A 110,408-nucleotide genomic window follows, 5' to 3' on the forward strand; every position below is an offset into this window, starting at 1 on the left:
GACATGGAAAATCCTGAATGTGGAAAATGAGAATGGCTTGCTCACTGATTGTGAGGTGCAATGGAAATCCAGTTGCTTCCAAGTATCCTGCCATGTAAAAACAATTTTAAAAGAGTATTTTTGGATTGTATATACCTTTACAGCTTTAAAAGCACTTTCATGACCAGGCGCAGTGGCTCGAGCCTGTAATCCCAGCACTTTGGGATGCCAAGGCGGGAGGATCACCTGAGGTCAGGAGTTCGGGACCAGCCTGGCAAACATGGTGAAATCCCGTCTCTACTAAAACTACGAAAATTAGCTGGGCGTGGTGGCGGGTGCCTGTAACCCCAGCTACTCAGGAGGCTGAGGCAGGAGAATCACTTGAACCTGGGAGGCAGTGGTTGCAGTGAGCCGAGATGGCGCCATTGCACTCCAGCCTGGGCGACAGTGTGAAACTCCATCTCACAAAAAGAGCATTTTCACGGCCGGGCGCGGTGGCTCAAGCCTGTAATCCCAGCACTTTGGGAGGCCGAGACGGGCGGATCACGAGGTCAGGAGATGGAGACCATCCTGGCTAACACGGTGAAACCCCGTCTCTACTAAAAAATACAAAAAACTAGCCGGGCGAGGTGGCGGGCGCCTGTAGTCCCAGCTACTCGGGAGGCTGAGACAGGAGAATGGCGTAAACCCGGGAGGCGGAGCTTGCAGTGAGCCGAGATCGCGCCACTGCACTCCAGCCTGGGTGACAGAGCCAGACTCCGTCTCAAAAAAAAAAAAAAAAAAAGAGCATTTTCACATAAAACCTCTATTTGCCTTTAGGTGTTACACAAATTGTAATTATTAAATAATTACATGTTGTTATATTATTTGACTGTATAATCACGGGTGAAAACTAGGCAGAAAAAGAGCTGTTTTGCAGCGCAGGAAAGGCACCTCAGCATACACGGGCAGTGGAATAGAAAAGGTGGGTTTGGGAGGACTGCATCAGTGTAGAGAGAACAGTGTGTTTCGCTGTCTTTATGCTTCATGTCTAAGAGAATCCATCCAGAAAGAGTGAGGCAGGGTTAAGAGCAAAACTCCTAAAATGTACCTGGATCTCTCATTTAACAGATCTCAGTTTGATGATGCCATGTCCCTGTAGCAAACTCCTTTAAAAATGGTTGTTTCCTCACCAAGACTGTATGTCATGTTTAGAGTCTTGAAAAAGGTTGTGGAGCTTTTACACGGCGGTGCTTGAATTAATTCTCTGTGGCGTTCTTTGTCTAACTTGTTCCTTTCTGCTATTGTCAGAATCAAATTTTGCACTTAATCTCCCCTTGTTTTCAGATGACAATATCTCTGTTGGGTTTCAGAAAGCTGGGATTACAAAATGTTCTTACGGTTTTAAGTCCTCTGTGTGATTGCAAAACTCAGGAAAGGATTGGATGAGATTTTAGAGGGTGGAGGTAATAGTCAGTGGACTACATAGAAGATTCTTTTCCAATAATCTGCCCTTGGACCCAAATGTCCATCACTTGAGAGAATGTCAAGATTTTTTTTTTTTTTTTTCAAGACAAATTCTCACTCAGTTGCCCAGGCTGGAGTGCAGTGGTGCCATCACAGCTCACTGGAGACTTGACCTCCCAGCCTCAAGCATTCCTCCCATCTCAACCTCCCAAGCAGCTGGGACTACAGACGCATGCCACCATGCCCACCTAATTTTTTTTATTTGTAGTGGAGATGAAATCTCACTCAGTTGCCCAGGTTGGTCTCAAACTCCTGAGCTCAAGCAATCCTCCCACTTCGGCCTCCCAAAGTGCTGGGATTACAGATGTGAGTCACCACGTCTGGCCTCCAAGATTTTTAAAATAAAAATGAAAAGGGTTTGTATGGGTTACAAGAATTTATGCCTGGAACTGGGCGCAGCAGCCCATGCCTGTAATCCCAGCACTTTGGGAGGCCAAGGCGGGTGGATCACTTGAGTTAGGAGTTCGAGACCAGCCTGGCCAACATGGTGAAATCCTGGCTCTACTAAAAATACGAAAATTAGCTGGGTGTGGTGGCACATGCCTATAGTCCCAGCTACTTGGGAGGCTGAGTCAGGAGAATCACTTGAACCCAGGAGGCAGAGGTTGCAGTGAGTGGAGGTTGTGCCATTGCACTCCAGACTGGGTGACACAGCAAGACTTAGTCTCAAAAACAAAACAAAAAAACAAAACAGCAACAACAACAACAACAAAAAACGCGGTGTCAGGCACCTGTAGTCCCAGATACTTGGGAGGCTGAGGCAGGAGAATGGCATGAACCCGGGAGGCAGAGCCTGCAGTGAGCGGAGACTGTGCCACTGCACTCCAGCCTGGGCGACAGAATGAGACTCCGTCTCAGAAAAAAAAAAAAAGCCTGGATCAAAACTGAACTATACACTTAAGACTGTACATCTCACTGTGTATAAATAATAATTCAATAAAAGGAAAAATCAAACCATCAGGACAGATAGAGCAAAAATAATTAATACTGACAAGTACAACGGTTGACTGGACCAATTTTTTTTTTTTTTTTTTTTTTTAGACAGAGTCTCCCTCTGTTGCCAGGCTTGAGTGCAGTGGCTCAATCTTGGCTCACTGCAACCTCCGCCTCCTGGGTTGAAGCAATTCTCCTGCCTCAGCCTCCCAAGTAACTGGGACTATGGGCGCGTGCCACCATGCCCAACTAATTTTTGTATTTTTAGTAGAGACAGGGTTTCACCATGTTGGCCAGGATGGTCTCGATCTCTTGACCTCATTATTTGCCCATCTTGGCCTCCCAAAGTGCTGGGATTACAGGCGTGAGCCACCGCACCCAGCCTAATTTTTTTTTTTTTTAATCTGTGGTAGAGATGAGGTCTCGCTCAGTTGCCCAGGCTGTTCTCAAACTCCTGAGCTTAAAAGATCCTCCTACCTCGGCCTCCCAAAGATTACAGGCTTGAGCCACTGCACCTGGCCTCCAAGATTTTTAACATAAAAATGAAAAGGGGTATGGGTTGCAAGAATATATGCATGGGTCAAAACTGACTATACACTTAAGACTGTACATCTCACTGCATATAAATAATAACTCAATAAAAAGAAAAATCAAACCATCAGGACAGATAGAGCAAAAATAATTAATACTGACAAGCACAACGGTCAACTGGACCATCTTAGGGGCATGAATTATGATTTTGGTGACTGAACTCACTTGGTTACTGAGGCAAAGGAGGGATAAGCATTGATGAAGGAAATCCTATTCCTTACAGATGACTGATTGGTCAGAAGTTGCCATCTTTTAAAAACAATACCCTTGGGACCGAGCACGGAGGCTCACACCTGTAATCCCAGCACTTTGGGAGGCTGAGGCAGGCAGATCACCTGAGGTCGGGAGTTCGGGGCCAGCCTGACCAACATGGAGAAACCCCGTCTCTACTAAAAATACAAAATTAGCTGGGCTTGGTGACGCATGCCTGTAATCCCAGCTACTCGGGAGGCTGAGGCAGGAGAATCACTTGAACCCGGGAGGCAGAGGTTGCAGTGAGCCGAGATCGCGCCATTGGATTCCAGCAGCACACTTGGCCAGGCACAGTGGCTCATGCCTGTAATCCCAGCACTTTGGGAGGCCAAGGTGGGTGGATCACTTGAGGTCAAGAGTTTGAGACCAGCCTGGCCAACATAGTGAAACCCCATGTCTACTAAAAATACAAAAATTTGCCATACATGGTGGCGGGAGCCTGTAATCCCAGCTACTCGGGAGGTTGAGGCACAAGAATCGCTTGAACCCAGGAGGTGGAGATTGCAGTGAGCCAATATCCCATTGCTGCACTCCAGCCTGGGCAATAAAGCGGGACTCTGTCATAAATAAATAAATAGCATGCCTGATCTCCAAATGTTAGAACCTATAGTCTTCATCATTCCTCATTCAGAATATTCCCCCTTTTCTTTGCCTAATCCAGAGCAGTTCCCAACCTCTCTGAGATCCTCACTGGATGCAGGAAGTAGTCACCCCCTATGCTTTGCACCTTTAATACTGGTGCCATGCACCCCGGTACTCTAACAGGGTAGATACATTCGATAAGTTGACCACACACCACAAGCCACCCACGACATCTATGCAGTTTCCATGAGACGAAAGCAACGCATGTTCAGATGACCCCACCACATTTCAGCCACTGCGGCCTCCTTTATGGTCTGTCTCCCAACATCCCACTAAACTGGACGTTCCATGAAAGCAGAGACAAGCTCTGCTTTAGGTACATCCTGGACTTAGCACAGTGACCAAAACATAATAGCATAATAGGTGCTCACATCATATTATTTAGTGAATGAATAACAAATTTTTGAAAAGATAACCATTATTGCTTTTTTCTTTTTTCTTTTTTTTTTTTTTTTTTTGAGACAGAGTCTTGCTCTGTCACCCAGGCTAGAGTGCGGTGGTGCAATCTCGGCTCACTGCAACCTCTGCCTCCCAGGTTCAAGCAGTTCTCCTGCCTCAGCCTCCCAAGTAGCTGGAATTACAGGCGTGCACCACCACACCTGGCTAATTTTTATATTTTTAGTAGAGATGGGGTTTTGCCATGTTGACCAGGCTGCTCTCGAACCACCTAGGCCTCCCAAAGTGCTGGGATTACAGGTGTGAGCCACTGCACCTGGCCCATTATTGCTTTTATGGAAATGAGTCCTCTATGCCTGGACTCAGTGGATGGAGGAGGGTGGCCATAAAAGAAGATGCAGCAGGGGCTGTTGTTCTCCTTCAGACAGCTCATTTCTGTTGCGTGCAAATACAACCTGGATCCTGAGTGACCGCAAGCATAAAGGTGTATGTGACCTTTAAGGACCAGGCATGTTTTCGCCACAGGCAGGAGGGTTCTGTTTTTTTTTTTTTTTTTTTTTTTTTTTTGGTTGAGACAGAGTCTCGCTTTGTCGCCCAGACTGGAGTGCAGTGGCCGGATCTCAGCTCACTGCAAGCTCCGCCTCCTGGGTTCACGCCATTCTCTTGCCTCAGCCTCCCAAGCAGCTGGGACTACAGACGCCCGCCACCTCGCCCGGCTAGGTTTTTTGTATTTTTTAGTAGAGACGGGGTTTCACCGTGTTAGCCAGGATGGTCTCGATCTCCTGACCTTGTGATCCGCCCGTCTCGGCCTCCCAAAGTGCTGGGATTACAGGCTTGAGCCACCGCGCCCGGCCCGGGTTCTGTGTTTTAATTGCCTGGAGGTTCCATCCAAAAGCAGTCAGCCAACAGTGCAGTCTGTGAGCAGGGCGGTTACATCTGTGGCACTTGGAGTGGTGCCTGGCTGTGCACCAAGAAGGCCTACTGGTACCGCACGGTGAAAGCAAAATGGGTTCAGCAAAGGAAACTCCCATTGCTGCATGGACAGGTAGAACTCCTCATGAAATTAAATAAAATAAGATCCTCTCAACAGACTTAAGTATTAGCAGAGGGATGGGAGCATGGGGAATTCAAAGATTCAACTCTTTACCCAGTAGTATGGAAGTATTTCAATATTTTAACAATTGAAAAGCAATACCAGAGCACATCAGCTGCTTTCCAGTCCTCAATGTTAGAACTCTGCCCATACTCCTTTCCTTTGGAAGCTGCCACTTCCAGATTTTTAAACAAGATGTATAGGCAATGCCTCTACTAGGACATCTCAGCATTGTGATTCTGGCTGACAGGGCCTTGCCGGGAGGCTCCTCACCTTACGGAGTTCTGAGGTAATTTTCCCTTTGTAAGTGACATCACCGACCTGAAGGTGGACTCCAGGTAACTGCCCTATCTGGGGAACAATCATTTCGCAGATACGTGACTCGCTGTTGGAGAAATTCAGAGACCTTATCAAGCAGATCTCTACTCTCCCAGCTCTGACACAGCCAGCCCTGTCCCTGTGCTGTGTGTAACCCAGCAACAAAGATGTACACAGGGACCAGGCTAAAGGAGGGAGTCACCATTCTGAAGCTAAAAATCTCCAAAGATACTCAGCCTTTAACGGAGGAGGGCTTTTAGAAAAAAATCCAGCAAATTCTCTGCCCTTTCAACTTCACTTTCTGTTCTCTTTTTATCTGCTTTCAGCATTTCCAATTAATCTTGGAATGAGAGCCGAGGGCAAGAAGCCAGCAGTGCCTGAGGGAGGCTAAAGAGCCAACTGATCCAGGGAAACAAATGCCAGCGAGGGACCCCACAGCAAAGAGACAGACACTGTGAGCAACTCTCCTGTTACCATGAGGCTTGCGAGGCGTGTGCGCGGGTCTCCGCATTGGCACCATCTGCCAATTCCTCAGGAGGACAGAACAAACCAGTGAGGCATGAAGATTAGATTATGTAACGCTCGAGGATTGCTGTTTTCAAAGAGGAAACAAATGGAACGAATTGATTTGCTTGTCAAAGTCATGTCACTAAAGGAGATCTATTCCCTCCTCTTCTAAAAGGACCTCATTAACGAGTGGAATGATTTCACAGATTCAGAAAATGTGAGACCACAATCCACTCCATTCATAAGAGCAAGTCCACTTTCCAAAGTCGCCCTCACACATTCTATTCTGGTCCCCCGGCCTGAAAAAATGTCTATCCAGCGACTACCTAAAGGGTACCGACCTGGTGAGGGACATAATTGTCAGTTGCTAGCCATAAGATTTAGAGCCGGAGGCCAGGCGTCATGGCTTACGCCCGTAATCCTAGCACTTTGGGAGGCCGAGGTGGGTGGATCATGTGAGGTCAGAAGTTCAAGATCAGCCTGGCCAACATGGTGAAACCCCATCTCTACTAAAAATACAAAAATTACCTGGGCGTGGTGGCACACACCTGTAATCCCAGCTACTCAGGAGGCTGAGGAATGAGAACCACTTGAGCCCAAGAGGCAGAGGTTGCAGTGAGCCAAGATCATGCCATTGCACTCCAGCCTGGGCAACAGAGTGAGACTCCGTCTCAAAATAAATAAAAATAAAAAATCAGAACCTGTGTGCTTTGCCTGAACTTTCTTGCTTCTGGGGAAGCAGTGTCTCGTTTTGAGACCAGTGGGATTGTATTTACTATTCAGAGCTCTAAACAAGTGCTCTTGATAGAGGAGGGATGTGTTCTTAAAAATATATGAATCAGAAAAAAATATATATGTGTACATATATATATATATATATATATATATATGCATCAGGAAGGAAAATGCATTGAATTTCTCAGAGTGCTTTGCCATTGCTGGGCTTCTCTCAAATACCCAGCACAATACTTTTTCTAGTATCCTCAGGAGATCTAAGGAATGAACAAATGAGAACCCTGAACCTGCTGCCATAGTTCCATCCCTTAAGGTTTCACAGCCTCCCTAAGATACCAGGATTTAAATATCAAGTCTTTATCCAGCACGCACATGAAGTCTCCTCTACCAGATAGTTTCCATTTGCCCTCTGGATCTGCTCTTCCACCCTTCTCCATGCTGCCCTTGGCCCTGGCAGGCTGACCTACATGGACTGCAGCAGCTCTCCTGCCCTCTAGCTTCCAGCGGGCACAGCCAATGGGAGCGGCAGCAGGAGATGGCAGGGCAGGAGGAGAGCATGGGTGAAGTGTTGCTTTCCCCACTTCCCTCCTGCCAGATGGCCTTAGGTTGGTTGTGCCTTTTGATAAAAGGTCACCCCTCTTTCTCAAGGCAGCCTGCTCCACACAACTCTCTCTTTCTGGGTTCTGTCATTTCTTCCTCCCCTCAACCTTCAGATCTAAGAGTGGTAAAGGCCCTGTGGGTACTGCACTATCCCTTATAGCTTCCCCACGCCCTGCTTAAACCTTGTAAATAGTCCATTTATTAAATCTTCTTCTAATGATCCAATTTGAATGTGCCATCTGTTTCTTATACAGACCCTGCCTGACATACCTTTTACACGTGACAGTCTGTTCTAGGCCCTACACCACATTAAAAAGAAAAAGTAGGGCCAGGTGCAGTAGCTTATGCCTGTAATCCCAACACTTTGGGAGACCGAGGCGGACGGATCACAAGGTCAGGAGCTCGAGACCAGCCTGGCCAACATAGTGAAACCCCATCTCTGCTAAAAATACAAAAATTAGCTGGGCATGGTGGCGGGCGCTTGTAATCCCAGTTACACGGGAGGCTGAAGCAAGAGAATTGTTTGAACCTGGGAGGCGGAGGTTGCAGTGAGCCAAGATTGCACCATTGTACTCCAGCCTGGGCAACAGGGCGAGTCTCTGTCTCAAAAAAAAAAAAAAAAAAAAAGTAGCAAACTTTACAATATGCTACCACTTCATGTAGTTATTCTCAATGTTCACCTTTTCCCAAGGCTATAATAACAACTTAAAGATAAAACTTAATTCCTCTTTACAACATAATTGTGCAGTAGAGTTTGTATGAGCTAAATATAATTCAGAGAACAAGCATTTTCATGCCATCAAAATTCATGTTAACAACTATAAAGAGAAAACCCTAGAATTGAGGCCCCTGACTTTCAATGTAGCAGAAAATATATTCCAGTATTTAAATCTATCTAACAAATATTTGAAAGTCTACTATGCGTCCAGCAAGGTGGTGATCTTACAGTGGGGAAGAACATAGACGTGGCCCCTGCCTTTGTGAAACTTGGTCTTGTTTTCTAAAATAAATATGCTTCTAGGCCAGGCTCAGTGGCTCACACCTGTAATCCTAGCACTTTGTGGGGCTGAGGTGGGAGGATTGCTCGGGCCCAGGAGTTTGAGATCAGTCCAGGCAACATAATGAGACCTCATCTCTACTAAAAATAAAAAATCAGCCAGGCATGGTAGCACATGCCTATGGTCCCAGCTACTAGGGAGGCTGAGGTGGGAGGATTGCTTGAGCCTGGGAGATCCAAGCTGCGTGAGCTATGATCATGCCACTACACTCCAGCCTGGATGAAAGAGCAAGACTCTGTCTCAAAACGATTTTTTTAAGTAAACAAATAAATGTGCTTCTAAAAAGTTTAATGTAAATTGCAATTCCATAAATCCAATAATATATTGTATGGTCATGGGGAGCATACAATTTGAATAATAATTTGTAAAATAATTACCCTTGAATCTTTTGAACCAATCAAATTTTTCATCCATCCAGGTACTTCAAATGAAATTTCTCTTTAGTCTGTAGGGAGGATTGATCTCCTTCGATGCTCCTGGAATGGTGGAAATTGTGGAATGGAATTTAGAGGAGAGAGAGGGAATTACCATTTATAGACCACATATAGAATGCTAGGCAATTTGCATCTTTTAGCATATTTAACCCTGAGAAGAAACACATAGTCCATCATTCTCTTATTTCCTATTTCTGAAAATAAAGTTTTAAAAATTAGTGTGGCAGGTGTGGAATTCAAAATCCATTTTTCCGAATGAGGAGGCAAAGCAAAATGATTCAGTGGAGGACTCTAAAGATTACATTATCCCCCAGCTTCAGTGGCTTCCTGCTGCTCTTAGGATCAAGTCCAAAATTCTTCCCAGGGCCACTGTTCCCACGCCCATCGGTTCTCGAGACCATCCAGGCTCATTCCCCCTTGAAAGCTTTTACCCTCCTCAATGTCACTGGTCCATCTGCAACCTCTTCCACTCCCAGCTCCCCCAGATTAACTCGGATGCATCCCTTCAGTTTCTACTCAGTTTCCACTTCCCAGGGAAAGTCTGTCTCCCCAGTTGGGCCCATGTCACGGTATCTTTAGTGCTGAACACCAGAGAAGGGCTCATTTGTTACCTGGGTGAACGGATGAGGAAGGGCTGCCCAGAAGGGCTGCCCTGCCTCAGGCCAGCCATTTCCCTCGTTGGTTTCCTTTGGTCCCAGGGGCCTGCCAAAGCCTCCCTCAAACATGGAATGGGTGGCCGGGAGCAGTGGCTCACTCCTGTCATCCCAACACTTGGGCGGCCAAAGTGGGCAGGTCACTTGAGGCCAGGAGCTCCAGACCAGCTTGGGCAACAAAGTGAGATCCCCTTCTCTACAAATAATTTTTAAAAATAGCTTGGGTGGGCTGGGCATGGGGGCTCATGCCTGTAATCCCAGCACTTCAGGAGGCTGAGGCAGGCGGATTACCTGAGCTCAGGAGTTCCCGAGACCAGCATGGGCAACGCGGTGAAACTCCGTCTATATCAAAATACAAAAAATTAGCCAGGCGTGGCGGCAGCTGCCTGTAATCCCAGCTACTAGGGAGGCTGAGGCAGGAGAATTGCTTGAACCCAGAAGGTGGAAGTTGCAGTGAGCCAGGATCAGGTCACTGCACTCCAGCCTGGGAGACAAGATGAGACTACGTCTCAAAAAAAGAAAAAGCTTGGGTGATTGTGCAAGCCTGTGGTCTCAGCTACTCAGGCGGCTGAAGCAAGACGATCGCTTGACCTGGGAGGCGGAGGTTGCAGTAAGCTGTGATTGCGCCACTGCACTCCAGCCTGGGCAACAGAGCTAGGCCCTGTCTCAAAGCAGAAAACAGACAAAGGTCAAAAGAATCCTCATTTGAGGTTCTAGAAGGTCTTTGCCTTCTCTCTCAGCCCCTCAAGTGCACACTTGGATGTTCCAGGACCCCGAGCTCCGGCTGAGGTGAGAACAAAGCTGTCCCAAGGGTCCCCACTGACAGTTCCTGAGGCCTCGCCCTTGAGGACTTGGGTGGCACCAGGCCACATGACTCGTGGCAGCTGCACATGCGCAGGGCAATTATTCAGCAGGCTCTCTCCAGCCCTACTCCGAAGTTGGAGGGCAGGCAACAGTGCAGCAGTGGGGCTGGGGGTTCCAGAGATCACCTGAAAGGTCAGCGTGGGGTTGGAGTGTATTGAGCACCACCCGGTGGCAGGCATTGAACTGCATTCTCCCACTGTATACTCCCAAAGGCTCTATGTAAGAGGGACACACGCAATGGTGTGTCCATTTTACAGATAGAAAAACTGAGGCCCCATTGTCTTTTTTGTTTGTTTGAGACAGTTTCACTCTTATCGCCCAGGCTGGAGTGCAATGGCGCAATCTCGGCTCACTGCAACCTCCGCCTCCCAGTTTCAGGCTGTTCTCCTGCCTCAGCCTCCCAAGTAGCTGGAACTGCAGGCACGTGCCACCACGCCCAGCTAATTTTTGTGTATTTTTAGTAGAGATGGTGTTTCACCATGTTGGCCAGGCTGGTCTCGAACTCCTGACCTCAGGTGATCCACCTGCCTTGGCCTCCCAGTGTTGGGATTACAGGAATGAGCCGCCGTGCCCGGCCCCTGTTGTCTTTAGAACTTGTCCAAATGCACAAGTGCAGTACTGGGATTTGAACTCAAGTTGCTCTGGCTTCCAAAGGCCCAAGCTCTCTTAAGTCCTCCCGTATTCACAAGTAAAGTTTGTTTTCTCGAAGTGTAGTCACCACTGGGAGGGAGTTCCTTCTTTTCTTTCCTAGTAACCCCAAGCCAGCTGCCTGCATGGATTTATGTCCTGGCTGTGTGACCTTGGACCAAGTCATATCACCACTGAGCCTGAGTTTCATTATCTATAAAATGACAACGTAGGCCCGGCACGGTGGCTAATGCCTGTAATCCCAGCACTTTGGGAGACCGAGGCGAGAAGATCATGAGGTCAGGAGATCGAGATCTTCCTGGCTAACATGGTGAAACCCCATCTCTACTAAAAAATACAAACATTTAGCCAGGCATGGTGGCACGGGCCTGTAGTCCTAGCTACTCAGGAGGCTGAGGCAGGAGAATCTCTTGAACCAGGGAGGCGGAGGTTGCAGTGAGCCAAGATCATGCCACTGTACTCCAGCCTGGGCGACAGAGTGAGACTCCGTCTCACAAAAAAAAAAAAAAAATTGATGACATAGTCAGGCACTGTGGCACACGCCTGTAGTCCCAGCTGCTTGGAAGGCTGAGGTGGGAGATCCCTTGACTCCAGGAATTCAAGGCTGCAGTGAGCTATGATCACACCACAGTGCTTCAGCCTGGGCAACAGAGTGAGGCCCCACCTCTTAAAAAAAAAATGATGACAATATTGCCTGTCTCTTATGACTTATGAAAACTAACTCTTCCAACAAAAATCCAGGGATCCCTACCAGACGCTAGGTACTATGCTAGCCCCAGGGAGTGTAACATAAAAAGAAGAGAAGATAAGAGCTCATCTGGCGGCCGGGCGTGGTGGCTCAAGCCTGTAATCCCAGTACTTTGGGAGGCCGAGGCGGGTGGATCACGAAGTCAGGAGATCGAGACCATCCTGGCTAACATGGTGAAACCCCGTCTCTACTAAAAATACAAAAAGCTAGCCGGGCGTGGTGGCGGGCGCCTGTAGTCCCAGCTACTCGGAGGCTGAGGCAGGAGAATGGCGTAAACCCGGGAGGCGGAGCTTGCAGTGAGCCGAGATCGCGCCACTGCACTCCAGCCTGGGTGACACAGCGAGACTCCGTCTCAAAAAAAAAAAAAAAAAAAAAAAAAAAAAAGAGCTAATCTGGCAATTAAGCCAGATAGCGTGTGAACATGCTAATAAACTCCAAAACCCTGTCAGGGATTGTTCTAGAAACCTGGGCAAGGTTGGACCCATTTCTCATTAAGAACAGATGAGATCTAAAAATGGGCTTGGCATCCCCATTGAAGCCTGCAGTTCTCCTGCAGGCTTCCCTTGTTGGAAGGTGGGCAGTTCTGCTGTGGGTTTGTCACAGCTGGCTCCTGAGGAAGTGGAACTAGCCTGTTACAGGTGTGGGGAATCACAGCCAGCAGGCTCTTCCCTTATGTCTCCAGAGCAGTGGGCGTTTCCCCTGATACATTAGAGAAGGGTCTGCGGTGCTCTTGGAGATTTCTACTCTTTGGTCCACTGCAAACAAAAAGAAACAGACAGAATTCGGGCCTATGCTGACATTCTGCTGGAATGTCCCATCTCGCCTAGGTTCTCAAACACATATAGAAGGTCGTTCACACAAATGCATCTAGTCAAAGCCCCTTACTCAGATATAAGAGTGCTGGCATGTGCCTGGCTCAAAGTCTAGCGTAGGAGAAAAATAGCAAGCCAGGCCTTGGCCAGTTCTCCTTTTAGCAGATTTTGTGAGAAGAAACAAAACAAAATAAAATAAAACAAAACAAAACAAACAAATAAACAAAAACCCTTGAGTGCCAGGATGAAGGGACAGAGCCCTAGGATGTCTAAACTGGAAGGCCAGTGAGTTCAACAGACTGAGGCCCAGAGAGGTGAGATTCACTACCCAGGGCCACACAGCAAGGCCCTGAGAATCCCAGTGAATTCATGGAGCCAACACATATTTTTCTGAGTGCCAGCTATGCGCCAGGCACTATTCTAGCCCCTACAGAGACAGCAGAGTCAAAACAGACAAAAACTCCTATCCTCTTGGAGCTGGCGTTCTGGTAGAAGGAGCCAGACAATAAAAAGATGAATTAGTGAGATACGTAGTATGCTGGATGGTGATAAATGCGATGGAGAAAAATGAAGCTGGGAAAGGGAATAAATAAGGAGTGTATATTGCATGGGTGTAATTTTAAGTAGGATGGTCAGGGAAGGCCTCCCTGAGAAGTTGGCATTTGAGCAAAGACCTGAAGGAGGTGAGGGACAAAAACTGCCAGTGTCTGGGGGAAGAGTGTCCCAGGAGAAGAAAGCAGACCAGAACCACAAGGCAGGAATGGACCTAGTGCGTTCCCAGGGGCAGCAAGGAGGCCGCAGGAGTGAAGCGGGTGAGCAGGAAGATAGGACGAAGAAAGGGGCAGGGGCTGCACGCAGTGGCTCATGCCTGTTATCCCAGGCACTTTAGGAGGCTGAGGTGGGCGGATCACCTGGGTCTGGAGTTCGAGACCAGCCTGGCCAACATAGTGAAACTCTGTCTCTACTAAAAATACAAAAATTAGCCGGTGTGGTGGTGTGCGCCTGTAAGGCCAACTTCTCGGGATGCTGAAGCAGGAAAATTGCTCGAACCTGGGAAGTGAGGATTACAGTGAGCCGAGATCATGCCACTGCACTCCAGCCTGGGTGATAGAGTGAGACTCTGTCTCACACACACAAAAAAGGAGCAACAGGAACCAGGTCACATAGCAGCCTCATAGGTCACTGTAAGAGCTTTGACTTTTACTCCAAATGAGATGGGGAGATGGGGAAGCATTGAAGAGCTTGGGGCAGAGACATGACATGATCTGACTAAATGAAAAAGACTGAAGCTACTTCTATGCATTCATTCATTCATTCATTCATTCATTCATTCCTCTTAGGTGCCAGACACTCTGCTGATGACAAGCTAGACATCCCCAGAATGACCCACAGGGCCCTTGATTTGCATTTTGTGCTGACTGGAGAGTCCACAGCAAAGAGAAAGGAGGGTCAGCCACGGCCTTCTCCTTGGCCACCAGACACCCTCCATCCCAACATCCTGCTCCTTACTCCCCTCGCCCTACAGTCCAGGAAGAAGGGCCCCAGGTAGCTGCAGGGCTCTGTGCTCAGGAGGATGCTAGAACCTGCAAGTTATAAATAGCATCTCCTGCCGCAGGGAATCAAGCTGCTCTGTCCGAATGAGTCAGAGGCACAGAGCCACAGCCCCCCGAACTGCAGCATCCCTCCCCCATCCCACCTTGGGCTCCCTCTTTGTCCTCTTCACCAAGGTCAGGCCTCCGCTTCTCTTCTCACCATGACCCTTTCTGACCTCTTTATTCCCCGCTTATGCCAGGCTCTATCTCCTGGAGCACCAGACAGTCCCACTACTTCCTTCGTTCTGAGACACAGGATTGGATTTTATATATGTATTTCAAGATGGAGTCTCGCTCTGTCGCCCCAGCTGGAGTGCAGTGCCGTGATCTCAGCTCACTGCAGCCTCTATCTCCTGAGTTCAAGCGATTCTCCTGCCTCAGTCTCCCAAGTAGCTGGGACTACAGGTGCGTGCCACCACGCCTGGCTAACTTTTTTGTAGTTTTGGTAGAGACAGGGTTTCGCCATGTTGGCCAGGCTGGTCTCGAACTCCTGACTCAAGTGATCCGTCCACCTCGGCCTCCCAAAGTGCTGGGATTATAGGCATGAGCCACTGCACCCAGCCAGGATTGGATAATATTTGAAAGCCCAGGATCCGCAGTTGGGCTTGCCTGGATTTCAGGCCTAGTTCTGTTGCTTCTTGGCTGTGTGACCTTGGGTCAGCCACTTCACCCCTGAGAGCTCAATATTCCCCATTCATAAAATGGGGATAACAATAATAATAATAGTACCTACTTCATGGAATTAGAATGAGGATTCAATGAGATAACTCACACAAAATGCATAACCTAGAGCTTGGCGTACAGTTGCTGCTCAATTAATGGAGTGATGGTCCCTGTGCTCAATTAGATTATAATCCAAAAAGAGGTGATAATAAGTAAGAGAAGAACAGTTTTAATCTGTTCTGCTGAGCATCTACCACGTCATGTGCTTGGAAGTTCTTTGAGTTCCCAATTTTTTTTTTTTTTTTTTTTTGAGACTAAGTCTCACTCCATCACCCTGGCTGGAATGCAATGGCGCAATCATAATTCATGGCAGCCTCAAATCCCTGGGCTCAAGCAATCCTCCTGCCTCAGCCTCCCAAGTAGGTGGGACTACAGGCATGCACCACCATGCATGGCTAATTTTTAAAAGTTTTTTGTAGAGACAGGGTCTCACTGTGATACCCAGACTGGGTCTCAAAACCCCTGGCCTTGTGCAATCCTCCCAAGGGATCACAGGTGTGAGCCACCATGCCTGGCCTAATTCAGGATTTATAATCTTCATAGCCAAGCAAGCTTCACCAGCCCCGTCTTACACAGGAAGACAATGAGACACCGAGGGAGTCCCATGACTTGTTCACGGTTATGCCTTGGACATCCCTGGTGAGGCAGGACCTGGTGTCAGCAGGAAGACATAATCACATCACTAGGTGCCCCGGAGACCCGTGCAGCCACTTAGCCCAACCCACTCCTGACTCACCACTGTGTGTGGAGGTAAAAGAGTAAAGATTCAAGGAGTGGCAAGGCAGGGCAGGTAGAGTTGTACAATACGTGCTTCCTCCGGCCATCCCTTCCAGTTCCTAAGGTGAGAAACCCTCTGCCACCTCCCCAAAACCTAGACTAGCTCTCCCTTGGGTGGTACTGGGTAAAACTCTCACTATGGAATAGCCCCCACAAAGGAGATATGTCTGTGGAACCTTTTTTTTTTTTTTTTTTGAGACAGAGTCTCACTCTGTCGCCCAGGCTGGAGTGCAGTGGCACCATCTCGGCTCACTGCAAGCTCCGCCTCCCGGGTTCACGCCATTCTCCTGCCTCAGCCTCCCGAGTAGCTGGGACTACAGATGCCCACCACCACGCCCGGCTAACTTTTTGTATTTTTAGTAGAGACGGGGTTTCACCGTGTTAGCCAGGATGGTCTCAATCTGCTGACCTCATGATCCACCCGCCTCGGCCTCCCAAAGTGCTGGGATTACAGGCGTGAGCCACCGCGCCCAGCCTGTGGAACCATTTTTATATGATACACACATTGCTTAAGGATGAGGGTGATGGTAACATTTGGCTTCACTGACCCACTATCAGGGTTGTGCCTGATCATCCCCCAAAATTCCAAGGTTCCATAGTGATCCCCTTTAATCCTCTCTTCCATCCTGCTGGAAGCCTTACAAAATAGTAAAAAAAAAAAAAAAAAAAAAAAAAGTGGGGCATGCATTTGGAGATCAGACGAATTTGGGCTTCCTCCTGAATTCTGTCATTTCCTAGCTGTGTGACCTCGGGCAAGTCCATTCACCTCTCTGAGCTTCATTTACCTATCCATTCATCTAGCAAATACATACTAAGTAGTGTCTACCATGTGCCAGGCACCGGTGTAGGTCCTGGCCTTACCGAAGTGAAGGAGAGAGACAAAAGTCTCTGGATTTGTTTGTTTTTTGAGACAGCATCTTGCTCTGTCACCCAGGCTAGAGTACAGTGGTGTGACCACAGCTCACTGTAGCCTCGACCTCTTGGCTCATAGCTCACTGCAGCCTCGACCTCCTGGCTCAAGCGATCCTCCTCCCTCAGCCTCCTAATGAGCTGGGACTACAGGCATCAGCTGCCACATCCAGCCAAAGTTTCTGCTTTTATAGGGCTTTCATTTTGCTGGGGGAAGCAGGGAGACATAATAAAGCAAGCAAATAGTTTTGGAAGTGATATCTTAATGAAGAAAATGAAACAAGGGAATGTAATCCTGACTGGTGTGGGTGTGGGCTCTCTTTTCCATAAGGTGGTCAGGAAGGAAGTGACATTCATTCTGAGACCTGAATGATGACAAAGAGCTGGCTGTGAGACCTAGGGGGTACAAAGACCTTGAGGAAGGGATGAATTTGGTGTGTGGAGCCTCAGTAGTGGGAGTAGAGTGAGCTAGGGAGAAAGAGGGAGGAGATGAGGTCAGAGAGGTAGGCAGGTGCTAGATCACAGAGCTCCAAGTGACGAGAATCCTGACCGCATTTGATGAGATGATGCAGTAATCAGGCATAAAACTTGGCATACAGTAAGTGCTCAATATGCAGGAACTATTCTATAATGCGCAGTAACTATTATGATGACAAGCCTTCCCTGTCCTCCTCCTCTTCCTCCCAGGGACACTCATGCCCCTCCCCATTCTCCTCCACCCCTCTCTGCACCACCTTCTCTCCCTGGTCCAAGGAAAAGAATCCCTGCAGAAAGAAGGAAGCATCCCCCACTCTCCCTCCTCTCCCTCCCCTTCCTCCTGCAAACCCTCCCACCGCAGCCCAGTGATTTTCCTGCCTCTCCCAAGGCGATTTTATTAAACATCTCGAAAAAATATTCTCTCACTCCCTCTCTCTTTATTTATAAAAATCAACTTAACACCCTGCTCCTTTGTTCTATTTGGAAACTGGAACAGCCTGGTTTATATTTAGCTGAAATCCTGCTCCTTTCCCCACAGATTCCGGCACAGCCCGATGAACTAGAGGGGCTAAGGAAGGAGGAGGGGGAGAGGGGGCTGAAGGAGGAAAGAAGGATTCGAAGGACAGGGCAGAAGGCACTGTCCCCCAGAGTCTGAAGGACCTGGCAGGGGAGGCAGTGAAAAGTCTTTCCCAAGACATCAAGGTGTCCCAAGTCCGGGCTTTGCTACATTGACCATCATTTTGTCACTCTCTAGTCCCATCCAAATGTCCCTAGCAAAAGAGAAACAGGGGATTGAGAATGCAGAGTAGGAAGACCCAACCCCTAATTTGGAGCCAGGCTTGGAAGGGCAGTATAAGGTAGTCATTAGGGCTGTGGGTCTGGGTTCAAATCTAAGCTGTCCTCTGCCCCTCACTGGCTGGATGTCCCTGGGAGGTTAACATGCTCATTGTACTGTGTGGCACAGGAAGGTGCTTGATAAACGGTGGCTGTTGTTAGTAATCATTGTGGGCTGAAGGACACTGCTCAACTCCTCTAGCTCTGAGGTTCTACTCAAAGCTGCTTCCTCCATGAAGCCTTCTCAGATTAAACTCATCTATTCAGCTAACAGCACTGCGCTAGACACTGGAGCTATGGAGATGAATGAGCAGGACCTCACAGGACCCTGTGTGATCTGAGATGGACATACATAATCGCCACAGAGAGTACTAAGTTCCAGAAGTGACTTAGGTTCAGTCTGAGCAAAACCAGTTCTCTGTTCTTCCACACTGTATGTGCAGAACTGAACACAGCACCTGGCACACAGGCAGACAGCACAGAATAGTGGTTAAAAATATGTCGAGGGCTGAGCAAGGGGGCTAACGCCTGTAATCCCAATACTTTGAGAGGCTGAGGCAAGAGGATCATTTGAGCCCAGGAGTTCAAGACCAACCTAAGCAACACAGTGAGACACCATCTCTACAAAAAATTTAAAACAAATTAGCTGGGCATGGTGGCATTTGCTTGTAGTCCCAGCTACTCAGGAGGCTGAGGCAGGAGAATCGCTTGAGCCCAGGCATGGTGGCTCATGCCTATAATCCCAGCACTTTGGGAGGCTGAGGGCAGGGTGGGAGGATTGCTTGAGCCCAGGAATTTGAGACCAGCCTGAGCAACATGGCAAGACCCTATCTCTTCAAAAAATACAAAAAAAATTACCAAGCATGGTGGTGTGTTCCTGTAGTCCCAGGTACTTGTGAGGCTGAGGCAGGAGGATTGCTTGAGCCCAGTAGATTGAGGCTGCAGTGAGCTGAGATCATACTACTGCCCTCCAGCCTGGATGACAAAGTGAGACCCTGCCTCAAAAATTAAAAACATAAAATAATAAAATAAAATAAAAGAGATCACATGAGAATTCACCCACTATCATGAGAACAGCATGGGGGGAACCATCCCCATGAACCAATCACCTCCCGCCAGGACCCTCCCTCTACATGTGGGGATTATACTTCGAGATGAGATTTGGGTGGGGACACAGCCAAACCATATCACCTGTTATACCCCTACAGTGATGCAATAGTATTCAGCCATGAAAATGAACTCAGTAGTCCAGGCACAGTGGCTCACGCCTGTGATCCCAGCACGTTGGGAGGCCAAGGCAGGCAGATCACCTGAGGTCAGGAGTTCGAGACCAGCCTGGCCAACACGGTAAAACCCTGTCTTTACTAAAAATACAAAAATTAGCCAGGCATAGTGGTACACACCTGTAATCCCAGTTACTCAGGAGGCTGAGGCAGGAGAATCTCTTGAACCCAGGAGGTGGAGGTTGCAGTGAGCTGAGATCACACCACTTCACTCCAGCCTGGGAGACAGAGTAAGACTTCAACTCAAAAAAAAAAAAAAAAGAAAAGAAAAGAAAGAAAGAAAATGAACTAAGTGTTGACACATGCTACAACACAGATGAACCTCAAAAACATGATGCTAAGTGAAAGAAGCCAGACACGAAAGGTCACATATGAAATTATTCTATTTATATGAGGAGTCCAGATAGGCAAATCCATAGAGATAGAATGCAGATTAGAGGCTGCCAGAGGCTGGGAGGAGAGGGAAATGGGAAGTGACTATTTAATGTGTGTGGGGTTTCCTTTGGGGTGATAAAGATGTTTTCGAACTAGGTAGAGGTGGTGGTTGCTGAATCGTTCACTTTTATTTTATTTATATATTTATTTAGAGACAGAGTCTCACTCTATTGCCCAGACTGGAGTGTGGTGGCGCAGTCCCAGCTCACTGCAACCTCTGCCTCCCAGGTTCAAGCGATCTTCCTGCCTCAGCCTCCCGAGTAGCTGGGACTACAGGTGTGCACCACCACTCTTGGCTAATTTTTGTATTTTTAGTGGAGACGGGGTTTCACCATGTTGGCCAGGCTGGTCTTGAACTCCTGACCTCAAGTGATCCACCTGCCTCAGCCTCCCAAAGATCTGGGATTAGATTACAGGCATGAGCCACCACATCTGGCTGTTCACTTTTAAATAGTTGTATGTTATGTGAATCTTATCTCAGGTTTCTTTTTTTAAAAAAAGAATACATCTGGGTTAACTGGGTAAACATAAGCACAGAAAAAAAGAAGACTATATATCTGGGTTCACTTCATGGTCATGTCAATTAATGAGAAAAAAACTCTTGATAAAACTAACACCTACTCACCAGGCCCAGTGGCTCACACCGGTAAACCTAGCACTTTGGGAGGCCGAGGCAGGTGGATCACAAGGTCAGAAGTTTGAGACCAGCCTGGTCAATATAGTGAAATCCCGTCTCTACTGAAAATACAAAAAATGGGTGGCATGCGTCTGTAAATCTCAGCTACTCAGGAGGCTGAGGCAGGAGAATCGCTTGAACCCGAGAGGCAGAGGTTGCAGTGAGCTGAGATCACACCATTGCATCCCAGCCTGGGCGACAGAACAAGAGTCCATCTCAAAAAAAAATAATTAAAATTAGCACCTATTCGTGGGTTAAAAACAAAAAAAACTTCTGACAATATAGAGTTTAGAAGAGAAGAAAACTTCCTCAACTTGTTAAAGGTTGCTTCAAAATATTAATAGTTTGTTTGCATTTTCATATACAATTTAGAATCTATTTGATAATTTCTACAAAAAAAAACAAGCTTTTTTTTTTTTTTTTTAATTTTAGAGATGGGGGTCTCACTATGCTGCCCAGGCTGGTCTTGAACCCCTGGGCTCAAGCGATCCTCCCACCTCAGCCTCCCAAAGTGCTGGGATTACAGGCATGAGCCACTGCACCTGGTTGTATCCCTAAGTACTTTACATTTTTTGATGCTATCATAAACGTTTCTATACATTTAATTTCCCAATTGTTCATTGCTGGTGTAGAGAAATACATTTTTATATATCGACCTTGTATCCTTTCACCTTGCTAAATAAAATTATTGGTTCTAATAGTTTTGCTGTATTGTAAATTCCTTAGGATTTTCTACATGCATAATCATGTCATTTGCAAATAAAGACAATTTCACTTTGCCTTTTCCCACTCTTTTTCTTGCCTTATTGTCCTGGCTAGGACCTCCAGTACAACGTTATTAATATATGGAAGTAGTGACAGCAGATATTCTTGCCTTGTTCCCAAACTTAGGGAGAAAAGTGTTTAAGTGTTTAGACTTTCAGCATTAAATATGTTAGCTATAGGTATTATAAAGTAGCCAAAACAATTTTGAAAAACAGAACAAAGTTGGAGCAACTTGATTTCAAGAAGAATTGTAAATCTGCATTAATCAAGACAGTGTGGGAAGTAGTATAATGATGCTGTGTATCATGAAACAGAATAGAGAGCTCAAAAATAGATCCACATACATACAATCAATTAATTTTTGACAAAGGTGCCAGGGTGATTCAATGAGGAAAGGAAGCTGGGACTGAAACATATCTGTATGGAAGGAACAAATGAATCATGACCCCTACCTCACATCATAAACAAAATTTAACTTAAAATGAATCAGAGACCTAATGGAAAAATGAAACCTACAAAACTTCTAGAAGGCCAGGCTCAGTGGCTCATGCCTGTAATTCCAATGCTTTGGAAGGCTGAGGCAGGAGGATCACTTGAGCCCAGGAGTTCAAGACCAGCCTGAGTAACATAGTGAAACCTTGCGTCTACCAAGAAAAAAAAGAAAGAAAAAACTAAAAAAGAATTTAATTAGTCAGGTGTGGTGGTATGCATCTATAGTCCCAGTTACTTAGGAGAGTAAAGCGGGAAGATTGCTTGAGCCCAGGAGTTCAAGACTGCAGTGAGTTACGGTTGCACCACTGCACTCCAGCCTAGGTGACAAAGCGAGACTCTGTCTCTAAAACAAACAAACTTCTAGAAGAAAGCAAGAAAAAACCTTGGTGGCCTAGGGGTAAGCAGAGATTTCTTAGGACACAAAAAAAGCACAAATAATAAAAACAATTGCCAGACAGCACTTTATTAAAATCCTAATTTCTTCTTCCAAAGACATCATTTTAAAAATGAAACTGCAAGCCACAGATCGAAAGAAAATATGTATTATATAAATATGACAAAAGACTGAATATATAAATATTTGGTATCCAGAATATATAAATAATTCTTACAACTAAGTAAGAAGACAAATAACCCAGTGTATTAGTCAGGGTTCTCTAGAGGGAGAGGACTAACAGGATAGATGTATATATGAAGGGAAGTTTATTAAGGAGTATTGACTCACACAGTCACAAAGTGAAGTCCCACAATAAGCCATCTGTAAGCCAAGGAGCAAGGAAGCCAGTCCGAGTCCCAAATCTTCAAAAGTAGGGAGGCCCACAGTGCAGCCTTCAGTCTGTGGCCGAAGGTCTAAGAGCCCCTGGCAAATCGCTGATGTAAGTCCAAGAATCCAAAAGCTGAAGAACTTGGAGTCTGTTGTTCGAGGGCAGGAAGCATCCAGCATAGAAGAAAGATGAAGGCTGGAAGACTTAGCAAGTGGGTTCCTTCCACCTTCTTCTGCCTGCTTTATTCTAGCCACACTGGCAGCTAATTAGATGGTGCCCACCCAGATTGAGGGTGGGTCTGCCTTTCCCAGTCCACTGACTCAAATGTTAAACTCCTTTGGCAACAAACTCTCAGACACACCCAGAAACAAAACTTTGCATACTTCAATCCAATCAAGTTGACGCTCGATATTAACCATCACAAGTCCACTCCTTGTCAACTTGAACCCATACACATCTCCTGAAATCATACATAATCTTCAAATAAAGACAATAATAAGGTCATAATTACACCCAACATAATATGGCTATCCTTTGTACAACTGGAAGCACACTAATCCTTAACCTAAATGCTGTTACGTAAAATTAACACTTAAATGCTGATATGAAGTCAGTAAATCTTATGTCACATGATAAAGGAAAAAGAGAGGAAATAAAATGAAGATATTTTCTTAGTACAAGTGTATACAGGCACAAACATATTCTTAACAAAATAAGGAGGAAATATTCAATGCAATTACAGTCCCTGTTTCTGCCACCAGTCATGTGGTCGTGGTTGTATTATGACTACCTTCTTCTACCCAAACTGTACTCCCTGTGCCTTCAGCAAGCAACTCAGTGGGTTGTGGTTTTTTTACCTGGTGGAGTGACCCAAACCTTCATTCCTGTAGGGTCTGGGCCATTTGCAGTCCTGCCCGGATTGGGTTGTCGTAGTTTCCCATTGACCTTAATCACAGGGCACGGGAATACGAAGAGATGCCCTATGGAATCTCCTGTATTTCACGCATACTGTTCCTTACCCCCATTGTGGAGTAGTAGACTGATTTCATCTTGATAGTCTGGGTCAGTCGCCCCAGCCAATACTGTAACTTTCTTCTTAGCCTGTTGACTTAGAGGCAGGAGGAGCCCAAAGTGTCCAGGTGACAATCTTAACTTCCACTTGAATGGAATCATTGTGTCTCCTGGTGGCAGCGTTCCTCCCTCTGGAACTAAGACCTCTAGGCCAGCAGAACATAATGTTGTGGGAACAGGAACCAAAAATTTTCCTAGTGGGTCACTAGGGGTGTCGGTGAGTGGTGCCACTTCCACTTCCACCCCTGGACCCGTTAGTCCTGGCTATGGGGGAAACAGTACCGTATATTGGACGCTGACTCAGAGCATACATGGTCTTCTGGAGAACTCTGCCCCAGCCCTGCAGAGTATTGTCACCTAGTTGGCACTGTAATTGTGACTTCAAAAGGCCGTTCCACTGTTCCATCAATCCAGCTGCTTCGGGATAATGAGGAACATGGTAAGACCAGTGAATTCCATGAGCACGAGCCCACTACCACACTTCTTTAGCTGTAACGTGAGTGCCTTGGTCAGAGGCAATGCTGTGTGGAACACCATGACGGTGGATAAGGCACTCTGTGAGTCCATGGATGGCAGTCTTGGCAGAAGCATTGCATGCAGGATAAGCAAAACCATATCCAGAGTGTCTCTTCCGGTGAGGACAAACCACTGCCCTTTCCATGATAGAAAAGGTTCAATATAGTCAACCTGCCACCAGGTAGCTGTCTGATCACCCTGAGGAATGGTGCCATATCGAAGGCTCAGTGTTGGTCTCTGCTGCTGGCACATTGGGCACTCAGCTGTAGCTGTAGCCATGTCAGCCTTGTTGAGTGGAAGTTCATGTTGCTGAGCCCATGCATAACCTCCATTCCTGCCACCATGGCCACTTTGTTCATGGGCCCATTAGGTGATGACAGGGGTGGCTGGGGAAAGAGGCTGAGTGGTGTCCACAAAATGAGTCATCCTATCTACTTGATTATTAAAGTCCTACTCTGCCGGGCGCGGTGACTCAAGCCTGTAATCCCAGCACTTTGGGAGGCCGAGACGGGCGGATCACTAGGTCAGGAGATCGAGACCATCCTGGCTAACATGGTGAAACCCCGTCTCTACTAAAAATACAAAAAACTAGCCGGGCGTGGTGGCGGGCGCCTGTAGTCCCAGCTACTCGGAGGCTGAGGCAGGAGAATGGCGTGAACCTGGGAGGCGGAGCTTACAGTGAGCCGAGATCGCGCCACTGCACTCCAGCCTGGGTGACACAGCGCGAGACTCCGTCTCAAAAAAAAAAAAAAAAAAACAAAAAACAAAAAACTAGCCGGGTGCAGTGGCGGGCGCCTGTAGTCCCAACTACTCGGGAGGCTGAGGCAGGAGAATGGCGTGAACCCAGGAGGCGGAGCTTGCAGTGAGCTGAGATCTGGCCACTGCACTCCAGCCTGGGCGGCAGAGCGAGACTCCGTCTCAAAAAAAATAAATAAATAAAAAAATAAAGTCCTACTCTGCTGAGGTCACCCTTTGGTGAGCATTCACCTGGAATACAAATATCTTCACAGTTTTTGACCACTCAAGACAGGTACATCCACATACCTCTTTCCCAAATTTCTTTATCACCAATTTTTGAATCATGCTTCTTCCAAGTCCCTGACCATCCAGCCAAACCATTGGCTACAGCCCATGAATCAGTATATAATCACACATCTGGCCATTTTTCCATCCAGGCAAAGTGCACAACCAGGTACACCACTTGACATTCTGCCCACTGGGAAGATTTCCCTTCACCGCTGTCCTTCAGGGACGTCCTAGAAAGGGGCTGTAGTGCTGCAGCTGTCCACTTTCAGGTGGTGCTCGCATATCATGCAGAACCATCTGTGAACCAGGCCCTAGTCTTCTCTTCCTCTGTCAACAGATCATACGGAACTCCCCATGAGGCCATCAGTGCAGGCTGGGAGAGAGAAGGCAGGGTGGCAGGATTGAAGGCCATGAGCATTTGAGCCACTTCTTCATATAAGTTACTTGTACCTTTAGGACCTGCTCAAGCCCCATCATGTACACACCACTTCCCTTTGATGATGGAATGCTGCTGGGCATGCCCAACTTTATGGCTAGATGGGTCAGAGAGCACCCAGTTCTTGACAGGCAGTTCAGGTCACATGGTGACTTGATGACCTATCGTCAAACGTTCAGTTTCTACCAAAGCCCAGTAACAGGTCAAGAGCTGTCTCTCAAAAGGAGAGTAGTTATCTGTAGAATATGTCAGGACCTTGCTCCAAAATCCTAGAGGCCTCCACTGTGATTCAGCTATGGGAGCCTGCCAAAGGCTCCAAACAGTATCCCTGTCTGTCACTGACACCTTAAGTGCCACGGGACCTGCTGGGTCATATGGCCCAAGTGGCAGAGCAGCTTGCACTGAAGCCTGGACCTGTTGCAGAACCTTCTCCTGTTCTGAACCCCACTCAAAACTGGCAGCCTTTCGGGTCACTCAATAAATGCTCCAGAGTAACACACCCAAATGAGGAATGCGTTGCCTCCAAAATCCAAATAGCCACTAGGTGTTGTGCCTGTTTCTTAGTTGTACGAGGGGCCAAATGCAGCAACTTATCCTTCACCTTAGAGGGGATATCTCAACAGGCCCCATACCACTGGACCCCTAGAAATTTTACTGAGGTAGAAGATCCCTGAATTTTAGTCGGATTTATTTCCCATCCCTTGGCATGCAAATGTCTCATCAATAAGTTGAGTGTGTTTGTTATTTCTCGCTCACTGGATCCAATCAGCATGACGTCATCAGTGTAATGGACCAGTATGATATCTTGTGGAAGGGAAAAACGATCAAGATCTCTGCGAACAAGATAATGACACAAAGCCAGAGAGTCGATATACCCCTGAGGTAGGACAGTGGAGGTATATTGCTGGCCTTGCCAGCTGAAGGCAAATTGCTTCTCATGGGCCTTATGGACAGGAACGGAGACAAATGCACTTGCCAAATCAATGGCTGCATACCAGGTACCAGGAGATGTGTTAATGTGTTAATTTGCAATGGAACCACATCTAGTACAGGTACAGTTGCAATTGGAGTCACCACTTAGTTAAACTTACAGTAATCCACTGTCATTCTCCAAGATCCATCTGTCTTCTGCACAGGCCAAATAGGAGAGTTGAATGGGGACGTGGTGGGAATCACCGCCCCTGCATCTTTCAAGTCCTTGGTGGTGGCACTAATCGCTGCAATCCTCCAGAGATGCAATGTTGTATTTGATTTACCATTTTTCTAGGTAGAGGCAGCTCTAATGGCTTCCATTTGGCCTTTCCCACTGTAATAGTCCTCATCCTACCAGTCAGGGAGCCAATGTGGGGATTCTGCCAGCCGCTAAGTATGTCTATGCCAATCATGCATTCTGGCTTTGGGGAAATGACCATGGGATGAGTCCGGGGACCCACTGGACCCATTGTAAGTTGGACCTGAGCTAAAACTCCATGAATTACCTGACCTCCATCAGCCCCTACTTTAACTGGAAGACCACAATGTTTCGAGTCCCCTGGAATCAATGTCAGCTCAGAGCCAGTGTCCTGTAGTCCCCAAAAAGTCTGATCATTCCCCTTTCCCCAGTGCACAGTTACCCTGGGGAGGTCTGCCTGGGGAAGGATGGAAGAAAGATTAACGGTATAAATTGTCGGTAAGGTAGTGGGGTTCTTCCTCAAAGGGACTTGGCCTCCCCTTTATTCAAGGGGTTCTGGGTCTGTAAACTGGTTCAAGTCTGGAAATTGATTGAGGGGAGGCTGTGATTCTCTGTTTTTATAATTCAAATTAGTCTTTTGTCCACTTGACCTGGAAGTTTTCTGCTTACACAAATTAAGTAAGAATGCAGTAGGCTTCCTATCAATTTCACTTCTAGGAATACTGTGATTAATTAGCCAATGCCAGAGCTCTACGTAAGTCAGACTATTCTGATTGCTGCTTTGCCTCTGCTGTCCATTATGGTAACTATGCCCACCTTGCCTCTGACAGTTGAGTGCCGCCACTTGGCCCCTGACACCTCGGGATCCAATTAATCCTATTGCATTTAAATTTTCTAATTGAGTGACTGTTGTTCCCACTGTAAGATCTGGCATACAGAGAAGAGCAATCACAGAGCTCCTCAAGTAGGCAGGTGCTCCCCTCTGGAATCTATTTCACAAAGTATTGGTGGAGAGTATGTCTTCTGGACCCTCCCAGCTGGCATGAGTAGGTCTAAAGTGACTAATCCACTTTAGCATCCCAAACTCCCTAAGCCTTTGGATCCCTTCCTCTATATTAAACCAAGGGAGATCAGGCATTTCCAGCTCTCTCACAGTGGGTCATCTTTTGATCCACATTTCAGCTAACCAAGCAAATAAACAAAACATTTTTTTAACTCCCCATACTGCAACATTAAATGCAGGATCCCTGCTTAGAGGGCCCATATCAATAAATTCAGCCTGATCCAACTTTATGTTCCTTCCACCATTATCCCACTCCCTTAATACCCATTCCCATGCCTGTTCTCCAGATTTTTGCTTATATAAGTTAGAAAACTCAAGCAGTTCTTTTGGAGTGTAGCACAACTCCTTGAGGGTCACACTCTGAACCTCACCTCTAGGGGCCTGCCAGGACTTGAGTCTAGTTACAGGTCTAGAAGCAAACAGGGGTGTTGGGGGTGGGTCCTGAGGAGAATCAGCATTGTCTTGCCTGGCAACTGCCTCAGGGGAGGCCATCACTGTTGCCTCAGGCAGTGCATGGTTAATCTCGTCAGACAAAGGTGGAAAGGCTGATGGCAGCATGGGTGGGGAGGGGATGTTGTCACCACTAAGGGTGGGGAGGCTGTTTCCTCTGGCAAAAAAGGCTCATCAGAGTTTACACGCTCAGTGCCCCTGTATTCATCAGGTTCCTCCCAAATGTCCCCATTCCAAGTTGCAGAGTCCCATTCCTTTCCAATCAATGCCCTAACTTTAACAGTAGACACCTGAGGCCGGGCACGGTGGCTCAAGCCTGTAATCCCAGCACTTTGGGAGGCCAAGATGGGTGGATCACGAGGTCAGGAGATCGAGACCATCCTGGCTAACATGGTGAAACCCCGTCTCTACTAAAAATACAAAAAACTAGCCGGGCGAAGTGGCAGGCGCCTGTAGTCCCAGCTACTCAGGAGGCTGAGGCAGGAGAATGGCGTGAACCCGGGAGGCGGAGCTTGCAGTGAGCTGAGATCCGGCCACTGTGCTCCAGCCTGGGCGACAGAGCGAGACTCCGTCTCAAAAAAAAAAAAAAAAAAAACAGTAGACACCTGGTGAAACTGAACGTGTGCCTTTCCTTGCAGGTCAGCCACTCTCATGATAAAAGCGTGTGTCTGATTTTCCACAATTTCAGCCTGTTGTCTACGGGAGATAGGACTTTCACTCAGGGCAATCTTTTTTTTTTTTTTTTTGAGACAGAGTCTCGCTCTGTCGCCCAGGCTGGAGTGCAGTGGCCGGATCTCGGCTCACTGCAAGCTCCGCCTCAACTCAGGACAATCTTAAAAGACTTGAGGCTCAGTATGTGCTTCTGGAGCCAGGAGTTAGAATCCCTGAGCTTATCCTTTCCTTTCGTCACTTTGTCCAGCAAACTTAGGAGCAATCAACCAACTTCATTATATTCCTTGGTTCTCCACATATGGCCAAAGGTATTATGTATAGCGTCACTAAACTCCTTCCCTCTCATTAGTGGTGGATCAGGAGTATCAAAAGCATTTATTTTGCATAACTTTCTTTCTTTTTTTTTTTTGAAATGGAGTTTTGCTCTGTCACCAGGCTAGAGTGCAATGGTGTGATCTATGCTCACTGCAACCCCTGCCTCCTGGGTTCAAGCGATTCTCCTGCGAGTAACTGGGACTACAGGCAAGTGCCACCACACCCAGCTAGTTTCTGTATGTTTAGTAGAGACGGGGTTTCACCATGTTGGCCAGGATGGTCTCAAATCTCTCAACCTTGTGATCCGCCCGCCTTGGCCTCCCGAAGTACTGGGATTACAGGCGTGAGCCACCACACCTGGCCCTATTTTGCATAACTTTCTGAACAGTTCACATCAAGGACTATCAGTCTTCTCCATACTATTAGAAGTAGAGTCCTCAGCATTTTGGGGTCTAATCAGATTAAGCAGCCAACTCCAGAAACCCCAAAACCAACTAAAAAAAATCCATCCTTAAAATTCTGTTCCTCAGCTGGGCGCAGTGGCTCACGCATGTAATCCCAGCACATTCGGAGGCTGAGGCATGTGGATAACCTGGGGTCAGGAGTTCGAGATCAGCCTGACCAACTCCCATCTCTACTAAAAATACCAAAAAAAAAAAAAAAAAAAAAAAAGCTAGGCAGGAGCCTGGAATTCCAGCTACTCGGGAGGCTGAGGCAGGAGAATCACTTGAACCCGGGAGGCGGAGGTTGCAGTGAGCCAGGATTGTGCCACCAAAGGCCCAAGAGCTCCTGGCAAAACACTGGTGTAAGTCCAAGAGTCCAAAACCTGAAGAACTTAGAGTCTGATGTTTGAGGGCAGGAAGCATCCAGCATGGGAGAAAGATGAAGGCCGGAAGACTCGGGGAGTCTGCTCATTCCACTTTCTTCTGCCTGCTTTATCCTAGCTGCACTGACATCTGATTAGATGGTGCCCACCCAGACTGAGGGTGGGTCTGCCTCTCCTAATCCACTGCCTCTCCCAATCCACTGACTCAAATGTTAATCTCCTTCAGCAACACCCTCACAGACACACCCAGGAACAATAATTTGCATCCTTCAATCCAATGAAGTCGACACTCAATATTAACCATCACGCCCAGTAAAAAAAAAAAAAGGCTAAATAATTGAACAAATACTTTACAGAAGAAGACATACAAATGGCAAATAAGCATGATGAAAAGATGCTCAATATCTTCAGTTGGCAGGGGAGTACAAATTAAAACCATAATAAGTCACCACTACACACAGACTAGAATGGCTAAAATTAACAAGACTGATGATACAAAGTGTTGGTGAGGACATGGAGCAACTGGAGCTCTCATAAGCTGCTGGTGGGAGTGTAAAATGGCACAATTACATTGGAAAAGTTTGGCAGTTTCTTATAAAGTTAAATATACACTCCCCATATGATCTAGTAATTCTCCTAGCTATTTGCCTGAGACAAATGAAAATATCTGTCCACACAAAAGGCATACATGAACTTCATAGCAGCTTTACTCAGAAGCGCCCCAAACTGGAGACAACCCAAATGTCGCTCAACAAGAGACCTGAATAAATGACTTGTGTTATATTTATATGGTGGAATAGTACTGAGCAATAAAAAATAAGTAATTATCAGGCCAGGCACAGTGGCTCACACCTGTAATCCCAGCACTTTGGGAGGCCAAGGCAGGAGAATTGCTTGAGGCCAGGAGTTTGAGGCCAGCCTGGGCAACATAGTGAGACCCCCATCTCTACAGAAAAAAAAAAAAAAAAAAGAAAAAGGAAACTAGCTGGGCATGGTGGTACGCACATGTAGTCCCAGCTACTCAGGAGGCTAAGGCAAGAGGATCGTTTGAAACCAGGCTGGTCTTAAACTCGTGACCTCAGGTTATCTGCATGCATCAGCCTCCCAAAATGCTGAGATTACAGGTGTGAGCCACCGTGCTGGCAGTATCTGTTCTTATCAGTTGAATGTAGTGACAGATAGCAGATGGGTGATTATCTAGAACAGGGCCAGGAGGATGGACTACAAAGATGCCTGTAATCCCAGCACTTTGGGATGCCGAGGTGGGTGGATCACCTGAGGTCAGGAGTTCGAAACCAGCCTGGCCAACATGGTGAAAACCCCGTCTCTACTAAAAATACAAAAACTAGCTAGAGGTGGTGGCGTGTGCTTTATCCTAGCTGCACTGGCATCTGACTAGATGGTGCCCACCCAGATTGAGGGTGGGTCTGCCTCTCGCAGTCCACTGACTCAAAGTCAGCTGCTTGGGAGGATGAGGCTGGAGAATCGTTTGAATCTGGGAGGTGGAGGTTGCAGAGAGCTGAGATCACATCACTGCACTCCAGCCTGGGCAACAGAATGAGACTCCATTTCAAAAAAAAAAAACTTCACGGCCAGGCACGGTGGCTCACGCCTGTAATCCCAGCAGTTTGGGAAGCTGAGGCGGGCAGATCACAAGATGGAAATCAAGACCATCCTGACCAACATGGTGAAAGCCTGTCTGTACTAAAAATACAAGAATTAGCTGGGCGTGGTGGCGCATGCCTGTAATCCCAGCTACTGGGGAGGTTGAGGCAGGAGAATTGCTTGAACCAGGAAGGTGGAGGTCACAGTGAGCCGAGATCACGCCACTGCACCCCAGCCTGGCGACAGAGCAAGACTCAATCAGGGAAGGGAAGGGAAGGCGAGGGGAGGGGAGGAAAGGGGAGGGAAGGGAAGGGACTTCACCTGGGTTCAATTCTTGGCTCTGCCACTTCCTAGTTTACAGTCTTGGGCAACCTATTTCACTTTTCTGTGACTCTATTTTATCATCTGAAAAGTGAGAATAATACTTCCTTTCATGGTAAAGTAATAATAATAATCATTCTTTTATAGGATCTTTGTTTTTGTTTTTTTTAGATAGCCCCATAGGGTTCTTGAGACTTAAATGGAATTTTTTTTTTTTTTTTTAAGATGGAGTCTCTGTCACCCAGGCTGGAGTGCAGTGGTGCGATCTCGGTTCACTGCAACCTCCACCTCCCAGGTTCAAGTGATTCCTGCCTCAGCCTCCCAAGTAGCTGGGATTACAGGCGCCCGCCACCATGCCCAGCTAATTTTTATATTTTTAGTAGAGATTGGGTCTCATCATGTTAGCCAGACTGGTCTCAAACTCCTGACCTCAAGTGATCCACCCATCTCAGCCTCCCAAAGTGCTGGGACGACAGGCGTGAGCCACCGCGCCTGGCCTGATCACTCTTTCATGGGGAAACCAACCACCATGTCATGAGGACACTCAAGCAGCCCTAATGGAAAGGTCTGAATGGCAAGGAACTAAATCCTGCCAGAGGCCAGCACCAGCCTGCCAGCCATGTGGGTGAGCCGAGTACATCCTTCAACCCCAGGCAAGCCTTTGGGTGACTGGCTGACATTTTTTTTAACCTAAGTATTTTATTTAATTTTTTTTATTTCTGTGGGTACATAGTAGGCATATATATATTTGGGGTACCGTGAGATGTCTGGATGCAGGCATGTAATGTGAAATAATCACATCATGGAAAATGGGGTACCTATCCCTTCAAACATTTATCCTTTGTGTTGCAACAATCCAGTTACACTCTCTGAGTTATTTTAAAATGTACAATTAAATTATTAGGCCAGGTGTGGTGGCTCATGCCTGTAATCCCAGCACTTTGGGAGGCCGAGGCGGGTGGATCATCTGAGGTCAGGAGTTTGAGACCAGCCTAGCCAACATGGTGAAATCCCATCTCTACTGCAAATACAAAAAAATTAGCTGGGCATGGTGGCGCATGCCTGTAGTCCCAGCTATTCAGAAGGCTGAGGCAGGAGAATCGCTTGAACCCGGGAGATGGAGGTTGCAGGTGAGATCGCACCACTGCATTTCAGCCTGGGTGACAGCAAGACTCCAAATCAAAAAAAAAATTAAATTAAATAAAAAATAGAAAAGCTAAAATGCAACAACAATTTAAATATATACATTATTCAGATAGATAGATAGATAGATAGATAGATAGATAGATAGATAGATAGACATAATTGACCATAGTCACACCCTGTTGTGCCATCAAATACTAGGTCTTATTCATTCATTCATTCACTTTTTTTTTTTTTTTTTTTGAGACAGGGTCTCACTCTGTCACCCAGGCTGGAGTGCAGTGGCACGATCTCAGCTCACTGTAACCTTGATCTCCAGGCTCAAGCCATCCTCCCACCTCAACCTCCCAAGTAGCTGGGACTACAGACATGTGCCACCATACCTGGCTAATTTTTGTGTGTGGCTGAGGGGAAGAGACGGGATTTTGCCATGTTGCCCAGGCTGTCATTCTTTCTTTCTAGCTTTTTTTTTTTGTACCCATGACTACAACTTCATGAGCCAGAACCGCTCAGTTAAGCTGCTTCCAATTCCTGGCCCACAGAAACCAATTAGGGTAATAAATATTATTGTTTAAAGCCATTAAGTTTTGGGGTAATTTGTTACATAGGAGTCAATAAACTAATATAAACACTACCAGTATAGTAGCTAATATTTATTAAGCATGTATTCTATCACTTACTATTCCTACCCCTGTAACTACTAGCAGGGAAGTGGTCCGATATCCTCCATTTGCCCATCCGGAGCACTTCCCCAGCCTGCTCTGTGCCCAAGGAGACTCAGCTGTTCAGACTCAACAGCCTTCCATATCCTCTGGCTTTGAATCTGGTTTGGCCAAGGAGGAGCCTCCGGGAGGAGACTAAAGGGAGAAGGTGCAGTGACTCAGGATATTTATGCATCTGCTTCCTCCTGAAGGGCACCTCAGGCTGGCTGTGTCCCTTAACAGAAGGTAACAACTTCTTTTTTTTTTTTTTTCTTTTTCTCTCTTTTTTTTTTTTTTTTCAGACAGAGTCTTGCTCTGTCACTCAGGCTGGAGTGCAGCGGTGCAACCTTGGCTCATTGCAACTTCCACCTCCTAGGTTCAAGCGATTCTCCTGTCTCAGCCTTCTGAATAGCTGGGACTACAGGCGCGTGCCACCACGCCCGGCTAATTTTGTATTTTCAGTAGAGACAGGGTTTCACCATGTTGGTCAGGCTGGTCTCGAAGTCCTGATGTCGAGTGATCCGCCTACCTTGGCCTCCCAGAGTGCTGAGATTACAGGCATGAGCCACCTCATCAGGCCAACAGCTTCTCTTAAAGTGACCCTCTCCACATAACTTTCTGGCTAGTGGGAACTGCTCCCGCCATGCCTAAGGAGGTAAGAATATTTATTGGTTATAATGGGAGGGCTATCCCCTGCGATTTCTGTACACTCTGTCCACATCTAAATGATCCCTTTAGTCAGCCTTCCTTAAGTCACTCAATTTCAGCATGCCATCTGTTTCCCTCTGGGACTGATGGCCACCCCAATTTAGGAACCCCTATCTAGCCAGTCGGAGTGGCTCATGCCTGTAACCCCAGCACTTTGGGAGGCTGAAGCAGGAGGATCCCTTGAGCCCAGGGGTTTGAGGCCAGCCTGGGCAATATAGAGAGATCCCATCTCTACAAAACATAAACAAAATTAGTTGGGTGTGGTGGCAACTGCCTGTAGTCCCATTTACTCTGGAGGCTGAAGTAAGAGGATCAATGGAGCCCAGGAGGTAGAGGCTGCAGTGAGCTAACAGGAAAAAAAAAAAAAAAAAAAAGGAGAACCCCTACTTTAGAGAAGAAAATGGAAATTCAAAGAGGAGCAAATGGGAAACCAACAGGGGCCACCTGGGGGTGTGCTCAGCAGCCAATAGACACTACTGGATGCTTGATAAATATCTGAATTAATGAGTGAACGAATGACTTGGTGGCACTGGGAAGGACCCACCTGCCCTTACCATAGGTGCTGGAACAGCAGGTAAGTATCTGAACTACTTCAGCCAGACAATGGTGACCAGTTCCCTCGCCCAGTCCAGAGTCTAAGCTTCAGGAAGTTTTGCACTGGAAGGATTCACACACAGCCCGGGACACCCAGGAAGCAGCCCCCAAGCTCAGTGAGAGACTCAAGAGTTATTTTTGAAAAGCAAGCAAGGCCTGCAGGCGGCCCTGGCAGAGGCAGAGCGCAGAGCTGGAAAGAAGAGCCAGGAGCAGAGAGAGAACAGACAGCTACCACAGAACCCACGCCCCATGCCTGTGACGTGGGCCCCACGCATGGTGACATAACATGGTGGCAGAGGCGGGGAGGCGTCCTGTGACCCCTTGGGAATTTTAATTGTGGTAAAATATACATCACATAAAATGCATCCTTAGGAGTTTTTACCGCTCCTGCCCCAGGCCAAATGACATTGAGGACTGGGTTCCCACAGGAACAGGGAGTGGGAACACCAGCCAAACACATTTGCATCCAAATGGTGTGTGAGCTTTTGCTCAAGTCTGGGAAAATCCTGGAATTGGAGGGAGGGTCATTGCTCTGAGGCAAAACTGGGGGTTGAGGATTAGGACACAGATGACAAAATTAAAATTAGCAGTGCATGGTGGCGCATGCCTATAGTCCCAGCTACTCGGGAGGCTGAGGCAGGAGAATCGCTTGAACCTGGGGGGCGGCAGTTGCAGTGAGCGGAGATCGCGCCACTGCACTCCAGCCTGAGCAACAGAGTGAGTCTCCATCTCAAAAAATAAAAAATTAAAATGGTAATAAAAAAAAGAAACAGGTAACAGCCTCTATCCCTGCAAAATAGTGGGGTGGCCGGAGTGGCTGTGGGGTCCAGGAGGAGGGGAGCAGATGCTGGCCCTCGAGGTAGGGCTGGGAACTGCAGGGCACGGAAAGCAGCAGCCGAGCAGCAGAATGCAGCTAATGAGCCGTGCAGGTGAAGGGAGAGGTGTCTGCAATGGGCCGGAGGTCACAGGCAGCCAGAGGGAGCCATCAAGGCCCCAAAATAGCTCCTGCTTCTGCAGGAGAAACTGGAACTAATCAAGGTGGGAATAATCCGAAAATCCCTCAGACAGGGGCTGCTAAGAGGCCTTGTGTCTCCAAGCAGGGATTAGAAGGGAAGAAAATAAACAAAAGATGTGGTTTGTCCTGGAAAACGGTGCCAACATGAAAGCAAGGTCTTCCTAGGGCCTTGGTCAGAGGGTCACCAGTAGCTAATATCTATTGAGCACCTACTATTATATGCCGGATGCTGTCGCATATGGCTAAGCATGTGAGCTCTGAAGTCAGCCTGCCTGGACTGGAATTCCTGCTCTACCTCCTGCTAGCTGTGTGACCTCGGAAGAGTTATTTCCTTATCTAGAAAATGGGGATAAAATTCATACCTGCCCCACAGGGGAGTTGAGAATAAGTGCTTGATGCATGTGAACTTTTATTATAATAGAAATCTTTCCAGGGGCCAGACGCGGTGGCTTACACCTGTAATCCCAGCACTTTGGGAGGCCGAGGTGAGTGGATCACCTGAGGTCAGGAGTTGGAGACCAGCCTGGCCAACATGACAAAACCCCATCTCTACTAAAAATACAAAAATTAGGCCAGGCGTGGTGGCTCATGCCTGTAATCCCAGCACTTTGCGAGGCCGAGGCGGTCGGATCACCTGAGGTGGGGAGTTCAAGACCAGCCTGACCAACCTGGAGAAACCCCATTTCTACTAAAAATACAAAATTAGCTGGACGTGGTGGCACGGGCCTGTAAATCCCAGCTACTAGGGAGGCTGAGGCAGGAGAATCACTTGAACCCGGGAGGCGGAGGTTGCGGTGAGCTGAGATGGCGCCATTGCATTCCAACCTGGGCAACAAGAGCGAAAGTCCGTCTCAAAAAACATAAATAAAAATACAAAAATTAGCCAGGCGTGGTGGCAGGTGCCGGTAGTCCCAGCTACTTGGGAGGCTGAGACAGGAGAATTGCTTGAACCCAGGAGACGGAGGTTGCAGCGAGCTGAGATTCCAGCCTGGGTGATAGAGAGAGACTCTGTCTCAAGAAACAAAACAAAACAAAACAAATATTTCCAGCAATGCTTGGGGCAGAGGGTTAGGTTTTGTCTCCTCATTCTACAGGGTAGTGAACCAAGGCTCAGAGAGCCCAAGGTCACATGGCTAATAAGTGAAAGTGTAAGAATGGTGAACCATGTGAGTCTAAGTCAGAAGTTTGTGTATTCACTAGCCTGGGCCACCCTGGTCGCTCCTCAGTGGGCAGGGAGGAGGGCAGTGGCCCACTGGCAGGGCCCAGCCCTTCACCTGCTTCCTTTCTCTGGGCCCCATGAAGGGGCAGATACAGCATGCACGTGGGAAACAGCCTCTGGGTGAGACATGTGCAGTGGAGAGGGAAGAGCACTGCCCTTGAGCGTGGAAACTTGGCTGAGTTCTTTCCTCTCTCTGGGTCTCAGTTTCCCCAGTTGCAGAACAAGTGGTGGTAACAGGTGACTCGAGTCCTGGAGAGTCTAGATTCTTGCTCCCTGGTTCTCTGGTGAGTGTCTGGTGTGGGCGGCAGTGAAAAGAGGACAAGAGAGGGACCTGGGCCGCTGCCAGGCGGTCTCCCCTTTGTCGCTTCCCTCCCTTCCCCTGGTGAATAGTTCCACGCAGAGGGAACAGCAAAAGCAAAGGTCGGGAAATGAGAGCGAGCATGGCACGTTCAGGGAGCTGCAGATAGAATAATCCAGTCACCCGGTTTATTCATTTATTCAATTATTTAATCAACGTTTAGTAACCTCGTTTACTCATTTGATTACTCAACCAGCATTTATCACTGTGTGCCAGGCAGTGTTGGAGTACCGGGGATACAGGGGTGAACAAAACAGACAAAACCACCATCTTCATGGGGCTCATTCTTTTTTTTTTTTTTTTTTTTTTTGAGATGGGATCTCGCTCTGTCACCCAGGCTGGAGTTCTATGGTGCGATCTCAGCTCACTGCAGCCTCCACCTCCTGGGTTCAAGTGATTCTCCTGCCTCAGCCTCCTGAGTAGCTGTGATTCAGGCGCCTGCCACCACACCCAGATAATTTTTTCTATTTTTAGTAGAGACAGGGTTTCGCCATGTTGACCAGGCTGGTCTCAAACTTCTGGCCTCAAGTGATCCACCCGCCTTGGCCTTCCAAAGTGCTGGGATTACTGGTGTGAGCCACCCCACTCAGTCTCATGGGGCTCATTTTAATTGGGGGAGACGGAAAAACCAAGTAAACAAATCAATACCGAGGATCATTTCAGCATGGAATAAGCATTTACGTGAATAAAAGCTAACATGTATAAAGCATCTGCTATGGGTCAGGCATTGCCAACAGATGTTAAATAATTTGATCCTTGCTACCACCCGATGAGGCTGTAATCACCACCCCCACTTTACAGCTGAGGAAATTGTGGCTTAACAGAGGAGTTAAGTAACCTGCCCAATGCCACACAGCATTGGAGCAGGTGGAGCTGTGATTCAAATCCAGGTCATCTGGCACCATTGTGCCGGCTGGTGAGGAGAGCACTAAATAGGGCAACTTGTCCAGGGAAGAGCCCTCTAAAGAGGTGACGTTTGAGCCAGGACAAATGAGAAGACATCTGCCACGCAAAATCCAGGAGGCAGAAGATTCCAGATTGAGTGCAAAGGCCCTGAGGCGAGTAGGGGCTTCACAGGTTAGGAGAAGAGCAAGGAGGTCAGTTTTAGCTTGAGGAGAGGATAGTAGAGGTCAGAGCGGTGCGCAGGGCAGACACGTGGGGTTGGGAAGGAGCCTCGTCTGTCCTCCTCAAGGAGGCCCAGCGGACATTCCCAGGATCCTCCTGGCAGGTCTGAGGGACGCTTGGGAAGCAGGGCCTAAAGTCGTACTGACAGGCGTGGCTCCCCTCCTCTCCCCTATCAGGCCGACGAGGCGCGGGCAAAGCTGACCTTCCCCAGGGCCCATTGCTGGGAAATGAGTGCAGCTGGAACCTGCTGTGTATCCTCAGCCAGCACCACCCACAGGTGGCCCCTCCCTGACTGATGGGGACATGGAAAGGCCCATCTCATTCTTCCCTCTTCAACCTAAATCCACATCCTCCCTGGCCCTGTACCTCCCATAGAGCCACAAATGAGGGTCTCCCATTCTCCAGTGGAGGCTGGACCACCTAGCTCCTGCCCTAGGGTGCCCCGCCAAGGCCTGAGTCCAGTCCCAGCCCAGTGAGGGAATGGAGTGTTCCCCAGCTTGCTCTCAGATGGTCTGAGAGTCAAGAGTCTGGCCTTAGGGAGAAATCTCGGGGGGCTGGAAAGGGGTCCACGTTCCTAGTCATATAGACCTAAATTAGAGTCCAGACTCTACCGCCGTGTGGTTTTGGGAAAGTGGCTTCACCTAAATCTCAGTTTCATCATCTGAAAAATGGGAATAATCACGCTCCCTACCTCATAGGGTCACTGTGAAAATTAAATATAACATGGCTGAGAGGGGGCTTCCTGGGGCTGGAAATGTTCTGTATCTTTACCCGGGAGGTGACATATAAAATTCAATGATGTACACTGTAGGCTGGGCACAGTGGCTCATGCCTATAATCCCAGCACTTCGGGAGGCCAAGGCGGGTGGATGACTTGAGCTCAGGAGTTCGAGACCAGCCTGGCCAACATGGCAAAACCCCATCTCTAATAAAATACAAAAATTAGCCAGGTGTGGTGGCACGCGCCTGTAATCCCAGCTACTCGGGAGGCTGAGGCAGCAGAATCGCTTGAGCCTGGGAGGTGGAGGTTGCAGTAAGCCAGGATCATGCCACTGCCCTCCAGCCTGGGCAGCTCTGTTGGAATCTCACTCTTGAGATTCTGTCTCAAAAATAATACCACCACCACCATAGATCTATGCATTTTACCGTATGTATGTTATAACTCAATTTTTTTTAAATGCAAAGTGCCTGACCCATGGCTAGCACCACATAAATGTTAGGTAGTATTAGCATAAAGTGTTCCATAAATATTTATTGAATATATTTGTTCAATAAGCCCTTGTAAGTACCCTTCCATGTTTTGTTTATCATTCATTTGATTCCCAGGGCTCCTGGGGCCTGGATGCCTAAGGGAGCTCAAACTCAGTATGTCCATGACTGAATGATTTCCTTCACCTCATTCTTGCTCCTCCCCAGGCTTCTCTAACTGCCCAGTGGCTCAACCCAGAAATGTGGATGACACCCCTGCCTGCCTTTTTCTGCTCTTGTTCTCTCCAACCCCTTACAGTCAACTTATTACCAAGACTTCCTCTAGTAGACTCTCTCCAAAGACGGCCCCCAACCATTCCCCCGACCACCCTGTAAGGGCATGCTGACCTCCCATCAAGAGGTAGAGCTTGAGGCTGGGCACAGTGGCTCACGCCTGTAATCTCAGCACTTTAGGAGGCTGAGGCAGGCAGATCACCTGAGGTTAGGAATTTGAGACCAGCCTGGCCAACATGGTAAAACCCCATCTCTACTGGAAGTACAAAAACTACCCAGGAGTGGTGGCACACGTCAGTGGTCCCAGGTACTTGGGGGACTGAGGCAAAAGAGTCACTTGAACCGGGAGGCGGAGCTTGCAGTGAGTCGAGATTGTACCACTGTACTCCAGCCTGGGCGACAGAGTAAGACTCTGTCTCAAAAACAAAAAAAAGGAGAGATTGGCCAGGTGCAGCAGTTCACACCTGTAATCCCAGCACTTTGGGAGGCTGAAGCAGGAGGAGTGCTTGAGGCCAGGAGTTCTAGCCTGGGAGACATAGTAAGACCTCATATCTACAAAAAGAAAGAGAAAAAAAAAAAAAGAGGTAGAGCTTAAGCTGGGTGAAGCGGCTTGTGCCTCTAATCCCAGCTACTTGGGAGGCTGAGAGAGGATGGCTTGAGCCTGGGAGGCGGAGGTTGCAGTAAGCCGAGATGGCGCCACTGTACTCCAGCCTGGTTGACAGAGCGAGACAGAGTGACACCCTGTAGCCAAAGCATTGGAGTGGCTTGCAGCCCAGACCCTGTGCTTTCCAAAGCCAGATACACTGTCATATCGTTTGGCATCCGGAAAAATGAAAAGACTGCTGTCTGCTGCATAGTTCAAGAGGCCAAAGCAGAAGAAATCCTGGAGAAGGCTCTAGAGGTACGGGAGTATGAGTTGAGAAAAAATAACTTCTCAGATACTGGAAACTTTGATTTTGGGATCCAGCAACACATCAATCTGGGTATCAAATATGATCCAAGTGTGGGTCTCTACGGCCTGGACTTCTGTGTGGTGCTGAGTAGGCCAGGTTTCAGCATCACAGACAAGAAGCGCAGGACAGGCTGCACTATGGCCAAACATAGAACCAGCAAAGAGGAGGCCATGCGCTGGTTCCAGCAGAACTGTGATGGGATCATGCTTCCTGGCAAATAAATTCCCATTTCTATCCAAAAAGCCAATAAAAAGTTTTCAGGGAAATGTAAAATAAAATAAAATAAAATAAGAAGTGGGGAGAGAAATAACAACTGCTGGCCAGGTGCGGTGGCTCGTGCCTGTAATCCCAGCACTTTGGGAGGCCAAGGCAGGCTGATCACCTGAGGTCGGGAGTTCGAGACCAGCTTGGCCAACATGGTGAAACCCCATCTCTACTAAAAATACAAAAATTAGCCAGGCATGGTGGCGGGTGCCTGTAATCCCAGGTCCTCAGAAGACTGAGACGGGAGAATGGCTTGAGGCCAGGAGTTCTAGCCTGGGAGACATAGTAAGACCTCATATCTACAAAAAAAAAAGAGGTAAAGCTTAAGCTGGGTGAAGCGGCTTGTGCCTCTAATCCTAGCTACTTGGGAGGCTGAGAGAGGATGGCTTGAGCCTGGGAGGCGGAGGTTGCAGTGAGCCGAGAGTACGCCACTGCACTCTAGCCTGGGCGACAGTGAGACCCTGTTTCAAAAAGAAACAACAACAAAACCTAGAAATGTATTTCTCATAGTTTTGGACCCTGGAAGTGTGAGATCACGGTGGCCAGCATCGTTCTGGTGAGGGCCTTCTTCTGGGTTGAATACTGTTGACTTCTCATCGTCCCCTCACATGGTGGAGAGAAGGCAAGAATGTTCTCTGGGGTCCCTTTTCTTTCTTTCTTTTTTTTTTTTGAGATGGAGTCTCACTCTGTCGCCCAGGCTGGAGTACAGTGGCGCGATCTTGGCTCACTGCAAGCTCCGCCTCCCAGGTTCACGCCATTCTCCTGCCTCAGAGTAGCTGGGACTACAGGCGCCCGCCGCCACGCCCAGCTAATTTTTTGTATTTTTAGTAGAGACGGGGTTTCACTGTGTTAGCCAGGATGGTCTCGATCTCCTGACCTCGTGATCCGCCCGTCTTAGCCTCCCAAAGTGCTGGGATTACAGGCGTGAGCCACAGCGCCCGGCCTCTCTGGGGTCCCTTTTCTAAGCACACTCATCCCACTGATGACGGCTCCACTCACACGGCCTGTTTGCTTCCCGAAGGCCCCACCTCCTAATGCCATCACTTCATGGGTGAGGATCTCAACATATGAATTTGGGGAGGACATGAACATTCAGTCCATTGCACTCATCCATTGCGGCTGGGAGTGGAAGATGGTGCAGCTGCTGTGGGAAACAGTTTGGCAGTTCCTCAAAAAGTTAAACATAGAGTTACCATATGACACAGAAATTCCATTCCTAAAGAACTGAAAGCAGGGACTCAAACAGATCCTTGTTCACCAATGCTCATAGCAGCATTATTCCCAAGAGCTGAAAGGTGGAAATAAGCCAAATGTTCATCATCAGATGAATGGATAAACAAATTGTGGTCTAGCCATACAATGGAATATTATTCAGCCATAAAAAGGAATGAAGTGCTGGCGCCTGCTGCAACATGGGTGAACCCTGACAACATCATGCTAAGTGAAAGAAGCCAGACACCAAAGGGCACATATTGTAGATTCCATGTGTCTGAAATGTCCGGAATAGGTAAACCCATAGAGACAGAAAGCAGATTCATGGTTGTCAGCGGCTGGGGGGAGGGAAGATGGGGAGAGATTGCCATATGGGTATGGAGTGATAGGAAAGTGTGAAACTAGGAAGAGGTGGTGGTTGCTCAACATTGTGAATGCACTAAGCTGAGGCTCCCCCCAACCAACAGCCCTAACTGAGCACCCAGCCGGCAGCCAACAACGACTGCCAGCCACGTGGGTGAGGCCACTTGAGATCTTCCAGCCATCCCAGCAGCCCCACGTGATGCAGAACTGCCCTCTCGCCCCACAGAATCATGAGAAGTAAGTGTTGTTGTTTTAAGCCACACAGTTTTGGGGTGATTTATTATGCAGCAAGAGGTAACCAGTTCTACCTGTAAACACTTTACAAAGCCTGTTTCTGTTTCTCTCTATCCCCACCACCCTCATCCAAGTCTCTCTTCTCCCTCCAGGCAGCAGCTTCCTCCCTAGCATCCCTACCTCCAGTCCAGCCACCTGAGGTCTATCCTTCCCTGAAGCCAAAGGGAACCTTCCAGCTCCTGATCTCATTCTCTCAGCCCTCCACTCAGTATCCAAGCCTTCAGTGTGCCCAGCAAGGCCCTGAGGGACCTGTCTCTCCCCATCTCCACAGTCCCAGTCCCCCTCACCCACACCTCTATCCCCTACAACTCACACTTCCTGGAACTCAGCACATCCCTTCCTTAGCAGAAGCAGTTCCCTCTTCCTACAACACTCTTTCCTATCTCCTCTCTCTTCCCCTGGCTCTTTTTCTTTCAGGCCTCAGCTCAGACACCACCAGCTCCAGGAAGCCTTCCCTGACCACCTGGGCTGAGTTAAGCACCTCCTCCAGGCACCCGTTTACACCCTGTTCTTACCAGAGCAGTAGCTGCTCTTGCCTTTTATTTTTATTTTATTTATTTTTTTTGAGATGGAGTTTCATTCTTGTTGCCCAGGCTGGAGTGCAATGGTGCGATCTCAGCTTACTGCAACCTTGTCTCCTGGGTTCCAGCGATTCTCCTGCCTCAGCCTCTTGAGTAGCTGGGATGACAGGCACCCACCACCATGCCTGACTGATCTTTTGTATTTAGTAGAGACAGGGTTTCACCATGTTGGTCAGACTGGTCTTGAACTCCTGACCTCAGGTGATCCACCCACTTCTGCCTCACAAAGTGCTGGGATTACAGGCGTGAACCACTGCTCCCGGCCCACCTTTTTAACAACCTGTCTCTCTCACCACCTAGTGAGCAATATCAGGGCAGGGACAAAGTCCTCTTGTGTTCTCAGAGCCTAGTGCAGGCCTGGCACAGTAGGTACTCAGGGAAACCCAGTAGAAGGGAGGTGGAAATTCTGTAATGCAGGCTGGGGACCTCACATCTCATGAGACTGGGACATGAGTGAGGCAGGGCTGTGGGCTTCCCCGAGCCTCTCTTCTCCCAAGAAGGCCCTGGCCACTTGGGAGGCCTGGAGCAGAGGTCAGAGAGGGACCGCTGGGGGCTGAAGCCATAAATGTCCAGGCTGAGGGAGTGGAGCCCTCCTCCAAGTGCCCAATGCCTGGGCAGTAACAAGTGAACGACATGTCTATCTCCCCAATAGAGTGTCCCAGGCCAGGTACAGTGGCTCACACCTGCAATTCCAGCTTTTGGGAGGCTGAGGAGGCAGATCACCCAAGCTCAGAAGTTTGAAATCGGCCTGGGAAACATGGAAAAACCCCATCTCTACACAAAACATATTAAAAACATATATATTAGCCAGGCGTGGTGGTGCATGCCTGTAGTCCCAGCTACTTGGGAGGCTGAGGTGGGAGGATCATCTGAGCCCAGGGAAGTAAAGGCTGCTGTGAGCCATGATCGCACCACTGCACTCCAGTCTAGGTAGCAGAGTGAGATTCTGACTCAAAAAAAAAAAAAAAGTATCCTGGCCAGGTGCAGCGGCTCACGCCTGTAATCCCAACACTTTGGGAGGCTGAGGCAGGCGGATCGCTTGAGGTCAGGAGTTTGAGACCAGCCTGGCCAACATGGTGAAACCCTGTCTCTCCTAAAAGTACAAAATTAGCCAGGTGTGGTAGTGCACGCCTGTAATCCCTGCTACTTGGGAGGCTAAGGCAGGAATAATCACTTGAACCCAGGAGGTGGACGTTGCAGTGAGTCAAGATCATGCCACTGTACTCCAGCCTGGGCAACAGAGTGAACAAGACTCCATCTCAAAAAAAAAAAAAACTGGTTATGATAATGGTCCCTCGTAGGTTATCATGAGAAATACACGACATAACATGTAAAAATCACTTAGCACAGTTGCTGGCACATGGCAGGCTCCCTGAAATGTTAACTAGGTTTCTTCTTTTCACCCTGTGAGCTACTGTGAGCTGGGCCTTGCACTGTGCCTGGCACACAGTAGGGGCTCAAGCAATGCCTTAGGGATGAATGAATAAGGAATCTGGGCCCAGCATAGTGGCTCACACCTGTAATCCCAACACTTTAGGAGGCCGAGGCGGGAAGATCACTTGAGGCCAGGAGTTCAAGACCAGTCTGGGCAACATAGTGAGACCTCATCTCTACTAAAAGTAGAAATAAAAATTAGCCAGGCATGGTGGCATGCACCGTTAGTCCCAGCTACGTGGGAGGCCAAGATGGGAGGATCGCTTGAGCCCCAGCAGTTCAAGGTTGCAGTGAGCTATGATCATGCCACTGCACCGAAGCCTGCAAGACAGATGAAGACCCTGTCTCAACAAAAAAGGGAATCTGGGGAAAACACAGTAACAATCATACTAGTACAAAGAATAATTCACTCAGTCTTTACAACCATTAAAAGAGGTGGGTACTCTCCTTGTGCCCATTTTATAGATGATGAAACTGAGGTCCGAGGGCATGCAGGACATAAGTAGCCAAGGCTGGATTTAACCAGGCAGTCTGAGTCCTCCAACCCTTTAGCCACCGCCCTATACTGCTCTCAGAGCCCCAGGGCCTGCCTTTCTTGTAAGTCTGGCTGCTGCTCACCAAACAGATCAGCTGCATGATCTCAGGCATGTGAACCTCTCTGGGCCTCAGTTTTCCCACCTTCCCAGAGAGGATCACAGGAGCCAGGGCTGAAGGACACTCCCTATTGGTTTAACAATCCAGGCCTTGGCCAGCATCTGGCTGGAGTTGGTGACCCACTGACCAGCTAACTCCAGCTGGGGCAACACATTCCATGGGCTGGACTGTCACAGGCGGGTCACCGCACACTGACAACTGTACTATCCCCTCCACATTGGTGGGGGTCTGGCCTCTGCCTATTTCCAGCCCCCCAGGGTCCTTGAGGGAGGCTGCAGCGGCCACCCCCAGATGTCTATTCCTGTCCCTGGCCTAGCGCCGTGCTGGGGAAGCAGCAGCTATTTTGAGGCCCTTCTCCCTCCAAGTGTGAGCGGTGGGAACGCGCTGGGAACATCCCGAACTGGGAGGCCGCCCGCCCGCCACAGCCTTGCCTTGGATCCGGGCCACACCAGTCCTGTGGCTCTGCCTCTTCTCCTAAGATCAGCTCTGGCAATGTGATCAACTCTGATCACAGCCACTGCCCTGGGATAACCCAGGAGAACTGACTCCAACGGGCTTCTGCTGGAGATGCGAGCACAGGGTGGCTGGGCTTTGTCCTTCGGGGGAGGACTAGACCCACTAGCTGGGGGAAGGAACCACTCTGAGCTTGAAACTGGGGACGACAATGTTGAGAACAGTACTATAAAAATACCTGGCCAGGCGCAGTGGCTCTTGCCTGTAATCCCAGCACTTTGGGAAGCCAAAGTGGGAGGATTACTTGAGCCCAGGCCTTCGAGACCAGCCTGGGCAACATAGCGAGACCCTGTCTCTATTACAATTTAATGTATATTTTTTAAAAATACCTGACATCTCTTGAGTGCTCACGATTAAACAGGCCTTGTTCTAAGCATGTGACATGACGGTAAACTGTTTAATCCTCACAGAAGGGAAACAAGTTCAGAGAGGGAAAGTGACTTGCCCAAGGACACACAGCCAGTAATGGCTGAATCAAGACTTGAATCCAGGTCAGCTGGCTCCAGTTCATGCTTTAAATCACTTTTCTCCCCTCTGAACCCTCCAAGCCCAGGGGCTAATATGAATTAGGAGAAAGAGCACTGGCTTGAAGAGTCAGTCCCTCTTTGTAATTGGGCCAGCCAGACTACCTCCGTGAGCTCAGCTCTCTCATCTATGAGATGGGGATAATGATAGTACCCACTTCCAGCGCTAAGGTAAGGACTGGTGTTAACATACCTTGGGGACTGGGGCTCAGTAAGTTCTTTTCACTTATTTATTTATTTATTTTTTTGAGACAAAGCCTCATTCTGTCACCCAGGCTGGAGTACAGTGGTGCAATCACGGCTCACTGCAGCCTTAACCTCCTGGGCTCACGCAATCCTCCCACCTCAGACTCCCAAATAGCTGGGACTACAGCCACGTGCCACCATGCCTGGCTAATTTTTATTTTTTTGTAGAGATGGGGGTCTCACTTTGTTGCCCAGGCTGGTCTTAAACTCCTGGGCTCAAGCAATCCTCCTGCCTCAGCCTCTCAAAGTGCTGGAATTATAGGCATGAGCCACTGTGCCTGGCCAGTAACTTCTTTAAATTATCAAACTAACATATGCACATGTCCGTTTGTCTTTTCAGGATACTACAACAAAAATACCACAGACTGGTTGGCTTAAACAACACATATTTATTGCTTTTATTGCTCACAGTTCTGGAGGCCGGGAAGTCCAAGATTAAGGTGCCAGGAGATTCTGTGTCCTCATGTGGCAGGAGAGGGAAAGAGCACTCTCTGGGGTCCCCCTCTTTTTTTTTTTTTTTTTTTTTTTTTGGAGACACGACCTTGCTCTGTCACCTAGGCTGCAGTGCAGCGGTGTGATCTCAGCTCACTGCAACCTCTGCCTCCCAGGCTGAAGCTCAAGTGATTCTCCCGCCTCAGCCTCCCGAGTAGCTGGGATTACAGGCATGCACCACCACACCCAGCTAATTTTTGTATTTTTAGGAGAGACGGGGTTTCACCATGTTGCCCAGGCTGGTCTTAAAATCCTAGAATCAAGTGATCCACCCACCTCGGCCTCCCAAAGTGCTGGGATTACAGGCATGGGCCACAGTCCCCAGCCTGGGGTCCCTTTTATAAGGGCACTAATACTATTCTTGAGGGGTCAACTCTTATGACCTTATCGCCTCCCAAAGTCCTCACCTCCTAATACCATCATCTTAAAGGTTAGGATTTCAGCATATGAATTTGGGGGAACATAAACATTCAGCACACAAACATATGGCAAAATAAAATGGAATAAAAGAGGACATGGTAGAAACTAAGGCCCTCCTACTTCACACCTGAATTCCTCTCCCCAGAGGTAACCACCATCAACAGCTTCTTGGGTCACCCTTTGGAAATTTTCCATGCAAATTAAGGCAGAGAAGTCATACAGGACAGTGATTAAGAACATGGACTGCCTGTTCCAAATTCTGGCCCTGCTGTGGACAAGCCACATGAAGTTTAGGCCACCAGTTTGTTTTTCCTGAGCCTGTTTCCTCATCTGTAAAATGGGGTTAATAAAACTAAGTATCTACTTCATAGGGTAGTTGTGAGGATTAAATGAGTCAATCTAGGCAGTGTTTATTTGTTTATTTATTTATTTATTTATTTTTTTATTTTTTTGAGACAGAGTCTCGCTGTGTCGCCCAGGCTGGAGTGCAGTGGCGCCATCTCGGCTCACTGCAAGCCCCACCTCCCGGGTTCACACCATTCTCCTGCCTCAGCCTCCGAGTAGCTGGGACTACAGGCGCCCACCACCACGCCTGGCTAGTTTTTTGTATTTTTAGTAGAGACGGGGTTTCACCATGTTAGCCAGGATAGTCTCAATCTCCTGACCTCGTGATCCAGCCGCCTCGGCCTCCCAAAGTGCTGGGATTACAGGCTTGAGCCACCGCGCCCGGCTATTTTTTTTTTTTTTTGAGACAGATTTTTGCTCTGTTGCTCAGGCTGGAGTGCAGTGGCACAGTCTCGGCTCACTGCAACCTCTGCCTCCTGGGTTCAAGCGATCCTCCTGCCTCAACCTCCCCAGTAGCTGGGATTACAGGCAACTGCCACCATGCTCAGCTAATTTTTTGTATTTTTAGTAGGGACGGGGTTTCACCATGTTGGCCAGGCTGGTCTCAAACTCCTGACCTCAAGTGATTCGCCCACCTCGGCCTCCCAAAGTGCTGGGATTACAGACGTGAGCCACTGCGCCCAGCCTAGGCAGTGTTTAGAATGAACATTCCCTGGCCCATAGCTGTCCGATAAATACACACATACAGTGGACCCTTTCTGGTAAACACTGAGGTGGCCTTTTGCTATAACCAACGATGCTGCAAGCAAGACACATCCTCATTCACCTGTCATTTGGCACAAGTGCAAGAATCTCAGTGGGAGAAATTGTTGGTGGAGAAATTGCTGGGTCAAACCGTAGTGCCCTTGTAATTTCAATTAATTTTTGGATGAGCGAATTCTCACAGCAGGCAGAGACAGGGAAAGAGGTCCACGGGGCAGCGAGGACAAAGGAGGAGCAAGATGCAATGTTATGTCTGAAGTCCAGGGAGGGCTGCATCTGTTCCAGCAACCGGGAGGATGCGGCAGCTCCCCAAGCCCCTGGCTAAGCAGATGGAGGGTTTAATTTAATCTAGATTGTCCCCATAAGGGTTTTACAGAAAACTGGTAAAGATACGAGGAGCAGGAGCCTCTAATGAGCAGTGGCTGCTTAATAAAATGCCGGAGCAGATACAGGTTCCCTTTGCCACCATCCACAACAGCAGCGTCTGGGCTCTGATAGAAACCCCTTGGATGCCAAAGTCACCTCAGAATGGTACCCTAGTTGGGCTCTCCTTGCTCAGCATCCTTCTAGGTCCCAGAATACAGAGTAGAGAGCAAGGGGTTAAGAGTATGGGTTTTAGAGTAAGACAGATGTTCACCTAAATTTACTGTGTCAACTTGGGCAAGCCATTTTCCTCCCTGTGTCTCACAGGATAATGGGACCTACCTTCATGAGGCTGATGTGAGGACTCAATCAATCAAACACAGAAAGGACAGTGGCCGGCATCCAGTGAGAGCCCAATTAATGATCACCCAGGAGACACGGATGGAGAATAAAGACAGTTATCCTGGCTGGGCGCGGTGGCTCACGCCTGTAATCTCAGCACTTTGGGAGGCCGAGGCGGGCAGATCACGAGGTCAGAAGATTGAGACCATCCTGGCTAACACGGTGAAACCCCGCCTCTACTAAAAATACCAAAAACTAGCCAGGCGTGGTGGTGGGCGCCTGTAGTCCCAGCTACTCGGGAGGCTGAGGCGGGAGAATGGCGTGAACCCGGGAGGCGGAGCTTGCAGTGAGCAGAGATCGCGCCACTGCACTCCAGCCTGGGGGACAGAGCAAGACTCCGTCTCAAAAAAAAAAAAAAAAAGAATCTGAGAAGTCCCAGGACAACTGTAACAACACTAACAGTAATGACAACAGCGACCACCCCCATTGATCCAGGGGTACCTGACTCGGCTAAGGGCACAGGTTGGGATCAGACAGACGTGGATTGCGCTCTATTGTGCACCTGGGTGAGCTCACCTCTCAGAGCCTCATCGGCTTCCTCACCCGTGAGACCGGGAGGATAATGCCTCCGCGGCCCGGCTCGGGAGAGAACCGAGGAGGGGCTGGGGTGTGAGCCCCCGCCGCTGCCCCTTCGCGGCCAGCATTCCGGGGGCGGGCACGGCCGGGGCACACCCCTGTCGCCGTCCAGCGCATCTCCGGGCCCAGGGGGTGGCGGCTGCTCCTCCTCGACGCCTCCGCGGGCATATTCCCCCGCGGCCTCCCGCGCCGCGCAGCGGGGACCCGGGTGATTGCAAACAGCCGCCGGCCTCATTAGGAGACTTGTAATTAGCGGCTGGCGCAGCCCAAGCCGGCGCGGACTAATTACCGCGGGGAGCCCGCCACGCCACCAACGCTCCAGCCCGCCCGCCCGGCCACCACAGGCGTCTGCACCTTCCGAGGCCAGAAGGGGCCGGGCCTGGTCCAAGAGTGGGAGGCCGCGGGCCGCGCCAATGTGCTTCCTCCCGGGGCTGTGCCTGTGGGGGAGAAGTAAATCATTTGTTCAAAACAGCGTTTACTTCCCGGGGGCGGTGGCGCACGCCTGTAATCCCAACACTTTGGGAGGCGGAGGCGGGAGGATCACTTGAGGTCAGGAGTTTGAGACCAGCCTGGCCAACATGGTGAAACCCCGTCTCTACTAAAAATACAAAATTAGCCAGGCGTCGTGGCCGGCACCTGTAATCCCAGCTACTCAGGAGGCTGAGGCAGAAGAATCGCTTGAACCCGGGAGGTAGTGGTTGCAGTGAGCCGAGATGGCGTCACTGCACTCCAGCCTGGGCGACAGGCTGAGACTCAGTCTCAAAAAACAAACAAAAACAAAAAAAAGGCTTACTATGCACTCCCTGAGCCAGGCATTTTGTCCACGTGACCCCGCTTAAATTTCATATCTACCCACGAGGGAGGAACCATTGTTATCCCATTGCACAGATGAGGAAACTAAGATCTGAGGCATGAATTAACCGTCCCGACAGCACCTGGCCGGGCCGGTAAATGACGGAGTGGTGAACAGAACCTCCATCTGTCGTCTCTCCATCTTATTACGCTAAATGGACGAGTGAAACCCTGCACAGGAGAGCACCAGCCGTGTTGACCAGAACAAGGACTCTGGAGTCAGCCGGCTTTGGGTTCGAATTCTGATCCTGCTCGTAACTGGATAGGACGCTTTGGTCTGAGCCCCAACTGCATCTATAAAATGGGCGAAGCATTGCCGCTGAAATGAAGGCTGGGAAGTGTTAGGAGTGAAATTTCCGTGAGGGGTGGAGCGCTCAGGGGTTGGGGGTGTGTTGCTCTCTCCGCGCACTGCGAGCCTCTGGCGCCCCCTGTTGGCCAAATGAGGATGCCGCAGACACTTTCTGGAGAAAGGTTGTTCTTGGGTGGGGAGTTATCACTGGTCCCTGGGTAGAGCCACGGCGTTCCCTCTTCCTATTCTTCTCTTCCCTACCTTTCCCCACATCCCTCCTTTAAGGTGGCCAAGAAGAGTGGGAGATGGGAAAATTCAGAACTCATTCCAGATCTTGCAAAAATCAGTTGTGAAAGCTGCCTCCATTACAGACCTCACAGGACCAGCCAAGGCTAAGACATTTCTACAATCAATCAGGGATGGGCATAAAGACTAAGCTACAAAGCCATACATCAAAGTACTGGGCATAACAAGAAAACCTGGAAATAATGTAAACGTCTACCAGGAGATACTGACCAACTTCACAGTGGTACGTCCAAACAATGCATTACTGCACAGCTGAAAAAACAGTATCGTAGCTGAACAGTTGACATGAAAATATAGCGAAACAGCCAGGCGTGGTGGCTCACGCCTATAATCCCAAAATCCCAGCACTTTGGGAGGCCAAGGTGGGTGGATTACCTGAGGTCAGGAGTTCGAGACCAGCCTGGCCAACATGGTGAACCCCTATCCCTACTAAAAATACAAAAATTAGCCGGTTGTGGTGGCACGCGCCTGCAGTCCCAGCTACTTGGGAAGCTGAGGCAGGAGAATCGCCTGAACCCGGGAGGCAGAGGTTGCAGTGAACTGAGATCGCGCCCCTGCACTCCAGCTTGGGTAATAGAGACTCCGTCTCGAAAGTAAATAAATAAATACAAAAATTAGCTGGTCGTGGTGGCGGGTGCCTGTAACCCCAGCTACTCGGGAGGCTGAGGCAGGAGAATCGCTTGAACTCAGGAGACAGAGGTTGCAGCGAGCCGAAATCGTGCCATTTCACTCCAGCCTGGGCAACAAGAGCAAGACTCTGTCTTAAAAACAAAAAAAGAAAAAAGAAAAGAGAGCCAAACAACAGGAATCAATCTTACAATCATGTTGAGCAAAAGAAGGCAAACACAAAAGAAAACATGCTGGAGGACATTTATATAAAATTTAAGAACAGGCAAAACTAATCTAGCAGGGTAGAAATGGTAATAGTGGCAGTAAGGGATTTGACTGGAAGAGGGATCAGGGAACCTTCTGGGATACTGGAAGTGCTCTTTAATCTTGGAGGTGGTTATAGAAGTCTACCCATATGTAAAAATTCATTGAGATGTACACTTAAGAATATGTATTTTGGCCGGGCGCGGTGGCTCAAGCCTGTAATCCCAGCACTTTGGGAGGCCGAGACGGGCGGATCACGAGGTCAGGAGATCGAGACCATCCTGGCTAACACAGTGAAACCCCGTCTCTACTAAAAATACAAAAACTTAGCCGGGCGAGGTGGCGGGCGCCTGTAGTCCCAGCTACTCCGGAGGCTGAGGCAGGAGAATGGCGTAAACCCGGGAGGCGGAGCTTGCAGTGAGCTGAGATCCGGCCACTGCACTCCAGCCTGGGTGACAGAGCGAGACTCCGTCTCAAAAAAAAAAAAAAAAAAAAGAATATGTATTTTATGTAATACCACATAAGACTTTTTTTAAAAAATACTTAAAAAGAAAATAAAAGAAAAAACATAATTTAACAGAGGGCATAGTTCTCAAACTGTTTTCTCTGTCTCAGGACCCCTTTACACACGTTACTGAGGATCCCCAAGAGCTTTTAGTTTTGTGGGTTATATTTACTATGGACATTAAAGTTGAGAAATGTTTAAAAAAAATACACAATTCCATTAGCTGTTAGAGCAGTGATGTCATCACGTCAAGCAGCCTCTGGAAAACTTGACTGTTCACTCTGAGAGAATGAAAAAGACAAGTAACATCTTAGTATTATTATGAAAGTAATTTTGGCTTCGGGGACTCCTAAACCGAGTGAGTTTAGGAAATCTCAGGGGTCCCCAGACGACACTTTGAGAACCGCTGGCCCAGGGGGAAAATGACAGAAGAAAACACACTACACGACAACAGTTATTCTCTCTCAGTGCTGGGATTATAATTTATTTGCTTCTTTGTGCTTTTCTGTTAAAAAAAAAAAAAAAAAAAAAAAGGAAAGGAAAACAGAAATGGAAAATACAATGACCACGTATTGTTTCTGCGAACAAAAAATGAGACAGCACACTCGCCTCCCTAAGATTGTTGAAAGGCCCAAACAGCAATAGCACATTTAGCTGCATGGAAGAATTAAACTGAGCTCAAACCTGAAAATAAGAGTCCGATTTCCCGTTTGTCAATCCCTGGGCTGTGAAGTGCAGGGTCTTGCCCTCAAAAGCTCCACGGTTCACCTTGGGGAGAGAATGTACTCGCATACATACCTGTGCTGCAAGGTTCCCAGGGCCCCAAGGGCAGCGGTTGCATCCTACACAGTACTGTAAACTCCGGTGTGCAGCAAAACCACCCATCGCAGCTGCAAGCCGCTCCAAACCGCTCCCAGCCGCTCCAAGCCGAAGTTCAGCCCTCAAACTAGTCAGAGACCCTCCGCAGGACGCATGCGCGCTTACAAACGCAGAGTTAGGTGGGGCTTGAGGGAGACTGACACAGAGTTCGGCCTCTCAACTTTCTAGCTCCGCCCGCATGTCCTGTCTCCTTCTCTGAATGGCTGAAAGGCTGCGGAAGTAAGCTTCCCACGGGCCGCGGACGGAACCCACATCCGGTTTGCACAGCGGTCCCGACGGCGCGGAGGCAGCTATGGTGCGGTTCAAGCACAGGTAAGCATTCCCTTCCAGACCCACCCAGCGCCTTGCCAGGTCCCCGCGGCGCCGCTAGCGCCCACCTTCCTCTCGCCTGCCGCAGGTACCTGCTCTGCGAATTGGTGTCTGACGACCCCCGCTGCCGCCTAAGCCTCGATGACCGAGTTCTGAGCAGCCTCGTACGGGACACTATCGCCAGGGTGCACGGGACTTTCGGCGCAGCCGCCTGCTCCATCGGCTTCGCGGGTGCGAGAGCGTTGGGGGAAGAGGGGAACCCGGGAGGATGGCGGGACGTGGAGGGGGCAGGCGCCGGAGGAAGAAAGAAGGGGCACGAGTGGCCAAGCCCGTGCATCGTTTTTTGTAAGGTATCTCTTTAAGCGCCGGGGACCGCAAGCGAGAGATCCACACGAGTCCGAAATTAGCAGAGAGCTAAAAGGAGGGGCCCGAAGGCAGTGGGTCTTTGAGCTAGAGGCCTCTTTTTGCCTGCTTGACAGGTAATTTCTGTAATTGGTTGTGATTGAATTTGATAGGATAGAGAATTAAATGAGGGAAGCTGTGTCTAGTTCCTAGTAAGAGCTATTATGACCGATTACATTAACATCACATGGAAAAAAATTGTCGAAAGTATCCTTGGGAATGCCCTTAGTTGGTAAAGTACAGAACACGTGATCGTCAATATATGTGAATACAGGATGAGCCGGGACAAAGAGGGGCCCGGGGCCCTTCTTCCACACCATTTATATTAGTTCCCCCTTTTACCTTGCTTGAGGATTGACTTCTGGAGAGTTAAATGCAGATAGGCTTAACTCATCCTTAAGTCAGGTGAGACTCAGCTGACTGCTACAAGAATTACAGAGCCCAACTGCAGTAAAACAGCCTATTTTTCAGGCGAGGGTTTTTCCTAAATTAAAATGGATCGCCTCCTACCTGCTCCTATTTATTGAATTAACTAGTGAATTAGAAAGCATTTTAAATTCTAAATTCATTCACCAGTTCTGAGTGGTGTGCAACACAGTGGGTGTTTTGGCTTTTCTCTTTTACTCGCTGATAGATCCTACGTGCCACTTGTGCTCTGTTACTCTGAAGTTTTGTTTTTTTTTTTGAGACACAGTCTTCTGTTGCCCAGGCTGCTGGAGTGCAGCAGGGAGATCACAGGTCACTGCTGCCCCCACCTCCTGGGTTCAGGCGATTCTTATGACTCAGTCTCCTGAGTGGCTGGAATTACATGCGTGCACCACCACGCCTGGCTAATTTTTGTATTTTTAGTAGAGACGGGTTTTCATCATGTTGGCCAGGCTGGCCTCGAACTCCTGACGTAAAGTGATCTGCCCGCCTCAGCCTCCCAAAGTGCTGGGATTACAGGTGTGAGCCACCACACACAGCAAAATTTTCCGAAATGATTTTTTTTTTTCCCTGTTGTAGTTCGATACCTCAATGCCTATACTGGAATAGTGCTACTTCGATGCAGAAAAGAGTTCTATCAGCTTGTGTGGTCAGCTCTTCCCTTCATCACATACCTGGAGAACAAAGGACACCGTTACCCATGCTTTTTCAACACGTTACATGTGGGAGGTAGGAGTGACGTGATATGGCTACTGATTTTCAATAGGTGACATGTTCAGAGTTCAGTCTAGACTGGTGGGTGGGTCTTCCTGCTGTCCCGCTAACAAGACACTTCCCCTACCTCTGAAAGTAAGGTCGAGACCTTTCACAAGCTGTTGACCTCAGTAACTCACATGCCAGGTACAATAAGAACATGTCAGAAGTTCCTAATTCAGTACAACAGGAGACAGCTGTTGATCTTGTTGCAGAACTGCACTGATGAAGGTAAGCAATACTAGCCCAGTGCCCGCTGAGCAGTGACTGACCTCGAGCTGAAGAAATCACTCCCAAAGACATCTTTCATCCCTATCTGCCTTCTCCAGGAGAGCGGGAAGCTATCCAGAAGTCTGTGACAAGAAGCTGCTTACTAGAGGAGGAGGAAGAGTCAGGTGAGGAGGCTGCAGAAGCAATGGAGTGACCCTCTGCTCACCACACAGCAGGCTACACTGCTCAGGCTTCGGGCCCACTTGTTGAACAGAACAATCTGGGTAGCAACAGCATCTTCTACAGTTTTCCAAGCTGGATAGCTGCCAACCAGCGGACATGTTACCCACTTGAAATAGAGTACTCAGTTAAACTGAAGTTGCCTTTACCTAGCATTCCCTGGTTAAGTGTTGCAGGTTGTGAACTCTGTAGACATCTTTATTGCTTGGCTAAGAGTAGATTTAATAAATGTATTTGGTTTCCGTGGCATTTAGTATACTTATATTACAAAAAGGGCTTATGGAGTCCATGCTTGGCCAAGTCTCTCTTCTCTATCCCCAGCCTTGGTGGGAAGAGTGACTCCCTGTGTGGTACTAAACTTTTTTATTGAGACAGTCTCACTCTGTCACCCAGGCTGGAGTGTACTGGCCCAATCTCGGCTCACTGCAACCTCCACCTCCCGGGTTCAAGCAATTCTCCCACCTCAGCCTTCCAAGTAGCTGGGATTACAGACGTGCACCACCATGCCTGGCTAATTTTTGTATTTTTAGTAGAGACAGGGTTTTGCCATGTTGGCCAGGCTGCTGTTGAACTCCTGGCCTCAAGTGATCGGCCTGCCTTGGCCTCCCAAAGTGCTGGGATTAAAGGCGTGAGCCACTGTGCCTGGCCTAAATTTTCAATACTTAGCCTTCTACCTGAAGCTGTGTACCCCCGGCCCCAAGATGGGCCCTAAGCAAGACAAGTCATTTGGAATAGAAATATTAGCTGAGACACAGCAAATGAACTGGCAGAGATCTATAGTCTGTCTCAGTACTGAACCACAGGGTCTTATAGATACCAGATTCCTTGCCAACAGTTAATCAGGTAACTGCAAAAATGCAACTTTGGGCTGGGCGCGGTGGCTCATGCCTGTAATCCCAGCACTTTGGGAGGCTGAGGCGGGCGGATCACGAGGTCAGGAGATCAAGACCATCCTGCCTAACACGGTGACACCCTGTCTCCACTACAAACACAAAAAATTAGCCGGGCATGGTGGCAGGTGCCTGTAATCCCAGCTACTCAGGAGGCTGAGGCAGGAGAATGGCATGAACCCAGGAGGCGGAGCTTGCAGTGAGCTGAGATTGTGCCACTGCACTCCAGCCTGGGTGACACAGGGAGACTCCATCTCAAACAAAAAATGCAACTTTTGCAGTTGGGGTTGGGGGGGCTGGCCTCACCTGACATCATTATTGCATGGTCATGTAGCAGCTGCCCACTTAAGAAACTTAAGGTAGTTTTTTGTAGTTCTACTCTTCCTTATTTAAGCGCCTTACCCTGAAGACAAGTCAGACTGCCATACTCACAGAAAGTAGGAACGGCAAGAGACTTATGATCCAGATTTGGTGTACTACCTACCGACATTTCTGGGATCTGTTTTCTCCGTAATACAATGGATGAGACTGAAAGTACCATACACATTTAACAGAAATACTGGTGATTTTGGCTTCAACATGCCCCCTCATCTTGAGACCAGAACACCCTCATCCATCCAGGAAATTTCCTGATAGGATTTCTTTTAAAATGGCAGGTTAAAGCTAAGCCCAGCTCTAGAACCATTTAAACCTGACACCAGAAAAGACAGCCCACAATATCACAGTAGCTGTCACGTTAACCTATTCAAGAAATAACTTGTCTAGCTCACCTGTAATGAACTTAACAAAAAGCTCACATTGCTTGTGCAGGTGATTTATTGTGACTATTTGCCTTCGCATTCTAACACACCTAGAGGTCACTTTATTAAGCAGAAAAAGAATTTACATCAAATTCAGCTCAAACCAAGGCATAAGAAGACTGCTCTAGATTAGAGGGAGATGGTGGCAATGCTACCACTTCAGATGGCCCTGTTCTGCTGCAGCTGTACCACACTCCTGTTCCTATGACTCAAGCCAGTCACCTAAAACAAGCTCGATCTTAGGGGTAGCAGGTCTCAGGGCTTCATGAGTTACAGCTTTCCTTACCAATGCAAGCCATGCCCAAGAAAAGGCAAAACCCTCCTTTCACACATGCAAGTGCCAGGGACAGCCTACTCCATTAAGCTGGTACCACAGCCTGGCCATGTGTCAGAAGAAAAATAAACTGCAATACAAACTGGGTGTCCTAAATCCATTTTATTCCCACCCATTTCTTTAACAAGAAGAACTAAATAGGTAGTAAAGATTCAGCTGTTTTTTAAAAGACAGAGGTGTGCTGAGCCCAGGAAGGCCTGACATGATGCTACAGCAGAGCAGTGTGTGCACCATTCCGGGTTGGACTGCTCTAATGCATCTCGAAGGGATTCAATCTTATTTTGGGTTGAGAAAAATTAATTACACATGGGTCAAAAAGACTAAACTGGCAAAAATGAACTAAAAACCGTGGCAGGAAGAGATCTCTTGTGTCAATACTTTATTTTGGTGTAAAGACAGGAAGCTGGAAAATACACTGTATTTAAAATTTTCTTGGTTCCCCCTCACATTGTGGAAACACCCTCCCCCCAGAGCTAATCCGTTCAAACTCAAATACTTAAAAATTACAGCAGCCAAACAAAAGCATGGGGGTAAAAAACAAAAACCAAAAACCAGATGGAGAAGGTAGCCTGGGCCAGTAGTGTCACTTGGTGTGGACGACTGAGGTGCTGAACAGGAGCTTCTGTTTCTGTTTTTTTCTTTTCTTTCCTCCTTTCTCTTCTAAAGGGAGACACAGAAAGAGAGCTTAACTTAAAATGCCATCCCTTGTCCCTTGGCCAGTTTTTATGACTGAAAGTCACAGAGTGGGAGCTAAGAGTGGAGGCTCTGGAATTAGACTGCCTAGATTCCAATACTAGTCTTGGTATAACTAAGTGGGTGTCTTTGGGCAAGTCACTTTTACCTCCCTAGATCTCAGTTTCCCCATCTGTAATGTGAGGTACACCCATTTAATGTGGTTGTTGGGAGAATAAAATTAGCACAGTGCTAGGCACATAGCACACCATACATATGTGATTCTTGTCAACGAACAGAGTGCAACAGGCTTTGAGACTGACCTCCATCTAATTAGCCACCCTGTACCAACTCAAGATTCCAAAGGATACAGGTTGTACACCCCACTGTATCTTGGAAGAGTTCCTCAGAATTTCACTTTCAGGCGCCATGAATTACTCTGGAGTGGCAAATAGGTCCTATCTGACATACCAAATGGAGTACTATTTAAATGACACTAGAGTGTGCTGAAGGGTTCAGAAGGGAAACAGCCTAATTAGTGATGTCTGCCACTGAATCCAGGCGGGAATGGCAGTGTAGTATGTTTGACAACCCTGGGCACTCCAGCCTCTGCCCTTACCAGAGAGGGGATCTGCAGTAGCTGGTGTGTCCAGTTTCATGAAGGCTGCTTCAATAGCTTGGCTGAAGGAATTTTGAAAACTGGGCACAGGAACACGGTCTGAATTATCACTCTCCCCATCGCTCTCCACAGGGGCAGGAGGAACTAAGCTGTTCTCATCTAAAAAATAACAGTGTTAAAACTATAGAAACAACTCTTTTTCTAGAAACAGCTTTTTATGGAAAGGAGCCAAACTCCCCCTTCACCAGTGGACCATCCTCACCTTTCTTTGGAGCAGTTTTGGGCCACACATCTGCTTTTGCTTTTCCAACCCTCAGCATCTGCCAAAGTGGGAAAGAAGTGGGGGAGAGAATTTAAGTAGCTAGTCCAACTTCTTTTCCAGACCTACCTTGACTGACTGGAGAAGCACAGAACCAACTATCACCTTTGAAAAGATTTTCCAGGTACTTCTCTCCTTAACACACTGTTCTAGCCATGTCCTCTATATCATGGCTAATGGAAAGGGCAATGAAACCCACAAGGTAGTAAACCATAAGCTGTTTGTTCCTTAGGAAATGGGTAAAGAACACTGCACAGAAGGCACAAGAGATTCTTACTGAGACCCTCAAATTGGGAATTCTGACTTTCTGGTAAGTTTTTCTGCCCTTCTTGAGACCCCTAAAAACATCGATCTGTCGGAGTAAGCAGTAGGTAGTGCCCTCCAGTTTTTGTTTTTTAGACAGGGTTTTGCTCGTCACCCAGGCTGGCGTGCAATGGCACAATCTCGCCTCACTGCGACCTGTGCCTCCAGGGTTCAAGCAATTCTCCTGTCTCAGCTTCCCAAGTAGCTGGGATTACAGGCACCCACCTGGCTAATTTTTGGATTTTTTTTAGTAGAGATGGGGTTTCGCTCTGTTGGCCAGGCTGGTCCTGAACTCCTGACGTCAGTTAATCCACCCACCTCGGCCTCCTAAAGTGCTGGGATTACAGGCTTCAGCCACTGTGCCCGGCCTAGTACCCTCCAGTTTTTTTTTGTTTTGAGATGGAGTTTCGCTCTTGTTACCCAGGCTGGAGTGCAATGGCACAAATCTTGACTCACTGCAACCTCCGCCTCCCAGGTTCAAGCGATTCTCCTGCCTCACCCCCCTGAGTAGCTGGGATTACAGGCATGCACCACCATGCCCAGCTAATTTTTGTATTTTTAGTAAAGACTGGATTTCTCCATGTTGGTCAGGCTGGTCTTGAACTCCTGAACTCAGGTGATCAACCCGCCTTGGCCTCCCAAAGTGCTGGGATTACAGGCATGAGACACTGCGCCCAGCTGAGTACCCTCCAGTTTTAAACCACATGGCTACTAAACTTCAGGTACCTAAAGCCATGAAAACTAAACTCTCTCCTGATACTGCTTCAACAGCCCTCACTACCTTTTAGTCTGCTTTTCCAATAGCTCCTTAATCATTAACTTTTTTTTTTTTTTTTTTTGAGACGGAGTCTTGCTGTGTCACCCAGGCTGGAGTGCAATGGCCAGATCTCGGCTCACTGCAAGCTCCGCCTCCTGGGTTCACGCCATTCTCCTGCCTCAGCCTCCCGAGTAGCTGGGACTACAGGCACCCGCCACCTCGCCCAGCTAGGTTTTTTTTTTGTATTTTTTATTAGAGACGGGGTTTCACCGTGTTAGCCAGGATGGTCTCGATCTCCTGACCTCGTGATCCGCCCGTCTTGGCCTCCCAAAGTGCTGGGATTACAGGCTTGAGCCACCGCGCCCGGCCAATCATTAACTTTCAGATCCAACCACAGGCCAAGTAAAATTCCTGCAAGGACAATAAAATCAGAACAATCCTCATGCCCCTGAGGAATTTTCATTCCACTTGGCCAAGGCCAGCTTTGTAACTGCTGAAGGCCACTATGAGCCATAACTGCAAATATGCCACTTAAAAGGCAGGGAACATTTTATTCCTGGAAAAATATCAAGAGACAAACCCCATGGGGTTCAAGAAGGGGTGCCTTGTCCTTAAATCATATAATCCAAAGTGAGGAATGCCTATTACTCAAGATGAGTTTGTGTTGGCAGATGCTGATTTCATTAAATAACCTTTCTTCATTATGTTCCACTTTGGTGAACTTCTCCCTTTGTCTCTAGGAGTTTGGGTCTCCTATGGCTTACACATTTGACCTTCCCAAGCCTCATGTTAAAATCTGATCCCCAATATTGGAAGTGGGGACCTAATGGGAGGTGTTCGGGTCAGGGGGGATGGACCCCTCATGAACAGATTAATGCCCTCCCTGGGGAATGGGAGAACTATTCTCACATTCATTCCTGAAAGAGCTGAGAGTGATGTCTGCCACTGGATCCAAGTGGGAATGGCAGTACATTCGTGTGTGTTTGATAGCCCTGAGCACTCCAGCCTCTGCCCTTACCACAGAAGGGATCTGCAGTAGCTGGTGTGTCCAGTTTCATGAAGTCTGCTTCAATAGCTTGGCTGAAGGTTATTTTGAAACTGGGCACAGGAACATGGTTGTTTTAAAACAGGCTGCCACCTCCTCCCCGCCTTGCTTCCTCTCTTGCCATGTGATCTCTTCACAAGCAGGGACCCCTTCACTTTGTGTACCATGAGTGGAAGCAGTCTGAAGCACTCACCAGATGCCCAGTTCTCCAGCCGGCAGAGTCATGAGCCAAATAAAACTTTTTTTTTTTTTTTTTTTTTTTGATAAATGACTTGGCCTCCAGTAATCTTTTATAGCCACACAAATGGACTGAGACAGCATCCAAATAGTTTGACATGTGAATTGTTTTACTCTTAAAAGGTAATCAAAATGTCACCTTTATTCTTACCAAAACGTTTGAATCCATTCATTAGAAATCATACAAGTCCAAACTGTAAGATATTCTATGAAACTGGCCATGGGAAGGGAAAAAAAAAAAAAAGGGGATATGGGCAAAGGAACGGATCAAAGGAGACTAAAGAGACTTGACAACTAAATGCAGTGAGTAATGGGATTCTGCCCTGAGTTGAAAATAAAGGACACTGAGACAAATGGGGAGACAGAAATATGCACCATATTAGATACTATTATGGCAGTGGAATTTCTCTAATATGATCATTGTGGTTCTATAGGCGAATATCCCACTTTCTTTGGCATGTATCTCCTAAGTACTTAGTGGTAAAGTATCATTCATGATATCTGCAACTTCTTTTCAACACAGAAAAAAGAGAAAGCAAATATATAACAGCAAAATAACAACAATTAGTGAATCTAGGTCAAAAGTATAAGTGTTCATAATACTATTCTTTCAACTCTAAGTGTGAAGTTTTCCAAAATAAAGTTGAAAGGAAAAAAGCAATAGCAATAAAGCCTAGTTAAAAAAAAAAAAAAAAAAAAAAAAAAAGACCAGCCTGGCCAACATGGTAAAACCCTGTCTCTACTAAAAATACAAAAATTAGCCCGGCATGATGGCAGGCACCTGTAACCCAACCCCAGCTACTCAGGGGGCTGAGGCAAGAGAATCACTTGAACCCGGGAGGTGGAGGTTGCAGTGAGCCGAGATTGCGTCATTGCACTCCAGCCTGGTGATCAGGAGCAAGACTTCACCTCAAAAAAAAAAAAAGTATTTGGCATAACTCCTGGGAGCTACTTGCCAATCACCTCTTAAGTCCAGCAGTTTTCAGGATCCCCTCCCTTCCCACCTCACCCCCACAATTATTTCATGTTCCTTGACTTTAGAATCCTCCTTACCAAAGCTCAATTCTTATTTCTCAGTACAAACTGCTATAATCATATAAGAAACATCCATATCAACTGTCTAAAGAATTGTCAAGATGATGATTCTACACTAGCCCCAAAGAAGTTAATACGGACTTCTTACAAGGGCACATGTCAAGCTGTCCATCCAACTTCCTCACTTATCTGAATGCAGGAATGCTGAGTATTGCTTGTTATCTTAGAGATTAATAAAGCGGTTTCACAGCAAGCCTCACTAGCCTATCATCCCCCCACCCAGCTCCAAGGAAGCTGCTTTGGCTAGTTGCAGTATAACCACCACAATCTTCCCCTCTCAAAGTAAAGAGAAATGGCTTATTTTATGTAACAGATAAATACCACCTGAATCAGAGGTCCTAGAACCAGAGACCAGTTAAAATTGATGGTGTATCCCCAGCCCCTACAATAGTATCCAGTACACAAGTATCAAATGATTTTTAAAATATTCTAAACTCTGATTCTGCCTCAGCTATTCTTGGCCTCTTTCCTGGGTACGTCTACAATAACATCTGAGGACTAAATCCACTAGCTTTCCTCTTAAGAAAGCCTCCCATGATTATTAGAGTCAGTGCAACATTAGCCTGTTAAGTCTCTCCTTTTCCAACAGAGGGGACGTCCATGACATAATCTGCCCTCAGCCAACTCCACACTGCCAAAAGCTCCGACAGGCAGTGAACTTCCCTCCTACCCATGAGATGACTCAATTTGTCCAGCCGTATTAGAATGAGAGGTAACAATCCCTGGAGGAGGTTCCCATAATAATGAGCAGCAGAGTTCATGTTAAATACCCTTGGGCTGCTTCACAAGCAAAGGATTTACCTGGGCAAAGGAAGGGAAGGGAGAGTCTTCTTCCAGACTCCCAACGCAGAATGAGGGACTGCCCTGACTGGCAGTGGGTGACAGAGGGGTCAGCAGAAAGTCTGAAAGGGAACCAGAGACCTGATTATATTCGTCACGTTCCAAGGAGTGTCCTTAACAAGAGAGATGAGTGAGCCCTGAGTCAGGTCTGGAAAATTACAAATCATCCCCTCAAAAAAAAAAAAAAAGCAAACATTGATCCAACTTTCAACTCTCCCATGTTCTTAAAAAGCCAACAATATCACCTGTGAAATCAGTGACCATAGGAAGAGGGAAAAGCTTCATGGTTACAGTAACACTAGGAGTCATGGTAGAATCTACTCCTACCATAAGAAAAAGTCTCTGCTTTTGAAATGTGACACTTTTCACAAAGGCTGGCTCTCAAGGCTAGGTACTGTCAGGGACTGATTTTACACGTATGAAACACCTCCAAGAAAAAGATAAAATTTTAATCAGCTCAGCCTTTACATTCCCGATAGTAGACACTATGACCTGGGAATATTCAATCAGAATCCAAGACACATCAACAAGATCCAGCATGAGGGTGCAAACTTTCCCCCGATACTCCCGAGGTAATACACTTCTCTATCCTTTCTGACTACAGCTGAACACTTCCCACAGATGAGTCTATCCACTACCCTGAACAGTGTTGGACAAGAAGGGCCCTGTTCTCTCCCCAGCAGCAGGCCCTCCCATGGTCAGTACTCTTATTACTAGGACCAGCCAATTGCTCTTGCTTAAATACATTCAGAGCTTAAACTTTCAGAAAAGCCGGGTGCAGTGGCTCACGCCTGTAATGCCAGCACTTGGGAGGCTGAAGCGGGCAGATCACCTGAGGTCAGGAGTTCAAGACAAGCCTGGCCAAGGTGGTGAAACCCCATCCCTACTAAAAATACAAAATTAGTTGGGCATGGTGGTGGACACCTGTAATCCCAGCTACTTGAGTACTTGAGAGGCTGAGACAGGAGAATCACCTGAACCTGGGAAGTGGAGGTTGCAGTGAACCAAGATCATGCCATTGTGCTCCAGCCTGAGTGACAGAGCAAAACTCCATCATAAACAAACAAACAAAAAAACCCCAAAAAAACACACAGCTGGGTGTGGTGGCTCATGCCTGTAATCCCAGCACTTTGGGAGGTTGAGGCGGGAGGATCACAAGGTCAGGAGATCGAGACTATCCTGGCTAACACGGTGAAACCCCATCTCTACTAAAAATACAAAAATTAGCCAGGCATGGTGGCACACGCCTGTAGTCCCAGCTACTCGGGTGGCTGGGGCAGGACAATTGCTTGAACCCACGAGGGGGAGGTTGCAGTGAGCCAAAATTGCACCACTGCACTCTTGCCTGGGCGACAGAGTGAGACTCCGTCAAAAACAAAACAAAACAAAACAAAAAACAGCTTTCAGGAAGGATAGTATGTGAAAACACAATCTTGGTATCACAGATATGCTGGGCACAGTGGCTCAAGCCTGTAATCCCAGCATATTGGGAGGCTGAGGCAGGCAGATCACTTGAGGCCATGAGTTTGACACCAGCCTGGCCAACATGGCGAAACCCCATCTCTACTAAAAATACAAAAATTAGCAGGGTATGGTGATGCATGCCTGTAATCCAGCTACTAGGGAGGCTGAGGCACGAGAATTGCTTCAACCTGGGACGCAGAGATTGCAGTGAGCCGAGATTGTACCACTGTACTCCAGCTTGGGTGACAGAGCAAGACCCTATCTCAAAAAAAAAGAAAAAAAAAAATGCATATCACAAATAATGTATTTAATGATCTGCCACAGTCCTTCATATGCTCCTTTCTCAGTTAAGCAGAAGAGCGTCACAGTAGTGCAGTCCTCAAGAACCAGGTTCTAATCCCAGTTCTTGCCACTAAGTACCTGCCTCAGCCACAGGTTCCTAATCTGCAAAATGATATGCATATGAATACAATGATCACCAAAAGTTTTAAATATTCCAATGATGGACACTTTGTTAAGAATGCCCAGGCCGGGCGCGGTGGCTTAAGCCTGTAATCCCAGCACTTTGGGAGGCCAAGATGGGCGGATCACGAGGTCAGGAGATCGAGACCATCCTGGCTAACACGGTGAAACCCCGTCTCTACTAAGAAATACAAAAAAAATAGCCGGGCGAGGTGGCGGGCGCCTGTAGTCCCAGCTACTCGGGAGGCTGAGGCCGGAGAATGGCGTGAACCCGGGAGGCGGAGCTTGCAGTGAGCTGAGATCCGGCCACTGCACTCCAGCCTGGGCTACAGAGCGAGACTCCGTCTCAAAAAAAAAAAAAAAAACAAAAAAAAAGAATGCCCTACAGAGGCCAGGCACGGTGGCTCACGCCTGTAATTCCAATAGTTTGGGAGGCCAAGGCAAGTGGATTACCTGAGGTCAGCTGGCGGATCCCCTGAGGTCGGGAGTTCGAGACTAGCCTGACCAACATGGAGAAACCCTGTCTCTACTAAAAATACAAAATTAGCCAGGTGTGATGACGCGTGCCTATAATCCCAGCTACTGGGAGGCCGAGGCAGGAGAATCGCTTGAACCCAGGAGGCGGAGGTTGCAGTAAGCCGAGATTGCACCATTGCACTCCAGCCTGGGCAACAAAAGTGAAACTCCATCTAAAACAAAACAAAACAAAAAACAGTCCCAGCTACTCGGGAGGCTGAAGCAGGAGAATGGCGTAAACCCGGGAGGCGGAGCTTGCAGTGAGCCGAGATCGCACCACTGCACTCCAGCCTGGGTGACAGAGCCAGACTCCGTCTCAAAAAAAAAAAAAAAAAATAGCCGGGCGAGGTGGCGGGCGCCTGTAGTCCCAGCTACTCGGGAGGCTGAGGCAGGAGAATGGCGTAAACCCGGGAGGCGGAGCTTGCAGTGAGCCGAGATCGCGCCACTGCACTCCAGCCTGGGTGACAGAGCCAGACTCCGTCTCAAAAAAAAAAAAAACAAAAAAAACAAAACAAAACAAAAAAAAAAAAACAAGAATGCCTGAGAAATCAGTCATAAGCATCAAAAAGTATCTCTCTTGGCGAGGTGCAGTGGCTCACACCGGTAATCCCAGCACTCTGGGAAGCTCAGGCAGGATCACTTGAGCCCAGGAGTTCAAAATTGCAGTGAGCTATGATTGCACCACAGCACTGAGCAAGATGCTATCTCTTAAAAGCAAACAGGCTGGGCGCAGCAGCTCCCACCTGCAATCCCAGCACTTTGGGAGGTTGAGGCAGGCAGATCACTTGAGGCCAGGAGTTCGAGACCAGCCTGGCCAACATGGAGAGACTCTGTCTCTACTAAAAATACAAAAATTAGCCAGGCTTGGTGACGCACACCTGTAATCCCAGCTACTCAGGAGGCTGAGGCCGGAGAATTGCTTGAACCCAGGAGGCAGAGGTTGCAGTTAGCTGAGACTGCACCAGTGCACTCCAGCCTGGGTGACAAAGCTAGACTCTATCTCCCAAAAAAAAAAAAAAAAAAAAAAAAAAAAAAGCCATCTGCCAGGCTTATCAGATGAAGATCACAAAAGAGAATTCTCTGAAATTATAGTAGCTCTTTAAGTGTTTAATTTCATAACACTTTAAACATTCTTTATATATAAGACAAACTTTTTTAAGACTAAAGGCCCATTTGAACATTTCAATCCAATCTCATTCCTTAGAATGTAACACTACCACCAATTTGGAACACATCTGTCTCAGTATTTTTTTTTTTTTCCACAGGGTCTGGCCGTGTTGCCCAGGCTGGAGTGCAGTGGCCCAATCTGGGCTCACTGCAACCTTTGCCTCCTAGGCTCACTCAAGCCACACCCCCACCTCAGCCTCCCGAGTAGCTGGGACTACAGGTGCACACTACCACACCCGGCTAAATTTTGTTTGTTTGTTTGTTTTTTTTAAATTTTGTATTTTTTGTAGAGACAAAATTTTGTTGGTCTTGAACGCCTGAGCTCAAGGGGATCTGCCCACCTCGGCCTCCCAAACTGCTGAGATTACAGGTGTGAGCCACCATGCCTGGCCTTCAATTCTCCTCTATACATTTCATATTTTTTTATTTCCTCCCCTGCCTTCTAGCAGAAGTTTTTCTATGCATTTACATATATATATAAATATAAACCCATAATGAAATGCTTTAGTTTTGTGGTGGTGGTGTTTTTTTTTAAAAACCTACAAATATTTATTCTTGTTCTACAAATTACCTTCCCATTAGTACATGAATAGAACTATTCTCTTCTTCGACAGGTGTGAATGTTTTTTTTGTTTGAGACAAAGTCTCTCTGTTGCCCAGGCTGGAGTGCAGTGGTATAACCTTGTCTGCTGCGACCTCTGCCTCCCAGGTTCAAGCAATTCTGTTGCCTCAGCCTCCTGAATAGCTGGGACTACAGGCACCTGCCACCATGCCCAGCTAAGTTTTGTATTTTCAGTAGAGACAGGGTTTCACGGTGTTGGTCAGGCTGGTCTTGAACTCCTGACCTCATGATCCACCCACCTCGGCCTCCCAAAGTGCTCAGGATTACAGGCATGAGTCACCACGTCCGGCCTTTTGGTGTGGAATATTTTATAATATAAATACTATAATTTAGTCATTTTCTTATTGGTAGGCTTTCCAACCTTTTTCTTTTTTTGGAGCTATTATAAACAATGCTTCAATAAAAAGACATGTACAAAGAGGTTTAGGCATACAGGGGAGTATCTCAAACATAAAAACTAGAAACAAAAACAGCTGGGTCAAAGGGAAGAATCCAGGTTCAACTATCCTGCCTAAAGAGCTCCTTGAGGTGCTTAGAAGCGGGCAGGGTAAAGCAGTCAGCATAGCAAGTGGGAAGGATGAATAAACATTAAGAATTTGATGTACCTCAGGACTACCAAAGTAAGGTTATGCTCCTGAAGTCCACACCATGCTGGGTGGGCCGGGATTGTAAATTCAGACACCAAAGCTTTGCATAAGGTCTACCGGATGGGTGAATTTATTAAATTTCACCTGTTTACCTGCATGGGAACCTGGACTTCTGCTGAGAGGAGAAAGGGAGAGGGCCCCGTGGCCCTCGGTGCTGGTGGGACCCAAAGCAGAATCGGAGGAGCAGGTATAGGAATTGAAGGCAGGAAACTGCTGTAGATTCTCGAGGGGAATGTGGACTTCTGGGTCTGCAAAAGAAAGATAACCCTTGTAAACCCATTCATAGAATTCTTCAATTTTTTTTTTTCTTTTTTGAGACAGGGTCTCACTCTGTCACCCAAGCTGGAGTGTAGTGGTACGATCTCTGCTCACTGCGTCCTCTGCCTCCCAGGCTCAAGCAATCCTCCTACCTCAGCCTCCTGAGTAGCTGGGACCACAGGCACGTGCCACCATGCCCAGCTAATTTTTTGAATTTTTAAAGATACGAGGTTTCACCATGTTGCCCAGCCTGGTCTTGAACTCCTGAGCTCAAATGATCTGCCCATCCTGGCCTCCCAAAGTGTTGGGATTACAGATGTGAACCACCACGCCTGGCCTAAATTTTTCAAATAGTTTCCAACAGTTGAAGACACCATACATGCATATCCCCAAAAGATCTAGAGGATGCAGACAAGCTAAAACCCAAATTTACAATACTGTCCTTCTATAATGTCTTTAATATAACTTTGTTCTAACGATTAGTAATTGAGGCTGGGTGACAAACATGGGGGTTAATTACACTGTTCTACTTGTCTTGATATTTCCATAATAAAAAGGTTAAAACAAAAAATCCTATTCCTGAAATATCAGTTTTCTCAAAGTTCAGGACATGTGCCAAACACCTACACAATGTTGGGACCCCAAGTACACACTTACCCCACTTGAGATATAGAATGTATGTTTCCATGCCATATGGAGTCAAAATACCACAGTGCTTTTCTTGGCCAAGGACTCAATTCCTTGTTTTCTGGTGGATAACGGGACCTCATGTCACACTAATCTCCTGGATTCAATAAAGCTTATTTTGAAGAACCAGATCAAAAGGCTGTGCTTACTGCTATGAAAGATCTCTTAAATCCAACTTCCTGCACTTCCTAGTCTATCAAGGTTTCCATCTTATCAGACCCTCCTGGCAGACCTGCTGTGTACAGCTATCAGCTTTAATACAGAGTCAGTGATCCAGAAAGCATGGGGAACAATGGCCCCCAGCATTCTTAGCAAAGCCCCAATTCCCATCTCTTGAACAGGTTTATATCGCCCACTATTACCAACGCTGAATTTCATCTTCATCTTTACTATGTGCTAGGCACTTTGACCCATATTAACTCATTACATTTGCAAGCAAGACTATTAAGGAGGTGCTCTCATGATTCACATTTAAAAGCTGAAGAAAACAAGTCGCTAAGGTCTGGCTCCCAGGTCTCAGACAGAGTTCCAGACAATGATGTACAGCAGTACTAGTCAAAGATGAGAGTTCCTGAACTTACACTTGCCCTGTTTCTTGTTCTCCTCTATTTCAATCCTGCGCTCTCGGCGGCGTTCCTCCCGAGCCTTCTTTTGGCGCTGACGTTTCCTCTTCTCAATGTCATCTGCAGATTGGTCAGGTTGTAAAGAGGTAGACCCAGGACAACCTACCCATCACCTCCTCCCAGTATTAGCAGCTAAGCCCACACCAGTAGGCCCAGCTGGACTAGATGAACAGATGAAGTGTTTAGGAGGCACTAGGATTCATGATACAGTTCCGTAAGTTTCCTCCCACACTGGATTTCTAGCCACAAGCATCCCTGAATCCTACTATAAAGAGAAGCAGAGCAGGGGCATTCTCACCTGAGAACATCTCTAGGGTTTCCTTAGAGACCACAGGAGGTTGCAAAGCCAGTTCACAGATGCTGAACTCACAGGTGAGTGGCAAGTGAGAGAGGTATCTATGACGCTGTCGAACATCCTACATTGGAAAAAGGACCAATACTCAACTAAAGCAAACCTAACTCTGAAAGCAGGGGGTCCTAACCCAGATATCCAACAATATATACATAACACAGCCAGCACTGGGGCTGAAAACAGTAGTGCTCAATTATCCTCATTTTGAAAAGTCAAAGAGAAACTGTCAACCTACAGCAAGGTGGAATAAGCAACCAAATCCCGTTATTTTTGGTTTGTGCTGCAAAGGAGTGAATTGAGTCCGGCAACAAATAATCTAAAACCAATCAGCTGTTTCTGATTTAAGGGCCCACAGCTGAGGGGGATGAACAGCAAAGATAAAAAGTTATTTGTTGGCGGAAAAACAGAACAAAAAAAAAGTGGGGGCCGGGCGCGGTGGCTCAAGCCTGTAATCCCAGCACTTTGGGAGGCCGAGACGGGCGGATCACTAGGTCAGGAGATCGAGACCATCCTGGCTAACACGGTGAAACCCCGTCTCTACTAAAAAATACAAAAAACTAGCCGGGCAAGGTGGCGGGCGCCTGTAGTCCCAGCTACTCAGGAGGCTGAGACAGGAGAATGGCCTGAACCCGGGAGGCGGAGCTTGCAGTGAGCTGAGATCCGGCCACTGCACTCCAGCCTGGGTGACAGAGCGAGACTCCGTCTCAAAAAAAAAAAAAAAAAAAAAAAAAAAAAAGTGGGAACCACTGACAGAATAACTGGGAAGGAAAATAAAGCAGATCTCCCTACTAAAAGACACTTGGCCTGAAATAGTAGAAATGAAGCCCAATATTTTCTTTTTTTCTTTTTTTTTCTGAGACATGGTCTTGCTCTGTCACCCAGGCCAGCTCACTGCAGACTTGATCTCCCGGGCTAAGGTCATCCTTCTGCCTCAGCCTCCTGAGTAGCTGGCACTACAGGTGCACATCATCACACCCAGCTAATTTTTTTTGTATCTTTTGTACAAATGCCCTGGCTGGTCTGAAACTCCTAGCCTCAAGCAATCTGCCTGCCTAAGCCTCCCAAAAGTGCTGGGATTACAGGTGTGAGCTACCACACCCAGCCCATTTATTTTCGTTTCTATTCTTCTCCTGCATGTTTGATGAAAAATTTATAGTACTCAAAGAGTCTAATTTTAAATCTTACAACAAATTTGTGACATTTCTCCCAAGCAATAAGGAGGAAAACAAACAAAAATAAACTCCATCTTGAATAAAAGGAGGAAATATCTACATCTCCAAACTACAATCAATGAAGCAGGGAGCAGCACTCATGCTGAGGGGGCACCTCACTTACAAAGAATTCACAGCACCATCACTGACAGGAAGACTAAAAATACAAAAACTAAAGGCCTTGAAGGTTTGTGAACTTAGGATGGCTAAGCCTACCTCAAAGAGATTAGGTTAATATTGCTGCCTGACCCTCCATTTCTAGAGGAAGGCCTCACCTCAGACATGGAGTAGCCAGCAATCTCCACCACAGTTGCTGAGATCTTCTCGGGGCTCCTCTCCAGGCTGCCGTACTCCCGCACGAGACAGCGCACATTCACGGGGTGCAGGAACATGTGCTGCCCATCTTCCGCTGAGGACAAGAGGCTCTATCACACACCAGTCTCGGCCAGTCCCCAGAAGGCCCCTCACCCCTCCCCATGCCCAAGGGCTCAAGCCACCCAAGCCCCTGGACCTAGTGGCGCTCCTCTGCTTACAGCGCAGGGTCGCATCTGAAACACCTCTGTGGCAACCCAGCCCTCTCCTCAGGCACCCTCACCTTGGTAAAAGTAGTAACAAGGAGAGCTGCTGAGGTGTGTGAAGCCTGGCTTGGTGATGGGTTCCTGCTGGCTGGACTCAGTGCAAATGGTTCCCTCTTTAAGATTGTCATCTGCTAACTCCAAGTCATCACAGGCCTCTGGCAACCCCTCAGGCTCTGGTTCAGACACTGCTTCCTCCTCCTCTACCAGAGGGAGAGCAAGAGGTCTAGAAGGAGTGTCCAGAGAACAAACTTCCGTGGTTTCTTCATCGAAGGCAGACAGATACTCCAGCACACCCTGTTACAGCAAACTCTAGATCAACAGAAAGTATATCTCCTGCTTTCCGAAAGCAATGTGGCAAATGTAGGCCTAAGAACCAAGCTCCCTAGATGTTTATCTTAGCTGTCGTGTTCACTGATTTAACACCCCTGGGGAAAGAACTAGTAACAAGCATACAGAAAATACTCATTGTCCCCTCTTCTCTTGAGAAGGTTTAGATCTCACAGTAATGCCTACCAGCTCAATGACAGTATTTGAGGAATGGCAGCCACTTAGTAACAGGAACACACTAACCTTCCTGGGTTGAAAAACAGACTCCTTCGCCAACGGAGCCATCAGCACCAGTTGTTCCAAAGCAGCCACAACACCAGTGACCTCCCCTTTGCTTCCAGCCAATCCCGACAGAGCCTCTTCCCGAGTCTAGCGTGGCCAGAGAAAACACCAGAGAAGGTTAAGTTTCCAGAAACACACTTAGCTTGAAGGGCAAGGGCTTAGAATGGCCTCTCAACAGGATCAAAAGTTAAAAGGCAATGAGACCCAATGGGAAGGAGGTTAGGTGCTTAAATATCTCAACTTTGAGAGAAACAGGAAGCAAAAAGCATGCAATACCCACTAAGAATTGGAATCTGCTTAGAATCTGACACTGGGGAATGTAAATTAGTTCAGCCAGTGTGGTGATTCCTCAAAGACCTAAAAAGACAGAAACACCATTTCACCCAGCAATCCCATTACTGGGTATATAGCCAAAGGAATATAAATCATTCTACTATGAAGACACATACGGCCAGGTGTGGTAGCTCATGCCTATAATCCCAGCACTTTGGGAGGCTGAGGTGGGCGAATCACCTGAGGTTGGGAGTTCAAGACCACCCTGACCAACATGGCGAAACCCCATCTCTACTAAAAATACAAAATAGGCCGGGCGCGGTGGCTCAAGCCTGTAATCCCAGCACTTTGGGAGGCCGAGACGGGCGGATCACGAGGTCAGGAGATCGAGACCATCCTGGCTAACACGGTGAAACCCCGTCTCTACTAAAAATACAAGAAAATTAGCCGGGCGAGGTGGTGGGCGCCTGTAGTCCCAGCTACTCGGGAGGCTGAGGCAGGAGAATGGCGTGAACCCGGGAGGCGGAGCTTGCAGTGAGCCGAGATCGCGCCACTGCACTCCAGCCTGGGGCACAGAGCAAGACTCTGTCTCAAAAAAAAAAAAAAAAAAAAAAAAAAATACAAAATAACCCAGGCATGGTGGGGCATGCCTGTAATTCCTGCTACTCGGGAGGCTGAGGCAGGAGAATCGCTTGAACCTGGGAGGCAGAGGTTGTGATGAGCCAAGATCACACCACTGCACTCCAGCCTAGGCAACAAGAGTGAAACTCCGTCCCCCCAAAAAAAAAAAAAAAAAAAGAAAAACTAAATATCGCATGCATGTTCTCACTTCCAAGTGGGAGCTAAATGATGAAAAACACGGACACATAGAGGGGAACAAACACTGAGACCTATCAGAGGGTGCAGAGTGGGAGGAGGGAGAGGATCAGGAAAAATAACTAATGGGCACTAAGCTTAATACCTGGGTGAGAATCTGTATAACAAACCCCCATGACATAACCTGCATTTGTACCCCTGAACTTAAAAGTTAAAACAAAACAAATAAAAAAAAGAGAATCTGACACTGACAACACTACAAAAAACTTCCAGAACAGAAATCTAAGAATATGAAACTAACCTAGTTTTTACAAACTATGCTCAGACAGAGGCCCAGAGTAGTAGGCCCACCCACCTCAGCCTGGACAGTTCTAATTCTATGTAGCCTTTCTTATGCCTGTAATGGCATTTGAACAAATATGGCTGCAATGTATTACAGTAAGAAAGCAAAAGTTAAATATACAGGACTCTACCCAAGGATCCCTTAGGAGTCAGGGAGAAGGGAATTCAAATACCAGCTGCATCCCTTACTAGCAAATTACCCAACCCATGATTCTGTTTCCTCATCCATGAAAGGGGATAGTGCTATCTACCACACTAGAAGTTTAAGTGAGATAAATGTGCATAGCACCGGTCCTATCAAATGCTAATCACTCAATAAATATGGGCTTCTACTGCTCTAAGCTAGATCAGTGGTTCCAGTAGTGTGGTCTGGGGATGAGCAGCCATCAGAATCACCCTAGAACTTGTTATAACGCAAATTACTGAGCCTACTGAGCTTAACCTATGCAATCAGTATCTCAAGGTGGAGCCTAACAACCAGTGGTTGTGATGCTTCAAAATTTCCTGTTGTGGAAGATCCAAGACCCAAGGAATTCTATCCTTGTGTAATTATTGCCATTTCAGGCACTCCTAAGGCATACTGGGCAGGCCGTAATACTTTCTCCACAATGTCTCTCAAAACACCTCTAGAATAGAACCCTAAGTATTTTCCCAGAAAACAAAAAACTCTTCCTTGCTTTAAGAACATAGCTAATCTAAAAAACTCCACTGTCACAATTAGTTATAAAATCATTTTGACTTGCTCCTTTCAGCTCTAGAAAGAGCTTTAAAAGCCCTAGGTTAAACCTTCTCTGCTGTCATCAAACAAAGCGCAAAACAAATTGGCTTTTTTAGACATTTTCTGCTTATTGTCTTAAATGTGGAATGGAACTAATTTAACCCCAGTGTCCATCAACTCACCCCCAACACAGTGAAAAGGTTTAGCATTTCTGGTTTTCACCAGAGACTGCCGAGAGAGTGAAAAGGTTTTAGCGTCTTCAATGCATCCTCTCACCTTGAGCTCCTGGATAGCTGCCTCAATAAAGCAGGACTCGGGAGTGTGCTTCTCCTCTGCCAGCTGCTGCTCTAGTGCTACTTTCTCCTCCAGAACTACCCGGTGCAGCACCTGCTCCTTAGAGGCCAGCAGCAACTTGGAGTACTGGCTGTGTTGTTCATCTATAAGAAGGCCAGCAAGATCAAAGAAATTCAACACTCAAAGTTCATGACGGTGTAGCTAAATAGGAATTTTCAAATACAGCCTTTTCTTTGGGGTGAAAATGGGATAATTCCCTAAGAAAATAATTTAACAACAGTCTTAAAATAAGGTCTGTAGCTCTGTTCTTGATACAAGAAATCTAAGAAACCCAGAGATGCAGTCTAAACTTCAGTCACACAACGTTTATTATTACAGCATTGTATGTAATATCAGAAAAACTCAAACCAGCCAGGCACCGTGGCTCACACCTGTAATCCCAGCACTTTGGGAGGTCGAGGCGGGTGGATCACTTGAGGTCAGGAGTTCGAGACTAGCCTGACCAACATGGTGAAACCCCGTCTCTACTAAAGATACAAAAAATTAGTTGGGCGTGGTGGTGCATGCCTGTAATCCCAGCTACTCGGGAGGATGAGGCAGGAGAACTGCTTGAACCCGGGAGGCAGGGGTTGCAGTGAGCCAAGATCATGCCACTGCACTCCAGCTTGAGCAACAAAAGCAAAACTCTGTCTCAAAAAAAAAAAAAAAAAAAGAAAAAGAAAAGAAAAGCTCAAACCAACCAGTAAAACCAACAATAAAGAATAAAGAAATGGGCCGGGAGCGGTGGCTCAAGCCTGTAATCCCAGCACTTTGGGAGGCCGAGACGGGCGGATCACAAGGTCAGGAGATCGAGACCAGCCTGGCTAATACGGTGAAACCCCGTCTCTACTAAAAAATACAAAAAACTAGCCGGGCGAGGTGGCGGGCGCCTGTAGTCCCAGCTACTCGGGAGGCTGAGGCAGGAGAATGGCGTAGACCCGGGAGGCGGAGCTTGCAGTGAGCTGAGATGCGGCCACTGCACTCCAGCCTGGGCGACAGAGTGAGACTCCGTCTCAAAAAAAAAAAAAAAAAAAAAAAAAAAGAATAAAGAAATGGTGGCCCAGCGCAGTGGCTCACACCTGTAATCCCAGTACTTTGGGAGGCTGAGGCAGGTGGGTTGCCTGAAGCTAGGAGTTCGAGACCAGCCTGGCCAACATGGAGAAACCCCATCTCTACTAAAAATACAAAAAATTAGCTGAGTATGGTGACGGGAGCCTGTAATCCCAGCTACTCAGGAGGCTGAGGCAGATGTCTTGAACCTGGGACGTGGAGGTTGCAGTGAGCCGAGATCACACCACTGCACTCCAGAATGGGCAAGAAAGCGAGACTCCATCTCAAAAAAAAAGAAGTTCAAGACCAGCCTAGCAACACAGCAAGACCTCATCTCTGCCAAAAATAAAAAATTAACTACACCACCATGCCCAGTTAACATTTTTAAATTAAAATTTTAATTTTTAAATTAAATTTAAATTAAATTGTAATTAATTAATTAATGGCAGGCTGAGGCAGGAGAATTTCTTGAGCCTAGGAGGTCGAGGCTGCAGTGAACCGTGACCATGCCACTGCACTCCAGCCTGGGCGACAAAGTGAGATTCCATCTCAAAAAAAAAAAAAAAAAAGAGTTAATGACATGACAGTATGTTCATTAACCAAAATTCTGTGGACACTGAAAATGGTTTTCTTTTTTATTTATTTTGAGATGGAGTCTCCCTCTGTCACCCAGGCTGGAGTGCAGTGGTGCAATCTCAGCTCATCACAACCTCTACCATCCTGTGTTCATGCAGTTCTGCTGCTTAGCCTCCTGAGTAGCTGGGATTTAGGCATGTGCCAACACAAATTTTTTTTTTTTAAAGTAGAGATGGATTTTCACCATGTTGGCCAGGCTGGTCTCGAACTCCTGACCTCAAGTGATCCACCTGCGTTGGTCTCCCAAAGTGCTGAGATTACAGGCGTGAGCCACCAAACCCGGCCTAGACGTGTTTTTCTAAGTGGTCAATTAGGGACATGGAGAAATACAGATGCTGACTTGCAAATCAAATCCCAATCTCACAAAAATATACATGCATAGAAAAAATATATATAGATAAGGTTATGGGATGCCTATGAGTAAAGGGATCATGGATGACTTACTTGTTTTACTTCCCTCCTCCACATTTTCTGTACTTTTATTTATTTATTTATTTATTTATTTATTTTTATTTATTTTTTTTTTTTTTGAGAGACAGAGTCTCACTTGTGTCGCCCAGGCTGGTTCTAGCAATTCTCCTGCCTCAGCTGCCAAGTAGCTGGAATTACAGGCGCACGCTGCCACACCCAGCTAATTTTTTGTATTTTAGTGGAGACGGGTTTCACCGTGTTGCCCAGGCTGGTCTGGAACTCCTGAGCTCAGGTAATCCACCCGCTTTGGCCTCCCAAAGTGCTAGGATTACAGGCATGAGCCACTGTGCCCGGCCCACATTTTCTGTACTTTCTAAGTAGCTTAAAACAATGTTATCTTCAGACCTCCCTGATATGCCGTTTTCCTACCCTCAAATATCCTAGTATCTGCCCAGAGTTAACATTTGCAAATTTGATTATGTATCCTTCAAACCTTTTTCTATATAATTATATACGCACGTTTATAAAGAAATAAAGGTTTTGGCTGGGTGCAGTGGCTCACGCCTATAATCGCAGCACTTTAGGAGGCCAAGGTGGGCAGATCACGAGGTCAGGAGATCCGAGACCATCCTGGCTAACATGGCAAAACCCCGTCTCTACTAGAAATACAAAAAATTAGCCGGGTGTGGTGGTGGGCACCTGTAGTCCCAGCTACTTGGGAGGCTGAGGCAGAAGAATGGCGTGAACCCAGGAAGTGGAGCTTGCAGTAAGCCAAGATCGCGCCACTGCACTCCAGCCTGGGCGACAGAACGAGACTCAGTCTCAAAAAAAAAAAAAAAGAAAAAGAAATAAAAGTTTCATCATAAATGACAAATAATAACATCTTGTTCTGCAGCTTATTTTTCATTTCATGTTTTTTTTTTTTTTGGTCTCAAAAAAAAAAAAAAAGAAATCTCAGATACAAGTTTCATTCTCGTAAAATCAAATGGGCCGGGCACGGTGGCTAGTGCTTATAATCCCAGCACTTTGGGAGGCAAGGTGGGCAGATCACCTAAGCTCGGGAGTTCGAAACTAGCCTGCCAACATGGTGAAATCCCGTCTCAACTAAAAATACAAACTTAGCCAGGCGTGGTGGTGTGCGCCTGTAGTCCCAGCTACTCGGGAGGCTGAGGCATGAGAATCGCCTGAACCCGGGAGGCGGAGGTTGCAGTAAGCCAAGATTGTGCCACTGCACTCCAGCCTGGGTGACAGAGCCAGACTCCGTCTCAAAAAAATAAAAAATAAAAATAAAATTTATCAATATTTTATAGCATCTATCATTTCAGCCTGGCTCGAAAATCCACCCATATCTGAGGATTTTTTTTTAAATCAATACACTTTTTTTTTTTTTTTTTTTTGAGACGGAGTCTCGCTCTGTAGCCCGGTCTGGAGTGCAGTGGCTGGATCTCAGCTCACTGCAAGCTCCGCCTCCCGGGTTTATGCCATTCTCCTGCCTCAGCCTCCCGAGTAGCTGGGACTACAGGTGCCCGCCACCACGCCCGGCTAGTTTTTTGTATTTTTTAGTAGAGACGGGGTTTCATGGTGTTCGCCAGGATGGTCTCGATCTCCTGACCTCGTGATCCGCCCGTCTAGGCCTCCCAAAGTGCTGGGATTACAGGCTTGAGCCACCGCGCCCGGCCATCAATACACATTTTTAATGTTTTAAGTTGTTAAGCATTTAAACAGTCAAAATCACTAGGAAAAAAAATACTACACACACATATTTACCACCCAAATGAGAACACACAATCCTTCAGACAGATGCACATCTAAGGATTTACAAAAAAATTATATTTTCTTTTAAATAAAAGGGTTAAAACTTTCGGATTTTTTACATTTACTTCTTCAATCTATCTGGAATTAATTTCATGAATGGTATGAAATAGGATTACTTGTCCCCAAAATTTAAAGAACTCACCTCCTAGACGAATGGGATGGTCTACATTCATCCATTTGGATTTGGGCAAAGCCACCAACACCCCTTTCTCCCTCTTCATCAGCTGCATCGTAATGGTATCACCAACAACATACTGACGTGACTCTGTGGCAACAACACTGAAACATGGACACTCATATGTAGCAGGGCAAGGAGTGAACAGACTAGAATCTAATTGAGTAAATGTCTCAATCTCACCTCTTGAGATCCTTCTTATGCACAGAACTGTAACAGATGGGACATTTACTCCATGTCTTCTCACTCAGTGAAAGATAGTGCAGGATGCATGCCCAGCAGAAGATGTGTCCACAACGGGTTATCTTGGCTGCAGTAGGTGGATAGAGGCATATTGGGCAAGATGGCACTTCATGGCTACAAATGCGCTGAAACAAAATGCCACCAGAAGGCTCACTGCTTGCAGAATTGATTAGGGACTGTTAAAAGTTACAGGCCTCTCTACTCTCTCATCCCCATCTCTCTCATCTCTATCCCTGTACATTCTTATACTCAACATATCTTCCTAAAACTGTTTAACAATGTAGATACATGTATGACAGCTCTTTTTTTTTTTTGAGACAGAGTCTCGCTCTGTCGCCCAGGCTGGAGTGCAGTGGCGCAATCTCGGCTCACTACAAACTCCGCCTCCTGGGTTCACACCATTCTCCCGCCTCAGCCTCCGAGGAGCTGGGACTACAAGCGCCCGCCACCACGCCTGCCTAATTTTTTTCTATTTTTAGTAGAGACGGGGTTTCACCATGTTAGCCAGGATGGTCTCAATCTCCTGACCTTGTGATCCGCCCGCCTCAGCCTCCCAAAGTGCTGGGATTACAGGCGTGAGCCACCGCGCCCGGCTTTGTATGACAGCTCTTTAAGCAAATCACTAAGGAAACCATAACAACAGTTTAATACAATAAAACTAATACACCCATAGGTATTTGGGGGGTTCTACTTTACATAGAAAAAAATTACAAATCACTATATTCCCATTTATAAAAAAACTTAATATGTATGCATAAAGGCCTAAAAAGGGTCTAGAAGTAATCTACCAGTAATTTCCAACAGAGAACACATTAAAAAGACTTCACTTTATATGACTAATTTTTTTTTAATAAAACAAGTTTTTATGCCTTCTATGCCATTCTCAGATGATTTTATACATCTTCACAGTAGTGAGAGTTCAAGCTTTAAGGTCAAAAGGCCCTGCTCATTTAAAAAAAAAAAAAAAAAAAGGGCCCATCATTTTGAAATTATTGTTCTTCAACAGACACTCTATAAGGACCAACAAGGGGATACCAAGAGTTTGTAACTTCAGTAGAAAACACATCAGTGGCTTTGAAAGTGCAACTGAAGCTGGGCATGGTGGCTCACGCCTGTAATCCCAACACTTTGGAAGGCCGAGACAGGTCGATCACTTGAGGCTGGCAGTTTGAGACAAGCCTGGACAACACAGTGGAACCCCATCTCTAATAAAAATCAAAAATTAGCCAGGCATAGTGGTACGCACCTGTAATCCCAGCTACTCAGGAGGCTGAGGCACGAGAACTGATTGAACCCAAAACGTGGAGGTTACAGTGAGCTGACATCCCGCTACTGCACTCCAGTTGGGGTGATAGAGCAAGACTGTCTCAAAAAAAAACAAAACAAAACAAAAAAAAAAGCCAGGCACAACGGCTCATGCCTGTGATCCCAGCACTTTGGGAGGCCGACGTGGGGGGATCACGAGGTCAGGAGATCGAGACCATCCTGGCAAACACGGTAAAACCCTGTCTCTATTAAAAAAAATACAAAAAATGACAGCCGGGCGCGGTGGCTCACGCCTGTAATCCCAGCACTTTGGGAGGCCGAGGCGGGCGGATCACAAGGTCAGGAGATCGAGACCACGGTGAAACCCCGTCTCTACTAAAAATACAAAAAATTAGCCGGGCGCAGTGGCGGGCGCCTGTAGTCCCAGCTACTCGGGAGGCTGGGGCAGGAGAATGGCGTGAACCCAGGAGGCGGAGCTTGCAGTGAGCCAGGATCGCGCCACTGCACTCCAGCTTGGGCGACAGAGCAAGACTCCGTCTCAAAAAAAAAAAAAAAAAAAAAAAAAAAAAAAAAAAATTAGCCAGGCGTGGTGGCGGGCGCCTGTAGTCCCAGCTACTTGGGAGGCTGAGGCAGGAGAATGGCGTGAACCAGGTGGCGGAGCTTGCAGTGAACCAAGATCGCGCCACTGCACTCTACCCTGGGTGACAAAGCAAGACTCCGTCTCAAAAAAAAAGTACAACTGTGTGGCTCATTCATGTGCTCACCTGCCACAAGGCTGGGGCCTTCTTTGATAGTGACTGCTATGAATGGTTGCCATTGAAGCAATGGCCCTGTAATGAGCCCAACCCAGGTCAGGAGGGTAAGGGGTTATTACTTCCCAGCTTACATATCTTCAGATCAGAGCCTTTCACACACCATCCCTACAGGCCAGAGCCAGTTAGTCACAAAATGGACTCCAGGAAGAACCAGGAACTGACCTCTGGGAAACATCTATAGAAAGGCCAGGCAGAAAAGGTTGTCAAGCAGTGAACACAGCCAACAGCTGCTGCGTCAGCACAGTGCCTTTATTTAGCGCTGTCTCCCATTCATAGCTTATGGGCTTGGCTGAGCTACTCACCACTTGTTCCACAAAGTCCCAGTTAACTAATGTATCAGGATCAGCAAAATGAGCTGTGTAGTCTTGGTCTTCACACACCACAAATTGGCAGCTAGAAATAGGAAAGAAGACAGGAAAAAGCTAGACTGTTAGAATCTACCAATAAGCCCTCGGCAGAAATTGTCATCTATTCACTTAGAAATCAAATGCAGGTCATTAGCAGCTATGGTTCATGAGGCACTGCACTAGGACCTCAGCCTCAGTTCTGAACTCCGGCTTTGGAAAGAACCCAAAGACGCAGCAGGCAGAAGTCTAAATCCATGAACTGTTTTCTTCTGCTTCCAAGTCCAGCCAAATTCCCTGAAGGCATCCCTTGAACTAAAATTAACCTAGACTGTGACTCCATCCAACAGCAGTAGGCCAGATTTCCTCTCACCCCTTAGAACCCCAGAAAATAGCTAGTCTTCAAGGCAGTTGAAAAGACTGTTCACGGCCAGGTACCATGGCTCAAACGTGTAATCCCAGCACTTTGGGAGGTCAAGGCGGGTGGATCACTTGAGGTCAGGAGTTAAGAGACCAGCCTGACCAACAGGGTGAAACAACATCTCTACTAAAAATAGAAAAGTTAGGCCAGAAGCGGTGGCTCATGCCTGTAATCCCAGCACTTTGGGAGGCCAAGGCGGGCAAATCACAAGGTCTAGAAGATCAAGACCATCCTGGCTAACATGGTGAAACCCCCTCTCTACTAAAAATACAAAAAAAATTAGCTGGGCGTGGTGGCACGTGCCTGTAGTCCCAGCTACTCAGAAGGCTAAGGCAGGAGAATCACTTGAACCCGAGAGGCAGAGGTTGCAGTGAGGCGAGATCACGCCACTACACTCCAGCCTGGGCGACAAAGGAGGACTCCGTCACCAAAAAAAAAAACACACTGTCATCACTATTTGAAACCAGTTCATATAAAGTACAAAAAGGTTACTTCAGTCTAGATCCTAGGTCAAATCTTAAATTATGACTAAGGCCACACAAAAGGAAACAAAAGGGGATCATATTTGAGCAAATATATGCCAAGCACTTCAACTTGTCACTCAATTGTCCCTTAAGAAATTTTCTCCTCCTGGTTGGGCGCAGTGGCTCATGCCTGTAATCCCAGCACTTTGGGAGACCAAGGCGAGGGGATCATGAGGTCAGGAGATCAAGACCATCCTGGCTAACATGGTGAAACCCCATCTCTACTAAAATTACAAAAACAAAATTAGCCAGGAGAGGTGGCAGGTGCCTGTAGTCCCAGCCACTCGGGAGACTGAGGCAGGAGAATGGCATGAAGCTCCAGGAAAGGCAGAGCTTGCAGTGAGCCAAGAGATCACGTCACTGCACTGGGCAACAGAGAGAGACTGTCTCAAAAAAAAAAAAAATTATTATTCCTGGCCGGGCACAGTGGCTCATGCTTGTAATCCCAGTACTTTCGAGGCCGAGGCAGATGGATCACGAGGTCAGGAGTTCAAGACCAGCCTGGCCAATACGGTGATCCACCCGCCTTGGTCTCCCAAAGTGCTGAGACTACAGGCATGAGCCACTGCATCTCTATAAAAAAAAAAAAATACAAAAATTAGACAGGTGTGGTGGTGCGCACCTGTAGTCCCAGCTATTTGGGAGGCTGAGGCAAAAAAATGGCTTAAACCCAGAAGGCGGAGGTTGCAGTGAGCCGAGATCACGCCACAGCACTCTAGCCTAGGTGACAAAGCGAGACTCCGTCTCAAAAAAAAAAAAAAAAAAAAATTTCCTCTTCCTTATAAAGGAGAGGCTGAATCTCAAAGCAGTTAAGTAAGTTACCTAAGGTCAAAGGCCGAAACAAGATTCAAATCTGGGTCCAATTCCAAACATGTTTTCTACCTCATTATGATACTAACACAGTTATCTAAGCATTAAGTACCAAAAACATCCACCTGGAAAGTGGGTAAAAGGAAGGAATGGTGGGGCAGTGGTGAACAGAAAAAGAACGAGACCAATTCCCTTTCTGCTTCTTTCCCACAATAGCTTAAAAAAAGCCTCTTCACAGCGGCACCACAGTTATCCGGAAGAGTCCCACTTTCCCTTTTCTCTGAGGAGTAGCAATACTCACTTGGCCTGTAAAAAGAGTTCCTTGTTAAAAGGCTTATGTCCCCACTTGTTCCTTTTTCCCCAGCTACCATGTCCACTGCCTTCAAAGTGACCCGTCTGGCCACGGGGTTCAAAAGTGAAATTCAACAAGTGGTTCAGGTTGATCTTCTTAGGACCAGAGAACTGGGCAGGGCTAAACTCTGCCCGTTGAGCCTCTGCTACCTAGGGAGAATGAGAATTAATCAGTATTTCAGATTAGGATGACACTTACTGATTTACAGCAGAAACCCAGAAAAAAAAAAAACCCTCCTTCTACACAAATCTTTTTTTTTTTTTCCCCCAAGACGCAGTCTCACTCTGTCACCCAGGCTGGAGTGCAATGGCACAATCTTAGCTCACTGCAACCTCTGTCTCCCAAGTTCAAGTGATTCTCCTGTCTCAGTCTCCTGAGTAGCTGGGATTACAGGCGTGTGGGATTAAACCATGCCCAGCTAGTTTTTGTATTTTTAGTGGAGACAGGGTTTCGCCATGTTGGCCAGGCTGGTCTCAAACTCTTGACCTCAGGGCCTCACCTCAGCCTCCAAAAGTACTGGGATTATAGGCGTGAGCCACCTTGCCAGCCTACATAGCTTAAAGTATTAACTAAAGGCCTGGCATGGTGGGTCACACCTGTAATCCCAGAACTTTGGGAGGCCAAGGAAGGCAGATCACTTAAGTTCAGGAGTTCGAGACTAGCCTGGCCAACATGGTGAAACCCCATCTCTACTGAAAATACAAAAATTAGTCGGGGGCAGTGGTGGGTGCCCGTAATCCCATCTACTCAGGAGGCTGAGGTGGGACAATCACTTGAACCCAGGAGACAGAGGTTGTAGTGAGCCGAGATCGCACCACTGCATTCCAGCCTGGGTGACAGAAACCCTGTTTCAGAAAAAAATAAAAAATTTTTTAAAAGTATTAACTAAAAAGGCTGCTTTTTATATGGAGTAGCCATTCTTTTATTCCTTTTTCAAAAAATTAAATAAGACTGGGCACGGTGGCTCACGCCTGTAATCCCACCACTTTGGGAGGCCGAGGCGGACGATCACTAAAAATACAAAAAAATTAGCCAGGCGTGGTGGCAGGCACCTGTAATCCCAGCTACTCGGGAGGCTGAGGCAGGATAATCGCTTGAACCTGGAAGTGGGAGGTTGCAGTGAGCTGAGATCGTGCCACTGCACTCCAGCCTGTGCAACAAGAGCGAAACTGTCTTTAAAAAAACAAAACAAAACAAAAAAAAAAACCCAGCATGAATGCGTCTAGCTATCTTGAATCACAAAGATTTACTTAACTGGATTAATATTTTCAACAGTCCCATAGGACTCCTACACCTTCACTCTTGTTAACTACTTGTTCTTTGGTCTGCTTCTGGCAAAGTGGGCCTGTGTAGCCACACTCTGGAGGTGGCTTGCAGGCAGAGCTGCTAACTGCCCTAGGTTCTGGATCCTACCAGACCTCCCATCTAAGACACAGTTATTCACTGTTAATTAAAACCGACAGAACTGGAACATGTAGGCAGACTAGCTCTGTGTCCAGAAATAAACCCAATCAGCAGATTCAGCAACAGTTTATAAGGTTGGCCAAGAAACCATACGAGAAACACCACTGCAAGCAAAGATGGAAGAAATCACATCAACGTGTATTTCAGTCCTCTTAACATTCCCAAATTGCATTAAAATGAATGGAAGTCAGCTAGGGCATTTCCTAACTCCCCTTTCCCATTTAATGTTATAAACACTTCGCTAGTCACCTCAAATAGCTGCACACCATTCATGATGTTGCATGGGTATACCAGAGCCTAATGCCCTATTGTATGGCACAGATTGTTGGAGAGCTTTTCCACTGTTTCAAGATAATGCTGTGAGAAACACATTTTTTGATACATTTATGCGCAAATACTTGAGCACCTACAATTATTTCTTTTGAATGTACAGGAGGAATTATTGGGTCAAAGGAAAGGCAAACTTCAGGCTTTTGCTGCTTAGTCAAATTTGAAGATTTTTGCTAAGCAGCACTTGCACATACAAAAAGAGATATGATGAAAGGCAATTTCTCTTCCAGAGGCAATGAACATACTCTGAGATATTCTATACATACAGAACCATGGTATATAACCTTTGATATGGTTTGGATTTTGTCCCTTCCCAAATCTCATGTGTAATCCCCAATATTGGTGGAGGGGTCTGGTGAAAGGTGATTAGGTCATGCGGGCAGACTCCCCCCTTGCTGTTCTCATGACAGTGAGTTCTCAGGAGATCTGGTTATTTAAAAGTATGTAGCACTGGCCGGGCACGGTGGCTCACGCCTGTAATGCCAGCACTTTGGGAGGCCGAGGCAGGTGGATCACGAGGTCAGGAGATCAAGACCATCCTGGCTAACATGGTGAAACCCTGTCTCTACTAAAAACACAAAAAATTAGCCAGGCATGGTGGCGGGCACCTGTAGTCCCAGCTACTCGGGAAGCTGAAGCAGAAGAATGGTGTGAACCCAGGAGGCAGAGGTTGCAGTAAACCGAGATAGCGCCACTGCACTCCAGCCTGGATGACAGAGTGAGACTCCGTCTCGAAAAACAAACAAAAAAACAAACAAACAAACAAACAAAAACTATGTAGCACTTCCTCTTACGCAGTCTTCCTCCTAAGATGTGTCTGCCTCCCCTTTACCTTCTGCCATAAGTTTCCTGAGGCCTCCCCAGCCATGTTTCCTGTACAGCCTGCAGACCTGTGAGTCAATTAAACCTCTCTTCTTCATAAATTACCCAGTGTGAGGTAGTTCTTAATAGTAATGAGAAAATGGACTAATATAACCTTTAAAAATAAATACAAAGCTAGACACGGTAATGCACACCCGCACTCTCGGCCACTCAGGAGGCTGAAAAGGGTCAAGTGAGCCCAGGAATTCAAGGTTGCAGTGGACTATGATCACACCTGTGAATAGCTACTGCACTCCAGCCTGGGCAACCGGGTGAGACTGTGTCTAAAAAATAAAATCTAAAATTTAAAAATAAAATCAGGATGGGCAACTGGGAGTGGTGGCTCATGCCTATAATCCCAGCACTTTGGGAGGCTGAGGTAGGCAGATCACCCAAGGTCAGGCTCGGGAGGCTGAGGCAGGAGAATCGCTTGAACCCGGGAGGCAGAGGGTGTAGTGAGCCAAGATCACACCATTGCACTCCAGCCTGGGCATCAAGAGCAAAACTCCACTTCAAAAAAAAAAAAAAACTAGGATGGGCACAGTGGCTCACATCTACAACCCAGGGCTTTAGGAGAACAAGGAGGGAGGATCATCTGAGGCCAGGAATTTGAGACCAGCCTGGACAACACAGGGATGCAATGTCTCTACAAAAAATTTAAAAATTAGCCAGGCTTAGTGATACATGCCTGTAGTCCCATCTACTTGGAAGGCTGAGGTGGGAGGATGATTTGAGCCCAGTAGGTCAAGGCTGCAGTGGGCCACAATCATACCACTGCACTCCAGCCTGGGCGACACAGTAAGACTCTGTCTCAAAAATAATAAATTAAAAATAATGAAATACAACTGGGGGTATACCATACAGTCAGATAACTTCCTTTTTTATATTAACAACCAAGCTTAAAGATAACACCACATTCTGGGCTGGGCGCAGTGGCTCATGCCTGTAATCCCAGCACTTTGGGAGGCCCAGGCAGGTGGGTCACAAGGTCAGGAGATGGAGACCATCCTAACACGGTGAAATCCCATCTCTACTAAAAATACAAAAAATTGGCCGGGCGCGGTGGCTCATGCCTGTAATCCCAGTACTTTGGGAGGCCGAGGCGGGCGGATCACAAGGTCAGGAGATGAAGACCATCCTGGCTAACATGGTGAAACTCCATCTCCACTAAAAATACAAAAAATTAGCCAGGCGTAGTGACAGGCGCCTATAGTCCCAGCTACTCGGGAGGCTGAGGCAGGAGAATGGCATGAACTCGGGAGGCAGAGCTTACAGTGAGCCGTGATCACGCCACTGCACTCCAGCCTGGGCGACAGAGCAAGACTCCATCTCAAAAAAAAGTAGAAATTGAAAAATAAAATAGCCGGGTGTGGTGGCGGACGCCTGTAGTCTCAGCTACTTGGGAGGCTGAGGCAGGAGAATGGTGTGAACCCAGAAGGTGGAGCTGGCAGTGAGCCGAGATCGTGCCACTGCACTCTAGCCTGGGCAACAGAGCAAGACTCTGTCAAAAAAAAAAAAGGCCACATTCTGTTTGTTTGCGCAACACAGAAGCCCAAGACTTCCAGGTCATCCCTTATTTTTCATCTCCACATGGCTCTGATCTCTTCAAACAGTCTTCCACTCTCAATGCCCCAAACTTAGATGTAAGAGCTTGTGCTCAGTCAACAAAATCCTCCACATTCTCAACCTTCTATCATCTTCAGCTTGTTCTAGCTGGCCCACTGTCACTTTCTCCGACACCACTTGTACTTCCTGATTATCCTCGCAATACCCTGAACTCCAGGTCCTTGACCTCCTCTCTTCCAATTAGCTTGCCCCTCCCATCTCAGCCACCCACACGTACAGGTTTCCCTTCTACAGCTGTAATGTACAATACAGCAGCCACTAGCTAGATGTAGCTACTAAGCACTTGAAATGTGGCTGTACCATGTGGTAAGCTTACATTTTAGATATATTGAATTAAATATATTAAAATTGACTTTTTACTTCTGTAGTGCAGGCAGCTAGAAAATGTAAGATTAGGCCGGGCGCGGTGGCTCAAGCCTGTAATCCCAGCACTTTGGGAGGCCGAGATGGGCGGATCACAAGGTCAGGAGATCGAGACCATCCTGGCTAACATGGTGAAACCCCGTCTCTACTAAAAATACAAAAAAATTAGCTGGGCGAGGTGGCGGGCGCCTATAGTCCCAGCTACTCGGGAGGCTGAGGCAGGAGAATGGCGTAAACCCGGGAGGCGGAGCTTGCAGTGAGCTGAGATCCAGCCACTGCACTCCAACCTGGGCGACAGAGCGAGACTCCGTCTCAAAAAAAAAAAAAAAAAAAAAAAAGAAAATGTAAGATTACACACATGGCTTGATATCCTACTAGACAGGAGTGTTCTACAGTCTAGACCAACAACCACAACCTCTTCCACCATCTTAACTTTGAGCATTCTGTTGTCCAGCCAGGAATATACTCCTAAACTCCCAGGTTTAGTCCTGACTCCAATTCTCTACCCTCACTAGGACCTCCAAATCAATGATCCAACCCCTCAGATTTGGCTTAGATCCTGTGGTCCACTGCCCACTTCCTTTTTCAAATTTTATTTATTTGCTTATTTATTTAGAGATGGAGTCTCGCTCTGCCACGCAAGCTGGATTGCAGTGGTGCGACCTCCGGTCACTGCACCCTCCGCCTCCTGGGTTCAAGCGATTCTCCTGCCTCAGCCTCCCAAGTAACTGGAATTACAGGTGCCTGCCATCATGCCCAGCTAATTTTTGTATTTTCAGTAGAGACGGAGTTTTGCCATCATAGCCAGGCCGGTCTCCAATTCCTGGCCTCAGGTGATCCACCCTCCTTGGCCTCCCAAAGTGCTGGGATTACAGCTGTGAATCACTGTGTCCGGCGCCATCACCCACTTCTTCATATATCTTCTGTATTCACCTGGCAAAATCTCCTCCTAATTCAACTCTTTTCCTATTCCACATCAGCCCTGGAGCAGACAAACAGGGCTAACAAACACACCCACAGCAAACAGCCTCACCACAGTAGACCCTCAAGTGCCTGAAAGTACTGCAATCCTAGTACGCTTCTGCAGTCTGTTCATTCCCTCACTTTCCCAGACAACTCCTTCACTCCTCAGGCTTCCAAACCTCCTTTTTTTTTTTTTTTTTTTTTTTTTTTGAGACGGAGTCTCGCGCTGTGTCACCCAGGCTGGAGTGCAGTGGCGCAATCTCGGCTCACTGCAAGCTCCGCCTCCCAGGTTCACGCCATTCTCCTGCCTCAGCCTCCGAGTAGCTGGGACTACAGGCGCCCGCCACCACGCCCGGCTAGTTTTTTGTATTTTTAGTAGAGACGGGGTTTCACCATGTTAGCCAGGATGGTCTTGATCTCCTGACCTCGTGATCCACCCGCCTCGTGATCCACCCGCCTCGGCCTCCCAAAGTGCTGGGATTACAGGCTTGAGCCACCGCGCCCGGCCCAAACCTCCTTTTGGCTCACCTTATGTTTTCTACTGAGAAAACTAGAACAATCAGAAAAGAATTCCAACTACCTCCGACCCCACCTGTATCACCAGGCCCTCCTTTTGTTACTGGGGATGAACTAGCAGAGTTGCTATCTAAGCCAACTGCTCCACTTCTCACTAGATCTCAAGGACTCAAGGACATTGCTCAGCAATTCTTTCCCTTTTCCCTGCATCACTTTGCCTCTCACCGGAACCATCCCATGAGCACAGACATGCTATCATTTCCCTAATCTTAAAATCCCTCAAGCTCATATTCCCTTCAAGCACCGCCTCATATCTCTGCTCCCCTTTAGAGCAAAGCCACTGAAAAGTACTGTGTAAACTTGCTGTTTCTTCTTCCCATCCTCCTATTCTCTCCAATCTACATGCCATTTTCAAATCAAGTGGTCAACTTTCAGTCCTATTCTTAGCTTAGCAGCAGCACTTGACAAAACTGATCACCTTCTGCAACACCTTTCAGCTCTCTTCCTCCCGCCCTGACTGTGCTCTTTTGCTGGTTTCTTATCCAGACCCAGGAGTTCAGTTCTTGAACCTAATCTGTTTTCGGAACACTCACTCCTTTATTTATCCTCACTTAGTTCCACAGCTTTAAGCACCAACTGTATGCCAACAGCTTTCTAACCTGGGTCTCTTCCTTGACTGCTGATTCAGTTAACTATCTACCTCTACTAATATCCTGCTTACATTTATCAAATACGAATTTTAATGTACATATAACATTTCCAAACTGAAGTTCTTTACCTCAACCCTATTCTCCTCTCCCAAAAAAACTTTGTGCTCTTCTTGAAGGAATGTTCTCCATTCCAGCAAAAGGTACCTCAATTGGGCTTATGCCAAAAACATTACTCAACCTTTTCTCTGCTCAGACCCCACATCTAACAAAAAGTCTTGGCTCTATCTGCAAGTAATGTCTCAAATCTTAATGTCTCTCACCACCTCCATCACTCACCCAATTTCAAAGCTTCCATCACTCTCACCAAGAATATCTTTGTAGTCTCTTAACTAGTCTTCCTGCTTCCACTCTTCCCCTTTAAAACTCCAAATCAGGTTACCTTACTTTTCTCCTTAAACCTTTCAATGGCTTCTCATCTCTCTGAACAAAAGCCAAAGTCCTTCAAAGCCCCACATGATCTGATCCCTTTCCTAGTCTTTGGGTACATTTCCTACCTGTCCTCCTCCACTCATGGTAGCCTACTTGCTTTACTTCAAACCAACAAAAGGACTACCACCTCCTGTCCTCTGCATATGCTGTTCCTTCAGGCTCACACCTGTAATCCCAGCACTTTGGGAGGCCAAGACAAGAGAGGATCGCTTGAGGCCAGGGGTTCAAGAGCAGCCTAGACAACATAGTGAGATCCAGTCTCTACAAAATAAAAAGAAAAAAATGGCCGGGCGCGGTGGCTCAAGCCTGTAATCCCAGCACTTTGGGAGGCCGAGACGGGTGGATCACAAGGTCAGGAGATCGAGACCATCCTGGCTAACACAGTGAAACCCCGTCTCTACTAAAAAATACAAAAAACTAGCCGGGCGAGCTGGCAGGCGCCTGTAGTCCCAGCTACTCGGGAGGCTGAGGCAGGAGAATGGCGTGAACCCGGGAGGCGGAGCTTGCAGTGAGCTGAGATCCGGCCACTGCACTCCAGCCTGGGCGACAGAGCGAGACTCCGTCTCAAAAAAAAAAAAAAAAAAAAAAAAGAAAAAAATTAGCCGAGGCCGGGCGCGGTGGCTCAAGCCTGTAATCCCAGCACTTTGGGAGGCCGAGACGGGTGGATCACGAGGTCAGGAGATCGAGACCATCCTGGATAACACGGTGAAACCCCGTCTCTACTAAGAAATACAAAAAACTAGCCGGGCGAGGTGGCGGGCGCCTGTAGTCCCAGCTACTCGGGAGGCTGAGGCCGGAGAATGGCGTGAACCCGGGAGGCGGAGCTTGCAGTGAGCTGAGATCCGGCCACTGCACTCCAGCCTGGGCTACAGAGCGAGACTCCGTCTCAAAAAAAAAAAAAAAAAAAAAAAAAAAAATTAGCCGAGCATGGTGGCATGCACCTGTACTTCCAGCTACTCAAAGCTGAGGTGGGAGGATCACTTGAGCCCAAGAGGTCAAGGGTACAGTGAGCCATGATCATGCCAATGTACTCCAGGGCAAGACCATCTTAAAACAGAGCAAGACTATCTTAAAACAACCATATAGTGTGCTCCCTTGCTTCTTTCAGGTCTCTCTCAAAATCTACCTCTTCAGAGGTGTCCTTAAACCACCTTCTAAAACTGTTTTCCTTGTTACTCTCTATCCCTTTACTTCCCTCAGTCTATATTTTTTTAAATCTGTCTTATTCTACCATAATTACATACTATGAAACATAATTTACTCTATCAGTATCTTGTGGATAGGCATTTAGGTTATTTCCCAAATTTTGCAACTACAAACACAACAGTGAACACCCTTGTACATAAATGTCTTATGCGCTTACAGAAACATAGCTAAGAAACTCCTAAAAAAAATGAGACTACAGATATATGCATTTTACATTTTGCTAGATTATTACAAAGGCAAATGTCATTAATGTCATTTTATTACCTAAATATTCCAAAAGGTACCTATAATTCAAGAGTGATAATAGAAAGACCATGCAAATTAAGGAACCCCAAATTTGTCATAAAGGAAATTTTCCTTCCTCCAAGGACAATTTTCAAAACCTTCAGAGGAAAAAAGGAGGCAAGGTTTCAAATCTGGTTAACCCTCTCAACTACTCAAGACTCCTCTGATTATCTATTCCTCTACCTCTTGTTCCCCTCCTCAACTACTGATAAACTACTGATAAAGCATGAGATCAAATCTCATTCTTATTGCTCCAGAAAGGACATTCTCAAATTCCATACCTCATCTCGTCTTCCACCATTAAAAGAAGAGCTAAAGAGTTTGCTGCTGCCGCCGCCCCTTTGAGGAGGCATCTTGTTAAAAGTCTTGCTTTTCTGTGAACTGGAGCGACGGGACTGGTTGCTAAAACTTTCATTTTTGGGGTAGGAAAGTTCACGTTTGCGATTATAACGCTTGGATCCACTTGAGTTCTTTCCATCTGAAAGCAAGAAACACAAAAGAACGACTTAAGAAGTGATACATTCACTTAGCCAACTGCCCTCCACCTCCCAGCAAAACTGTGTTTAAATAAAGGTAAACAGGCCCTTTGACCAGCTCCAAGAATCTGGGTTTGGGTCACGGCATGAGTGCTTTGAGCAAGACAACACATAGTCGAGTATTTTTTCTTGCAATAATGAAGCCTAACGGGTCCCCTCCCTCAAAACAAACACAGTGTAGATCAAACCACATGGATTCTCAACTCATAATGTCTCTATTTTACACAGCTTAACCACTGCCCTTGTAAAAGTTCAGTCAGCTAAAGTTACAGGAAATGAAACAGCCATTCTGTATTAAGGAAAAGTATTTTACCTGGTAGCAGAACAGAAGACATTCCCTTTTAAATTAATATAACATAATGAGATTCTATACTACAAGGGGTTGTCCTAGGCCTTAGCAAATATATTCAAAAGGCATAAAAGCAAAACTGTGTTTACATATGCTCTAGAGGTCAAATTCAGAAGCTGTTAAATTTACAGAACAAAAGAAGTTGAGTTCTAAAAGCATACTGGGGGCTAGGCGCAATGGCTCACACCTGTAATCCCAGCACTTTGGGAGGCTGAGGTGGGTGGATCACTTGAGGTCACGAGTTTGAGACCAGCCTGGCCAATATGGTGAAACCCCATCTCTATTAAAAACACAAAAAATTAGTGGGGCATGGTTGTGGGCATCTGTAATCCCAGATACTTGGGAGGCTGAGGCAGGAGAATTGCTTGAACCCAGGAGGCAGAGGTTGCAGTGAGCTGAGATCATGCCACTGCACTCCAGCTTGGGCAAAAGAGTGAGATTATCTCAAAAAAAAAAATTAATTCAATAAATAAATAAAAAGCATATTGGATCAGCTTGAGTTATACCCTTTTTAAAAATGTTTCTTGTTTTCTCTCCAATTACAATACATGCTCAGTTCTGAAAATAGGGTAGAATAATTTAAAGTTGCCAGTACCCACAGAGCACTAACCCATTAACATTGTTTTCCTTTTAATCTCCTTTTTACATACCCACCACAAATCTTATACAAAATAACAAGCATAGAAGATACATTGCTTTTTGCTTACTACTCTCTGAGCATTTTTATGCATCCCTAGTCTTCAAAAGCATGATTAATTGCTGTACCCTTCTTGGCCACATACTTACAGAGTAACGTAACCAATCCCTCATTGTTGTATATTTCAGTGGCTTCTAGTTTTTTGCTAGTTTAACATAATACCATTAGTAGTCTCTTTACACAGAGGTTTATGTGATTAATTATGTCAAATTCTCAAAAAGTGGAACTGACAGATAAAATATGGTCATTAAAGCCATTTATACATTCCTAGGTTGCTTTCTAGAACTGTTACACCCATTTACTTATACTCTAACAACATAATTATTTATGCACTTTATTTATTTAGAGACAGGGTTTTACCCTGTTACCCAGGCTAAAGTGCAGTGGCACAATCTCGGCTCACTGCAACCTCTACCTCCCAGGCTCAAGCTACCCTCCCACTTCAGACTCCTAAGCCACTGAGACTACAGGTACTCACCACCATGTCCAGCTAATTTTTGTGTTTTTTGTAGAGACGGGGTTTGCCTTTGTTGCCCAGGCTGTTCTCAAACTCCAGAGCTCAAGTGATCCACCTCCTTGGCCTCCCAAAGTGCTGGTATTACAGGCATCAGCCACTACTCCCAGCCGGGTGTGGTGGTGCGCAACTGTAGTCCCAGCTGCTCGGGAGGCTGAGGCAAGAGAACGGCGCGAACCCAGGAGAAGGAGCTTGCAGTAAGCGGAGATCAGGCCACTGTATTCCAGCCTGGGCAACAGAGCAGAACTCTGTCTCACCAAAAAACAAAACAAACAAACAAAAAAAAAACTTTTTTTTTTTTTTTTTTGTAGAGATGGGGGTCTCACTTTGTTACCCTGCTTGGTTTCCAACTCCTAGACTCAAGCAATCCTGCCTTGGCCTTCCAAACTGTTAGGATTATAGGCATGAACCACCATGCCTAGTTTATCTTTTTTTTTTTCGTTTTAAACAGAGTCTCACTCTATTGCCCAGGCTGGAGCGCAGTGGCACAATCTCAGCTCACTGCAACCTCTACCTCCTGGGTTCCAGCAATTCTCCTGCCTTGGCCTCCCAAGTAGCTAGGATTACAGGGATGAGCCACCACACCTGGCTAATTCTGTATTTTTAGTAGATATGGGGTTTTGCCACATTGGCCAGGCTGGTCTCAACCTCCTGACCTCAGGTGATCCACCCACCTCGGCCTCCCAAAATACTGGGATTACAGGTGTGAGCCACCGTGCCCAGCATTTTTTTTCCCCCCAGGGTGGAAAGCAGTGGTGCCATCATAGCACACTGCAGCCTCAACCTCAGTTTAGCATCTTTCCAACTCAGCCTTCCAGCTAGGACTGCAGGTATGCACCACCACACCCAGCTAATTTTTAAATTTATTTTGAAACAGGGTCTTACTTTTGTCACCCAGGTTGGAGTGCAGTGGCATGATCTCGGCTTACTGCAGCCTCAACCAACTGGGTTCAAGCAATCCTCCTGCCTCAGCCCCCCAAGTAGCTGGAACTCCAGGCACATACAACACTGTTGGCTTATTTTTGTATTTTTGACAGAGATGGGGTTTTGCCATGTTGCCCAGGCTGGTCTCAAACTCCTGAGCTCAAGCGATCCACCAGCCTCAGCCTCCCAAGGTCCTGAGATTACAGGCATGAGCCACCACGCCTGGCCTAATTTTTAAATTTTTTTTGTAGAGATGGGGGTCTCACTATGTTGCCCAGGCTGGTCTCAAACTCCTAGGCTCAGGTGATCTTCCCACCTCAGCCTCCCAAAGTGCTGGGATTATAAGCAAGAGCCATGGGGTCTGGCCCCACTTTCATCTTATTACAATGATTTTTTTTTTTTTTTTTTTTTTTTCCCAAGACGGAGTCTCGCTCTGTCGCCCAGGCTGGAGTGCAGTGGCGCGATCTCAGCTCACTGCAAGCTCTGCCTCCCGGGTTCCCGCCATTCTCCTGCCTCAGCCTCCCGAGTAGCTGGGACTACAGGCACCGCCACCATGCCCGGCTAGTTTTTTGTATTTTTTAGTAGAGACGGGGTTTCACCGTGTTAGCCAGGATGGTCTCGATCTCCTGACCTCGTGATCTGCCCGTCTCGGCCTCCCAAAGTGCTGGGATTACAGGCTTGAGCCACCGCGCCCGGCCTATTACAATGATTCTCAATCTTCCCAGTTCACAGGAATCACACTGATGAGCTTTCACTGTGCTCAGGAATTCCTATGCTCAGGCCTCACCCTCTAAGATTCTGATATAAATATACAAAAGTACCTGTCTGCAGACTTGTAATACTATCTGAGTAATTTTTTAAACTTAGAAAAAATTATTTCTTGATAAGTATAATCACCAGCTTTTTTATAGCAGGCTAAATAAGTTCAAGGTTAAACAATGCCTCAGAAAGAAGAAAACGTAAGTTAATAATCAGAGACCAAATTTTGAAAGCAACCACTTCATGACCATAGTCTGTCAACCTCATCGAATAAATGAGATGTCATTCTCTCCAAACCTGACCACCTAAAACCTGGGAGTCAATCTAAACCATGTGAAATGGCAACAATGTAAACAGAACAGTCACAGAAACAGGCTAGGTTCACTCCGACCAGTTACCCTTAAATCCTGCTTACAGACAGTGACCCTTACCTTAGTTACAATTTAAGGCCAGGTGTGGTGGCTCATGCCTGTAATCCCAGCACTTTGGGAGGCCAAGGCAGGCAGATCACATCAGGCCAGGAGTTCAAGACCAGCCTGGCCAACATGGTAAAACCCCATCTTCACTAAAAATACAAAAATTAGCCAGGTGTGGTGCCACACGCCTGTAATCCCAGCTACTTGGGAGGCTAAGGCATGAGAATCATATGAACCCGGGAGGCAGAGATTGCAGTGAGCTGAAATCATGCCACTGCACCCCAGCCTGGGCAACAGAGTGAAACTCCGTCTCAAAAAATAAAGTTAGAACTTAAAGCTGCCGGGCGCAGTGGCTCAAGCCTGTAATCCCAGCACTTTGGGAGGCCGAGACAGGCGGATCACAAGGTCAGGAGATCGAGACCACAGTGAAACCCCGTCTCTACTAAAAATACAAAAAATTAGCCGGGTGCGGTGGCGGGCGCCTGTAGTCCCAGCTACTCAGGAGGCTGAGGCAGGAGAATGGCGGGAACCCGGGAGGCGGAGCTTGCAGTGAGCCGAGATCGCGCCACTGCACTCCAGCCTGGGCAACAGCGTGAGACTCCATCTCAAAAAAAAAAAAAAAAAAAAAAAAAAGAACTTAAAGCTAAACTTTTACCTATTATTTCAGTTAGCAACAGTTAGTGTCAAACATGGCACTAATAGTAACAATTAGAAAGCAAAGTTTCAGCGCTGGACTTGGTGGCTCATGCCTGTTATCTCAACACTTTGGGAAGCCAAAGCCAGAGGATCACTTGAGCCCACGAGTTTGAGACCAGCCTGGGCAACATAGCAAGACCCCATCTCTACAAAAAATTTAACAATTAGCTCAGTGTCGTGGCACACAGCTGCAGTCCTAGCTGAGAGGCTGAGTTGGGAGGATTGCTTAAGCCAAGGTTGAGACTGCAGTGTGCTATGATGGCACCACTGCTCTCCACCCTGGGCTACAGAGTGAGCTTCTGTCTCAAAAAAAGAAAAAGATGGCCGGGTGCGGTGGCTCAAGCCTGTAATCCCAGCACTTTGGGAGGCCAAGACGGGAGGATCACGAGGTCAGGAGATCGAGACCATCCTGGCTAACACGGTGAAACCCCGTCTCTACTAAAAAATATAAAAACTAGCCGGGCAAGGTGGCGGGTGCCTGTAGTCCCAGCTACTCGGGAGGCTGAGGCAGGAGCATGTCGTAAACCCCAGGAGGTGGAGCTTGCAGTGAGCTGAGATCCAGCCACTGCACTCCAGCCTGGGCGACAGAGCAAGACTCCGTCCCAAAAAAAAAAAAAAAAAAGATAAACCAGGCACAGTGGTTCAAGAGTTCAAGGATCTCTTAAGCCAAGGAGTTCAAGGTTTGTCAATTATGTTTGCATCACTGCATACCAGTCTAAGTGACACAGCGAGAGCTTGTCTCTAAAAAAAAAAAAAAAGGCCAGGCGCGATGGCTCATGCCTGTAATCCCGGCACTTTGGGAGGCCGAGGTGGGTGGATCACGAGGTCAGGAGATAGAGACCATCCTGGCTAACACAGTGAAACCCTGTCTCTATTAAAAATACAAAAAATTAGCCGGGCGTGGTGGTACGCAACTGTAGTCCCAGCTGCTCTGGAGGCTGAGGCAGGAGAATGGCATGAACCCAGAAGGAGCTTGCAGTGAGCGGAGATCAGGCCACTGTATTCCATCCTGGGAGACAGAGCAGAACTCCCGTCTCACACACACACACACAAAAAATAATAAAGGAAAACTCAGGGGATGCAGAACCCCAGCTAACTCAGCCACATTCTCTTGCTTTGCTTTCCTTAACTCCATTTCACATCACTGCAAGCAAAGGAGATTCTACGAGGATAGGTATATTAAAAAAACACATATCCCCCAACCTCATTATCTAAGACTGTTTCAGATGATCCTGGACCCTACCTGTTTGACCCTAACTGCTGCTTTCAAGATGCACCTCACGGTTTGCATAGATTTAGGTAAAGCCAGATTCTACATGGCAAGGGCTTATTAAGAAAGTAAACTGGCCGGGCGCGGTGGCTCACGCCTATAATCCCAACCCTTTGGGAGGCCAAGGCGGGCAGATCGCCTGAGGTCGGGAGTTCGAGACCAGCCTGACCAACATGGAGAAACCCCGTCTCTACTAAAAATACAAAAAATTAGCTGGGCGTGGTGGCGCATGCCTGTAATCCCAGCTACTTGGGAGGCTGAGGCAGGAGAATCACTTGAACCCAGGAGACGGAGGTTGCGGTGAGGCTGAGATTGTACCACTGCACTCCAGCCTGGGCAACAAGAGCAAAACTCTGTCTCAAAAAAAAAAAAAAAAAAGAGGCCGGGCGCGGTGGCTCAAGCCTGTAATCCCAGCACTTTGGGAGGCCGAGACGGGCGGATCACGAGGTCAGGAGATCGAGACCATCCTAGCTAACACGGTGAAACCCCATCTCTACTAAAAAATGCAAAAAAACTAGCCGGGCGAGGTGGCAGGCGCCTGTAGTCCCAGCTACTCGGGAGGCTGAGGCAGGAGAATGGCATAAACCTGGAAGGCGGAGTTTGCAGTGAGCTGAGATCCAGCCACTGCACTCCAGCCTGGGCAACAGAGCCAGACTCCATCTCAAAAAAAAAAAAGAAAGAAAGAAAAAAAGAAAGTAAACTGGCACTGAGCAAGAAGGCTGTCTTCATTTCTTCACTTATTACCACACTGGCAAGGAAACAGTTTCACAATGCTTACAGAAATGCTCTCTGATAGTAAACTGCTCATTTCCAAAACACCTAACAACTGACCACATCATCACTAATGATTTCAGTTGCCAAAAATCAACTCGTTTCTCTTGGCTTCCATTTACCTAAGGGTATGAAGACAGACACATCAAGTGAGAGACTGCCTCTTATCTCTAGACCCAGGCAACAGGCAGCTAAAGGTTGAAGGTACTGTCAGGCCTGGGACCCAGAGATAAAATTCAGAGTATTATTTTTGAAATGTTTTGTGGACAACTTGCCAGGATATACATGGGAAAAACTCGAAGGTAGAACAGGAGTGATAATATGATCCACTTTAGATTTTGGAAAACAGAAAAAACATCAAGTCCCTGGGAGACGGAACTATGGGTGAAGTTTTAAATCTCAGAGTGGTGGTTCTCAATCCTGGCTGCACACCAGAATCACTCGTACAGACTTTTGAAATTATGAATGCCCAGGACCCACGGGTCCAATCTAGGCTTAAAGAATCAGAAAAAAGCCAGGCACAGTGGCTCATGCCTGTAACCCCAGCACGTTGGGAGGCTGAGGTAGGAGGATCACTTGAAGCCAGGAGTTTGAGACCAGACTGGGCAACATAGTGAGACCCCCATCTCTATAAAAAAAAAAAAAAGAAAGAAAGAAAGAAAAAAGAAAAAATTCCTAGGAAGCGGCCCCACACACCCATAATTTTTTTTTAAAAGTTCCTCACGAGGTCAGGTGTTTGAGATTAGCCTGGCCAACATGGTGAAACCCCATCTCTACTAAAAATACAAATATTAGGCCGGTGTGGTGGTGGACACCTGTAATCCCACTACTCAGGAGGCTGAGGTAGAAGAATTGTTTAAACCTGGGAGGCAGAGGTTAAAGTGAGCTGAGATCACGCCACTGAACTCCAGCCTGGGTGACAGAGCAAGACTGTCCTGAGGGGGGAAAAAAAAGTTCCTGAGGGGATTCTGATGCATAGCCACCACTGAGAACAACTGCCAAGAACTACTGTCAAGACACATTCCAAAATAGACAAGACCACTAAACTCAGGATCCAGAGTCAACAAATAAATGACTTAAAAACTTAACCCAGCTTTTCAGTTGTTCCACATTTCCCTAATGGAAAGGTCTCCACCAAGTAGCAGTAGGTGTATCTCAGCCTCCCCCCATTACCAAATTAAGGGCCACAAGTTTTTCACAGTTAAATTACTTGGCATCCTCATTTCTAGCTCTAGTTCTAACAGGTGGCTCAGCCTAGAGGTCAGAATACCAGCCAGCAAGTTTCTGCTGCTGATTCATGCTGTAATCACAAGCAAGTTGCTTACCCATTGTCCAGAGTAGTTGACAAGCACCTCCAGAGGGGCAACATATGGCCTTACTACAGAATCAACTGACAACAAATTGAATCCAGCTGAAATTAGTAATTCTGAATGAAAGGAAGAGAGAGGTGGTATCAGGAATGACGCATGTGCCAGTAAGTTATCTGCTTGCTAAGTGTGGTTATACAAAGCTTATTGAAAAATACCGCCTAGGACTTCATAAAAATTTACTTGGACCAATCACTCTTAACACTGCTAAGCCTCTATTTTCTTATCTTTAAAATAGGACTAATACTCTACCATACTTCCTCATAGAATCATGAGGATTAAGAAAGAAAACTTCTGTAAAATGCCTACCATAGTGGCTGACACAGTTTTACTATGATTTGAAAGCCTATCATTAATAAATCCAAATCATTCCTGTCAAGAACACCCACTAGACTACCAATAAAGCCACATAAACCAAGGAATCCAGCCAACAGGCCCTGAAATTCTTTTAATTTCTCTAAGTGGTTTTACTGAAGGCTTCAAATCACCTCAATTTTCAAAGCCATTAAAATCTCCAGGTCCATTTACAGGTCAGAGGCATTTTTCAAGGCAGATTACCACTAGTAACCTGGTTTCTGGTACCGGAATAACAGGAAGAGTGCCAGGGCAGTGCTTCATACCACCAACCTCAAAATAACTGCCTCATAATACCTGACCTTCCCTTAACCTCCCTGGCAGTTCTGTCCGCCCAGGGGGATGGGACAAGAGCCTGGTTCCTGGCCAGGGTCCACTGTCTGCCCCAAAACGGCCTACCTTCTCTCTTGCCTCTCTTTACTTTCTTTACTCCCTCTAAATGACTTTCCCCACTTCCTAACCTACCTTCTCTCCTCTGAGCTATATTCACGGGATATTTACTGCTGAATGTTCTCAGAAATACCTATTAACACTATTGGAATGAAGCTGTAGGAATATAATCAAGAAAAAGAAAGTTATATAAATGTTCGGGCAATTAGCCCAGGCAAAGAAACTGTGGTATGTGACTCTAGCCGGAAAGATCAAGAAAATCCTGGTAGCCAAATTTACCTATTTCCTGTGTACAAATGAAGGGCAAATTTAAGCCAGCCACTGGAACAAAATCTCAAGGAAATTAATCATGCAGCTAGGAAGCAAATGACCATTAATTACAGTTTACAGAATAGAAATCAAAGGGCTTTTTTCCATGAGGCAGAAAAGGGGGAGAAAAAAAGTGACTTAATTATTTGAATACTGAAAACTCTTGCTCTTTTCACCTTGACAAAAGATAAACTATCTTTTCACCTTACCCTTCTTGCTTTCCCTTCAACTCAGTACTCTGTAAATTCAAGAGGTCCTTTCAATGATTTCCAGCAGAATCCAGTATATGAAGTGTTGCAGAAATCTTTGTATGGGATTATGCAGAGCTTGAGTGTACCCTTTTGTTAGAGCAACCATCTCATCGTGAAGTCAGTGCATCAGAGTTCCTCAGTATCTGTTGTAGTAGCACTGGTCTTAGCTGTTACGTTCTTAAGACAGCTTAGGTTCAACTTTAAAAATCAGCCAATATCCAGAGTTTCCTAATCTTTTAATCTCCACATATTCGGCCTCTTACTTTGTTCCTAAATGCAAGCAGTGGGTTATGGCTAGTGAAGAAGCATTGATTTGGCTACAAAGCTCATCCTTCCTTGCTACGGGAACACGCACAGCAAAAGCCAGAAGAGCAGACACTGGCAGTGGCAAACATGGTCAAGCTTTCTAACACACACATTAAACAAAAAAATGAACGCTGCCTCAAGGCACGTGTATTCGTAAAATCTAACAAAGGTCCTTTACGAGAGTTTTCTGTTTATTTGAGATGGGCTGGAGTGCAATGGTGTGATCTTGGCTCACTGCAACCTCCGCCTCCCGGTTTCAAGGGATTCTCCTGCCTCAGCCCCCCAAGTAGCTGGGATTACAGGTGCACGCCACCAGGCTGGGCTAATTTTTTGTATTTTTAGTAGAGACGGGGCTTCACCATGTTGGCCAGGCTGGTCTCAAACTCCTGACCTCAGGTGATCCATCCGCCTCGGCCTCCCGAAGTGCTGGGATCACAGGCGTGAGCTAACGCACCCGGCCTACATGAGTTTTTACAGAACTTTTCTTGTTGTTTTGAGGTGGGGTCTCGCTCTGCCACCCCAGCTAGAGTGCAGTAGAGTGATCATGACTTACTGCAACCTTGCACTTCTGGGTTCAAGTGCTCTTCCTCCTCCTCCCACCTCAGCCTCTTCACAACCAGGACTACAGGTGTGTGCCACCACGCCCAGCTCATTTATTTTTTTTGTAGGACAGGGTCTCAAACTCTTGGGCTCAAGCAATCGGCCTGCCTCAGCCTCCCAAAGTGCTGGGATTATAGCCACCCAGCCCATTTGAAATGTTAACAATGACAAATATTTGCTTGGTCAAACTACTATAGAATTCTGTATCACCCTGTTGGGTAATGAGAGTTAATTCCACTTATCAACATATTCAAAGTGAAGGACATAGCAGTAAAATTCCTTAAATACCTGTTTGCTGTTTTGAGTTGTCACAAGCTTTCGCCTACTGCTAAGAAATAAACTTAAGGCATTTATTGCAACTGACTAATGAATGTATGTTAGTGGCTTAAAGAGGAGTCCCAGAAAAATTGAGAATTCAGACAGTTGGAGAACCAAATCCTTAACATACATCTGGGAATAGAGTGCAAAAATAAACTTACTTATCAATTGCTTTGAACCGACCACTCTAAATCAGTTCCAACACTGACCAAAAGGACTGGCTACCTTCTATCTTTTGAGGGATCTATGGCAAAGCTATGCATGTGCAGAACTGCAAAATCAGTCTGCATACATACCACTTCCTGACATGGCCCGAGAACCCATACTCCTAATGGTCTCACACCAGGTAAACGAGTTTGCCATAACCAGCAGGTGAACTCTGAGTGAGTTAGTAAACCTTACAATTTTTTGGTTTTTTGTTTGGTTTAAGTCAGCCTTAGCTTTGTTTTGACTTTTTAGAGATGGGGTCTCTCTGTTACCCAGGCTGGATGGTATGCAGTGTCGTGATAAAGCTCACTGCAGCCTCAACTTCCTCGAGCTTAAGCAATCCTCCCACCTCACCCTTCCGAGTAGCTAGGGTTACAGGTGTGTGTCACCACACTTGGCTATTTTTTTTTTTCCTTATGGAGACGGGGTCTTACTATCTTGCACAAGCTGGTGTGAAACTCCTGGGCTCAAGCTATCCTCCCACCTCAGCCTCCCAAAGTATCTGGATTACAGGCATGAGCCACCACACCTGGTGTCTCACTCTTACGGTTTTTTAATCTTGACAGGTTTTAAACTGGACCTCCACATTTAGGGACTCCAAATATTTCCCTCTCTGCCACAACATCCCCACTGTCGCTGAAAACACCTTCCTCTTACTGCTAATGTAACTGAAATACAAAACAGAGCACAGATTAGTACAAACTTTGAAATAAAATGAACACTGCACTCCAGCCTCTGCCAACTCCTAACATCCTACCTGCTCAGTTTATTCCTTCTTTAAATATGAACAATTTCAGCCGGTTACACAAGTCAGTGACTTGCACAGTGAAAACACAGGCAAAAACTTCACCTAGTCCTTGGCACATGGTAAGCCCTCAATTAAAGGTAGCTATTATCATCATCATGGTCATAATATTGAGAGACTTGATTACAGAAATAAAACCTTCCCTGTTAAAGGACAAGCCTACAGTCCAACATACAAAAATAGACCTTATGGGTATTTGGTGCAAAACAGACGTCAGATACCCTAAGACCTTAGTTCATTTGTTTTGTTTTTGTTTGTTATTTAATTATATTACCTCCACCTACCTTTACAAGTAAATTCGGGGCACTCACTCAAGGTCTGGCAAACTGGGACCCAAAAAGACTGAATTCATAGTCTGCGCTCTTAACCCCACAATGAATAGCCACTTAAGGATGAGTTCCTCTTCAACAGAGGAATGGATCTGGGACCAGGTTATTAAATAAGATATCTGAGTTTGAAAGATCCTTGGGCTCCACCCACCCATCTAAACTTGAACACTATCCAATGTTAATTCAACATTAAACGGTAGAACAACTTGGGAGTTTTAGGAGCGTGGACTGATGAGTCACACAAACCAGGTCTTAAGGCCTGCTGTGAGCCAAATACTAGCTGGGTGACCTTACCCTTTCTCATTATATGTAAAATTGGGATAAGAACAGTACCTGCTTAATCGAGCAGTTTTGAGTGTTAATGTAAATGATCCACGTAAACCACGCAAAACAGCGCTCATTAACATAACTGTAAATAATGAGAGCCATGGAAAAGGGCAGGTAGGGGCTATAATAGAAAGTGGAGCCTGTCCCCGAGTAACCCAGCAGACAAGAGAGCAACGACTCTCCCCAGCAGTGGGGGCACTCGCCCCCGCCCACTGCCGCAGGCCCGCCCTTACCGCTCTTGGGTTTAGACTCGCCGGCTGGCCCCGCCGAGGCGGAGCGGGGCGGCTGTTGCCCTTTGCTGCTGCCCGAAGAGGCGGAGGAGCTGTTGGAGCCGCTGTTCTTGTCCATGTCGGAAGCGGTGGCGGCGGCGTTGGGGGAGCTCAGCGGCATCAACGGGGGCCTCGGAGGCGACGGCGGTCGGATCGGAGCGGGAGCGGCGGGGACCCAGGCTCATGGCGTTCAGGGCCGGCGGGGGTCGGCGGCGGCAGCGGTTCTCGGCCTTCATGGCGACATTTTTCCCTGTTTCCTTCCTTGGCTTCTCAAACTAGGAAGAGAAGCGGCGGACAGGGCTGTTAAGCCCGACGGCAGCGGCGACCGAGGACGAGGAGGAGGCCGGGGCTCGGGAGTCCGGGCCGGGCCTGGCGGGGCGGAGGCTGCGGGGGAAGGGGAGGCGAGGGAGGGTGCGCGAGCCCCGCCGGCCGGCCGGACACGCTCTCCCGCCGCGAGGCAGGGGAGAGGGCTGGCTGTCTGGTGTCGGGGACAGGCGTCTCCGACACAGCGACGGATACTCGCCCCTGGGCCGAGGCCGAGCTGCTCCGGGAATGGCGACGAGTCGCCAAACAGCATCGTGAAGAACCCGGATGAACTCTATATATAGTGGAGAGGGGTGCGGTATTCTGGGAAATGTAGTTTTTGCCTACATCCGGGTCTCGTGGGGTTTTTTAACATTTCCTCCCCCACCTCCGTCCCAACCCCACTGTGAGGGCTTTCCAAATAATGGGACTTGTATTTGCTCCAAGTCCAGGTTTTTCACTTAATACACTAAAAATACAGTAACAATAATAATATACCCCAATAATAATGTAGCCAAACATTAGAATACCTGTGGAACTCCTTTATAGACTCATTTGAATTATGGTTCTTTTTTTTTTTTTTTTTTTTGAGACGGAGTCTCGCTCTGTCCCCCAGGCTGGAGTGCAGTGGCGCGATCTCGGCTCACTGCAAGCTCTTGCCTCCCGGGTTCACGCAATTCTCCTGCCTCAGCTTCCTGAGTAGCTGGGACTACAGGCGCCCGCCACCACGCCCGGCTAATTTTTTGTATTTTTAGTAGAGACGGGGTTTCACCGTGTTAGCCAAGATGGTCTCGATCTCCTGACCTCGTGATCCACCCACCTCGGCCTCCCAAAGTGCTGGGATTACAAGTCTGAGCCACCCTGCCTGGCCAATTTACGGTTCTTATTCTAGCGTTAATAACAATTGATTCATGGCCCTTAGTCTATCTCACATTGGGAAAAATAATAATAGCGTTAATAATGACAATACCTTACATTTAATATCACTTTACAGCACTTCTTCATACAGTACAGCACTTTATTTCTTTAGCCTGGCGTGGCGGTGCGCACCTGTGGTCCCCATTACTCAGGAGACTGAGGCAGAAACAGGCGGCAGGCAGTGAGTGGTTCATGCGTGTAATCCCAACACTTTGGGAGGCAGAGGTGGAAGGATCCTTGGAGTCCAGGAGTTCCAGACCAGCCTGGGGAATATAGCGAGACCCCTGACTCTAAAGAATAAAAATATTTTTTAAAAAATTAGTTGGCCGGGCGCTGTGGCTCAAGCCTGTAATCCCAGCACTTTGGGAGGCCGAGGCGGGCAGATCACGAGGTCAGGAGATCGAGACCATCCTGGCTAACACAGTGAAAACCCGTCTCTACTAAAAATACAAAAAATTAGCCGGGCGTGGTGGCGGGCACCTGTAGTCCCAGCTACTCGGGAGGCTGAGGCAGGAGAATGGCGTGAACCCAGGAGGCGGAGCTTGCAGTGAACCGAGATTGTGCCACTGCACTCCAGCCTGGGCGACAGAGTGAGACTCCGTCTCAAAAAAAAAAAAAATTAGTTGGGCAGGCGGGCGTGGTGGCTCACACCTGTAATCCCAGCCCTTTGGGAGTCTGAGCAGGGCAGATCACTTGAGGCCAGGAGTTCAAGACCAGCCTGGCCAACATAGCAAAATCCCGTCCCTACTAAAAATACAAAAATTAGCTGGGCTCTGAATAAAATACTCTGAATAAAACTAACTTTAATTTAAAAGAAAGAAAGAGAGAAAGAAAAAAGAAAGAAAGAAAAAGGAAAGAAAGAAAGAAAGGAAGGAAGGAAGAAAGAAAAGTAGCCAAGCACAGTGGCTGTGGCTGCACACCTGTAGTCCTAGCTACTTGGGAAACTGAGGCAAGAGGCTCGCCTGAGCCCAGCAGTTAGTTGGAGGTTGCAGTGAGATATGATCGTGCCAGTGCACTCCAGTATGAGTGACAGAGAGGGATGACCCTGTCTAAAAAAAAATTTTTAAGTGGAAATAGAGACTGAAAAGCAGATTAGTCATTTCAAAATTACTTGTCTTGTAAAAGTTTAAGGCCGGGCGCGGTGGCTCAAGCCTGTAATCCCAGCATTTTGGGAGGCCGAGACGGGCGGATCACGAGGTCAGGAGATCGAGACCATCCTGGCTAACACGGTGAAACCCCGTCTCTACTAAAAAATACAAAAAACTAGCCGGGTGCGGTGGCGGGCGCCTGTAGTCCCAACTACTCAGGAGGCTGAGGCAGGAGAATGGCATGAACCCGGGAGGCGGAGCTTGCAGTGAGCTGAGATCCGGCCACTGCACTCCAGCCTGGGCGGCAGAGCGAGACTCCGTCTCAAAAAAAAAAAAAAAAAAAAAAAAAAAAGTTTAAGCAGAATGGACTTCCTTATGTGGGGTAAAACTGACCAGTTTGGGGATTTGGTGATTTCTCAGAAGGTCAGATAGACAACTTAGTTTAGGGGCCGGGCACGGTGGCTCACGCCTGTAATCCCAGCACTTTGGGAGGCTGAGGCGGGCAGATCACGAGGTCAGGAGATCAAGACCATCTTGGCTAACACGGTGAAACCCCGTCTTTACTAAAAATACAAAAAATTAGCTGGGCGTGGTGGCGGGTGCCTGTAGTCCCAGCTACTCAGGAGGCTGAGGCAGGAGAATGGCGTGAATCCGGGAGGCAAAGCTTGTAGTGAGCTGAGATCGCGCCACTGCACTCCAGCCTGGGAGACTCAGTATCAAAAAAAAAAAAAAAAAAAAAAAAACAAGTTAGTTTAGGCGTGGTTGGGTAGAATTTCACCTTGAGTGACTCTATTTTGGTTTGGTCTACTGTACCGAAGCTCAGTGCAAACCAGTGGGCTCCTATACATTGTATTTAACAGCTGTTAACATTGACTATCACATTTAATCTTCACAATTACTAAACTTTAGACTAAGTGTGCCTATAGTGTGGGGAAAAGAAAGAGAGATCAGCCTGTTACTGTGTCTATAGAAAGAAATAGACATAAGAGACTCCATTTTGTTCTGTATTTGAGATGCTGTTAATCTGTGACCCTACCCCCAACCTTGTCCTTGCAAGAGACATGTGCTGTAGTGACTCAAGGTTTAAAGGATTTTGGGCTGTGCAGGGTGTGCTTTGTTAAACAAGTGCCAGAAGGCACCTTGCTGGTTAAAAGTCATCACCATTCTCTTAATCTCAAGTACCCAGGGACATGTACACTGCCAAAGGTCGCAGGGACCTCTGCCTAGGAAAGCTAGGTATTGTCCAAGGTTTCTCCCCATGTAATAGTCTGAAATGTGGCCTCGTGGGAGGGGAAAGACCTGATCGTCCCCCAGCCTGACACCCATGAAGGGTCTGTGCTGAGGAGGACCAGTACAAGAGGAAAGAAGGCCTCTTG

The 110,408-nt window shown here is 47.2% G+C and overlaps 2 protein-coding genes and 1 long non-coding RNA gene across 6 annotated transcripts; 1 reads left to right on the forward strand and 2 right to left on the reverse strand.

Moving 5' to 3' along the window:
• Positions 1–22,258: 22,258 nt before the first annotated feature.
• On the reverse strand, positions 22,259–54,420 carry LOC139356628 (uncharacterized). The gene is made up of 2 exons (XR_011608748.1): positions 54,335–54,420; positions 22,259–25,482 (listed from the first exon to the last, which is right to left on the reverse strand). It is a non-coding gene; the product is annotated as an uncharacterized lncRNA (long non-coding RNA).
• A 185-nt stretch (positions 54,421–54,605) lies between these two features.
• Positions 54,606–57,001, forward strand: LOC105494696 (POP5 homolog, ribonuclease P/MRP subunit). Of its 2 annotated transcripts, XM_011763389.2 has the most exons (5): positions 54,606–54,727; positions 54,813–54,955; positions 56,132–56,281; positions 56,453–56,536; positions 56,635–57,001. In XM_011763389.2, the coding sequence occupies exons 1-5, from the start codon at positions 54,708–54,710 to the stop codon at positions 56,727–56,729; spliced, it is 492 nt and encodes a 163-aa protein (XP_011761691.1). In that variant the 5' UTR covers positions 54,606–54,707; the 3' UTR covers positions 56,730–57,001. The 2 variants fall into 2 exon arrangements, with proteins under 2 accessions (XP_011761691.1, XP_011761701.1); XM_011763399.2 differs by lacking the exon at positions 56,453–56,536.
• A 2,140-nt stretch (positions 57,002–59,141) lies between these two features.
• LOC105495512 (ring finger protein 10) lies at positions 59,142–107,299 on the reverse strand. Of its 3 annotated transcripts, none has more exons than XM_071070963.1 (17): positions 106,688–107,299; positions 94,241–94,437; positions 85,156–85,355; positions 83,058–83,148; positions 80,615–80,799; positions 80,399–80,535; positions 76,288–76,448; positions 73,824–73,949; positions 73,271–73,547; positions 72,951–73,084; positions 71,411–71,528; positions 71,071–71,172; positions 69,637–69,792; positions 64,628–64,728; positions 60,333–60,390; positions 60,071–60,229; positions 59,142–59,439 (listed from the first exon to the last, which is right to left on the reverse strand). In XM_071070963.1, exons 1-17 carry the CDS (start codon positions 106,842–106,844, stop codon positions 59,363–59,365), a joined length of 2,436 nt encoding a protein of 811 aa, XP_070927064.1. In that variant the 5' UTR covers positions 106,845–107,299; the 3' UTR covers positions 59,142–59,362. The 3 variants fall into 3 exon arrangements, with proteins under 3 accessions (XP_070927064.1, XP_070927065.1, XP_070927066.1); XM_071070964.1 differs by lacking the exon at positions 106,688–107,299 and adding an exon at positions 102,217–102,307; XM_071070965.1 differs by lacking the exons at positions 59,142–59,439; positions 64,628–64,728 and having other exon boundaries at positions 60,091–60,229; positions 106,688–107,285.
• Positions 107,300–110,408: the final 3,109 nt, after the last annotated feature.

The sequence above is a fragment of the Macaca nemestrina genome, chromosome 10 (genome assembly GCF_043159975.1).
Source record: "Macaca nemestrina isolate mMacNem1 chromosome 10, mMacNem.hap1, whole genome shotgun sequence".
NCBI classification, from domain to species: domain Eukaryota; kingdom Metazoa; phylum Chordata; class Mammalia; order Primates; family Cercopithecidae; genus Macaca; species Macaca nemestrina.

Bases quoted from the DNA above. Each gene is read 5' to 3' on its own strand.
- LOC105494696 (XM_011763389.2), top strand. From the start codon at position 54,708: ATGGTGCGGTTCAAGCACAG. The intron at 54,956-56,131 runs GTGCGAGAGCGT...TCCCTGTTGTAG, and splicing joins CTGCTCCATCGGCTTCGCGG to TTCGATACCTCAATGCCTAT. The intron at 56,282-56,452 runs GTAGGAGTGACG...CTCACATGCCAG, and splicing joins CAACACGTTACATGTGGGAG to GTACAATAAGAACATGTCAG.
- LOC105495512 (XM_071070963.1), bottom strand. From the start codon at position 106,844: ATGCCGCTGAGCTCCCCCAACGCCGCCGCCACCGCTTCCGACATGGAC. The intron at 73,950-76,287 runs GTGAGAGGATGC...TGGCCACGCTAG, and splicing joins CAGCTATCCAGGAGCTCAAG to ACTCGGGAAGAGGCTCTGTC. The intron at 60,391-64,627 runs GTAAATCCTTTG...CCACTTTGGCAG, and splicing joins CCTTCCCTTCCTTTGCCCAG to ATGCTGAGGGTTGGAAAAGC.